Source organism: Plecotus auritus, assembly GCF_963455305.1.
Source record: "Plecotus auritus genome assembly, chromosome: 4".
In the NCBI taxonomy this organism is placed as follows: Eukaryota; Metazoa; Chordata; class Mammalia; order Chiroptera; family Vespertilionidae; genus Plecotus; species Plecotus auritus.
This window is the reverse complement of record NC_137775.1, coordinates 174,799,127-174,943,305: the sequence shown is the minus strand read 5'-3', so window position 1 is coordinate 174,943,305 and position 144,179 is coordinate 174,799,127. Positions and strand designations below refer to the sequence as shown.

General features: G+C 38.6%; 1 protein-coding gene across 5 annotated transcripts; it reads left to right on the top strand.

Moving 5' to 3' along the window:
- The first annotated feature begins 35,367 nt into the window (after positions 1 to 35,367).
- SNX13 (sorting nexin 13) lies at positions 35,368 to 139,722 on the top strand. Of its 5 annotated transcripts, none has more exons than XM_080664391.1 (26): positions 35,368 to 36,276; positions 53,694 to 53,806; positions 58,009 to 58,111; positions 60,775 to 60,864; positions 62,461 to 62,582; positions 81,402 to 81,523; positions 81,614 to 81,715; positions 83,107 to 83,195; positions 83,913 to 83,996; positions 86,727 to 86,865; positions 88,228 to 88,316; positions 92,457 to 92,556; positions 93,401 to 93,594; positions 97,070 to 97,174; positions 99,168 to 99,300; positions 105,336 to 105,373; positions 109,374 to 109,443; positions 114,519 to 114,658; positions 119,179 to 119,286; positions 120,276 to 120,386; positions 127,063 to 127,224; positions 128,345 to 128,416; positions 131,455 to 131,600; positions 131,841 to 131,909; positions 133,658 to 133,770; positions 136,208 to 139,722. In XM_080664391.1, the coding sequence occupies exons 1-26, from the start codon at positions 35,677 to 35,679 to the stop codon at positions 136,453 to 136,455; spliced, it is 3,462 nt and encodes a 1,153-aa protein (XP_080520517.1). In that variant the 5' UTR covers positions 35,368 to 35,676; the 3' UTR covers positions 136,456 to 139,722. The 5 variants fall into 5 exon arrangements, with proteins under 5 accessions (XP_080520517.1, XP_080520516.1, XP_080520519.1 ...); XM_080664390.1 differs by having other exon boundaries at positions 114,486 to 114,658; XM_080664393.1 differs by lacking the exon at positions 127,063 to 127,224.
- Positions 139,723 to 144,179: the final 4,457 nt, after the last annotated feature.

Genomic DNA, 144,179 nt, shown 5'->3' with positions numbered 1-144,179 from the left:
GTGAAACATGATAAAAAGGCCTAAATAATGACCAATAGAATGAGAAATAGAAAGTAAAATTCAACAGTCTTCTACCCAAATCACAATCTGATAATGGAACTACAAAAATCAAATTATAGTGCATGGACAAGATATGTCTTAATTCCTCCAAAGCCAACATCTTCCATTGGTGGTAGTAAAGAGTGGAAGGGTGTATCTGAGGAAGCTTCTTCTACCCCAAGTGCTATCACTGACAAATTGACACAACCTATCACTGGCCTCAGAGAGAAAGGAACAAGGAGAATCGTCTACATTTCTTCTTTTAATTTATAATTGACAGTCCCAATGCTTCCAATAATTAGGTAGGGTCAGGTTTGTAAACTTCAAATATATGCCCATGCAGGTAGTTGGAGTGGAGCAATGACAACAAGCTTGCCAATGATGACATTTATATTTGGTATTAACACAAGTCTAATATACATGATTTCCAGATTCTTGTCGCTCAGAATATTTAACCTCTTTTCATTTCACTTCCCTATATTTATATATCACTTTGGTTCTCAATGCCCTGTGGTAAAGTGTACATAAAATCAAGTCCAGATAAATTCAAGCTAAATATTGAATGTTACTTGCAGTGACTGGGTCAAGAAAAGAGCAGATGACTAATATCCTCAGACCTTTTCCTTATGCATGTATTCATTCATTTTATATTAGTGTATCTGTCTTCCTCATCCCTGGATTACAAAGTTAATTCAAATATTGATCTATCTTTCCAAAAGTTTATATTCTCATGGAGAGATTAATAGTTGTCCCCTATATTATCTTCTTTCTCCTCTAATAATATAACCCCTATATTTAAAAAAAAACAAAAAGATAGGCATGTGGCCATGTGGAATAAATGTTGCATTTTAGCTGACCTGGTTGGCAGAGGTGGACATGTAATTCAAATCTGGCTAATGGAATGTAGGGGCAAGCGGTGTAAACAACTTCTAGAAAGGTTCTTCAAAGTGCAACGGTAGTGCTTGTCTCTCCTCTTCTTCATTCAGCTGGTTAGATTGCCCCAGGTTGAGCAACCGTCTTGGACCATGAGGGTGGAGCCATGTGCCAAGGAAGGAAGAGCAACAACATAGAAGAACCGAGGTTATTGACACTATGATGCACTGACAGAGTAGCTCTTAAGTACCTCCTTCTGGACTTTATTTGTGTAAACTCATTATTTTGAATAATTTGGTAATTTTGAATTACATGGAGCTGAGCTTAATCCTCATTAATGCCGGAATATAAGATGCTTATAGAATATGGAAATGGCCATACAAAGAGAGAACTAAAATGTTGAAGTTACTTAGAAAAGGGAGGGATCAAAAAGGCTATATAGAGGCAGTTGCACTTGAAATGCATAGGATTTGGTATATGGAAATGAGGTGGGGAAAGGGCATCACCAGGTAAGGTGTGAAAGGCAACCTAGAGCCCAGTGTATTGAGCTTTGCTTAACAGGCAATGGGGAGTCATCAAAGTTTTTGTATATGATCAGTGCTTTTCTTTGGGAAGATTATTGACAGGTCATGTAAGTGTGGAACATATTCAGCCCTTGATAATGAGAATACCTGGTTATGCTAGAATAGTTCTTTCTAACCTTTTTCACATAAGAGTATACATAGAAGTAATAATGTTTGTATAGCGCCCCATGTTAAATGGGTGAGGCTGTTGACTGCTGAGGACCCCATGCACAGATGTTCTAGGCCCCACCTTGCAGCCCTGACACCTTTGAGGATCAATATGACACCTTTGAGGATCAATACCTATTGCCTATTTTCTCTATGGCATTCCAATTACAGAGCTCTGCCACAGGGATATTGTATTTAGACATATTTATATGAATAACTTAGAAATGGTACTTAGTAAAATAAAAGATTACATTCTGTTATTAGGATTGGTACCTTCGATTTCTACATAAACCCTGAAGATCATTCAATAAAATGAGAATGGAAATGGTGATGACATTACAATGCATATGTTTCTCTCCATCCACATATACTATAAATATATATATATAACATATAGTATATATTCACACATATACAGTATATATTAAGGAGAAATGCAGAAACCACTTCAGTTTTGCCAAATATATTTTATATAATCATTTTTATAAACAATTAGACACATTTTGGAAATTGTTCATTTTCCCACTTCAGTAAGTAATAGCCTCCTCACCCCCTACGCCCATGCCATATGGCTTTTTCCGATTTTCCTTTTATAGGTAGAGAGTATGGAGACAGGGCTAAGCCCAGGAACCAAAGGTATGCAACTCCATAAATAAAAGCTCTTCATAAGTTTGTCACATTGAGCAGTCTCTTTGCAATTGTAGTTGATACCCTTTATTAATTAAAAATAGGAATAGTAAGAATAAGAATACATACATAATTAATATGCATGTATGCCAGGTAGCAATTACTGTATACAAACATCATCTTATTTCATGCTCACAACAATACAGAGAAGTAGGTACTATTATCCCATTTTAAAGAAAATCTAATTTTAGGACAAAGTTTAAATCCTTATCCATTTTTCTCTTGCTATGACTAAAAAATGAGAACACTATGAAGTGTAGCAAATTATTTGAGTAGGGTGTGACTGGAGTTTTCTGCATAGAGTTTTGTTAGGGCCCTTACAAATATAAAACTAAACTCATACAGATGTCGTATTTGGGAATGTGGATTGGGGGAAGCACAGTTTTTAACTGGGCAGCCTGAATATTTTGATCCTTGACAACCCAATTGATCTGTAGCTTTGGCTGTTTCCATCAATGAGATGCAAAGAAGCACAGATATGAGTCATTTTCCTTTTTTGTAGGATACATTTTTTCTTCTGTAAATCAATACCATTAAACAATTTTAGAAAATCCAGAATCTTGAACATCTTTGATATTTCTGAAAATTATTCATGAAAAAATTATTCACACTAAATTCTATTCTTCATGATAGAAACACAACCTTGTCATAGATCTGTAGCATGATTTGAGGATTATATTTTTAAAAATTGGTTAAAACATTTATCTTATTCTTTTTACTTCAGCCTAATGAAACCAAGGATGACAAGATACATGGAAAACCTGCATCTCAAGCTATGATTTTATTCCTAAAATCATATCTATTTTTAACAGCTATTTAGAGCCATGGACTACTCTTTACACAAGTTATGTATTCATGGAAAAACTGTGAATGAATCTACTGCTTAATAAATGAACGTAAGTAAGTGATGGAGTAAACTGCCACCTAGAGTTGAGATTTTAATTCAGTTCAAAATATTTTATAGAAATGATTCTATCAATCTCAGATCTTTTAATGCCTCAATATTACATGTACACAGAAATCCTTGTGAAAGTTATTGTCCCTATGTATTTGGGAGTTGTGCCCAAGAAAAGGGATAATATTTTTATGAGGAAAATACAAGGCTACCAGAAGTAAAATATGTTGATATTCATTTGATATAGTTATTTTAAAAAAAAATGAGTCTTTGGGAAAACACATTTAACAGATTAACACAGGTTAGTGCTTCAAAAACAAAAAGTCAAATTATTTAGAATGTTATGTTATAAATTCCTGGAACAAAAATATATTCCTACTTCACTTACAGCCACACTGGGAGCCAAAGACTTCTACTGTTCACCAAGATCACTGTCAAAATCTGAGTGAACTATTCAGATTTAAATATGACAGTTATTTGTTCTGAGGTCTGAAAAGCTGATATTTTCACTTCCTTAACTAGGTTGCTCTAAAATCGTACCCTTGTCAGAACCCCTGAACTTAACATAGTAGCCATAATAGAACCTATGCAGTGTCATCAGTTGTGAACAGCACATTCTTATGCTAAATTTCTGCCTGCGCACAGTGTGAAAAAGATTTCTACATCCTAACCACTCATGTGTAGCATGGATTAAGCTGTAAATCTATGTATGTCTTACTGTGAGTATGGGATTTCTGGGTGAGGAAGAGAGTGTCTATGAGATAAGGGTTTAGAAATAAGGTATATAACTCTTTGCCAACACAACTTTGTGATTGTAGATCTATCACCTAACTACTCTCATTTTTCAACCCTAGCCATGTAACTGGTTTATCTTGAAGTCTCTTGGTGCATGGAAAAATAGATTGTTGACTCTTTTATGCCTCATATAATGTCCTACTTTTTTCTCCTACTCCAGTCCTTCCTCATTCTTATTTTCCCCACCCACTTTCCCAAGACATATTTTTTTTTAATATTTTTTTATTGATTTCAGAGAGGAAGGGAGAAGGAGAGAGAGAGAGAAACATCAGTGATGAGAGAGAATCATTGACCGGCTGCCTTCTGCATGCCCCACACTGGAGATCAAGCCCACAACCCGGGCATGTGTCCTGACAGGGAATTGAGCCATGATCTCCTGGTTCACAGGTTGATACTCAACCACTGAGCCATGCTGGCTGGGCCCAACACACATTTATTATCCTCATTTTTTATCCATTAAATTTTCTTTCAACATTCCTTTCCCCTTCATTTCCATTATTTTCTTTGTGACGTTCATGGCCCTTTCCCCTGAGGGCAAATTTGTGTTTGATCCTATCTATTTCTTAGAGCTTCCCTCTCTCCTCTAAGCTTTCTGCAGGGGTCTTTGCATCTCTGTTTCCTCTAGGCAGCTCTTGCCTTCCCTGCTTCTACAAGCTAAAGAGGAGGCTAGGTGGGTTTCCTCCCCACCCCCTAGCAACTTCTGTATTGTTAAACTGAAATTCTTTTCTCATGTCTTAACATTTCCACCTTAATCCTTGGGTTCAACTTGCCTACAAGTCCCTCGGCGCTTTCTCTTTCCTCCTTTTTTCTCTAAGCTGTTGTCATCTACTTTAGAGGATTTCAGTGCTTGATCTCCAGTCCAATCATAAAATTAGCATTTTGCCATTTATGTTGAAACTAGAGGCCCAGTGCATGAAAATCCATGCACTGGACGGGGGGGGGGGGGGGTCCCTCAGCCCAGCCTGCCCCCTCTCACAGTACAGGAGCCCTCAGGGGCAGGAGGCAACCTGGTGATCAGGGGAAAGTGACGCCCCCATCATACATCTGATGCTGCCACTGCTGGCAGCGCAAGCCTCGGCCAGCCCTGGTTACCTGAGCCTCAGGTGGCCCTCAGTGGCTGGGCAGCTGCCATCCAAGTCTTGCTTGTGCCTCGAGCTGGCTCTGGGTGGCTGGGGGGCTGAGGCGACTGGGGGACTCTGGAGGCAGGCATGCGCGGAGTGGCCGGACCCGCCTGGCCATGCCGCGCCTGCTGCCCCGGCGGGGCTGAGGAGACTGGACGCTGCCATTTTGAGGGTGTGTCAGTCACTTAGTATATTCCCTCCTTATTGGCTGTGGGTGCCACCATCTTTGTGAGGGCTTGAGGGTCAATAGCATATTCCCTCTTTATTAGATAGGATATCTTACAACATGAATTGAACACTCCCTGTGTGAAAGGCATTATTCTGTGTCTTTCTCAGTATTTATTACTTCATGTTTTTAAAAAGCTCCATAAACTAGGTATTGTTATTATTTCAATTTTGCAAATAAGGAAACTTACACATAGAAGTCTAAGTCACTTGCCCAAGGGAACACAGGCAACAAGTAGTAAAGCTGGAATTTGAACCCCAAAAGGTTAGTCTGCAAAGTTTACAGACTTAGTCAATAGGCTCTACTGCTTCCACACCTCAGCACTTAACCCTCTTCCTGTTTCCACTGCACACTAGCCATGAATCTCAAAAGGCATCAGAAAACCTAGATTTAGGTTGCTTTGAGAAGAGGCTGAGAAAGTCCGCTCACCTCAGATTGCTACAAGAATTGTAATCAGATTGGGATTTGATTTCAGGCTCTATCACCTGTGTGATTTTGTGTGGTTATTTGACCTTCCAAGTCCATCTTGTGTGAATTGGAAAGTTAGATAACTGTCTTTAGCCTGTGTTGTGATTCTAATACACAAAGTTAAGTCTCTTTCTTTTTTTCCCCCTTTCTAGTCCCAGTCATGTCTCTTCCTATCTACTATTGTCATTTGGCTGGCTGCTATCAGAACTGATAAAGATCTGGGGCCCCAGACCTTATCTTTGCCCTCTAATCTCTCCTAATTGTTCACTCTTGTAATTTTTGACTCATGTCAACATCTGCTAAATGCCAGACTTTTAAAAAAATGAAGTTTTCCCTAGCCAGTTTGACTCAGTGTATAGAGTATCGGCCTGCAAACTGAAGGGTCCGGGGTTCGTTCTCAGTCAAGGAAACATACCTCGGTTGCAGGCTCAATCCCCAGCCCTGATCCAGGGCCCTTTGTGGGAGCCACCTTGTTCCAGCACCTTGCTCCAGGAACAACAAGGAATCCTCTTGCCCTGGGGTCTTTGCACTGACTATTCTTTTTATCTGGAAAGATCTTTCCACTAGATACCGGCATGGCTAGCTCCCTTACTTCTGTCCCATCTTTTTTCAAATGTCACCCTACTCTGACCATCTCATTTAAAATGCTGCCCCTCCCCCAGCCCCTCCCTTCCTTGCTTCAGTTTTTTTCTTAATAGCACTTACACCTTCTAACATAAATACTTACTGTTTTTCTTATTGTCTGTCTTTCTTCCACTAGAATGTAAATTCCATGAGGTCAGGATTTTTCTGTTTCGTTCAAAGATATTTCCTCAGCACCTATTCTAGAATTCAGGAATCGTGCAGTGGCACATAGTAGACAATAAATATTTCTATTTTTTAATATAATTGTTATTGTTGATAGTGTTACAGATGTCTCCCGTTCCCCCCCCCCCCCCTTAACCTCTCTCCTGCCAGCCCTCCTTCCCCCGCCAATTCCTCACCACCCTATTGCCCGTGTCCATGGGCTATGCATATAAGTATGTAAGTTCTTTGGTTTATCTCTTCTTGTCCCCCTAAATATTTCTTAAATGAATGGATGAATCACTGCCTAAAAGATCCCAAAAGGAAAAGGCCTAATTAAAACTAATTTTTAAAAAATCCTTGATGTTGAAAGATTAATTTTTTTAATTGGTCATTGTATGTTCTTATCTTGCAATTATGGGAAAATTACTTTTATTGTCACTAAGAATGCTGGACAGAAGTCTCTGTCATTTGTTAGCTATACACCTTATACACTGCATATATTTTCAGTGGTGGTAATATGAGTGGTAGATAATAGAGATAAAATATATTAAAAGCAAGCCTATTTTAAGCATGAATCAAAGTGAATTTGCTAGCAAGGGAAGCAACAGTGAATAAGGCATGTCATTTCAGAGAGTTATGGAGATTTAGGAGTTACATAGTTGGGAAAGAATGCTCACAGAAACAGCTAGCTTTTTTAAAAAGCAAGCACCTAATGTGGCACAGATTGCAGTTTTATTCTATGTGGTCTTAAAAACATCTTATCAGTTATTATAGAGGAAACCTGAGACAGGCTGATCTGAGATGCTAGATTCTTTGGCTGTCAATCAGAATTTAAAACAAAACAAAACAATCCATCTTAAGAAACACACGATAAGGATGCAACTGTGTCTATCATTTCAAAAGGTTTGATTCTCCAACAGAGTGTCCAATCTGTCCACTTAACACAGGAAAGGATGACAAAAAGAGATCAGGGCAGTGGGTAGAGAATCGGCCTGTGGACTGAAAGGTCCCAGGTTTGATTCCTGTCAAGGGCATGTACCTCAGTTGCAGGCTCAATCCCCAGCCCTGGTTGGGGCGCATGTGGGAGGCAACCAATTGATGTGTCTCTCTCATATCGATGTTTCTCTCTCTCTGTCTCTCCCCCTCGCTTCCACTCTCTCTAAAAATCAATAGAAAAATATCCTTGGGTGAGGAGTAACTAAAAAATAAAATTAACTAGAAATAATAAGTAAAGCCCTAGAGAAGAGGGGATATTTTCTATAGGAAATAAGTGATAAATCGATGCAGGGTGACTAGAAGAATTTTCATAGCTCTCATAAAAATCATACTATTGAGACAAATATTTAGTGTACCCAATGATAATGTTAAGCAATATACACAAAAATTCTACCATTTATCAGTATACACAGATTTTAAAAAATATTAGATGAGATAATGCAAGTCAAATGATTAGCATAGGGCCAGGTACATAGTAAGTGCTCAATAAATATTAGGGGTTGTTTTCATTACTGTCCTACAAGTGAATCTATCACTGACTATTAAAAGCCTGACTAATATTCTCTGCAAATGAAAATAATAGGACATGCCCACTTGAGAAGTAGATACAATTCTGCTTTTATTATTGTATATTTTCAGATTGATGTGATACTACTCTCTTACCACTAATTGTAATTTATTTGAAGTTTGATCTATATTATCTTTTTTATGCGGTACTCTGAATGAGGCTCTCAGAATATATGCTGTCGGGGGAAACTTAATGCAATATCAATATTGCTTTAAAAATGTAAATCAGCACCAAAAAACTTCTAGTTTCCTATATTTTCTCCTGAAATTTGGTAGGGCAAGAAATTCTGTGACACAGACTTGATGATCTCAGGGGAAAATTTTAGCCAATGTGTGTGACCGTATCAAACCTTGATTAATGGGCATAGAAATTCAGGGTGTAAAGCCGGAAGCAGGGGGTTTATTAAAATGGGATACCTCAGATTGTATATTTTTTTCTCTGGGAAGAAAAGTTATTGAATATCAGATAAATACAGAGTGGTTTATTAAAAAAATAAATAAATAAGGTGATCAGAATATTTCCATACATTGATACATCTGAGAACACTGAAAATATATATGCTCTAAGGGGATACATGTTCAATGTGTTCAAAAAAACAAAAATATATTTTCCTAGGGGATTATTTTGGTGTGTATTATTGCTTAATGTCATATCCTAACATAGGCAAAGAAGAAACCTGGGAAGTGGTCTGGTCAGTAAAATGGGCCTATGGCAGTTTCTGGTTCTGTCTGAATTCTGGGAAGTGACATCAAACATGGGTGGGCAGACGTTTTAGGAGCAGTTGTACATCAAAAACTACATACCCACAATTGTTTCAGAGGAAAATAATAAAAAATCCCCCATGATCTTGATGCAAGCTAAATTGGAAAATAGGTGAAACAACTAAGTATTGTCAACAAAAGTGATGGGGGTGGTGGGGGAGAAGGCAGATTAAACTTTCCATATAGTTTGCCTTCTACAGTAACTTTTTATTAATCTAGTCACATATACAAAAGTTTTGGTGTCACCTTAATGGCATTGCTTTGCCCATGAGACCCACAGGGAAACTGTAAGTGTCATAAGAAGATACAGAGAAACAGCGTTCAGAGCCATGAGTACTCAGGAATACTGTATGGCTAAAGCCATGAGCCACCAAGGTTACTGAGTGACCCTGGCCACATTAGTAAACTATGTGACTGCATTTCCTTATCTGTAAGACAGGTATAGTAATACTATTGCATAAGACTGTCTAGAGGATTTAAAAAGGTAATAATTGGAAAAGCACTTTGAACCGTCGAACATAGACTTTGCCCATTGGGTTATTAGTAATCATCAACATCTTTGGCGTTTAAATTTTAAAATGGGCCATTTGAGTACATGTTCCCTGGGAGCCTCATCCAATGATGGTGACTTTGAAAATGTTCTTGCCCAGGCCTAGCTGGTTTGGCTCAGTGGAGAGAGCATCAGCCTGCGGACGGAAGAGTCCCAGGTTCGATTCTGGTCAAGGGCATGTACCTCGGTTGTAGGCTCCTTCTCAGCCTGGGCCCTGGTCGGGGCTCGTGTAGGAGGCAACCAATCAATGTGTTTCTCTCACATGGATATGTCTCTGTCTTTCCCTCTCTCTTCCACTCTCTCTAAAAATCAATGGAAAAATATCCTTGGGTGAGGGTTAAAAAAAGAAGGAAAGAAAATGTTCTTGCCCAGCTGGTGTGGCTCAGTGGTTGAGTGTTGACCTATGAACTAGGAGGTCAGGGTCCGATTCCCAGTCAGGGCACATGCTCGGGTTGTGGGCACGATCGCCAGTAGGGGACATACAGAAGGCAGCCAATTTATAAGATGATTCTTTTTTCATCATTGATGCATCTATATCTCTATTAATTTCTCTCTGAAATCAATAAAATATATATTTTTTTAAATAAGAAAAGAAAATATTCCCATCTTCTGTGAAATGTTTCAACCTTGTCATGGAGTGATCATAACTTTACCATTTTCTTTAGTGCAAGTCCATGAAACACATAGCAGTAGAGAGTCTTTTAGTACTAGTGAAAGGGAGCCGACAAGTATTTTCTTCTTTACATTTATTTCAGTCTAAAGATTTAAAAGTCATTCTGCTTTTGTCAACACAGCTCCCTAGGAAGTTCTACTAGTTCTTCATGTTTGAGAAGGGCTTGATATTTTTAAAGCAACTTCAAATATTAAACAACATCCTTATGAAGCAAGTCAGTACCTTAGTCTTCCAGAGGAAGTAAACAGGACACAGTGAGGTGAAATAATAATTTGCCTTTGGTCATGAACTAGCTTAACATTTGAACGGACTTCCTGTCAGTTAACTAGCCTGTGGTTCAATCTGATAGGCCAAGTTATAACAAACAAAATAGTAAAATACTAATTTGTATGTTGCTGTATTTAGTGAGTCATCCGTGCTTCCTGTGCCTCATGAATCTGAGTTTTGCATCTCATGTTCTCCCTGCCTGAGGTGACCCTCCGTCCCTCACCTTATTTTCCTAACTAATTGCTACTCATGTTTTATAACTTAGTTCATACATAACCTCCTCTAAGAAGCCATTTCTGCCTTGCCATCTGCTTTAGAGTCTCTTATTCATTGTTCATATCGCACTCTGGATCCCTATTACGGTACTAACCATACTCTATTGTGACAATGGGCTCTATGAGGAATATTTTTTTCCTCCTTTTGTTTTTATATTATCTAGCATAATACCTAACACGTGGTATTTGCTCAACAAACATTTATATATATATATATATATATATATATATATATATATATATATATATATATATATATATTATTGATTTCAGAGAGGAAGGGAGAGGGAGAGAGAGAAAGAAATATCAATGATGACAGAAAATCATTGATCTGCTGCCTCCTCCATGGCCCATACTGGGGGTCAAGCCGGCAACCTGGGCATGTGCCCCGACTGTTGAATTACCACCTCCTGTTTCATTGGTCAATGCCCAACCACTGAGCAATGCTGGCTGAGCTACACTAATTTTTTAAATATTCTGTACCTACCCCAAACCAACTCTCAGAACCATGTTTCCTCTTGGTACCCACTGACTTCATTATTTTTTAATTTCTCAGCTAATTTCAAATTTAGAGGATAGTAGAAAAGATGGTCCACATGCTTGTGGTCAGGGCTAGGAGTGGAACTCTTGGAAAAAGAAGAGATGAAGTTTTAAACCTAAAATGGACTGTAGAATTTTAAAAATTAGACATATAATGGGGTAAACTGGCTTCGTATGTACTTCAGCTTGAACTGGTGCAGCATTTGCATGTCTTTCTCCTCCTTGCAGGCTCTCTCTCTGTCTCTTTGGTCTGGGGTACTTTCAACTTTGAAGTTACTCCTTAATCAGAAAAGCAAGAGAGATCGATATGAGAAGAGAAAACACAAAGGTGGTAGCCTAGGACTAATTCTAGATGTATTTCAGGAGAGACTAGTAAAGAGGATTTTAAGAGGATTTTTCTAGCTTACTGACCTCTGTTGATAAAAATGAATACAAACAAGAGTCCCAAGGCAGAGGCTCTTTCCAGAAACTCAGGTTATTAATTTAGCTAGGCTGTTAACTTATAGGAACTAGCTTGCAAATAAGAAAGAGGTGGAAGAAGAAATCCATTGGAGGACAATTCAACAGGTGTCTAGCAGAAATGCTGTCAGCTGTGGAAGATGCCACATTGTCTTTCTTCTGGATATGACAATATTAGTGGCATCATTGATGAGTTTTTGCCATTTATTTTCAGCTTTTGATATGTAGGGGAAAACTTATGCAACTATCTAAGTAACTTGTATGAAATAGGAAATGGTATTTGATCATTACTCTTCTGAAATATAACATTAACTTCCTAAACGTTTGGAACTCTGTTCATAATTTATTTTTTGATAGTTTCTCTACACTTCACAGGGTATGTGTATTAAGCATGTCAATGGACTGTGAATATCATCTGCTCGTAATTTTCTCCCTGATAGCATAAAGGTGAAAATATCCTAACTCGCCCTGACTGGTTTGGCTCAGTGGATAGAGTGTCAGCCTGCGGACTGAAGGGTCCCGGGTTCAATTCCGCTTAAGGGCATGTACCTGGGTTGCAGGCACATCCCCAGTGAGAGGTGTGCAGGAGGCAGCTGATCGATGTTTCTCTCTCATCGATGTTTCTAACTATCTGTCCTCTCCCTTTCCTCTCTGTAAGAAATCAATATAATACATATTAAAAAAAAAAAAAAGGAAATATCCTAACTCTTTATCGGAGCTATGTATGGGTGTGTGGTGTTTCGTAAGCTCCTTAGTACCTATACGTCTTTGGTGAGGAATTGTTACATGGATCTATTGGTTATTTACTTTTCATTTTTCAACTCCATCTCCATGTCACTTAGACTAGGTGTCAAGCTCAGTTTTACAGCATTTTGTTTAGTTTGGGATAAAGTCAGGGTAAGACATCAAAATTAAAATGAAATGAAATGATATTGACAAGTACATAATAAAGAATAACAAGTCACATAGTTCTTGTCCCAAACTAGATTTCTTTGCATCTAACTTTTTCTTCTTGGTGCTGAACAGCTAGAGCCATGTTAATTTGCACTTCTATTATAATGAGCTATCATCATGAAAATCTGAGTTCTGTGGTCCTAAACATCCGGGGGCCAGTTTTTCATCTTATTGTACCCAAACCTTTCTTTAAGCTATATATGAAAGGATGGAAAAATATTTCTGTTTGGTGATCAGGGTCTTTATAGCTTTCTGTGTCATGCTTATCTATCAATCTATGTGTACACATGTTTGGATTAATATTGTAGCCAGTAGCATAAGAAGTATTTGTGAAGACGATATATAGACAAAAATATGGAATCCAAAAATGTGAGCTAGCCTTAAAGGTCACACTAGCCCGCCTACCCATTAAATAGGTATAATCTCCAGCAGCCTTAGGACTAAGAATAAAATTTCCTTCTGTGCATCATTCTCAACTGGAATTTGATGGTTTATATGACTTAGAGAAGCAACAATAAAGTCCAAGTGAAAGTAAAGTCTAACTGTTGTAAATTTGATCTCTTTCGCTCCTGAACTCTCATTACTAGACTTAGCAATTAACCTGATATCTTAGTCTAATTGTATTCAGTATAAGCCTTAAGTTGTTTATTCACTTCAACCTTGACAGGATATTTGTATTTTCTGTTGACTGTGAGTACAAGTGGGATTTTTTTTTTATAAACTTAAATATACCACATTTTATTTTTAAAACAAATTTATTTTCTAAAGACATAGTGATGGTATTACTTTATTGTGTCCATTATATTTTAAATGAGATTTAAATAATTTATTTATGGTGCAATAAGTACAATCAACCAACTTTCACAAAATATTGCTTCAGTTCGGTAAGCAGAACCTGCACAGCCTTCTGTTTCATGCTTATCCAAGCAATAAATTACTTTTTAGACAAAAATCATCCTCTGAAATTGCTTTAGCTTTTTCTGAAGTAAAAGGTATTGAATGCATAGTATTGGGAACACTTTATTTTGTTTTTTATCAAATACAATTATGTTTCACGTGACAGCTAACATCACAAGAGAATAAGATGGGTTGCCTATATTTCATGGTCCTCTCATTCCTATTGTATCCAGTTTTAATTTATCCCAATAAAGATTCCTCCTACCCTATAACTTAATGAACTGACCTTTTAACATTGAAACATTTTGCATTTTAATCTTAAAACATCTGAGATGTATTTATCAAATTTGAATTTAATGCCTGCATTATTTCCTTGAAAGTTATTCCTAAGGATAGATTCCTTTTAAAGTTTTAATAAAATATAAATACTTGCTTCTTATTAGATGTTCATCTTCCTTGAAGTTTTATAATTCAAGTGAGTAACAAATGCTTCCCATTTTAGCCTCTCTTGAGAAAATGCTAACAATATCACACATATACAAATAGGCTAGGATGTGAAGAAAGTAACAAGAATGGAATTAAATAAAAATTAAGTGACTTTGGAATTCAAAACTCTTAAGAAACCTTAAAATCTAGGTTAAAAACATCAGGCAAAGATAGACTCGAATTCCTACTTGTGACTGTAACAATCTCCAAGTTGGTATGGTATGTGCTCAGCAAATTCTGACACAGAGAGCTATCTGTTTAGTTTATTTTGATTCACATGAATTTAAGTCAGCGTTTGTGAGTTTATAGGTCTCTTTGCAACTCTGCGGGAACTTATGAACCTTATTTCTGCACTTAAACACAAACACATAAAATCTTGCATACAATTTCAGGCATTTTGCAGACTTGCTGAAGCCTGTCCATTAACTGTGTCATTAGGACTTTAATATTGCAAGTATGAGAAAACAGCTCATGTTATCTTAAGGCAAAGATAAATATAGCGGCCCACGTAGCTGGAAAGATGTCGAAATAACACACAAAAATGAATAAATGGCTATAGGAAGTAATACATATGGGAAGAAGTGGATCTGGGAACTTAACATACTCTATCTGCTGCTCTTTTCTGATGATCTATACTTTTCTTGGCACATAAATTTCATTTTCTCCTGTGGCAGAGATACCTTCTTCATGTGATATAGAACATGCCTGCCAGCAGATCCTGCTTAGCAAACCTAGGAAAAACAGTATTCCTGGATATCCAGGTACCACAGTCAGAGAAGGATTCTATCTCTGCTTAGGTCGCTGTCGATCCACTAATCAGTTGCTGAAATTAATCAAATCCAAATTCCATGGCCACCTCTGTGGCAAGGGAAACAGAGTCTGTAACTAAAAGGAGAGGATAGATCACCTTAAATACAATAACGAAATCCATGAGTCCCTGCATCAAAAACCTAAGACAATAGAGATAAGGGCCAAGGAATTAGCTTTTTCAGTCTTATCTGAGAATTGGTTAAGTCTTAACCAATCAAATGTGAAATGGAAGTGAGGGGAATAAGCTGACAACCAATGGGTAAATTGAGGCTGAGGGAGTGTCCGTGGTAGACAGTGGTGAGCTGGTAAACTGGCTCTCTGGAAAAATAGTGTATGCAACTATTTATAGATGCATATAAAATTATTATAGATTTTACTGCTATAACGAATGAGTGGCACACAATTTATTAAAATGATACAATATTAAATATTTGCATACAGCCAATTGATTTTCTTCTAATGCTTTTGAGTTTTTCTTAAATCCTCATCCGAGGATGTTTTTCCATTCATTTTGTTTTTAGAGAGAGTGGAAGAGAGAGGGAATGACAGAGAGAAATATTGATGTGAGAGAATCACATCTATTGGTTGCCTCCCGCAAGTGCCCAACCAGGGAGGAGCCTTTCTATAACCGAGGTACGTGCCCTTGACCCAAATTGAACCTGGGACCCTTTGGTCCACAGGCCAACACTCTATCCACTGAGCCAAACCGGCTAGGGTATGCTTTTGAGTTTTGCTGAACTCTTATATCCTAGCTAAATGATGGTTGCAATTAACACAAGTGTTTGATAAACATGAATGTTGGTTGATATTTACTTCTTCATTAACAATGAAGATGTTAGAACTTCATTCATTTGTTAATGGGGTGAGCAACTTCTTGCTGAATTGGGTATTTGTTTTTTAATCCTTGAAGGATAATTCTGAAATATTTTGCTGTTATTCACAATGTGACAATTAGCCATGATGCCTTTTCAGTTTAATATGAATTATTAATATATTTCTGATCACTTTCTTAACTCTAGGAAATCAACAAGACAAAAAATCAAGCATTGGTTTGTAATATTTTCCATTTTCCATGGTATAAATACTGCCACCAGAGCTCGTTTAAGCTACTAACACCATATCACTGAACAAAGAGTCTGGAAGAGATGTGAACTAGCACACTATTCTATGGTATCCTATATAATAAAAGGCTAATAGGCAAATAGACCAAACAGCGGAACAACCGGTTGCTATGATGTGCACTGACCACCAGGGGTGCGCGCGGAACACGGCAAGCATCAGCTGCAGCAGGATGCTGGAGCAGGTGAGGAGGGGCACAAGACGAAGGCAGGGCACCAGTCACTGTCATTGGGGCAAGCCTCTGGTGGTTACTGAAAATTCTTTGCTCCCACGCACCACGGTCCCGCCAGGCACTCAAACCCGCTGACTGCACTGGCCCCGCTCACCCCCGCTGCCAATGCCTGGTGCCAGTCCTGATCGCTTGGTGCCGTCAGGGGATGCGAGCTGTGGCTGCCAGCCCTGATTGCTTCTGAGGGCTTCTCCACCTCCCCCTGCTCCTGAGGGGTAATTGGGGCAGCAGCTGATGGAGCTCGCACCCACTGATGGCACCGCCCCACTTGCACCCACTGCTGGCGCTGGCCCCAATCACTTTGCACTGTCAGCGGGTGCGAGTGGGGCCGGTGCCTTCAGCATGTGGAAGCAGCAGCGGCGGGAGTGGGGCTGCCGACAGACAGGGGGCTAGGGACCACGGCAGGAGGGGCTGGGCGGGGGCGTGGAGGATGGGCCCAGATCTGCCCCCGTGCCTAACGCAGCCTCGCAGCCCACGGTTCCTTTCAAGGTGCACGAATTCATGCACTGGGCCCCTCGTTTTACTATAAACATAATCTCAAAAACAGATAATAGTAAAAAGCAGTAAAATAACTAGAAAGGGAAGATTCTGATTATTTAATCCTCTGTTTTATATATAACTTATTTAATTTAAGTTTATAGACTTTAACTTTTAATAACGACTATATCTGAAAATTGGCTAGTAAAATTCCAAGAATTTTAGTGATTGCCCTAGCTCATGAGCCAGTCTGAACCAGCTCCATTATCCCACTAGTGATCATTCACATGATTCCTGTGAAGAAAAGGTAGTTAAGAAATAATAACTTGAAGTTATTGTAATATAGAGAGCTGACATGTGAAATCAAAGTTCTGCCATGGCATCAGTATAATTTATCTAAAACAATATGCTCAATAAATAGAGCTAGCTGGATATTCAGCATTAGATACACTCAAATTTGAATGGCTTTACTTTATAGTTTGGCAAGTTTTAGATTATTCACCATTTTGGATTTTTCAAATCCACTCGTCTCTTTTATTAGTGCAAGTGATTGAGAGGTTATTTTATCACATTTACAAAAAGTGTAATTTCCATAAGCTTTATATTTTAGTTAGAAAAGGAAGCAAATGCTGAATCTCTGAAAGCCTTTTCTGCTCCTTCATTCATGTGTGTGATTAAAATCTAACTTCCATTTCTTCACATTATAAACTCTATCAGAATCTCTTTCACGCTTTAGTAATCTTCTAAAAAACTATACTAGACAAAGTGGGACAGTGAACACTAGAAATATGCTGTTTATCTCAGAAACACTGCTGTCTTTCAGTGAATATTGAATATAACTTGGCTAAGAAACAGGAATAAAGGAATAACAGTGAAAAATGCTTTTGATATTTTTACTTTATGTATTTGGCATTGAATGCAGAAGTGTCTGCTTGTTGGCTTTCTGGAGACCCAAATTCTTACGTGCTTTAAACAATAAAGCAATGGATAAATGAGAGTAATTATTGAATAAATTAAGTTGAAAACTGTGTAGCAATGGTGTCAGTTAGTGATTATTTTGTCTTTGATGCTATGTTGAGTACAGATGTGTTACTTTTAAACATTGCGCAGTTGTGAAAACCTATCAGTTTTCTCATATACATTTTCAGTTGCAGTGTCTTCATCTATTAAAATGAGCAAAGAAAAACATATGTGAGATGCAGTATACCAAACGTGTTTCTAAGGAATTGGTTCAAAGAAAAGAAATAACGAGTGAGTCTAATAAATAAGAAAAAGATAGTCTGGAGCTCAGGAGAAAAATCATCAGAATTGCCTGAAAATAAAGAAATAATGAAAATAAATCTACATTAGTTGTCTGCGATGTCAAAAATGGAAGCTTTTGCAATTAACTCTGGACTTAACTTCTCATAAATGTCCAGGTGCTGCAGCAATACAGGCCTGCTGTTCAAGGTAGTGTACCATCTGTAGGTGGTGGTTTGTTCTTTTTGGTGATTACAGATCACAGGGTCATTCCTTTTTGCTCTAATGGGGTTCAGAAGAAGCCTGTAACCATGGTCACAGAGGATACTTGAGGGACTAGGGATTAGCCTAAATGAGAAAGAGGAAGATTTGATTAATGCTAGACTTATCAGTGTCAAAAGCAGATGAGGAGCGGGAGATGCAATTGGTCTAGAAAAAAAGAAAAGCATAGCCCGCTGAGGGAGGAAAGTAAAGGAGAATAGAACTGCTACAGCTGGCAGCTCACATGGAAAGGGAAGCAGAATGAAAGAAATGGACCAGAGACATTGGGTTACAATTATAGGCATGGCCTGAGGCAGGGGCCAATAGGCATGAGGCAGGCATATGACGTCATATTGATGTCAATGATAAAGATGCCTTGAGTGGGCTCTATAAGACTAGTTGAATGTATAATACATGTCGATCAAGGAGAAAAATTAAATAAATATGTGAGATGAGCATTTTGCAATCAGGATAGGTAAAATGTATTTACATCAGAACAGAACTATGGTTAGATTTTGACAAATTAACAGAAGAAATCATGAAACTATTGGACTCAGACTCTTTTTTTTTTAATATATTTTTTTATTGATATTTTACAGAGAGGAAGGGAGAGGGATAGAGAGCTAGAAACATCGATGAGAGAGAAACATCGATCAGCTGCCTCCTGCACACCTCCCACTGGGGATGTGCCCGCAACCAAGGTACATGCCCTTGACCGGAATCGAACCCGGGACCCTTCAGTCCGCAGGCCGACGCTCTATCCACTGAGCCAAACCGGTTTTGGCCAGACTCTTTTCTTATATGAGATGTGGGGGTAGGGAGGTAAGAGGGTAAACAGGAAAAACAAGTCATCATGACAGTTTATTTCAAGAGACCCTCATGAGATCTGGACTGTAAAAAGCAGGAAATGCTTGGGGAAAAGCGATAAACTTTTATTGCCTATTCAAAAAGTAGATTAACCCCTAGGTCTGAGGCTGAACTTGTGGGAGGAATAGTAGTAAAAAAAGTGAGTTTCAAGTCAGGAAAGTCTAGACTCAAATTGATTTGCTATTTATTAGCAGGGAACTCTTAGGAAAATTAAATAATCTGAGAGCATTGATTTCCTCATTTTAAAAATGGGACTAAAAGTACTTACCATGAGGATTAAAGGTAAACAGATATGCAATGCACCTGGCACAGAGGAGGAGTTTAATCAACAGTTCGCTTGGTCCTGAGTGGACTGTTCAGTGTGGGAGACTCTCTCCATCAGAGGTGAGGAGCACTTTTAAGACATCCCCAGGGCAAAACCTGCCCCACAGTCCAGGTGATCAGAAATTCCTGAGCCAAACACCTGACCGTATGCCCCCCTTAGTTCCGAATTTGGGCCCTTCCTTTGGTAATGGCTATTAAATTCTAGAAAGGCTCAGGATTTTCAGAGCAACTGGTCCTTGATTCTGGTTCATGCCTGTCTTATTCACTCTTTTTCCTGTTCCATTAATTTCCCTAGTTTTCTTTTCTGAGTTCACTGGATGAAATGAGATCTTTAGCCTGTCTCCTACCCCAGAAATCTTTAGGTGCTCTGTGAGTGTGTGTGTGTGTGTGTGTGTGTGTGTGTGTGTGTGCGCGCGCCTGCGCACGCATGTGTATCTAACCCAGCCCTGGGCAAACTACGGCCCGCGGGCGGATCCGGCTGTTCTCTCCGGTTCTCTTGCTCTCCCCTCTGCTCCTTTACTTTGAATTTATATTAGTTCACACAAACACTCCATCCATGCTTTTGTTCCGGCCCTCTGGTCCAGTTTAAGAACCCATTGTGGCCCTTGAGTCAAAAAGTTTGCCCACCCCTGCCTGTAACACTCAGGCCATGACTTATTAAAGTAGTTCTCTTTTATTTTATTTTTTTAAAAATCTTTATTGGTGAGAGTATTACAGATGCCCCTCTTACCTACCCCCATCACCCCATTCCACCCTGTTCCCACCTGCCCTAGGCCTTCACCACCTTACGGTCTGTGTCCATAGGTAATGCATATATGCATGTAAGATTTTTAGTTAATCTTTTCCAGCCCCTCCCCCACGTTTTCCCTCTGAGATTTGTCAGTCTGTTCCATGTTTCGATGCCTTTGATTCTATTTTATTCATCAGTTTATTTTTCATTAGATTTCTTGTTCACTTATTTTGATTTTTAGATTCAACTAGAGGCCCAGTGCATAAATTTGTGCACAGGGCGGATCAGCCAGGCTGGCTGGGGGGAGGGGACATGGGAGGTTGGCCGGCCAGTTGAACTCCCAGTCGAGGCGACAATTTGCATATTAGCCTTTTATTATATAGGATTGTTGATAGATATGTTTTTGTTGCCATTTCATTGTTCATATTTTTTATCTCTCCTTCTTCTTCTTAGTCTCCATCTTCTTTTTCTTTCTCTTCTTAAAGAATACCTTTCACCCTAGCTAGTTTGACTCAGTGAATAGAGCTTCGGCCTCCAGACTGAAGGGTAACATCAGTAAAGGGCACATGCTGGATTGTGGGCTCAATCCCCAGTAGGGGGAGTGCAGAAGAAAGCTGATGAATGATTCTCATCATTGATATTTCTCTCTGTCTCTCCCTCTTCCTTCCTCTCTGAAATCAATAAAAAATAATTTTAAAAAAAGAATACCCTTCAACATTTCATATAATACTTTTTTGGTAGTGTTTAACTCCTTTAGCTTTTTCTTGTCTGTGAAGCTCTTTATCTGACCTTCAATTCTAAGTGATAGCTTTGCTTGATAATCTTGGTTGTAGGTCCTTGCTATTCATCACTTTGAATATTTCTTGCCACTCCCTTCTGGCCTGTAAAGTTTCTGTTGAGAAATCAACTGACAATCATGTTGGTAACTAATTGCTTTTCTCTTGCTGCTTTTAAGATTCTTTATTTGCCTTTAACCCTTGGCATTTTAATTATGATGTGTCTTGATGAGGGCCTCTTTGGGTTCCTCTTGATTGGGACTCAGGGCTTCCTGGACTTGTAAATCTATTTCTTTCACCAGATAGGGGAAGTTTTCTGTCATTATTTCTTCAAACAGGTTTTTAATATCTTGCTCTCTCTCTTCTCCTTCTGGCACCATAATGCAAATGTTGGTATGCTTGAATTTGTCCCAGAGGGCCTTAACATTATCTTCATATTTTTTTATTCTTTTTTCTTTTTGCTCTTCTGATTGGGTATTATTTGCTTTCTCATATTCCAAATTGTTGATTTGATTTTCAGAATCCTCTACTGTTGAATCCCTGTAAATTATTCTTTATTTCAATTAGTGTATGCTTAATTTCTGACTGGTCCTATTTCATGTCTTTGAAATTCTCACTGAGATCCTTGAAAGTCTTACTAAGTCCCTTGAAGCTCTCTTTGAGTTCCTTGGAGCTCTCATTAGATCCATGAGCAACCTTATAACCATTGTTTTGAACTCTATATCCAGTAGTTTGCTTGCTTCCATTTCATTTATTTCTCTTTCTGGAGATTTCTTCTATTCTTTCATTTCTCATTTATTTGTCTCCACATTTTGGCTGCTTCCCTATGTTTGTTTCTACATGTTAGGTAGAGCTGCTATGTCTCCTGGAATTGGTAGGATGGCCTTGTGTAGTAGGTGTCCTATAGGTCCCAGTGGCTCAGCCTCCCCAGTCACCTGAGCTGGGCACTCTACTAGTAGGTAGGCTGTGTGCACAATCTTGTTGTAGTTGAGCCTTGATTGCTGTTGGTACACTGGGAGGAATTGACCTCCAGGCCAATTGTGAGGACCAGCTGTGAATACAGTGGAAGAACTTCTGTGGAGGATACACCTATGGAGCAGGACTTGCTTCAGTGGGGCTTTGGTGCTCACTGAGTCTGCCCCTTGAGTGTGTCCCTTGTGGATGTGTAGAGTTGTAATCTGGTATGGTCTCAAGCTGTCCACTGGGTGCACTGGCTCTGGGACCTCTTGGGAGATGCAAAGGCAGCCACAAGCTATAGAGCACAAGTTATAGAGCAATCTGCCAATGGCTGATATTTGTATTGGGCTTGGAAGTGCCCAGGCAAGGCCAAGCTGTGAAGCAAGGCAGGCTGGTGCTAGTGCCAGGTCTTAGGCCTCTTATTGATAGGTATGGGGCATGCTGACACCAGCAGCTGCCTGTTTAAGAGATTTTAGGAAAGTCTGAAGCCTGAGCCAAGATGGGCCATTAATATAGAAAAGCTGCTGCAAACAGCTTGGGTGAGGCTGCAAGTTGGAAGGGGTGGGGTCTCAGGGAGTCATCAGGGTGGGGGGAATAGTGTGAGCCAAACTGATGAAAACTCAGATGTGGCTGCCAGTCACAGCATGGTGTTTCAGCTCTGTGATGGGGGAGGTCCCAGCACAGGAACAAGGACCTCTGAGAGCACCTCCATCTGGGAGAAAACTGCCCCTGAGTTCCTGCCCCAATGTCAGATAACCTAGTTCCTCCCCGTGTGTCTCTGGTTCCCCCAATGCCACCCAGTGCTGGAGCTCAGAGGTACTGGGACCCTATAAGTTCGTGTGCCAGCCCTTTAAGAGGGACTTCTTAAGTCTTCAGAAGTTTCTGTGTTACTCAGCCACAATCCCCACTGTTGTTTTTTTTTTGTTTGTCTGTTTGTTTTTAATTTTTACCAAGGATATTTTTCCATTGATTTTAGAGAGAGGGAAAGACAGGGAGAAATATTAATGTGAGAGAAACACATTAATTGGTTGCCTCCTGCACAAGCCCCAACCAGGGCCCAGGCCAAGGAGGAGCCTATAACTGAGGTACGTGCCCTTGACCGGAATCAAACCTGGGACCCTTTGGTTCACAGACCGATGCTCTATCCACTGAGCCAAACTGGCTAGGGCCCCGCTGGTTTTTATAGCCTGAAGTTGTGGGGACTTTTCTTCCCAGTTCTGGAACCCTGGGCTGGGAGTCTGGTGTGGGGCTGGGTCCCCTTGCTTCTTATGAGAGGTCTCCACAGCAGGAGATATCCCTCCCGACTAAAAAACAACACCACCACCACACGTGGTGGTTGGATCAGCCTGTTCCCAGCCCTTGTCCCTCCTACTAGTCTCAGTGTGCTTTCTTCTTTACTTCTCTAGTTGTAGGACTTCCATTCAGCAGCTTTCAGGCGGTTCTGAATAGTGGTTGTTCTGTATTTTACTTATAATTTTGATGTGGTTGTGGCAGGTGGCGGGTACAGGCATTTACCTACACTGCCATCTTGGTTCTTTACCTAAAGTGGTTATCTTTTTAAAAAACTGTGTAAATATTAAAGATTTACTTAAGTAATCTCACTTAAGGAGGGGCGGGGGCAGAGAGGGTGAGGATTTCTCAGGTTAGACACTTTCTGCTCTCAGTAAATACAGTTAGAGAGTGTTTTGTTCAGGATATGACTTGCTAATTGCCATAACAACAACCCACCATAATAAAAGAAGCCTGGCCAGCGTGGCTCAGTGGTTGAGCATTGGCATATGAACCAGGAGGTCATGGTCAGAGCACATCCCCAGGTTGCGAGCTTGATCCCCACTGTGGGGTATGCAGGAGGCAGCTGATCAATGAATCTCTCTCATCATTGATGTTCCTAACTCTCTCTCTCCCTTTTTCTCTGAAAAAAAAAATGTATATATGTATATATGTATATATATACATATATACATATATACATATATACATATATATGTATATATGTGTAAAGACCTTTTGGAATTTGCATGTGTGTGTGTGTATATATATATATATATACACACATGCAAATTCCAAAAGGTCTTTTTTTGATCTAGTGGACAGGTTCATGCAAATTCCAAAGGTCTTTTTTTGATCTAGTGGACAGGTTCTCCTGTGTGGTTCCTTCCATCTTGAGTCTCTATTATCTCAACCGGTAGCATCCACAGTCACCTTGGATGGTGGAGAGAGAGAATTGCTACATTCCATGGATCTGAGCTAGTTATACTACTCCACCTAGATAGGCAGGATATGTAATCTCCCTCAATGCCCAGGAGGAAAATGAAATGACTAGGAAAGTGAAATGAAAGGTCAACACAGCATCATCATGCCACAAAAATGATTCAGAGAAATATTCTGAAATATTCCCTCTTTCCCCAAAGCCAATGGCTTATAGAATAACAGCTTGCTTCTGAATACAAAATGAAATTTGGAAGACAGAAATTCAATTATATTTTCACAGCATAGTGTTCCAATGCACCCAAAATTTCTGGCATAACCATAAAATAAAAATTTAATAAATTACCCAGAGACACAGCTTCAAAAAAAAATAAAATCTCTTATTTAAGACATCAACACTATTTTGACACAATTAAGATGGTGAGAATATAGAACTTAATTTCAGGTTAATAAAATTACATTAGAAATAATTCTGTAATTCTTATTTTAAGTTTAGGATAGCCAGAATGGCCTTTTTTTTAAAATGTAGTTTTAAGCATAGAATGTACTACAATAATGATTTGTACAGATTTGCTTGCCTGTGTTATTTCCTTCATCAGTTTCCTGGCCTAGACAGTGCAAACAATAATACATAAAGATGAAAAGCAAGATGGCTTATATTGATCATAAGATTTGAAGGGAAAACCAGATCTCATCTATCTGCACCCCCTTTTGAGGCTAAATTGTATCAGACAAAAACATAAAGATGATCAGTATCTTCTTTGTACCTCCTAACCACTAGAGGTTGAGTGGTAATAGATGTTTCAACATGAATTCTATAACCCTCTGATCTTTAAAATTTGAATAGTTAGCCCACTTAAGGTTTACTGAATAAAATAATGTGTAAACAAATGAACAAATTTCATGATTATATTAAAGGATTCTTTGGTAAATAGTCAATCATGCATTTATCCAGAAGGAAACATCTGACTTATAGAAACACAGTTAAAAAAAAAAATGGCTCCCTTCATTCATCCTTCTACCACACCTATCTATAAAAACAAACACGTCCCATTCAAGGAAGAACATTTAGCTCTCTGTTAGCAACAGAAAGAACACTTCCCCAGCAACAGGAAAACCCGAAAAGGACATCTATTTTTAAAAATAAAATGTGAAGCCCTCAGCATTTTGCCGATTTAGTGAACAAGATAAATGTTATCCATTTAAATTAGGTGAATGTCCTATAGCTTTCAAGAATAAATAGCCTGATCTTGCATGCCTTGTATCTGATTATTTACTTTGGTTTTTATACACTAGACCTTTTCCTGACATTTCTGCTGATTTCTCTGTTCATGTGTATTTACACACATGACCATGATTAGGTAGGAGGTGTTTCATTTTAAGTGGAAATGTGGTAAGCAAGTTCATTACCGTATGCAAAAACAGTTCACAGCAGTGTGTATCTCTGCTCGGGAGCAAGGTTTTTTAAAAAGGTGATGATGAATATACTCCTTGAAGGAAAGAGACAGGAAAATGATCTGTAGCTTACTTACTATTATAAGCAACACAGTTTTAAAATTGAAAGAAACCTTAAAGATCATTTGATCTTGAGCCACAAGGCATTGCCCAATGCTTCAAATAACAACCGACCTCTTAATGTATGTAGCATATTAGTGTTAACCTAATTAAAAGTTTAAAGTTCTCAACTTTGCAGAAAAAGACACTGCAGCTTAACCAATGATGAATTTTCACTCTAAGGTTTAATCCTATTTAATTGCAACGACAGAACCAAAATGCAAATCTTGTCCAGCTTTTATTCTTTTCATTCAACAGCCAATATTACTGGGCATATATCTATTAGTTCTTCAACTTAATTGTGTGTACAAATGTTACAAATACAGTAGTTGTAAATTTAAAATTTTTATTGAAAACAGAAAGATCACCATATATGTAAGGATGAAGGCGGGTCAAAGTAACTTTGTTTTTTTTTTTATTACCATTTAAAAACAATAGTGATTCTTAGAACAATCTTATTTTTTTGCTTTAGTCATTAAGTTTAGTAAAATAGGAAGCAATATAACAACAGTCTTTGATTTCACCCTTAGTCTGTAAAGATGGAACTAGCTGAGGTAAGCCTTAAATATGGGGATGTATTAGGTTTTGTCTTTGAGCGCTGATTCCTTTTCTCATTTCCTCCTTTGGCTGAAGGCAAAAACAGAAGGTCAAAAGCTCATTACAATTCTTATGATTCACATTTGAAATTGGGGACAAGATCATTGAAAAAATTTAGTTTTTTAAAGTTAACTGATTCATTATATGTAAAGACACTACACAGCATATATATATAAACATATATATGTATGTATATATTTCTATTTTTTCATTCAATATCGACTCTACTACTAGTTGTGTTAACTTGGGCAAAAAAAATTAACTTTCTGAACCTCGGTTTTCTCTTTTGTAAAATGGGAATACCAACAGTTCCTATCTTATAGGACTGTTATGAAGCACTTAGCACAGAGCCTGGCACATGGTAAAAACTCAATATTAGTTATTATAGAGAATTATATATGTATTATATATGCATATATATAATATCCTTTTGGTATTTTTATATACAAGTGAAGTTTTTCTATAAAATCATCACTTGTTTGGGTGTGTAGATAAAAATGTAAAAGTAATTTTATTATGCATTTCCCTTTATGTTTTAGGACTATGAAACTAGTCTGTATGATATAACATACATTTATCAAAAGTCAGCACAAAGAGTGACACAATTTTAAAAATCAAATCATTTAGGAGGTTGGGGAATCTGAAAGAAAGCGGACTGCAACAAGAGAATCTAACAGTATTACAAATTTATGAAACAACCTCACTGAAGAGGGTGGGGGAGAAGGTGCTAAACTAAGCAATTTTTGGAAATGATTTAAGTTTGTAAGACAAAAACAAAAGGAACTGTGTGTAGACATTGTACTCTAGTTGACAGAGTTGCTTTGCAAGGGGATATTGGTTAACAGTTCTAGTACTGCTATATACATGTATACTGAAATTAAACAATTAAGTAAATGGATGGCAGATGGTAGGAAACAGGTTTCTCACCGCTGGAGTGGGATTTTACAGATTAGCAAAGGGGAGATGATCCATCCTAAAATGATTCTTCTTGTAATGGGTTCAAGTTGGATACATTAGTAGAATTCATGATTAGCCTAATATAGATCCAGATAGTTCCAGACAGGATTATTCACAGATAGGTGTGTATATATAGATTAGTGTACATCCATATATTTCCTTATCAACTTCAAGGTCTGAAAAGAAAGGACACTCCAATTAGTAAAGAACACATCTAGTGCCTACTATATCTTGATTTCTAATACCATCTATATATATAAAAAGCTAAGTGACTGACAGTCCATCCGTCTGTCTGTCCGACTGACTGACCATTACATATGATGCATGCTGGATGGCTATATATATAAAAGCCTAAGCAATCGTCCAACCATTCAACCATTCAACCATCTGACCAGTAGCTATGACATGCAATGACCACCAGGGAGCAGATGCTCAACACAGAAGCTGCTGAGCTACAGTGACTTGACAGCTGCAGTTCTCGGGTGATGCACCCAGAACCAGAGAGCAGGGAGCCTGATTCCAGGGTATGTCACCTGAGAACTGCCCTCTCACAATCTGGGACCCCTCGGGGGTGTCGGAGAGCTGGTTTTGGCCTGATCCCCACAGGCCAGGTCAAGGGGCCCCATGGTGCACGAATCCATGCACTGAGCCTCTAGTTTAAAAATAAATGTTGACTCGCTCATTCATGATACATATAAAGCTCTCACTGGTGCCAATCGCACGTGTGTTTCGATTTGTCATTGTTGATCGTGAATTTGGTTGTTTTTGTTGACATTCTGAAGCTGAAAGAAAGCATTGTCGTCGACAGAGTATGTCTAAAGACCAACTATTGGCACAAAAGATTGCGACCTAACATAATCGATGCTGAGGATCTGCGGAAGGAGAGGTTGTTCTGATTCCAAGAATTGATTTGTCTCTCTCTGACACTGGCCTCCCATTTAAATTAATTCCAAGACAGTTTCCCATGATGCCAGCATTTGCGATGACTATTAATAAATCACAAGAACAAACTCTAGACAGAGTAGGAATATTTCTACCTGAACCTGTTTTCGGACATGGTCAGTTATATGTTGCTTTCTCTCGAGTTCAAAGGGCGTCTGATGTTAAAATTAAAGTTGTAAATACTTCATCACAAGGGAAATTAGTCAAGCACTCTGAAAGTGTTTTTACTCTTAATGTCGTATACAGGGAGATATTAGAATAAATTTAATCAATTTATCAGTCATTGTTTTTATCACTGTTGTTTTTATTTAATGTTTTTGTTGTTTTTATGTCATGTCTTTGTTGTTGTTATATCATGTTGTTATTGTTTATTTCTTAATAAATTTATATATTATTTTCATATTCATTTTACTAATTTTCTTTCATCTCTGACACTTCTATTATAGAGCAGTGGCAAATAGCGATATTAAAATATTTCTTCTAATTAATTTCCTTTCAATGTGCACGGAACTGTGCACCAGGCCACTAGTTCTCCAATAAAACAACCAAAGTTCCCTAGAGAAATGGCTGATTCTAGGATTGGGGTGTGATGTAGTACCAGAAAGTAAGGAAGTGCTCAAAAACAAAAACAAACAAAAAACCACCTCACATTGATGGATATTTTAAAAATATAGGACAACTGAAAGAGCTCCCAATGGCCACAGCTGGGACAATTTGAGTAATAAAATAAAATAGTACTGGATTTAACCTAAAATCCTATATAATAAAAGGCTAATATGCAAATCCACCAAACAGCGGAACGACCGGTCACTGTGATGCACACTGACCACCAGGGGGCAGTCGCTCAATGCAGGAGTTGCCCCTGGTGGTCAGTGTGTTGCCATAGGGGGCGGGCTGCTCAGCCAGAAGCCCTGAGCCGGGCTCACGGCTGATGAGTGCAGCAGCGGTGGCAGGAGCCTCTCCCACCTCTGCGGCAGGTGGACATCCCCCGAGGGCTCCCGGACTGTGAGAGGGCACAGTCTGGGCTGAGGGACCCCCCTGAGTGCATGAATTTCATGCACTGGGCCTCTAGTATAAAATAAATATCTATAGGTGGAGAAACCAAGATGGCGGCATAGGTAAACACCTAAACTGCTGCCTCGCACAACAATTTCAAAACTACAACTAAAAGACAGAACGGACACCATCCAGAACCACAGAAAAGCTGGCTGAGTGGAAATTCTACAACTAGAAGGAAAGAGAAAAGCTCACAGAGAATTGGAGGTACGGCAAAGGGTCTTTGTGCGCGCAGAGAGGAAGGGCGGCCGAGAGCCTGGCTGACTTTCTCTGGCGGAAGGGGGAAGGAAGCCCCCGACCGCACTGAACCCCAGTCCTGACTGCACTGAACCCCAGTTCCGGGCGAGCCCCTGGGGACCCACGCTCTTACAGGGGGAGTCTGGACTCTCGGGCTGAGACTCTGGAGCTGGGGAAGGCGGAGGACTGAAAGCGCGCGCACGCGCTAGTGCGCACAAAGGCTGCGGAGGTTGCCACAGGCTTTCCCTAGTGGAAGGGAGTCAGAGGCTCCTGTTTGCACTAAGCCCCAGTTCTGACTGCAGTGAACCCCAGTTCCAGGCGAGCCCCTGGGGACCCACGCTCTTGTGGGGGGAGTCTGGACTCTCGGGCGGAGACTAGGGAGCCAGGGAAGGCGGAGGACTAAAAGCGTGTGCGCGCCAGTGTGCACAAAGGCTGCGGAGGTTGCCACAGGCTTTCCCTAGTGGAAGGGAGTCAGAGGCTCCTGAATGCACTGAGCCCCAGTTCTGTCTGCAGTGAACCCCAGTTCCAGGCGAGCCCCTGGGGACCCACGCTCCTGTGGGGGGAGTCTGGACTCTCGGGCAGAGACTTGGGAGCCGGGAAGGCAGAGGTCTGAAGGCACGCACGTGTGCGCAAGGGCAAGGCTGACGGGAAGCCAAGACTGAGACTCCACCCCATCCAAGCTGAGCACAGAGGCTATTGCAATTTGGCAAGTCTAATCCTACAAGGCTGTCTCCAGCACCGAACTTCTCCCAGCATAGACACAGCTGATCCTTACAGCCAACTGGCCTGGAGGTCAATTCTTCCCAGTGATACCAACAACAATAAAGACTTAATTACAACAAGGCTGTACACACAGTCCACAAAGGGGTGCACCAAGAGTGTCCACCTCAGGTTAACTGGGGAGGCAGACCCACTGGGCCATATTGGAAACCTATTACACAGTTGGTAATCTACCTTACCAACTCAGGGAAGCAATGAAAATGCGGCGTCAAAGAATCAGGTCACAAACGAAAGAAATGGAGGAAAACAAACGACTGGATATAGAATTCAAAACCACGGTTATAAGGCTTTTTAAGAATATCCTAGAAAAGGCCGATAAATATAACAAGACCCTCGAAGATATGAAAAAGGACCAACTAGAAATTAAACATACACTGACTGAAATAAAAAATATTATACAGAGACCCAAAAACAGACAAGAGGAACACAAAAATCAAGTCAAAGAATTGAATTACAAAGAAGCAAAAAACACTCAACCGAAAAAGCAAAAAGCAAAAAAAAAAAAAAATCCAAAAAGTTGAAGATAATGTAAGAAGACTCTGGGACAACTTCAAGCATACCAACATCAGAATTATGGGGGTGCCAGAAGAAGAGAGAGAGCAAGATACTGAAAACCTATTTGAAGAAATAATGACCGAAAACTTCCCCCACCTGGTGAAAGAAATAGACTTACAAGTCCAGGAAGCGCACAGAACCCCAAACAAAAGGAATCCAAAGAGGACCACACCAAGACACATCATAATTAAAATGCCAAGAGCAAAAGACAAAGAGAGAATATTAAAAGCAGCAAGAGAAAAACAGTTAGTTACCTACAAGGGAGCACCCATACGACTGTCAGCTGACTTTTCAACAGAAACTATGCAGGCCAGATGGGAGTGGCAAGAAATTTTCAATGTGATGAATAGCAAGAACCTACAACCAAGATTACTCTACCTAGCAAAGCTATCATTCAGAATTGAAGGGCAGATAAAGAGCTTCACAGATAAGAAAAAGCTGAAGGAGTTCATCACCACCAAACCAGTATTATATGAAATGCTGAAAGGTATTCTTAAAGAAGAGGAAGAAGAAAAAAGTAAAGATAAAAATTATGAGCAACAAATACATATCTATCAACAAGTGAACCCAAAAATCAAGTGAATTAAAAACCTGAGGGACAGAATAATCTGGTGAATATAATAGAATCAGGGGCATAGAAAGGGAGTGGACTGATAATTCTCAGGGGGAAAGGGGTATGGGGGGTGCAGGAAGAGACTGGACAAAAATCATACACCTATGGATGAGGACAGTGGGGGGGAGGTAAGGGCAGAAGGAGGGGTGGGAAATGGGTGGAGGGGAGCTATGGGGGGAAAAAGGAGAAATAATTGTAATAATCTGAATAAAGATTTATTTAAAAAAAATTAAAAAAAATAAATGATCAAAAAAAAATATCTATAAGTCCACACACATATAAACAAATTATTGAATCCATAAAATGGAAAAGAGAAAAATTTCCTATGCAAAATAATTCCAAATAATTAATTTAGATTACCCTCAAGGAGGAGGAGCATAAATCCCTGATCATTAAGTGTTGGCTGCACAAAGTGAATTCCTTCCAAGGAGTATAGTATGGAAAGGAAGAAAAAAGAGTAAGTTTGCAGTGGAGAAACCTGACAAACACTACCTCCGCCAGGTGGTCTAAGGCAACATCAAGAGTGATAAATCATGTTGACAGTATGTACCCTTGATGGGTAACCTGGGGCAAGTTACTAAACCTCTCATGGCCTCTGAGTGTAACATCTATCGTGATGGTCTTTTTCAATTGTTAAATATATGTAAAATGCCTCCCACAGCACCTGGAGCATAATAGATACTGAAAAATAATATTCATAATTGAGAATTAAATGTTTGAAAAGTGCTCTGAGTCTAATTTTTGTGATGTAATAATCTTTTATAAACTATTGACTGAAGTTGCCAGTGACTTAGTAACACTTTTGAAATATACTACAGACCTATGTATATGTATATGTATATGTATAAATAATATGGTCCTTTTGCTTTAGATCTTGGTATCGTTGTGGGGCTTTTATTGAAGATACTTATAAACATTATTATTATGGCTGCATCTGCTGTTAGCAAAGCTTCATATTATTTATCTGTGTCTTTTAGGCTTAACTTGCCTCAGTATTTCCTCAAAAAATACCATACAAGAAAAAAGTGCATGCTGGGCTATTTGAAGCTAGATATCAGATCACACATAAATGCCCTCAGATTTCTGCTTACTGCTGCCTTACTAAAGCAATAACAAAGAATCGGGATATCCTGCTGTTGTCTGTTCTTAGACAGTGTCTCCTCTGTTGGCAATGCATTACTTCAATACTGATTCACGGGCTTTGACAGTGGACCTTGTTATTGAATGCATCCTGCTATTTTAATGTTCAGCGTTCAGTAGAGGTGGTAAATGACTCTGCATTATGGGAAACTGGATTAATAATATGGCTTAATAAATCAGAATACTAAATGTGACAATTGTTTGATAGATGCAATTTGCTTGGAAGGTTGATTCTACACTTTTCCAGTTTCTCAAAATGAGTTATAGCAAATTTGTGACACTATTTAGAATTCTTTTGTTTTAAAACTAAAAAAATAAGCAAACTGGACATTGTAAATTGTTCTTTGGAGGTTTAGAAATCACTGGCAGTGACCTATTTGAAAGCATCAGACACTTGATCTTTGCCCCTGACCTCTTTTTATTAATCCTCACCCGAGGATATTTTTCCTTTGATTTCCAGAGAGTGAAAGGGAGGGGGAGCGAGAGAGAGAGAGAGAGAGAGAGAGAGAGAGAGAGAGAGAGAGAGAGAGAGAGAGAGAGAGATATCAAAGTGAGAGAGACAAATCAATTGGTTGCCTCTTGCAAGACCCTGACCAGGACTGGGGATTGAACCTGCAACTGAGGTATGTGCCCTTGACCAGAATTGAACCTGGGACCCTTCAGTCCACAGGCCCATGCTCTGTCCACTGCCCCTGACCTCTTTTGTCATCCTTTCCTGTGTTAATTGGACAGATTGGACACTCTGTTGGAGAATCAAACCTTTTGCAATGATAGACACAGATGTATCCTTATCATGTATTTCTTTAAGATGGATTGTTTTGTTTTGTTTTAAATTTCTAATTGACAGCCAAAGAATCCAGCATCTCAGATCAGCCTGTCTCAGGTTTCCTCTATAATAACTGACATGATGTTTTTAAGACCATATAGAATAAAACTGCAATCTGTAAAAAAAAAAGCTAGCTGTTTCTGTGAGCATTCTTTCCCAACTATGTAACTCCTAAATCTCCATAACTCTCTGAAATGACATTCCTTATTCACTTTGTTGCTTCCCTTGCTAGCAAATAACTGTGATGCATGCTTAAAATAGGTTTGCTTTTAACATATTTTATCTTTATTATCTCCCTATTACCACCACTGAAAATATATGCAGTGTGTAAGGTGAAGGGAAAGGTCTAAGTAACACATGGAATGAACTTTTCTCCAGCAGTCTTAGTGACAATAAAAGTAATTCCCCAATAATTGCAAGATAAGGACATGCAATGACAATTAAAAAAAAAATAACCTTTCAACATTAGGAATTTTTAAAAAATCAATGTTAATTAGGCCTTTTCCTTTTGGGATCTTTTAGGAAGTGATTTACCCATTCATTTAAGAAATATTTATAGTCTACTATGTGCTATTGCACTATTCTTGAATTCTAGAATAGGTGCTGAGGAAATATCTCTGAACAAAACAGAAAAATCCTGACCTCATGGAACTTACATTCCAATGGAAGGAAAACAGACAATAAGAAAAACAGTATTTATGTTAGAAGGTGTAAGTGCTAAGAAAAAAAAAACAAAAAACTGAAGGGAGTAGCTGGGGGAGGGACAGCATTTTAAATGAGATGGTCCGAGTAGGCTTCCTTGAAAAGGGTGATATTTGAGCAAAGATGGGACAGAAGTGAGGGAGCTAGCCATGAGGGTATCTAGTGGAAAGATCTTTCCAGATAAAGAGAATATAGTCAGTGCAAAGACCCCAGGGCAAGAGCATTCCCTGTTGTTCTCGGAGCATGGTGCTGGAACAAAGTGCTTAGTAGAAATGAGGTCAGAGAGGTGACTGCACGAACTTGGTAGGAATGTTTTTCAGGTCACAGAAAGGATGCTGGCTGTAAAAGCTGGAAGCTAATGATTTTGGCTTGATCTAAGGTCCACATACACACTTCTAAATGTTAAAAGCATATCCATGTTATGTTACAGGTTGATATCTCAACTTGTGTCTATATCACCCTTAAAATAAGTGAAAATGCCTTGCTTGTGGAATTGGAAAAACATGCAGAAAATTAAATATTAGGTCAGACACCTAAATTACAGTTTTAATTCACTAGCTAGGATCTTAAATATTAATGAGCCTTCTTCTCTGTTTTATTTACAGGTTGGAAGAGTATCTTTTTCCAGGTTCCTGTTGTCTCTAGTTATCTCTTGGTTTCCCTTAATATCTCAGTCCAGGCAGTATTTTCCAATCTTATTTCCTATTCATGGTTTACTCTGTCACATTTTACCGGTAACACATTTTATCGTGTTGCAGAGGCCAGAATTTTGCTGGCCCAGAAGTATGGAAATTATGTATGAGATGTAGAATAAAACAACAAAACCTAGTTGTCCTCAATTAGTAGAATAAAGTAAAATCAGGATTTTCCTTTAATTTCTGGCTCACTACGGAAAGGAACCATTTTGTTTCTTTGGTGAGGACACGACAGCATAGAGGTGACAGTCACGTATTAAGTAAATTTCACTTCCCAGCAGCACTAGTATCAAGGAAGGGGGATCGAGGTGGGGAGACGCTGGCAAAGGGAAAGGAACAACCGGCCTTAGTTTTGCAAAAATGCCTTGTGTATGTATCCCGTGCAAATAAGGCATGGAAAGGTTCTATATGTCAACTCGGGAAATTTACTTCTCAGTTCCTTGGAAAATGGTTTCTACAACAGGGCGACCCACAATGTCCAGGTCAACTACACACTGGAGCCAGAGGCAGGCTCAGATGGAGGGGCTTCTAGGCTCACAGCGTTCCGGAGTTCAGTCCCGTGGAAGTTGGGAATGTTTACAATGACACCTGCTGACGTCTGCTCACCCTGAAAACTCAAAAACATCCGGGCAGGAAGCCAGTGAAGCTGTGGAGATGGCTGTTAGGAAACCAAAGTGGCTTTTATTTTTTTTTCAGAGGTCTCCAAGCCCCCACTGTTATGCAGGTGCTGGCCAATCAACGGATCGGCGACAGTCCTGACTGTGGGGATCTGGGTGAAGATGATACGCCCGTATCACTTCCACGACCTGTCGCGCACCCCAGTAGCGAACGCGCCGAGGATTGGTAAGGACGAAGCAAAGTTTCTGTCCAAGTTTAGGAGAGAGTGGCAGAGCCGGGAGAAGTTGCGGGTCATATCTAAGCCTCAGACCGTGGAGGGAGCCGAACCTCCCGCGTGCTCTTCGGCCGCCGCCCAGGGCAATGCGAAAGGGAAGCTTTCCTACAGGACACCTGCCGCCTTGTCCCCGAGACCCGCGAGCTCCTCAGCGCCGGCCGACGAGGGCTCGGCCTCTGCCGGTCTCGCTCCACCCCAGGGCCGGCCGACCCCGGCGAGCGGCGGAGGACGAGCGGTTCCCGCAGGTGTGCGCGCCGGCTCCCCGGCTGGCCTGGCGCGGGGCCCTCTCTCCACTCCCCGCGGCCCCTAATCGGCCTGGGCGCCTAGCTCCAGGGCCCCCGTCGCCGCCGCCGCCGCCGCCTCCGAACGCCCGTCTTCGCTCCCCCACGCGCCGGCGCTATGGAGACCATCACGAGACGCCGGCGGCTCCTGCGCCCGCCAATGGGAGAGCACGTCGCGGGGAGACGCGGACGTCGCTCTTCCAAGATGGCGGCGCGTCCGTCGCGAGCAGCCGGGCCGGGGGGAAGCCAGCGAAGCCGAGTAAAGCCGCCGCCCGGGAAAGGACTGAAGGGGCTGTTGCCGCCGTTGGCGGCGGCTCGGGCAGTTTCCGCTGCTGCTACGGCTGCTGCCATGCGGCGAGGCTAGGGAGGAGCTCACTCCCCCGGGGTGTAATAATGTTAACAGAGGTAAGCGGCGGCGGCGGCGGCCGGTGTTTACCTGTGAAATGGGGAAGGGGCCGGTGCCGGCCCGGCAGAGGACAGCATTGCTCGCGCCGGCTGGCCGACCCTCGGAGGCGGGCCGCGGGGCCGGAGGAGCAGCGGGGATCCTACAAGTGCCCCCTGATGGGAGACGTGCTGACTCAACAGAGTCCCACCGCCTCCTGCTGCCCGCGCTCTTCTTTCGCAGTTGCCACTTGCCCGTCACCCGGCTCTGGTCTCCCTCCTGCGGTCGCTACCTCCCAACTTCCCGCTCCCTTCGTGGTTTCCCTTCCACGCTGCTCGGTGGCATCGTGGGTCTCTGCGTTGCCGCCGGTCCCCGCTGCCCACGGTTTGCTCGAGGTCTCCCTTCCCTTCCCCAGGCTCGGCCTCCGCGGCCCTCCGCCTCCATGCGCGGTCAGCATCCTGGGTTTGTCACTCGGCCAGCCCGGTTTGTGTCCACCCCACCCTTGACTGCTCCGTGGAGTGGACCTGCTCTTTCCTCCAGCGAAAGGGAGTCGGGCAGCCCCCGCTCCCACACCCGCTCACCTCGCGCTTACACCGTGGGAATAAGAAAGTTGTGTGGAACATCCACCCTCTTGATGGCTTAAGGCTCCCTTGGTACTGCCCCTCGGGAACATTTTCCTGGGACCTGAACTGGAAATAGGGCAGCTGTAACTAGCCAGTCAGTTCCCCTTCCTAGTGCCCAGGGCCCATGACAAAAAGCAGACTTTTTTGGAGAAGTAGAGTTTGCCTTTACCAGCAGTGCCCGAAGGACGCAGTCGACGTACCCAGGCCTTGACACAGTGAACACAGTTGTATGCGGTGGAATATGCCGGTGTAGGCATCACTGAAGATAAACCCCGAAGCTTGTGGGTTTAAGGAAATACCCTAAAAGCTTCTGGGTTGAAGTCCTGTGAGGATTGCGGTGTCAGCTCTCAGGGACTAGTTTGGGCATCTCTGGGGCTGAACTCAGGGTAGGAAACCAGTTAAAGGGGCAATGGGAAGTATTTTTATTTGGGCCAAAAAGGGAAATAAAAATATTTGTAGAGGAGTGTGAACATTTGGTAATAAAGGACTTACTGGCCTTTCCAACTTGGCTAACTCTGAGGAACTTCCTACTTTGGTGATTATTTGTACTTAATAATCTATGCACAGAGCCTGGCATATGATTTGTTTATTAAGTACTTACTGATTGATTTTAATTCATGAACTACTTACTTCTAGTAGTTTGTAGTTCACTCTGTATTTCTAAATTCCACCGATTTTTCATTCCTGGAGTCTATTTATTTCATTCCCGAAGATTGTGGTGTATCATAAGCTTCTGTTGTCATTAGCAGTATCAGGTTAAAAAAAACCTTAGAAGTAGCAGAAGTTCTATTTTTACCTACAGTGTGATGTTTTGGTGGGAATAATTAGCCTTATAAGTTTCCACTGTTGTCTCTAATGTGCAATCTTTTATGAGATAATCTTTTGATTAAATTAGGCTTGGGTTAGCACATGAACTCATTGTGTTTGCTAGTAAAATAAATAGTGTCTTGATTTGGAAAGATTGAACTTTCTTAGCTTTTGTATTTTAAAATAATTTTGTCTCGGCGACATATCTTAAGCAGTAAGTCAGTGATAGTAGTAAGATGCGCTATAGTGCTTTGTGGGGGCATCGCTTATAAGAGGCAGTGCCAGGGTTCCAGCGTTGGCAGTCTGCGAGGTCCGCTAACCACTACACTGGACTGCCTCTCTAAAGTAAGGTCTGAATTAAATGGTGCTTGGATCTTATCTATGGTTTTAGTAGTCATCGTATGGATTATAAAACCGAAGTCCAGAGACTTGTCCAAGGTCAAGCAATTACTAGTGGCAAAGGTGAAACTAGAATCCCATTTCCGACTCAGTACAGAACTCTGATTTCTCAGTGAGTAGTTTTCAGCTTTTTTGATAGATTTTTAAATAGGCTACTTCCTTGTCTGAATATGGTCGGTCAGTAGATAAACTGGGAAAGTTACCATTACTTGAGAAAATTTTTTTGCTTTACTTCTAGCTTTTTTGTTTGTTTGAACAAGGCTCAGAAATAGTCCTATTTTGAAATATTTTAGATATACAAATTTTACTCATTGTTGATTACTAAAAAATTAGTAGTGTGGGACTCCTTTTTACTGCTATCTTTTAGTGCTAACTTTAGATAAGAAAATTTTAGGAGATGTGATTTAATTTGTGTTAGATATTAAAATGTATAATGAAAAACTCTATTTTGAAAGATTGTTAGGAACAAGCATATACTGTGCTCAGATTGTACCATCTGCTTGGTTCTTTTATATTTTGACATTGAAGTAGGTGATATTATCTCCATTAGCCCGATGAGAAGACCAAGATTGAGAATTTAAAGTGGCTTGCTTGTAATAAGTGGTGGAGCCAGCAGTCACACCTAAGTCCTCTTATTCCAAATTGTGTGCTGTTTTTGCGCTCAGTATGGAATGCATCATAAAATTTTTGTGGCTGATAATCAGCAATATACTATTTTTAGTTGTTTTTCTTTTTAACCAAGGTGGGGATTCCAAGTATGTAGACAAATAATAACATAATGATAAACATTTATATGAAACTCCAGTTTTGCTTTTTGTCAGAATAGATCTTTGAAACCTTTTCTTAACCGAGGTGGGGATTCCAAGTGTGTAGACAAATAACAACATAGTGATAAACTTTTATATGAAACTTCAGTTATGCTTTTTGTCAAAGTAGATCTTTGAAACCTTTTCAGAAATGAGAAACCATGCAAGTGATCAACTAAGGGCTGTATTAAGTTAAAAGAGAAAATTAGTCAATTGAGCAAATATGTACAATGAACTTTGGAACTTGAAAATATGATAGTGTGAATTGAAAATACAGCTCCAAAAGGTCGTATTGCCTTTTTTTTTTTTTTTTTAATGTCTGTTAAAATTTCCTCTCCTACTGTCTGCCCCTGTTAGGAATTCTTACTCTTAATGTTACTCCTATGATATTTGACAAAAAATTTGTCACAGTAGACTTGAAAGTTATTTGTTTAATCCCCCCTCACCTTCTAACTCCTCAACCCCATTTTAAAAATAAGAGTTAACGTCCATATATCAGAATTAGTTAGATATGGGATATTTACCTGATAATTTGTTTCATCCGAATTTTCACAACATTGAATATAATAAAATATTTATCAGTGAGTTTTTGTTAAACACACTTTTAAACTATTTTTTAATGTTTCAAAAGCTAATAGGGTTATTCTGAGCATTTATTATTACAGAGAATGAAGGTCTAGATACAGGGGTCCTCAAACTTTTTAAACAGGGGGCCAGTTCACTGTCCCTCAGACCGTTGGAGGGCCGGACTATAGTTTAAAAAAAAAACTATGAACTAATTCCTATGCGCACTGCGGGCCCGGGGCCGAGTCAGCTGCTAAGCAGGACAGGCAGCGGCACCCGGGCGGGCCGGATAAATGTCCTCGGCGGGCCGTAGTTTGAGGACCCCTGGATAGAAGATGTAGGAAAACATGCTAAATTTGTACTAATGCTCTGGAGGTTGTTTTTGCATAAAAACCAATTACCAGCCTATTGACACTTGTCTTGTGCTTTTAAAAACAGTGAAAATTGTAGTTATTTAAACTTATTAGTTTGGGTTGTGTGCAAACGTGGGGCATTAGTTAATGCTAAATAAAAATGGTTTATATTTGTGTTACTTCCACCAGATTTATTGATTTTTATATATTAGCACTAATTCTTGATTTTGTGATTAACAAATATGATACAGATGGGAAAAGATATGAACTGCAGCACTTTTACTTATTTTATTTTTCTTATGTGTCCAAAGACAGGGAACCATAGGCAAGCCCTTGTAGGAGGGTTAAACTGCAGCACTTTTAGAAGTCCCAGGTTAAAGTTAAGGGAGTAAAATTTTGTGGTTCAAGTAAATTTGGAATATATTTGCCTAAAGGAAGTTAAATAGATTTCTTTTCTGGAGAAGCTCATAGCTTTTGATAGGTGATTTACTTTCAAAGGTGATAGAATTTGCATTATATTGCAACGTTGTTTTCCTTATTGGTTTTGGCAAACTCTGACTAATATGGAGAGTTACAGAAGTTCTTGTATGGAGAGGGAACTTTGAATAAAGCAAGTCGACAGCTCTTAACATACCATTTTTTAAAAAGTGGTTGAAATTGAGTGATTAAGCTGGACTCATGGTAATGCATACTTATATCTATCAACATATGATACCTATCACAGTAGTGAGGTAACACACAAATGATCTATATGTTAAACATTATAAGGATGAGTCCCAACTTCACTTATTTATGATGTGACATTGGGGAAGATGTTTGAACTTTGAGCCTTAGTTTCCTTCTGTGTAAAATTGGTATAATAATAGCACCTTTCTAAGCTGCTCATTGTTGTGAAGATCAAATAAAATGAAATAAGGTATATAATTCTTTGTAAACTGTCAATCATTATACACATATCAGTGGTTAGTACATCAGGTTTTTCTCTATATGCCTTGTACTAATGTGAATTCAAGTCCTAGGTTCTATCTAGCTTTATGGCTTGCTAGTTTCTCAGTTGTGGGTGGATCCCAGGAAAAAGGTGTGCCCTGACCATTGGTGTAATTACAGGGGAGGTGTTGTAGGCCTCAGGAATGGCAATAGGTGTGTCTGAGTGGTGGGGTCAGACCCGACCTGGGTTTAGCAACCTAGCTACTTGTGTTCTGGCTAGGAAAGAATTCAGAGTTGAGACCCAAACTGTAAGAGAACATTTATTTGGTAAATCACAGAAGTAGAAGAAGTAATTCCTAAAAGAAATGAGCTTAGGAAACAAGTTATAGAGGTAAAGTATGGGCCCTTGGAGCTTGGGAGTGAGGAACCTAATGGTAACCTATCTGGGGCAGGAAGCGGGTGGGGGAATGATAAGGGAAAAGGGAGAGGGAAAGAAAGAGGCACTGGTGTATTCCAGGGAAGGAGAGCACACTGGGTCCTTGTCCTAACGGTTTTAAGGGTGGAGATTTTAGGGTTGGTCCCAGGGGAAGAACCTAATAGAATATTCAGCAGTTTTCCAGGTGTGTCCTTTCAGGGTGGTGGTCTCCACTCATGATTGGCCTGCACCAGGGTCCTGAGGTCAGCCTTGGCTGGTTTTGTTGCTTATCTTGGCCTGGACCTGAAATACAACGGAGGCATAGATATTAGCTCTAGGGAGGGAAGGTCAGAGGATCCAAATCACAAGTCCAGTGATATGGTAGGGGAGGAAAAGTCACCTGGAGGTGAGGTCCCACCCTACAATTGATAGTCCTTGCTAGGCACCTGGGGCTTTCCACTCTAGCGACTTTCTGTACCTAGCCCATTGGTCTTTGCTCTGCTCATGTCTGTCTAACTGCCTACCTCAGGAATGAAAAAAAAGTAGACTGAGAGCATGTCCTGCAAACTAATAATGAGGGTGGTTTATTGTGTGGCTGGTAAACTGATGCCAAAGAATTTCTGAAAGGGACATTCCAAAAAATATTTTGTAGAAGGTTACTTTTACTTGAATGTTAGCAATGATTTGTGTGTATATATTAAGAAATATTTGTAGGAAATAATTTATTTTTAACCAGTCCTGGTAATCCTGGTACCATTCTTAAAAGGAGAAGCTGTTGTTCAGGATGGTTTTTATAAGGCTTTAGTTATGACTTGTACTGGACATTAATTTGTGTGGATTAATTTGTTCACCAAACACAAACACACCTACTAGTGTGGTAGGCACATGCTAAGTTCTGCTGCTGAAGTGGTGGGTCAGACCTAAAACTTGTCCTCAGGTAAATTAACTATCAATTAAATTGTGCCAGTTTGACCATCATTCTACTGAAGAGTTGAGGTCTTTTGTTAGAATAAAACAAATAACATAATTAAAAGGTGAAAATGAAGAGGAAGAAACGGTTGGAAAATGTAATTAAAAGGTAATTACTTGGCCCTGACTGGTTTGGCTCAGTGGATAGAGCGTCGGCCTGAGGACTGAGGGGTCCTAGGTTCGATTCCGGTCAAGGGCATGTACCTTGGTTGCAGGCACATCCCCAGTGGGGGGTGTTCAGGAGGCAGCTGATCGATGTTTCTCTCTCATCGATGTTTCTGACTCTCTATCCCTCTCCCTTCCTCTCTGTAAAAAATCAATAAAATATATTAAAAAAAAAAAAAGGTAATTACTTGTATTAATTATATAACTCCAGGTAAAGCTACCAGTTTGGATGAGATGGCAGCTTTGAGATGAGCTTCTTAAAACGAGTCAGCCCATCTCTGTTGTCTGTATTTGCCCCAAGCTAATTCACAGTGTGGCATGAAAGAAAAAGAACAGAGCAGAAAATCTGTGAATTTATTATTTTTTTCCTAAAAAGATTTTTAAATCTTAAGAGGTCTACCAAATTTTACTGAAAAACCCCAGCTGAATTCCATTTTCCTGGTGAAAGTAATACTTGGTCCCCACTCACCTTTCATTTATTTGCTTTTTTTCACTTCTTCCCAACTTGAATGTTAACTCCTGAAGATGGAGCTTACAAGTTGTATTTCCAGTGCCTGGAACAGAGTTGGATGCTTAGTAGTCCTCACTCAGTATCTGTTGGATAAAGGTTGAGTACTTTCTGTAGTAAAATTAAGGTAAAAGTGAAAAATTACCAAGACAGACATTGTCTATGGTAAATTTAAACTATCACATTAATTACCCTTCAGGGATTATTTATTATCAATGTCCATTAGACATTTTTTAATAGTGCACTGTGGTTTAATAACGTGTTTGGGATCAGAAAACACACAAAAAAATTGACAGAAAAGTTGAATATCAAACTTTTAGTTAGAATGGAAGTCTCTTAAATTTTTCTATAGGAAAAAAATCTGATAAGATTGATGTTATTATATAACCAATTATAAATGCAAGAACAACTTGGATTTTATCTTGTATCTTGTGCTGTTTAAATTTTATTATGATTTTATGTGTACCACTTAATAATGTATTCCTAAACTAGATAAACTGAAGGAAAGCTTTGTTTATATTAATATTGCTGATTTTTGTGGCACTTTATTGAATGTTTCACAATTTGTAGCCTTTAATGCTATTTTGAAAGTTGCAAGTATGAGTAAAAATTTGGTCATGGATTTCAACAAGTTGGAAAATTTGGAGGCACATTTTCAAGGAGTGCAGCTGCTACCACAATCTCTCCACTCAAGTGCCTCTCAGTGTTGCATTATTAGGTCATTTCACCCACCTACAATTCCATTGCATGTTTTGAAATAATGTGAGCCGGAAAAGTTCAATAGTAATTTCTGTGTTCAACTGTGAAAAATTAAATTGTTCTAATGATCTTTAAATTAGTCCCAGAGACTCATATATATCAAGTGGAGTAATTCACAGTTGTGGGCTTATTGCACTGTTTTCTCCAGTTTCCTGAGGGACCTTTTTATTCTGATGCCTCTGTGAAATCCCTAAGGTGAATGCTGCTTTGCTTTTGACCTTAGTCCTGCATTGTTGAAAGACTCGTTGGATGTTACTCTATTTAAACCTGAATTCCTTTTGCTCCTGGAACCCTGGGGCTATTTTTAGCCTGGCTGTGCTTTGGCACACGAGTATGTGATTCTTTGTATTGTGACTTTTATTTTCAGGCTAGAGTTGTGTGATGTGACAACATGCATGTGGAGAATGGCTTTTAGATTCACCATCATTTCAGGCTTGAAAATTATAAAACCGATTGAAGTTGTACAATTTTAATGAAAGAGTTTAAGTATGAAGTAAAATTTCATCTCATTTTAGTTATCACATAAAATTTTGGAAATAATGGTCTGATTTTAAGGTCTTATTTGCTCTCCAGTATTTCTTTAAATCATAATATTGTAGTTTAGAATTCGTTCTTGATTTCTCTTCCTGAGTTTGAGATGACATTTTGTTCTCAGAATTTTTCTCAGGGTGTTTAATCAGTTTGCATCTGTTAATAAAATCAGCTATTTTTATATCCAGTGTTATTTTACTTACTAACATTTGATGTTTTTTCTTGAATAATAGTACCTAAGTGCTCAACACTTAAACCGTTGCAATATTCTAGTCCTGGTAAAAGTTAGCAGAGTAAGAGTGTTGTAGGTGGTGGGAATGGTACCAGTTGTGCCATTCCCACCTAGGTATTTGGGTTCTGGCTAGGAAAGAATTCAAAGTCCAGACCCAAACTGTAAGAGAACATTTATTTGGTGAATTACAGAGGTAGAAAAAGTAATTCCTAGAATGGGCTAGAGGTAAAGGAAGGGCCCTTGGAGCTTGGGAGTGAGGAAGCTAATGGTAACGTGCCTAGGGGGAAGGGGTGGGGAAAGCAAGGGAAAAGCAAGGGCATGCTCCTGGGAGAGAGAAAGAATGCACTGGGTCCTCCATCCTAAGGGTTTTAAGAGCAGAGATTTTAGGGGAGGTCCCAGGGGAAGTTCTCAATAGAATATTCAGCAGTTTTCCAGGTGTGTCCATTCAGGATTGTGGTCTGATTGATTGGCAGGCACCAGGGCAGAAGGGACATTATTCAGTGGAGCTGGTCCTGATGTTAGCCATGGCTGGTATTGTTGCTTATTTGGGAGTGGAGATGAAATACAACTGAGGCATAGATGTTATCTCTAGGGAGGAAAGATCAGGAGGTCCAAACTTTAGGACCAGGGATATACTAGGGGAGTAAAAGTCACCCAGGAGGCAAGGTCCCACTCTATAATTGATTGTTCATTGCTAGGCACCTGGGGCTTTCCACTCTGATGACCTTCTGTACCTAGGAGAGAGAGAAACATCAATGATGAAAGAGAATCATTATTGGCTGCCTCCTGCAATTCCCCTACTGGGGATTGAGCTAGCAACCCGGGGTTTGTAACTGGTCAGGGTACATGCCAGGGTTGTAGGCTAGGTCCCCAGTAGAGGGGGTGGGCATGCAGGAGGCAACCCATGGATGTTTTTCTCTGATCCATGTTTCTATCTATCTCTCCCTCTCCCTTTCTCTCCCTCTGAAATCAATAAAAATATATCTTAAAAAATAAAAGTCCAGCTGGTGTGGCTCAGTGGTTGAGCATCACATGCCTGGATTGTGGGCTTGACCCCAGTGCAGGAGGCAGATGATCTATATTCTCTTTCATCTTTGATGTTTCTATCTATTTCTCCCTCTTCCTTCCTCTCTGAAATCAATAAAAATATATTTAAAAATAAATACATAAAAATAATAAAGTATTTGTAATACAGTTTTTGTTAAAAATATTACAAGCTTCTTGAAAAGTAAATCAGTGCAGAAGTGTATTTAGTAAAAAGTAAAAGTATGATTGGCTTTCTCCATTTTAAAAAGAGTCTGGGTACTTCCATACTGTTCTTTTTTAAATACATATGAGAGAATTTTCATTCAATTTTAAAAATTACTCTTAAAGATAGTGATATGAATTATCTTTTCCTACTTTGATAAGTTTCTCAATTGTTTACTTAACTTTTCCAGTAGTTTTTATTTATTCTTATATTTTATACTCTTCTCCCTGTCCCTCTGTCCTGTGAATAGTAGTTGCTCAATGTGTTGATTTGACACAGACCAAGGGCATGTGGAACTTAAGTGTTAAGATGCCAATTAATTAATGATCAGAAAGGAAGATTAAACTGGTGAAGATTATCACTGGGAAAGAAATCTCGATTTATATAACATTGATTTTGATGATGAATCCGAAGATCTGTGTATTCAATAATACTTACTGACTGTATGTGTCATATGTTATACTTGGTACTAAGAATACACCATTGAACAAAACATATACAATTTATGTCCTCATGTGACTTATGGCATATAGTATATGCAAGAAAATAAACAGGCAGTTACAGTATAATGTGATAAATGAGGATATTGGCAATGACGAACCATGGAATCCAGTCTCAATAGGGAAGTGAACATACTAGTAGAAGTGGATAAAGTAAGGAGAAAGTAGAAGAATCTAGTGTCTACAACTGTGAGTGTAAATGAAAAATAGAGGCAGTTGGTATAACTAATGTAGAACTGGAAGATTTTAATTTTCCAGTTTCTCATTCAGAGAAGATAAGATACGATGAAGTTAGAGTGTGGTCTATAGTGCCTAAAGTGGAATTGCGTGAAAGATGGTGGAGGTGAAATGCTTATGATATTAAAAATGGACTGTTGGATGTATTACCCTTACATATGTTGAAATAATTCAAGGTATGTAGTACTTGGGACAGAGAAGAATGTTGTGTGCCACATGTCAAGAGTTTTGAGTCCTTTGGAGATCAGTGGTTTTCACTATGACTGCATATTGTAATTACCCGGAGAACTTTACACACTACTAATGCTCCTTTCTAACTTTGCTGCACAGTGGAAATTCTAATGGTTAGCTCCCATCCCTAGCTATTCTGATTTACTTTGTATGGAGTGTAACCTGGGCAGTGGGATTTTAAAATGCCCCCAGATAGTTCTAATGTGTAGGAATTGCACAGGGAGGGCTTTTTACAGGAAACTGGATGGGAGCTATGGTTGGGACTGTGATCCTACATCATGAAGTTGAAAGGATTGCAGGAGAAGCAGCTTTTACTTAAACTGAAAAATTTGAGGATACTAATGCGTTTGTTTTTCATGGAACAGAGTAAACCTAGAGGGAAGCTTTAGTAGGGAGGGAAACAGTGGGAAGTTAGAGGAGGAAAAAGCAAGAACAGTACAGTGATTAGAATACAGGAGAAGACTAATAAATTTAGCTCTTGGGGTGACCAAAGATAACATGGCATATTGGCCTGGAAAACAGTTTCAGCAATCCCATAGTGGTTGATAGACCTTAATGGGTTGAACTTCATTGAAAGTCCTAGCCTGTGATTGCCTGTTTATTTTCTTGCATATACTATGTGCCATAAGCCTTGTACCCTTCTCTTTGTTAAGGGATTTGGATTGATTGTGATGGTGGTTGGATCTTTAAGACCCATGGAGAGGCCCATAGTTCCAGGCTGAAGTGGTTAGAGGCCCATCTGTTTTGACACCAGCAGGCTGAGACTGGAGTGTCAAGGCTTGGTCAGTTTTGCATAGCATAGCTCTGCTCACTCTGACATGCTGCTTGTGAGAGTTTGACACTGCTGTACCTAACAAAGCCTTTACTGTTTCTTTACTTTTTACACTAGATGCTTTTTAGGAACAATTTTAATTGTCCAGTTTCAGATTTCTAAACAACGACTGATAGGTGGCATTTTTTTTAATGTATAAGAATTGTATTAAATTTAGAAAAGTGAAAAGGGACCTTATATACTAACTTCTCTTACTTATTTATACATTAAAATTCATGCATAGAGAATCAAAATGAGTTTCATAATGAAATCACTCAGCCTAGATTAGAGTATAAACTGTATCTGAGCCTAGAAATTTATAATTGTTAAACTGATTCAGATTTGTTTTAAGAATAAATTGATTAACTCATTAATTTGATATGTAACTCAATTTTTTTGAACTTGTAAACTTGGAAAATGAGAAGAACATCAGTCATCATGCAACAAAGTACAACAAATTTAATTTTCTTGTAAATTAAAGCAAGCTTTTTAAAGTATAATACTTTAGTCTTCAAGCGCTACCTTAGTTATGCAGATAAGCTTTGAAATTACCTTTGAATGAAGAATTATTAGTAAAAAATTTTCAGTATAATTTTGGTCAGGGTAAGATAAATAGTAAAGTAGTAAATTTGGTAACAGCTTGATGTAGAAATAAGAAAATTATATGCTAAGTGGAAAATAAGACTTTTACATGATTATAGTATATCTTGTTAACTAGTAATTAAAACCCACTGCTTTTACTAAGCAAATATATGCCATGATTAAAGCTCTTATACTTTTTTTTTTCAAATATTTTTTTATTGATTTCAGAGAGGAAGGGAAAGGGAGAGAGATAGAGACATCAGTGATAAGAGAGAATCATTGGTCGTCTGCCTCCTGCATGCCCCCCAACTAGTGATCAAGCCCGCAACCCAGGCACGTGCCCTTGACCAGAATCGAACCTGGGACCCTTTAGTCTGCAGGCCCATGCTCTATCCATTAGTTGTTCCACCCCTTTATTCATTCATTGGTTGATTCTTGTATGTACCCTGACTGGAGATCAAACCGAAATCTTGGCGCATCCAGATGACACTCTTATCAACTGGCCAGGGCCAAGGTACTTTTTAACAGCTGGGTTAAGACCTGCATTTTTGTATGTATCTTAATTTCTCATTAAGCTAGGCGTAATAACAGTAATTAGCCTAACATTGATCATTGCATCATGGACTCATTTACTCCCCACAACAACCACATGACAGAGGTGAGCAAATAAAGGCATATAGTAGTTACACAGCTAATAAATAAATATGAAAGGTGAGATTTGCACTCTGATTACTGACCCCAGAGTCCATACTTTTTGAGCACTATGCTATACTACCATCTTTATTTCTTAAGTTTTGAGAAGTAAATGAGAATAGGATATGTAGAATGCTTGGTACAATTTTAGCTTTTACAGCTTTTTGGGGTACAGTATTGTGAATACAGTTTTGTGGACCTAGAGGTTAATTTGGGGAGAGTTTTAAGCATGTCGTTTTCCTTAGTTCTAAACAGTGCTGGTAGCTTGTTAGAATGGAAGAATCACAGGCCTTACCCTAGACATGCTGGAGCAAGATCGGCATTTAAAAACCTAAAAGTTTGAGAACTTCTGCCTTAAATGATGTTGAAGGTTTCTTCCAACTCACAGTTGGTTAGTCAGTGATTCTAGAACACCAGCCAGTGTGGATATTTTAGTGTTAAGTATTATATTTAGAGAGGAAAATGGTAATCTATCAAGAATTACTTTAATGTAAATCATTGTAATGTAGATTTATTCCTGGTTTTGTTTTGGCTTTCATTTTAAGTCAGCTCCTGAAGTAATACCTGTTTGGATTTGTAAAAGATTTCTGACATAGTACCAAATTGTCCTAGATTTTATCCTGTATTATCTGAGGAAATAATTATAACTTAAGCTTTTTAAATGGTATTAAGACAAATGTTTTTTTTTTTACTAATATATTTTTATTGATTTCAGAGAGGAAGGGAGAGGGAGAGATAGATAGAAACATCAATGATGAGAGAGAATCATTGATCTGCTGCCTCCTGCACACCCTCTACTGGGGATTGAGCCCACACCTGGGCATATGCCCTTGACTGGAATTGAACCCAGGACCCTTTAGTCTGCAGGCCAACACGCTTATCTACTGAGCCAAACCAGGCAAGCATTTAAATAAATGAGGCATGCAGCCCGTTGGCCTCGAGTTTGACATGCTTGGGGGCAAGGCAAATGTTTTTCTTAATCTCACCAGGTAAGATTATAATTTCAGGCAATTATATATATATATGTGTGTGTATACACACACACACACACACACACACACACACACACACACACAGTGGAGACCTGGTGCATGAATTCATGCACGGGTGGGGCCCCTCGGCCTGGCCAGTGATTGGGACTGATCGGGGCCAATAGAGACCGGCCGGCCAGGGGAAGGGACTGAGGGAGGTTGGCCGGGTGGGGGGAGGGACCATGGGAGGGTGGCTGTGGGAGCGCACTGACCACCAGGGTGCAGCTCCTGCATTGAGCATCTGTCCTCTGGTGGTCAGTGCGTTGTCATAGCAACCAGTTGACAGGTCGTAATGGTTGCTTAGGCTTTTATATATATAGATGGGAACACTAAGAATAACACAAAGCTTTCTTATTTTTGAACAGTTCCCTATTCTGATGTTTCAATGAGCAGATTACCTGAGCAAATGAGCACCAAACTTGCTTGCTGGGAATTGTTTAATTTTATTAGTCTCTAGAATATGAAAATTTCTCTCAAACTTAATTAAGGAAAGAGTTGTCTCAATATTTAAAAAAAATGTGACAGTAATGTCTGTTTGTTCACTGTTAAATCACTACCATGGTAGGTGTTTATAAATATTTGTTCAATTAATGAATAAAAGTTTGTTTTCGGTGAATTTGCCACTGTTTTCAAGTGCATAACATAAAATTCTGAAAAGGAATTTTTAGACAGTTGAGCGTCTCCCCCATATTAACTAATTGTTGCATTAAATAATCTTCCCTATATTAACTTAATTGTGGTTCTTTTTTGATAAGTGTTTTAATTGTGGAAGATATGATTCATACAAAAGAACAAATAAAACTTTTGTGTAGTTTAACCAGTTAACTGCCATAAGCGTCTTTAGACGAAGCTGCAGATATTTTTAATATAATTAAATTCAAAATATCATGGCAGTTAACTGGTTAAAAAGCAAACATCTGGTTAAGAAGCAGAATACTACTGAGTATTTGAGAAGCCCCCAGGTATTGTCCTCCCATTGCAAGCTCTTTTCCTTTATCCCCAGAGACAGCCACTTTGCTTGGTTTTATTTTCAAGACCTTTGAATATATCAGAATTAGTTGTTTATTAGTTGTTTAACTTTGGAAAATGGGCTAGCAACCATAAATCTTAACTAAAGAAAGAGTAATATTGCTACTATTAGATCAAGTCTCACTGAAGGAGGTAGGTTGAATAGTCTCATTTCTGCTTTCTTGAGAGTTGACAAGAACTCTTTTCAGGGAAATCCATGGATAAGACTTTGAGTGAATTCTGGAAAATAGCATCTGTTTCCCATAGTTGAACATTTGGTGGTACTGTGGTACCAGTCCTATATAGAAGAAGTAAAAAAAACCCCCAGAAAACCCAAAACACTGAGTGACATAAAAGAAGATAAAAATAAATGGAAAAATAGAAGAATCAATATTATAAATTCTTTTTAAATCTTGTCCAAGATTTCTGTTCATGTATTATCTAATCTTTTTTTAAAAATATATATTTTATTGATATTTTACAGAGAGGAAGGGAGAGGGATAGAGAGCTAGAAACATCGATGAGAGAGAAACATCGATCAGCTGCCTCCTGCACACCCCCTACTGGGGATGTGCCCGCAACCAAGGTACATGCCCTTAACCGGAATCGAACCCGGGACCCTTCAGTCCGCAGGCCGACGCTCTATCCACTGAGCCAAACCGGTTTCGGCTGTATTATCTAATCTTTGAGAGCTTCTTAGATCAACCAGATGAAGTTGCTTTATTTTTTACCATGATGCTTATCCCCATCTTACAAGAACTGTATAGTTACTTACTTATTTGTCTTTTTTCCCTTTCTGGAATGTAAACTTAAAAAGGTATGTGTATATCCTACACCCAGAGTGGAGGATGGCAGAGCCCTAACTGTCCCAACCCACTTCTGCTTCCATTCCCTTTCCAGAAGATTGGGGGGAAAAACAGGTCAAAATGATATGCCTGTGAAGAAAGTGCAGCATGTTTAAAATGAAACACTGGTAAGAAAAGCTTTGCCAGTTTGTACTACAAGTGAGAGAAAAACACCATCAAGGGGATCTCCTGTAGCACAAAGGAGGTCACTTTCTGTTTCCCTTTCTAACAGACCAGACTTCTGGATTAGGCATTTTGGCTGCATATGGACTAATAATTGCAAGACCACAATACAGGGCCCAATTCCAGCTACAAAATTACTCAGTGCCAATGAATGATGTGATGGTACCTTATAATCCTCTGATTGGGAAATTTTACATTTTTCCCATCTAACCCCAGAGGTGGGAGAAGCAGGTCTATGACGTATCCAGGCTCAGACCAAATGGCAGTGCTTGGACTGCAAAGTAGTTCCAAGGGGCAAGAAATGACATCCAGATTCTCATGGAGACTACTGTAGGATATAGAGTAGGAGCATGAAAGCAGTCAAACCTTGGGGTTTTTAAAAAAATTAATGAGGGTATGCTCATCTTTCTCCCCTTATTGAATGGTTTCCCCAGCACCTAGAACTTACAGCACATAGGAAGCATTCAATGACTGTGAATGAATGAATGAATGAATAAATAAATACAACTGTCCTTTCTCTCCTAATTCACAGCACTTACTGTCTATTGCAAAGTTTTTTGGTCATTAATTTTGTTCAGTTTAGCATCTTATAATGCTTTGTATTATTTTCTTTTGGTTCAGTGTCTAATTGTTTCATTCCTTTAAGACAGTCCTCTCTGTGCTCCTTGATGGAGAGAGACAAATGCTTCCCTGTATATCTCACAGTGCAAGGCAGATGGATATAACTTATTGAATTGAATACATTTATATATTCATAACTAGAGGCCCTGTGCACGAAATTCGTGCACGGGGGTGTGTGTCCTTCAGCCCAGCCTGCACCCTCTCCAATCTGGGACATCCCTCTCACAATCCAGGACTGCTGGCTCCCAACTGCTCGCCTGCCTGTTTGCCCCTAACCGCTTCTGCCTGCCAGCCTGATCACCCCCTAACCGCTTCCCTGCCAGCCTGATTGATGCCTAACTGCTCCCCTGCCAGCCTGTTTGCCCCTAACTGCTCTCCCCTGCAGGCCTGGTCACCCATAACTGCCCTCCCCTGCAAGCCTGCCCCCCCCCCAACTGCTCTCCCCTGCAGGCCTGGGTTCCCCCCAACTGCCCTCCCCTGCAGGCCTGGTCACCCCCAACTTCCCTCCTTTGCCGGCCTGGTCACCCCTAACTGCCCTTCCCTGCAGGCTTGATTGCCCCCAGCTGCTCTCCCTTACAAGCCTGGTCCCTCCCAACTGCCCTCCCCTGCTGGCCATCTTGTGGTGGCCATCTTGTGTCCACATGGGGGCAGCCATCTTGTGTATTGGAGTGATGGTCAATTTGCATATTACTCTTTTATTAGATAGGATGACTTAAATTGCTAAAATCCAGTTTGCCTTCAACAAAGGTATTTTTATTAGATTCTAATGAAATAGGGTTTTTTTTAATTATGGATAATTTTTGGAGATGTTTTGTTGCGCTCATGATAAATTTTGCTAAGTGAAAGTTGAAAGTTTAGTGATTATAATTTTACAAATTTCTATACACAGTTTTCAGTGAGATATGGATTTCTTACCTGGAAATTTTAATTAATAAAAAAGTTATACTATAGTTATATTTCAACTTAGTTTTGAAATGAAGCATTCAAAATAAGCACAAATTTAGTCTACATTTTACATATGCTTTTGCATATATAAATACACAAATGTTTTTATAAATTATCTTTTCTCATTCCAGCATATTATTTAACAATGTGTATAACTATTTATTCTTGTACCTTTACATTGTTACTAGATTTTAAAAAATCATTACTGATGTTCTATGAATAAATCTCTTCCTATGTTCAGGTTTTGTATATCATTTCTTGGAGGTAAATTTTTAAAAGTGTACTTAACACTTTCAAAAGTAAATATTTTAACAGTAATTAAAACAGTACTGTAAATGTACAAAAGGAGAAATTTAAAACTAAGTAAAAGTTTTGTTGGTTCTTTTATAACTCATATTTATTTTTAAAAACTTTTTTTTTTTTTTTTTTTTTTTGCTTTATTTCAGACCAGTCTGTCCATATGGGGATGGGGAAGCCTTGGCGTTGTCCTTTCTCTAATAACCTTTGGACCCTTTGTAATATTTTATTTGGCATTTTATATCCTCTGCTTTGTGGGTGGGTAAGTATAATCAGTGATAATTTTGCAATTCATGTCATGTTCTGTTTTTCAAAATTGAAAAAAATAACCAAGAGAAATGGAAGTATGGTTTATTATGAATGCTGTTTTTACAAATTGTTTTTACCAAAGTTTAAAAGTAAAATTGAGACACTTATAGAAATAAAATTATGGTCAATATTTGTGCCAGAAATATGGTTAGTCATCTTCAAAAGTAAAATAAAATTGTTAATGATACAAACTTTTTTGTGATAAAGGAAAATTTTATGATTTTTTAAAATTCCTTTTGGTATTACTCCTTTAAGGTTGAAATTACTTTATCTATTATAACAGTAACAAGATAAGTAAGTTATATTGAGATAACACATCAACTTTTACTTGGAGATACTGTGTTATTGATTAGATTTCAAACAGTAATGTTAATTGCTTTTTTTTTGTTTAAGAAAATTCAAACACCTGAATTTGCATTTTTTTTCTTTATGGTTATTTGGTTTGCTGTTTATACTTTTTACCTTGCCTTGATAAACCTTTACAAGAGAGGTTTCAGTCATGATTTTGTATAGCTTCCCCTGAAGAATATTTGATATCAGACATGTAAGAGAATATATAGACGAGAGATTCTTGTTTAGGTATTCTAACCAGTTTAGCTGAAATGTGCATTTTGTTAACACATATGTGTGCTTATATGTGTGTGTGTGTATATATGTGTATTATATATACACACACACACATATATAGATGATACATTTCTGTAATTATTTGTGAAATAAATACCTATGAATTCTTTTAAAAATATATTTTGAGAATCCCCAAATTTGGAGGAGTTATTTGATCTAAAGGTTTAAAGGACTTCGCTGAATTGAATAGCATATATAAACTGTGGCCTGAAAGAATGTATAAGACACTAAAGGGGTGGCTTCTGAATATATCAACTACCTATTACCTCTTTCAGGATATGGGTTTGAAAGTAATGCATAGCCATTTTATTAGGGAGTGCATCACTGACTGTTGAACAAGTGAGAATTAATTAAAGGACTATTCATAAAATTACTTTCTATTTTAGTTTTAGTATTTTTATTAGAATTGCTTAGATATGATAACTGTGTATTTAACAATTAAGAAATAAGTGATAAGAATCAGATGAATGGAGTCCTGAATATCTTTATTGATTATAAGGATGATTGAAGACTATAGATCTGTAGCCATTTGGCTTCTGAATTACATTCCTTAGTCCTAAGCTAAGGCCAGAGCTGCATGGTTGCATAGCTGCATGGTTGCACCTTTCCCATGTGGGGTCATAACTGCTTTTACTTATTGGAAAGGAGATTGTCTTGAGATGTTTCTTTGAAAGAAGAGATTTCTTCTATTTCACGAATTGAATAAGCGCTTGGCAAAAGTGAAGGAGAAGGATTTCCCAATACTTCAGAGAAGAAGGAAATTTTAGGTTTATAGAGGAAGGTAGGATCCCTAGGATTCCTTGGAAGATGGAGAGGTGGAGAATTACTTCTTTTTGACTAACCTATCCTATCTAATAAAAGGGTAATATGCAAATTAACCATCACTCTGTCACAAAGATGGCAGTGCCCATAGCCACAAGATGGTGGCGCCCAGTCCTCTCAGCCCTGCCGGAGTCCCCCAGTCCTGGGGGGGCAGCCGCTGAGAGCAGGCAGCCTGAGCAACCTGGTGGAATGCTTGCTTCATCACCGTGGCGACGAGGCAAGCATTCCACCCTGGCCTTGGAGGGCCTCTGGGCAGTGGGCACGGAGTGGCCAAGGGGTGGGGGGGAACACTTGCGTCGTCGCCCTGGTGACGAGACAAGCATTCCGCGCCCGGCCGCGGATGGGCCTCTGGGCCACGGAGAGCCTCTGGGCAGCGGGCGCAGAGCGGCCAGGCCCCACAGAGTGCTACTGGCGCACGGATTCGTGTGCAAGGCTTCCAGTTTTATATAAAATTTAGGAAAGAGAGAAGGGTGATGACTGCATTCATTTAAAGTCATGGGAGCCTCTGCTGTTTCTTCTTTGCATCTGCTAATTTTTTAAGGAATAATTTTCAAAAACATTTTTGGATACTTCTAAAGTGTGTAAGCATTTATAGATAAGATGGGGCATTGGAAAGTGTGGGAAAGCCACTAAAAACTCTTTAGATAATATTAAGTCACATTGTAGGGTGTGAAATTCCAAGTTCATGCTGTTACATAAATTGATGTTCTGTTCCAGACTGTTGATCCCATTGAAACTCACTGCCACAATAGGAGACTTCTACTTACATATTAACAATCCTCTCAGAAGGAGATTAGTTAATTAGGCACTCATGGGTTATTCAGTTATGGGCAGTGGGTACCATAATTCCCGAAGGAAGTCTTTCTTATTTTGGCGGTAGTTATGAAGAATATTGTCCCTTCTTTAACTTAGTATAGTTTAATGGCTATGAATTTTAAATGCAAAAATAGCCTTTTAAATATCTATCTCAAGTAAAAATATTTTTTTTCTTATTTAAAATTCAAACTTGAGAGGAATAAATACATTTTTCTGTGAAAACCACTTTTTTATTTTTTGCTAATAACAGTTATGTTTTTAAGTTCCGCAGTTTATAATGTTGAAAATGTATATATTTTGTGTATAGTTAAAATCTAATCCCTTATTTTCTAGTTATAAGAATACTTTTGGAAAGCAAAGCACTAATGAAATTTTTTTGTTTTTGATTGTTGCTTTGGCATACCATTTATACTGTATTATAGGTTATTTAATGGCATTCTATTATGCTTATTTGGTTATGCAATCATTTGTTCTATCTGTTTTTACTTAATCTCAATGCTAAAGCTCTTAGGTTCCTTGTAAGATCAGACTGTTCCTTAGCCTACTTCCCTAATTTCATACTCTGGGTAAAGATTAATATTTTATCAGTCTGTCCCAAGATGATGTTTTTAGAAGTACATTGTTTACTTTATATACTTATTTTATTGTGTCTGTAAATGTGCTTATAACCAGGTAAAACTGAAATACAGAGCCATTGTGAGTCTTAGTATTAACATCAGATACAACACAGGTGAAATTTACTGGTAATTCTGAGACCAGCCTTTTAAAATGAAACAAAAACAGAATTGATGACATAAGCTGATTTTATTTTATTTGGGTTTTCCACTTTCTTTTTTTTTTTTTTTTAAATATATTTTATTGATTTTTTACAGAGAGGAAGAGAGAGGGATAGAGAGTTAGAAACATCAATGAGAGAGAAACATCGATCAGCTGCCTCCTGCACACCTCCTACTGGGAATGTGCCCACAGCCAAGGTACATGCCCTTGACCGGAATCGAACTTGGGACCTTTCAGTCCGCAGGCCGACGCTCTATCCACTGAGCCAAACCGGTTAGGGCTGTGTTTTCCACTTTCCTCCCTGCTTTTGTGATGCCTGTACTGAAGAGCACTGAAGTGGCAGGTAGCCACAAAAAGCAGAGATCCTTGAGAATCTTCAGTTAGTTGAAGCTGCCTATATATGATTTTTTCACTGTTCCCTTCTTGTCCCTACAATCTTTGAATCACTGTAAGATTATTGTATGATTATTACAAAATTAAAATTTAGTTTTCTTCCTGATGGAATTTCTATCTACTTAGTAGTGCTTAGAGTTAATTGGTAAATTTTAAATATAGAAAATATTGATAGCATTTAGTCAATACTTACAGTAAAGTAGTTCTACACCAGTGTTAATCTTACCTTGAGTTTAATTTTCCTTTATAAATTCGAGGCTTATTTAAATAAATAATAAATTGGGTCACTTTTTTACATGTAGCCTTTGTTTTTTAGTCATAGTGGCAAGTTATAATATGTCATGTTAATTAATTAGCAATATAACGTGTGTTTTAACTATAAATTTAGATCTCATTTGTTCTTGTCTTTGGTTATTAGCTAGCCTACTTATTTAATGAGGGCTGATTTTCCTAAAGTTTGAATATGTTGCCTGAGATTTTTTTATGAAATATTCTGGATGAAAACTTTGAAAGGCATTATTGTGTAAATTTACAAATGTTGATAGTTAATTTAAATTTTAGAGCATAGCAAACTCTGTCAATTCCTTGCCTTGTCAAAGTCACAAACAGATATTTTAGTGAATGATAAGCCACCTATTAAATCTGAAAAAATATTTGGTAATAGATGTGTTAGATTATAGTAAAATTTTGTTTTCATATCTATAATTAAATTTTTTTCAGGGGTTTTGTGGTTACTCTTTTGTTTGGAAAAACAAACTCAGAGAAGTACCTAGAGCAGTGTGAACACTCATTTCTTCCTCCAACTTCAACTGGAATTCCTAAGGTAAATAGTGTAAAGGAATGTTAAACCTCATTTCTCTTCTACACAATGATAACTACAAAGTGACCATCCATTTATGGCTTGGCAGATTTTTCTATAATTCATTCATGTTCATTATAAACTTATGGGAGACTTTCTGATCATGCCTAGAAAAATGCATTTTAACAAGTTACCTTTTAAACTTTCTCAGATGTTAAAAGTGCAAATACAAATTTGAGGAAAAGACAGAAAATTGGAGTGTTTCCTTCTATCTTTAAACTAGACTTTGAAAGTATCACAAGTATGATTTGTGTCAATGAATATAATGTTTTGAATGAAATAAATAACAAAGGAACCAGAGGGAGAAAAGGAATAATTTTTATTTAACTCACTTGAAAACTATAGCTTGCAGTTAGGCTATGCATTATTTATAATTTTAATAACTTAGGGCCAATTTTATATCATCTTGAATGTTGCTTTTTAAATTTTTTTTTTCAATCCTATATAATATAAGCTTAATATACTAAGTGTCTAGTCGTCTGGTCATCCGTTCAACCAATCAAAGCGTAATATGCTAATGCTATGCTAGGGCTGCTCAACCACTCGCTATGATGTACACTGACCACCAGGGGGCAGACAGTTGACCAATTGACCAGTCGACCAGTTGCTATGACATGCACTGACCACCAGGGGGCAGACAGTTGACCAGTCGCTATGACGTGCACTGACCACCAGGGGGCAGACGCTCTGACCAGTAGGTTAGCTTGCTGCTGGGGTCCAGCAGATTGGAACTGAGCAAGACAGGCTGGACACACTCTAGAGCCCTCCTGCAGTCCCTCCCTGGCTGGCCAACCTCCCACGTCCCTCCCTGGCCCCAGTTGTGTACCAGTGGGGTCCTCGGCCTGGCCTGCACCCTCTCGCAATCCAGGACGCCTCAGGGGATGTCGGAGAGCTGGTTTCGGCCCAATCCTGCAGGCCAGGCCAAGGGACCCCACTGTTGCACAAATTCGTGCACTGGACCTCTAGTGTCACATAAATAAAATTGAAATTGAGTAAGATAGATAGGCTTCGGTTTTGCATTGCCTCAATTCTTTTTGTAGGATTGGGATGGTTTCATCTTTTATAAAGAGAGACAAATGGTCTGGAGCTGCTGCTAGGAATTTAACTTTGCAATTATTATTTTGTTCAATTTGTGCTAAGATGTAGGAGATGCAGAGAAAGTAATATATAAAGTATTATTTTACATTACTGAAATAACCCTACCCCACTGATTTTCCTATTAATAATTTTTTTCTAGTACTGTAACTTTTAAAATAATCTGAAACTTTTTTGTCCTTTATGACTCCTATTAATGTATTCTTTGAGTTTGCTAACTCAAAGTCTTTCTGAGGAAATGAACCTTTTCTTTTTTTAAATCAATTCTTAGCCATTCATAGTTTTCTGAGGAAATGAACCTTTTCTTTTTTTAAATCAATTCTTAGCCATTCATAGTTTCCATTCTTTGAGTGATAAATATAGAAGATGGAAATATTTTATAATTAAGATCCCAGCGTTGGCCCCTGTGGTTGGGCATCATTCCAAGCACTGAAAGGTTGATTCAATCCCCTGTCAGGTCACATGCCCAGGTTGCAGGCTCCTGGGGGGGGGGGTGTGGAGGCAGCCAGTTGATGTTTCCTTCTCACATGGATGTTTCTCTCCCTCCCTTTCCCTTTATCTCTCTAAAAATCAGTTTTAAAAAAAGTAAGGTCCCAAACAGTAATCTATCATAGTCAAGATTGGTATTTATTATATATTTTAGTAGATGGTATAAAAAATAGTGATTTAGTTTTGCTTTTTCTAAAATGCTTTGTAAACATGCTTTATGAAAAATTCTTAGAGGTTTTGTAAACATGAATCATGTTTTATATGTATAAATATATATACATCTATATATAAAAGCCTAAGCAAACGAATGACCAGTCAACCAGTTGCTATGACGTGCATTGACCACCAGGGGGCAGACGCTCAATGCAGGATCTGCCCCCTGGTTGTCAGTGAGCTCCCACAGCCAACCTCCTGCGCCTGGCCATCGTCCCTCAAGCCCTCCCCCTGGTCGACCGGCCCCGATCTCCGTGCACGAATTTGTGCACCACGCCCCTAGTAAATATAAAATATAAGTAGGCTTTGGTTTGTATTTTTAATTGAAGAGTGAACCACTACTTTTCATCTTGTTTCCAGACCACTGATCTTTCTGAAGACTACAGAGAAATAGACAAATTAATTTTCATTAGTTGTTAAAAATCATCCCTAAGTAAAATCAATTTGAAGGATATTCTTTTGCCAACTGTTTTGGGCTTGGGGGCGGGGGGAAGGGAAGAGGAAAATTAATAATTTAACTCACTTAAACTAACTTATAGTTTAAAGTTTCATTGAAATATGTCAACATTGTCTCTGTATATTTTCAGTTTTTCTAAATGCTTGCAGATTTTATTAAATCTTTGAAGTTAAGAATAGATTTTTATTTTTGGATGTGTAGTTTTGCTAACTTGAGAAGTAGTGTTTGGTTTTTACTAGAGTATCAAGAAATAAGGTTATTTATGTACTTAAAGATAATGACAGGAAAGTTACAATGAATATTCAGTTAGAAGTAAACTACAGAGATTTTAAATCAAGAAACTATGCAGTAAGATGTGATGTTTTCCTTTAAGTGTTTAGAAGAAATGAAACGTGAAGCTGGGACTATAAAGATCGATAGAAGATTAACTGGTGCCAATATAATTGATGAACCTCTCCAGCAAGTGAGTTTCAGTATGTGGTATTTGAATTCCATATATTGTGTGCTAGGTGTATTTCTTTTGAAAATAATTTTGCTATTTATGTAACATGCTAGAAATATAATTCTACTCTTGGTTCTAAATTTAAAGACGCTGCCTTCTTTATGAACTAATTTATAATGAGGTACTTTACTTAATGGTAAGCCTTTTGATTGAATTTGCATTTAGAAAAAAAGTTTTTACTGACATATTTGATAATGTTTTTAGTTATTTTATAGTTAAAGTGTTATCTTTAGCTATAATGAACAAACTTAGTGCTTTGGTAAATCAGACATAATTCCCTACTAGTTTTATTACTTTGTAAAGTGCATATACTTACTTCGATTCAACAACATTCAAAAGTTAGAATTAAGCACTGACCCGTTTGGCTCAGTGGATAGAGCATTGGCCTTTGGACTGAAGGGTCCCAGGTTCGATTCCGGTCAAGGGCATGTGCCTCGGTTGCAGGCTCAGTCCCCAGCCCTGGTTGGGGCCTGTGCGGGAGGCAACCAATCCATGTGTCTCTCTCACATTGAAGTTTCTCTCTCTCCCTTCCACTCTCTCTAAAAATCAATGGGAAAATGTCCTCAGGTGAGGATTAACAAAAAAAAGACTAAGTTTGCCCCCAGCCAGTTTGGCTCAGGGGATAGAGCATCAGCCTGCAGACCAAAGGGTCCCAGGTTCGATTCTGGTCAAGGGCATGTACCTTGGTTGCAGGCTCCTCCCCAGCCCTGGTCAGGGCTCCTGCAGGAGGCAACCAATCGATGTGTTTCTCTCACATCGATGTTCCTCTCTGTCTTTCCCTCTCTCTTCCATTCTCTCTAAAAATCAATGGGAAAATATCCTCAGGTGAGGATTAACAAAAACAAATAAATAAAGGTGATTAAATGTTTTTAAAATATTAGAATTAAAAATATTCTTCCCCCAAATATTTTTTACTGATTTTTTAAATTATATGATTATTATAAGTAATGTGTACTTTAAAATTCTAAAGGTCATTTTATAGATAAACCCATGTTTAGTTTATCTGAATTATAAAAACATTATACATTAAGTTGTATTATGTGCTATTTATCGGCTAACGTTAATACTGCTGGCAGTGTAGAAGGTATTAGAATTAAGTGAACTATGTCATTTTTATAATTTGACTGAAAGGAATCTGAAGATATAATCTTGGAAAAATTGTGGAGTTTTTTTTGGAGAATTAGGGTCCATTGGCATTACTTTGCATCTTATTAAATCAAACTGATTAAAACTCTTCATTATATTATAACATTGAAAGTTTACTTTTTTTGCAGGCACCGTCTTTGTGAATTTGGAATGGTCTTGGCCATAGATAGCTAATTAAAAAAAAAAAAACTAGGGCAGCTTATGAATTGGGATACCAAAATAATTTTTAAATTTTTGAAATGGTTTTTGGCATATTGATGCTTTTAAAATAAAAGCAGTTATTTACCACCACAATTTAGTGTATAGAGAATAATTATCAATTGGCAAATAACTCTTTAGGTTTTTAGTTTGCCACTGTTACTTTTAAAATCCTAAGTAGTTGTATTTTTTTCCCCTGTATTTTTGTTTTAGGTTATCCAGTTTTCCTTGAGGGATTATGTCCAGTATTGGTATTATACACTAAGTGATGATGAATCTTTTCTTCTTGAAATTAGACAGACTCTTCAAAATGCACTCATTCAGTTTGCTACTAGGTAAGGTCCCTGCATTGTTTTTTTGCTGAAAAATTTATATTGTTCGTACCAATAGTGAAATAACTTAAGTGGGAGGGGAAAATTAATTGTAGTTGACCTTTGAATAACTTGGGGGTTAGGCATGCTGACCCCTGCACAGTTGAAAATTCACATGTAACTTGACTCCCCCAACCTGTAAGCCTTACCAGTAACAAGCAGTCAATTGACACATATTTTGTTTGTTATATATATTATATACTGTATTTTTACAATAAAACTATAGAAAAGAAATGTTATTAAGAAAATCATAATACAGAGAAAATACATTATTAGTACTGTACAAGTTTTTAAAAAAATCTGCATGTAAGTAGGCTTGTGCAAGTCAAACCCATGTTGTTTAAGGGTCCACTGCATTTAAAGGTAAGTAGAACAGTAGATTATAGATAACTTGGATTATAGAATTAGAACCCTAAAAACCTTTAAATTTAATATTTACATTTACAGAATGTTTATTTTGATTAAACCCTGTTCTCTTAGTCTCTAGGTTTGTTTCTTCCTCGGGGTCCAATCATGTTTCAAACCCCTTTAATTGATAATTTATTCCTCCTTACCCAGATACTCTGTTTTATTTGAGTGCTGAGGAAGTTAGTTTCTCTTACTTTTGGCATATACCTAATGGAACTCCTCTTAATGAAAGAAGAAACCAAAAGAGCATAAGTTATTGGAGACTATTCAGTTTATTATTTGTTTACAGGAGAGAAGTGTATTTTGGTGATTTTGCTTTAAGAAACAGCCACTTGTATCTCCATATAACAAAATATTTTGGTTTATATCCTTGTACTTGATTTTTCTTAGGGGGCCATTTCATACCCAGAAATTATTTATTTTTGAAAGAAAGGATTTGTTTTTCTATGAGTTTACAGTCTCTCTCTTTTTTTTTTTTATCAAAGATTTTGCTTCCCAGTACACATAAAGATTTTCTTACTAACCTATATCATCAAAGCCTTAGGCTGCATGTCATGGCCATGAGTACACTAGTACACTCAAATCTGAAAGTGTTATTTTCTAGCCAATCCCTCTTTTTTCTCACTTAGATTCTTGAAATACATTCTTGTACTTTTGAGAATCTTGGATATTTTTTTCCCCTAGGACTCTTACTGTGTTTTTATCTCTGTTACTAGAGGCCCGTTACACGATATTCGTGCAAGAATAGGCCTTCCTTCCCCTGGCTTCACTCCCAGCTGCCCAGGAGCCGGCAAGTCCCTGCTCCCTGGCTGTCCGGAGCCGGCAAGTCTCCGCTCCTGGGCCGCCCGGGAGCCGGCAAGTCCCCACTCCATGGCCGCCTGGAGCCAGCAAGTCCCCGCTCCCTGGCTGCCCGGGAGCCGGCACCTCCTTGCTCCCGGGCCGCCTGGAGCCGCAAGTCCTCGCTTCTGTCTGAAGCACCATTACAGTAGCTCCCTCCGCCGCCCCCCTTCCCCTCATAGCAGGCTTCACTCAGCTCCGCTCCATGCCAGCATATGCAAATTAACCTCCATCTTTGTTGGGTTAATTTGCATACTCACTCTGAATGGCTGTGGGCGTAGCGGAGTGATGGTTAATTTGCATGTTTCTCTTTTATTAGGTAAGCTATGTATGTTAGTTGCCTTACCTTTGAGTGGGCTCTGACTTTTGGGAACACTGTGAATGAGTGAAATCCACAATGTCCTGTCCTCAACTGCCCGGCTCAGCTCCTGTAGACTCTTGCCTTCTTTTTTGCAGTCAGTCCACCTCCTATTTGGTCTTCCTTTTTCCTACTGCCTTCTCTTTTTCCTAGCATTATTATCTTTTCCAAAGAACTCTGTCTTCTCATGAGGTGCCCAAAGTAGGACAGCTTCAGTATTGTAATTTTTGCCTCCAGCAAAGTTTCAGGCCTCATTTGCTCTAAAACCCACTCTGCATAGAGAGATATTTCCAGCTCATCTGCTCTGTCAAGATTTTTCCTCTGTAACTCAGTTTATTCTGAGCTTGAGAATGGGAGGTTAATTCCTCAATCTTAGGTCATTGGGGGAGGCCTGGTATAAGGTTTATGGCTTGAACAATAACCTTACTTGTTGAGATACGTTTGAACGTCTCCCTTATATTTAACACCAAACATTTGAAAAGTAGCCAGCTGTAGGTATGAGTGTAGACTCATTGTGGAACACAGAAAAGAAAAGAAAATCAAAGAAGGTCAGAAATTGGGTTTAATCTCCTTTATTTTATACTAGAGGCCCGATGCATGAAATTTGTGCAAGAGTAGGCCTTCCTTCTCCCAGCTGCCGGCATCGGCTTCCTCTGGCACCCGGACCCGGGCTTCCCTCGCAGCCCTGGCTTCGTCCAGTAGGTCATCCGGAAGGACGTCTAGTCTAATTAGCATATTACGCTTTTTTTATTATAGATATGTAACACTAGGGAGTGTTAGGTTTTCTTTCAGTCATTTACTGCTTTCTGTAGTAACAGCATCCTAATGATTTTTCTTCGAAAGGGTGGAAACAAGAAGAGTTCATTATTCTTGTGTCTGATTGCCTAAGAGTATATTAAAATATAGCAAATTATTGACATGGAAAGAACTTTGAACTTTTCCCCCCTTCTGTAGCAGTCTATGCTATCAAGCTAAATATTTGGGCGATTACAGTCTAAGAGCCAGATTTCTTCCATCCTAGATTGATCTGATTTATCTCTTTGCTTTTTCATTGGCCTTAAGCTTTGAGCAAATTAATCAGCTTCTTTTAATCCTTGGTTTTGTCTTCTAAAAGACTGGTAATAACTACTTTAGAGGTTATTTTCAGGCTAAAAATAATATGAAGTAAAGCTCCTAGCATACAGTAAGGCTCAGCAGTTGTTTGTTTGTGCCTTCTCTCTGAATGATTTTATTTTTTGTAATATATTTTTATTTATTTCAGAGAGGAAGGGAGAAGGAGAGAGAAACATCAGTCATGAGTGAGAATCATTGATCAGCTGCCTCCTGCACGCCCCCTACTAGGAATTGGGACTGAAACACAGGCATGTGCCCTTACCAGGAATTGAACTGTGACCTCCTGGTTCGTAGGTCAACACTCAACCACTGAGCCACACCGTTTGGGCTGAATTACTTTATTTTTGTCTATCATTTGTCTTCTTCTTTTCATCATTTTTTTTATTATTACTGCTAAAATGTTCATCTTAATAGAAACTCTTGACTGTTTCGAATGTCAATATCAAGAAAATGGACTTTTTACAATCATTCTAATATTTCTTAATCTTTTTCTGTGCTTTCTGCTATGCACTGTGAAACATATGACAAGAGCATAAGTTATCACCCCTATCCTTCACATAATAATCTTGTATAGGGTTATTAACCAGGGATTCATGAAGGCCTGAAAATGTATGCAAAACTTTTCCCCCCCATATTAAGTGCTTCCATAGATTTCATTTTTAAAAAGGGCTTATACTTAGAAAAAATTTAGAACCTAGTGTTTATATTTATTCATCACCTTGGAGAAACAATTATAGAATATCAGCATAAATTGAAATGCTGATTTTGAGACATAAGGGAAAGAAGAGGACATACTTAAAGTTTAAAGTCTTGATTGTGAGCTTTAGCTCTATTATTTATTAAGCTCAATAGCCTTGAATAGGCAAAACAAATAAATTATTTGAATCTGATGATCACCCATAAGTATTTATCAGGTTGTTAGGATTAAATGACATCACATTTGAGATAGTACTTTGGAATGGTGATATCTTAAGCTAACATTAGTACAGCACCTGTTATTCTAGTAGCAGTTTGAGGAAGAAGACCTTTCTAGAGCACTTTTTAAAAATATATATTTTTTATTGATTTTTTACTGAGAGGAAGGGAGAAGGATAGAGAGTTAGAAACATCGATGAGAGAGAAACATCTACCAGCTGCCTCCTGCACGTCCCCCACTGGGGATGTGCCCACAACCAAGGTACATGCCCTTGACTAGAATCAAACCTGGGACTCTTCAGTCCGCAGGCTGACGCTCTATCCACTGAGCCAAACTGGCCAGGGCTAGACCACTTTTTTTTTGCTGCTAATCCTTAACCAAGGATATTTTACCTTTGCCTTTTAGAGAGAGTGGAAGGAAGCGGGAGAGAGAAATAGAGAAACATCAATTGGTTGCCTCCCATATGTGCCCCGATGAGAGATTCAAACTGCAACCTAGGTATGTGCCCTGACCTGACTGGGAATTGAACCTGCAATTTTTTTTGGTGAATGGTACGATGCTCCAACCAATTTAACCACTCAGCCAGGGCTATCTTGGTTACTATTTTTGTTATTTTTTATGTTCCAAGGATATATATATATAAAGATTCTTTGACCTTATCTTAGCTTTCATTCTTTTTTGTTTGTTTGTTTGTTTTTGTGGGGTCCTGGGGAGACAAAATTAAGGTATATGAAATGGAGAGAAATAAAGTCATCATTTGTATGGTACTGAGAGCAAATTTTCATCTAGAGATAGCATGGACCAGAGTAACTGATGAAGACCTCATGTGGACTGAAGTCAAAACTGGTCTTCAAGAATGGATGTATTGAGATAGAGAGGGATAAAGGAAATGTTAGAAAAGAGACATAGTATGAGCAAAGTTCTGTGAAGGGACGTAAGATTAGGTGGTAGAAACAGTAAGGAGCTACAAATGAATAAGGAACCTTATTGCTCTTAACACGTTAAGGACCCTGTCAGTCACCGGTGACTGACACTATACTTTCCTTCCTGAAGATAAAACAGGCTGGGCGCTTAATGTGTTAAAAGTGGTTACTAACGCCCTCCATTTTTATTCCCCTTAACCCCAAGAAGATATATTCTAGTGCCACTGTGTTCTATCATGAAGGATTTTTCCCTGGGGGAAGAAGTATGGATGTGATGTAGGTCCCAAGATTCATGGTTATGGTAGTAATTGTAACATTGTTTCTGGAATGACAGGGTATGTTCTGAAAGTTTTGCCATTTTTCTCACTACCTTTTGCCTGGAACAGTGCATATATTTGGCCCTCGGAATCATCGATGAGAAACCCAGGGATATGGAGGGTAAACTGTGTATTTATTGAAAAAAATCTGTGTATTCACAGAGTTTGGCAACCTTCATCACAATTTAAGAACATTTTAATGACCTTTATCCACTATCAGTCCCTTCAGCATTCCTCCAAAACTGGCTCTAGGCAACCACTGATCTACATTGTATGTCTGTGTATTTGCCTATTTTGGACTTTTTATATGAATGAAATACAATATGTGGTCTTTTGGTATTGTCTTCTTTCACTTAACATAGTGCTTTCAAGATTTATCCATGTTGTAGCACATATTAGTAGACATTCATAACAATAACAGCTTATTGCATGGATATACCACACTTTGTTTATCTGTTCATCACTTGGTGGGCTTTTCAGTTGTTTCCACCTTTTGGGAACATTATGAGGAATGCTACTACTATGAGCATTTGTGCACAAGTTTTTGTGTGGACATACGTTTTCATTTTTCTTGGTAGTATACCTATGAGTGGAGTTTCTGGGTCATATGGTAACTCTGTTTAACCTTTTTTTTTAAATTAATTAATTTTTTAAAATAAATCTTTATTCAGATTATTACAATTGTTTCTCCATTTTCCCCCCATAGCTCCCCTCCACCCGGTTCCCACCCCACCTTCTGCCCTTACCTCCCCCCCACTGTCCTCATCCATAGGTGTATGATTTTTGTCCAGTCTCTTCCTGAACCCCCCATACCCCTTTCCAACTGAGAATTATCAGTCCACTCCCTTTCTGTGCCCCTGATTCTATTATATTCACCAGTTTATTCTGTTCCTCAGGTTTTTAATTCACTTGATTTTTAGGTTCGCTTGTTGATAGATATGTATTTGTTGTTCATAATTTTTATCTTTACTTTTTTCTTCTTCCTCTTCTTTAAGAATACCTTTCAGCATTTCATATAATACTGGTTTGGTGGTGATGAACTCCTTCAGCTTTTTCTTATCTGTGAAGCTCTTTATCTGCCCTTCCATTCTGAATGATAGCTTTGCTGGGTAGAGTAATCTTGGTTGTAGGTTCTTGCTATTCATCACATTGAAAATTTCTTGCCACTCCCGTCTGGCCTGCATAGTTTCTGTTGAGAAATCAGCTGACAGTCGTATGGGTGCTCCCTTGTAGGTAATTAACTGTTTTTCTCTTGCTGCTTTTAATATTCCCTCTTTGTCTTTTGCTCTTGGCATTTTAATTATGATGTGTCTTGGTGTGGTCCTCTTTGGATTCCTTTTGTTTGGGGTTCTGTGGGCTTCCTGGACTTGTAAGTCTATTTCTTTCACCAGGTGGGGGAAGTTTTCGGTCATTATTTCTTCAAATAGGTTTTCAGTATCTTGCTCTCTCTCTTCTTCTGGCACCCCCATAATTCTGATGTTGGTACGCTTGAAGTTGTCCCAGAGGCTTCTTACAGTATCTTCAACTTTTTGGATTTTTTTTTTCTTTTTGCTTTTTCGGTTGAGTGTTTTTTGCTTCTTTGTATTTCAATTCTTTGACTTGATTCTTTTGTTCCTCTAGTCTGTTTTTGGGTCTCTGTATAATATTTTTTATTTCAGTCAGTGTATGCTTAATTTCTAGTTGGTCCTTTTTCATATCTTCGAGGGTCTCGTTATATTTATCGGCCTTTTCTAGGATATTCTTGAAAAGCCTTATGACCGTGGTTTTGAATTCTATATCCAGTCGTTTGTTTTCCTCCATTTCTTTCGTTTGTGATCTGTTTCTTTGACGCCGCATTTTCACTGCTTCCCTGAGTTGGTAGGGTAAATTTGTGTGCTAGGTTTCCTATATGGCCCAGTGGGTCGGCCTCCCCAGTTAACCTGAGGTGGACACTCTTGATGCACCCCTTTGTGGACTGTGTGTACAGCCTTGTTGTAATTAAGTCTTGATTGTTGTTGGTATCACTGGGAGGAATTGACTGCCAGGCCAGTTGGCTGTGAGGATCAGCTGTGTCTATGCTGGGAGAAGTTCGGTGCTGGAGACAGCATTATAGGATTAAACTTGCCAAATTGCAATAGCCTCTGTGCTCAGCTTGGATGGGGTGGAGTCTCAGGGCGGAGCAGACAGTCTTGGCTTCCCGTCAGCCTTGCCCTTGCGCGCACGCGCAGACCTCTGCCTTCCCCGGCTCCCGAGTCTCCGCCCGAGAGTCCAGACTCCCCCCACAAGAGTGTGGGTCCTCAGGGGTTCGCCTGGAACCGGGGTTCAGTGCAGTCAGAACTGGGGCCCAGTGCAGTCAGGAGCCTCCGACTCCCTTCCACTAGGGAAAGCCTGTGGCAACCTCCGCAGCCTTTGTGCGCACTGGCACGCGCGCGCCTTCAGACTTCTGCCTTCCCCGGCTCCCGAGTCTCCATCCGAGAGTCCAGACTTTCCCCGTTAGAGCGTGGGTCCCCAGGGGGCTCACCCGGGACTGGGGTTCAGTGCGGTCGGGGGCTTCCTTCCCCCTTCCGCCAGAGAAAGTCAGCCAGACTCTCAGCCGCCCTTCTTCTCTGCGCGCACAAAGACCCTTTGCCGTACCTCCAATTCTCTGTGAGCTTTTCTCTTTCCTTCTAGTTGTAGAATTTTCACTCAGCCAGCTTTCCTGTGGTTCTGGATGGTGTCCGTTCTGTCTTTTAGTTGTAGTTTTGAAATTGTTGTGCGAGGCAGCAGTTTAGGTGCTTACCTATGCCGCCATCTTGGTTTCTCCTCTCAACTCTGTTTAACCTTTTGAGAAACTGCAAACTGTTTTTCAAAGTGTGCTACATTCCCACCAGTAATGTATGAGAGTTTCAGTTTCTCCATATCCTCATCTACACTTGTTATTTTCTGTCTCTTTTATTTTAGCCCTCCTACTGCGTGTAAAGTGGTATTTCATTATAGTTTTTATTTGTATTTCCATGACAGTGAATGGTATTGAGCATTTTATCTTGTGCTTATTAGTCACCTGTATATCTTCTTTAGAGAATGCCTATTCATATGACCTGTATCCACTATCAGTCACTTTTCCCCATTTTCAAATTATTTTTTATTTTATTATTGAGTATACTGCTGCCTGTTTCTGTAAATAGTTTTATTGAACACTCATACTATATGTTTGCACTCTGTCCATAGCTGTTTTATACAGCTAGAGGCCAGACACACGAAATTTGTGCAAGAGTAGGCCTTCCTTCCCCCTGCTGCCTGCACCGGCTTCCCTCTGGCACCCGGGACCCGGGCTTCCCTCATAGCCCAGGCTTCATCTGGAAGTTCATCCAGAAGGACGACTGGTCTAATTAGCATAGCACGCTTTTATTATTATAGATGACAGAGTTGACTGTTGTTGCTGAGATGATGTGGCCTGCAAAACCTAAAATAGTTGCTCTTTGGCTCTTTAGAGAAGAAGTTTGCTGACCTTTGGACTAGATAATTTTGCAGCCATTAAAACACTTAAGAAGCATTATTAAACAAATAGGAAGTATATTAGAATGAAAATAATACAAAATAGTGTATACTATATGATTTCAGCTCTAAAAAGTTATAACTGTATGCATGGCAAAGAGACTAAAAGTAAATACACTAAAATATTAACAGGAATCTCTGGATTATGGATTTATGATTGATTATAACTGATGCAGAAAATCTAAAGAAGAAAATTACATTTTACAAAATGGGCTTTTATTAGAAACATTTGGTAATCAGCAATAAATATATCTAAGATGACTTTTTTAAAATCATGTTCCTGTTTCTTTGCTTTTTATGTTCTATGAAGACATAAACATGAGAATTATTATTTTTCAGCTCTAGATGACATGTTTGGACTAGGCAGCCTCTATCTCTATTTCTTTAGGAAGTGATCTTGAAACTAATTCTTAATATAGTGTTTTGTTTGTGATGGAATAGTGAATACATAATAAATTTTTGTTAATTAAATTCCCATTTATGACTTCCATGTTAATTTTTTACACAAAATTTTAATATATTTCACTGTTGGGACTAGGAATGTTGCATTTATCAAGAAAAATTTACTAAAAATCTTACTTATTTAACTTCTTAGAATTAATTTAATATTTTAAAAATATATTTTATTGATTTTTTACAGAGAGGAAGGGAGAGGGATAGAGAGTAAGAAACATTGATGAGAGAGAAACATCGATCAGCTGCCTCCAGCACACCCCCTACTGGGGATGTGCCTGCAACCAAGGTACATGCCCTTGACCAGAATCGAACCTGGGACCCTTCAGACTGCGGGACGATGCTCTATCCCCTGAGCAAAACCAGTTAGGGCTAATTTAATTTTTTAGTACTTTATTTAATGTTATACTGAAGAGGATGCACCCTTAGCCCCAGGTTATTTTTTCCTTTTCTTGTAGCTCACGTATGGCTTTCAGCTGTGTGTTCTTTATATTCAGCCCCTAAAGTAGGGAGTGTGCTTCATGTGTGTCCTCTACCAAAGTTGTTCATTATAGCCTGAGATCCACGTCCTTTAGAACGTCTAGATATTTGACTTCTTTGAAGCATTGGGACACAGAACTAGACCTTTTATGTGGTGTTACAGATCACTAAATACCATTTTTTTTAATATGGTTAGATAAAGCTACATGCTTACATTTTTCTGCATTTCCACCATTAAAAAACAATTTATGAGTCAGGAGGTTTCATGTTGTTGAGGTGTTAGTAGAGAAAACACTAAATTGAAAATTAAGAACCCTGTTGGTTTTTTTAAAATTTTTCTTTATTGATTAAGGTATTACATATGTGTCCTTATCCCCCCATTGTTCTCCCCTCCCACTACTCCCCCCCCCCCCCACACACACACACTAATGCCCTCATCCCCCTGGTGTCTGAGTCCATTGGTTATGCTTATATGCATGCATACAAGTCCTTTGGTTGATCTCTCCCCTTTATCCCCACCCTCCCCTGTCTTCCCTCTGAGGTTTGAAAGTCTGATCAATGCTTCTCTGTCTCTGGATCTGTTTTCGGTCATCCGTTTATGTTGTTCATTATATTCCATAAATGAGTGAGATCATGTGATATTTATCTTTCTCCAACTGACTTATTTCGCTTAGCGTAATGCTATCCAGGTCCATCCATGCTGTTGCAAATGGTAGGAGTTCCTTTTTACAGCAGTATAACATTCCATTGTGTAGATGTACCACAGTGTTTTAATCCACTCATCTGCTGTTGGGCACTTAGGCTGTTTCCAAATCTTAGTTATTGTAAATTGTGCTGCTATGAACATAGGGGTGCATATATTCTTTCTGACTGGTGTTTCGGGTTTCTTGGGATATAGTCCTAGAAGTGGGATTACTGGGTCAATGGGAGTTCCATTTTTAACTTTTTGAGGAAACTGGGGAGTTATTTTTTATAGTGTATAGGGTTGATAATTAGATTTAATTGACTTTGGGATTAAGCACTCCTCTGGTCTATTTATTAGTAGGAGTCTTAGAGTAGGATGATAAAGTTTATTTAAACATTTTATTATATTTCTACATGGTCAGATAGGATGCTTGACCTCAAACATAGAAGACATACATAGTACACTAATCTTTTTTCTTTGAGAAATAAAAGCATTTTATTAAAAGTATTGAATTGGCAAAAGTGTCTTAAAATTAATGTTTCTGTTTTCAAGTCCTTTCTGAGTATATCATATTCAACAAGGTCCCTAAAAGTAAAGAATAATGGGTATAATTAATGACTCCATAACAAATCCAGTTGGAAATCAGATGGTTTTCATTCCTTAATTTCAACAAAAATTAGAGGAGGACCTAATCAGATTATCAGCTTATGTATTACTAAAACTAAATTTTGATGACATATAACTATGTGATTTGGATGGGTAAGTTGAAAAAAGTTCAAAAACTCATTGTCAGTGATACAACAAAACTTCTACTCCTGTATACTTATTTTGTGGGAACATGGCTTTGGTGGTTTTATCTAGAAAACAAAAATATAGCCCAACCAATATGGCTCAGTGGTTGAGCATTGACCTATGGACCAGGAGGTCATGGTTCGATTCCAGGTAAGGGCACATGCCAGGGTTATTGGCTCAATTCCCAGTAGGGGGCATGCAGGAGGCAGCCAATCAGTGATTCTTATCATTGATGTTTCTATCTCTCCCTCTCCCTTTCTCTCTGAAATCAATAAAAATATATTAAAAAAAAAGAAAAAAATTAAATAAAAATGATCTTCAGCTCTATTTCTTTTTTATTCACTGTTGTATTAGTTTCAGGTGTACAGCATAATGGTTAGACTATCATATACTTTACAGTGTTGTGAAAAAATCAGTTTATTTTATAGCTAAATCCTTACAGATTTTAAAAGGGAAACAAAGGTACTCTATAGAGATGTAACATGTAGTATTTATGAGTGAATTGAGGTTGGAAGAAGGGGTATTCTTTTAATTTAGCAGCAAGCTTATAATTCTGTGCCTTTAAAATTTGACTCATTCAATTTCAGGTTGACGCTTTTGACACTGTAATAAAGTAGTTTCTCAAGTATTTTAGAAGGATGGAAACAAATAAAGGTTTATGTATTTTATTTATTTATTTTTTAGGTTTATGTATATACTTTCTTATAGTGAATTATTATGAGGGGGAAGTTTCTGCCTGATTCAGTGGCTCAAAGAGGAAGAAATTTCTTCTTTCATAGATAGGCCACTGCTTTCCACGAAACATGCCTGTAGGTCAGTTGATTCAAAAATCCTTTAGTGGAATTAAACTTTTATCAACATCTCAAAAATACTTGTCAAAATCTACCCAGAAAAACTATGAATTTTACTATACTAATGATATTTTTAAAAAGTATCTGATTTTTCTACATAAAAAAAAACTTTATATGGGAAATAAGTATGTATTATTTTAATTTTATGTGATTGGTTATTATATTGTCCTTTATTGATTGATGTAACTTTAAGTAAATCTTTATATGTGTGTGTGTATATATGTATGTAGTCTTTGTTTCACACACACACACACACACACACACACACACTGTTCAGTAAATAGTGTACTGTGACATTCTTAACTGTTTTAAATAAGGTCTTAATAGTCATTTCTGTGAAAAAATATGTGGCATTAGGAACATGGTTTATAATAGGATTGTTTCTATGGGAAAATCAGTATTTACTTTTATCATTTTGACAAAAGGACCTTTTCCAGGAAAGTATTCTGCCAAGAATGTGAAGATTGCCTTTACTGCCAAACGGTCACCCACTTCTCTAGTCAGGCAAGTCTACACAATGACGCTTCCATATACCATGTTCATTCCATCTCTTTTGCTCATTCCTGTACTGTTTCTTTCTCCAATTAAATACTGCTTATTATTTAATTCTATTTAAATTACAACATATTACTTGATTAACCTCTTATTTCTGTGTGTGGTTATCGTCAATGAACTTTTAAGCTATTTTTGGAATGGTACCAATTCTATACTACTATCATTCTTTTAACTTACATTTAGTTAGCCAATATTCTTCATTCTCTTTGTAGGATATACTGACTTATAGCCCTGGCAATAAAGCTAGGCTAATAGACCACTTTCTGGTACTTCTGTCCATTTCTGTTCCCATCTTTTGAGTTTTAAGCTTATCAAAAGTCAGTTGTGTGATGCCTGGTTTGTGTATTTTAGGGAGAGGGTCAACAAAGGCTGACGTGCGGTATTAATGTTTTAGATTAAGTATAAGTGAGAATTGTCAAGTGAATGTGGGAGAAAGAAGGAAAATTTGATATAGTTGGTCTGTGGTGCAAGCTGCACATTCGTGACTTAGAGGAGAAATATAATTAAGCGTATTAAAAAAGAAAGTTGTATTTGCTTCTGAACCTGTATTATAATTATAGAAATTGGTTGATTTTGGAGGTGTGTTTTTTTTGTGTGTTTGTGGGATGATAAGCTGTACACTGCTTAGAATAGATAGAACCAGTGAAGTAATTTATATCAGCTCAAACACAGCCCACATATTTGGGACATTCATTGCCCTTTTTAGGCATTAGCATGAAGTAGCTTAGGGATTTAGAGAGGCAAAAAAAGCTCAGTTGATGTTCTATTTCAGAACTGTAAGGAGTAAAGAAGCAACTGTTGTATGTGTCTTGTGCTGTTTCTCAAGCACTGACCCTGAAAAGAGGGATCTGACCCTGAAAGAGGGATCAATAAATCAATATGTATTGAGTGCCTCCCAATGTTCAACACATTACTTAGCCATCAGGGGTACCATTGTGAATAAAATGAACACAGAATAAAACAAAGTTCCTGACTTGCCTAGATTTTTCTCAGTAATTGAATTTATTTCTAGCAATTGAGTTATTTAACTGCAGTTTGTAAGTCAAGCATGCCAAACTCAATGGCTAACACGGGCCAGATAAACAAGGTTTAAGTCTATGTCAGCCGCAAAAAAACAAAAGCTTCAATTTTCATAGAAACATAGGTTTATTTTGATAGAGACATGCTGAATACAAAGGGCTGAAATAAATGAATAATCATTAACATAAAATAATAGAACATTTTAATAAAAATTAATATTTTTTTCGTGAACATTAACTTACCAGACACTGAATAACTGCACAAGTTAATAAGTGTGTAACAAACCTATTTTTCTTGTTCTCCGAAAGCGAAATATTTCCTGTTGCGCACACCAAACAAGTCAGTTCAAGACTAATGACATGGCAATCGGCTGCTAAAATATTCGCTGCTAGTATTAGTGGAGAGAAATGGTGAACCTGTGCATAGGCACGTAAGGGAAATGAATGCAACACGATTATAGTAATCAAGTCATTAGCGAACTTTATAGCTTGTTATTAATAACTAGAGGCCCGGTGCACAAAATTCGTGCACCGGGGTGGTGGGGGGGGATGTCCCTCAGCCCAGCCTGCACACTCTCCAATCTGGGACCCCTAGAGAGATGTCCGACTACCCATTTAGGCCCGATCTTGGTGGGATTGGGCCTAAATGGGTAGTTGGACATCCCTCTCACAATCCAGGACTGCTGGCTCCCAACTGCTTGCCTGCCTGCCTTCCTGATTGCCCCTAACTGCTTCTGCCTACCAGCCTGATCACCCCCTAACCACTCCCCTGCCAGGCTGATTGATGCCTAACTGCTCCCCTGCCAGCCTGATTGCCCCTAACTGCCCTCCCCTGCAGGCCTGGTCACCCCTAACTGCCCTCCCCTGCAGGCCTGATCACCCCTGCCCTCCCCTGCAGGCCTGGTCCCCCCAACTGCTCTCCCCTGCAGGTCTGGGTCCCCCTCAACTGCCCTTCCCTGCAGGCCCGGTCACCCCCAACTTCCCTCCTTTGCCGGCCTGGTCACCCCTAACTGCCCTTGCAGGCCTGGTCTCTCCCAACTGCCCTCCCCTGCTGGCCATCTTGTGTCCACATGGGGGCAGGATCTTTGACCACATGGGGGCAGCCATCTTGTGTGTTGGAGTGATGATCAATCTGCATATTACTCTTTTATTAGATAGGATAGAGGCCTGGTGCATGGGTGGGGGCCAGCTGGTTTGCCCTGAAGTGTGTCCCAGATCAGGGTGGGGGTTCCCTTGGGGCGTAGGGTGGCCTGGGCAAGGGGCCTGTAGTGGTTTGCAGGCCAGCCACGCCCCCCAGCGACCCAAGTGGAGGCCCTGGAATCTGGGATTTATTTATCTTCTATAATTGAAACTTTGTATCCTTGAGAAAAGCCAAGCCTTCTGCTCGCTCTGTGGTGGCAGCCATTTCTGTTGGGATTTATTTATCTTCTATAATTGAAACTTTGTAGCCTGGACTGGAGGCCTGGGCCGGCCAGGGTGTGCGGAAAGCTTGGCTTCCTCCATTGCCGGGGAAACCCAAGCCTCCCTCCTGCTCTCTTTGTGGCCGCAGCCATCTTGGTTGGGTTAATTTGCATACTCGCTCCTGATTGGCTTGTGGGCGTGGCTTGTGGGTGTAGCGGAGTGGTGGTTAATTTGCATATTACTCTTTTATTAAATAGGATTATGTATAACGGTATTTTAAAAATTAAGTTACGAAATTTTCTTACATACTGTTATATTGGCTGGGTTACAAAAATATTCATTGTGGGCCACATGCAGCTCATGGGCCGTGACTTTGACATGCTTGTTGTAAGTGCTATAAAAAGTGAAAACTTTGGTGCTATAAGAATGTATCACCAGAGATCCAGACCTAGTCTGAAGGAATAAAGCAAAGGAGAGGGTCAACAAAGGCTGATGTATGGAATTGATGTTTTAGTTGAATTAAGTATAAGTGAGAATTGTCAATTGAATATGTGAGAAAGAAGGGAAATTTGTGGAGAGTGGGCAGGGGTGAGCAAACCTGTCGGGATAGTTTGTCCAGAGGCACTGATATAAGAAAAGGCATATTCAAGTTTGAGAAATGGAAAGAAAGCCTGAGAGTGTGCAGAACAGAAGGGAAGGAAGAGGGTGGAACAGATGATGATAAGGAGGTAAGCAGTGTTCCAGGTATGTAAGATTTTAGAGAAGGTATTTGTGCTCAGGCCTAAGATCAATGGAGAGTTATTGAAAGGCTTTCAAAGCTTTTATTTCATACTATCACATTTGTATTTTAAAAAGATCACTCTGGTTGCTCTATGGAAAATAGAATGGAGGGGAGACAAGAGTAGACGTGGGAGACCAATTAATAGCAAGGAGATAATCCTGGTGTTAGAGGTGGAGATACAGGCATGCAAAATATATGGTCAGAGAGGTACACATTATAGTTTGACTTTTGCTTGTATGCTTAAATTATAACTTTATTGCTTCTTTGCATTCCTCAGTAATCTATGAGTAATTTTTGCACCCATACTATCAGGTATATAAGCTTCAGGATCCTACTATAAATTTTATATTTTCAGGGTAGGGTTGAATACTTCACTTATCCTTTTGAACATATGGGAAATATGCTCTTATTTTTAAATTAGAGGCCCGATGCACAAAATTCGTGCAAGAGTAGGCCTTCTTTCCCCTGGCTGCTGGCACTGGCTTCCCTCCCAGCCCAGGCTTTGTCCGGTCTAATTAGCATATTATGCTTTCATTATTATAGATTCACATGTAAGTAATAATAAATGGAAGTGTAGGTAATAGGATTCATTGTGTAATAATTCTTTTGTTTTTATTAGAATAGGAAGCGTGTGGGGAAATATTTTAAACAAAGTGAAAAGAGCTTTGAACTTAGGCATAACTTAAAAGTAATGGATATTAAGAACTTTAATAGAGAGTTACATGTGGATCAATACAAAGAAGTATGATGGTTACATAAATTGATTATTTTTAAAATTTATTACATATTTATCATATACCATAAATTTAGAAAGTACTGTCATCAAAATAGTTTCAGATTTTGTTATTACAAATACTACTAGAAATTGATAGTAGATCTTTTCCTAATTTATAAATGGGAAGCAATGTATTATTGTTGTGTTTATCTTTCTAACCCAGAAAAGTCCCTTTTAGTTGAGATTTACATTAGGGTTTCATGTATTCAGTGGAAACAAGTCAAGAAGAGGGAAACAAATGACCTTGGATAGAGATGCAGAATACTGTGTTCCCTGTTCTCCCCACCTTACTCATATTTGTATATTGAAAGTAAAAATCTATATTTAAAATTATTTTTATATAGTTGCATTGCTCTTTGATTTTCACTAATATTTTATTTTCACTAATTTTAAATGTCATTACCTCCTCTATAGTGATGGATTATAGAATTGAATTAGGTTTAAAATACCTTTGTAAATTTTACTTTGTTTGAAAATGTCACTGTTTTATGTATATTGTACCATGAAATGGAACAGCTCTAACTTGAAAGATTACTTTCTTCTAAATTTGCTAGAAGGATCCTTTTATGGATTAAATGAACTAATGTAATGGCTTATACCAAGTAAATTCTGTTTTCAAAAAATTTTCAGTGTGTATAATTTTGTACAAATATTCATGTTAAAGTTTTTTTGAAAGATGCTATATAGATTGTGATTTTTTTTTTTTTTTTTTGGAAAGAGACTCTAGAGATTCCTAGATTTAAGTTTTTATGTTGAAGCTGAATGTTGTTACCAAGGTTAATACATGGTTCTTATATTCTAAATAACGGTAACCCTCCTCAGATTCCTGAGTTTAGGTTACCCTTAAATGTTACTCTTTTAAATAACAAATAAAAAAAAATGTTACTCTTTCTTTCCATATATATAACAAAATCATAGTTGTATAAATTTTTTAAAAAGTGTATGAGTGTTAATAACTTAAGTTTTTTATTTTAAAACAGCCATCTGTTATATTCCTCAATGCCATTATCTTTTGAATGCTTTCTATCAAAAAATGACAGTGTAATCAAGTCAATTTCTTCACTAGCTTCTTTATTATACATGTGTGGGTAATTAACGTAATGGGTTAGGGTGTACTTTTTATGGCCCCTCCATTGCCTAGCAGCTTCATGAATAAACACCTAAAAGAGTAAATTAATTTTAGTACTAATTTAAGGAAAACAGCATTAAAAACGTTTGTTTAAAACTAACGCTTAATTTGCCCTGGCCAGTTTTGCACAGTGGTTAGAGTCTCAGCCTGTGGACTGAAGGGTCTCAGGTTTGATCCCTGGTTAAGGGCAAGTACCTCAGTTGCAGGTTCTCCAGCCCCGGTAGGGGCACATGCAGGAGGCAACCAACCAGTGTGTCTCTCTCACATCAATGTTTTTCTCTTTCTTTCTCTCTCCCCCTTCTCCCTCCCTTCTACTATTTCTAGAAATCAATGGAAAAAATATCCTTGAGGAAACTGTTACTTAATTCAAGGAAAGGTGTAAACTGTCTTTGGTTTATCTGTTGTCTTTATTATTTGCTTCACTTTTATACTAAATTAGCAGTGTCTCTTGAGGTCTTTTGCTTTTGAGATAGAGTACTACATAATATAATTAGTAATCACCTTTTTCATGGTTAAGTGCAGCCACATTCTTTGAACCATTTTTTTGTTATTTTGAATACTCTAGTTTTTAAGTGCTAGTATATGCAAGCAGAAACGAATCAGGCTCATACCAAAGGTATTTAGTTTAGAACTTGGCCTATATAACTAAAAGAAGAATGTGAAGATTTCAGAAATGGTTGAAAAAGAACCAAGAAATATTTCAAATGTTCTTTTATTTTGTTTTTTTTTTTAATTGAATTTATTGGGGTAGCGTCTATATATATAAATGCCTAATATGCAAAGTGTACCCTCGGGAATTTGACCAACTGGGAGTTTGATCACTTGCTATGACGTGCACTGACCACCAGGGGGTGGCGCGGAATGAAGGGAGGCCCCAGCTGGTGGCCCTCAGCTGGGAAAGGGAGGACCCAGCCTGCAGCTGGCAGCCACTAGGGACCCTACCCATGCACGAATTTCGTGCACTGGGCCTCTAGTTGGTTAATAAAACCATACAAGTTTCAGATATACAACTCAATAAAATATCTGCATTGTATACTCACCACCCTAAGTCAAGTCTCTTTCTATCCCTATTTATCCCCCCCTTTGCCTTCTTCCACCTCCCCCAAACCTCCTTCCCTCTGAGAGCTGTTAGTCTGCTCTTTAAAACGTTCTGAATTTCTAGTGTATTAAGTCTGGGGTAAGAATTTGCGTGATATATCTGTTAGATTCATTTCAGATTTAACTGGAAAAAATATTTTTTTCTATTATAATCTTTAAGCTTTGGCACATAAAATACTTATGTCTTAGTCAAATAAATTTGGTACACATTTTATGAATGAAAGATAGTGTAAAGATATAATAGTAATTAAATGAACAAAACCTCAGTATAAATTCAGTCTCTGATAATGATGTCTTTTAGTAGTCATTAAAATGAATTTATATTTCTTGATTAAAAAGCATTTACATAATGCTTCTGTGTAATATGTGTTTTTATAAGGTCAAAAGAAATAGACTGGCAACCTTATTTTACAACACGCATTGTAGATGATTTTGGCACACACCTACGAGTATTTAGAAAGGCTCAACAGAAGATAACAGAGAAAGATGATCAAGTAACAGGTAATATCTTTATTCCTGAAAATTATGATTTTAAAATCTGTTTTGTTTTTATCATTCAGTATAGCTTAAATTGTTCTTTTCTTTCTGCAGGTACAGCAGAAGATCTTGTAGATACCTTCTTTGAAGTTGAAGTTGAAATGGAGAAGGACGTTTGCCGTGATCTCGTGTGCACTTCTCCCAAAGATGAAGAAGGTTTTGTTTTCAGTTTCACACTTTTGAGAACAGTAACTGTTCAAGTTGGTCAGAGATGAATTAGTAAGACCCGTGAACAAATATAGAGGTGAAATTATTCTTTTAGGACAGGTAGCATAGTGAAGATACTGTTATGTATCTTAAGTTACATTATATTCACTTTATTTTATTTTTTAATTCTTAAAAGTAATTTCCAATTTTTTTTTCTTATTATATTATAATTTTTTTCTTATTATATTATAATTTTCTTATTATATTATAATTTTTTTTTCTTATTATATTATAATTTTTAAATTCTTATTATATTCACTTTATTTTATTTTTTAATTCTTAAAAGTAATTTCCAATTTTTTTTTTCTGTTTTGAAGGTTACTTTTAAAAGGTAAAGATGGTAATTCAAGATTACCTCTCTTGTCTTCTTGGAAAATATAACAAGCATTAACATTTTGTAATTGAAATTTACTTTTTTGATCTATAGTAATTTTGTCTTCACCTTGAATTTATTATTTCTAATTCGAGAATATATCTGGTACCCTAAAATATTTTCTAAGGTAATGCTTATAATAATTTTAAATACAATTTTTAGAGTTGAACGAACTTGTCTTATTTTGGGGAGGTTAGATCAGATACGCTTTAGTTGAGGATGTTTTTTCCCCTAGATTTGCAATGACTAAGAGTCTTTCCTACGTGGCACTTTTTTTTATTAATAGTATTAGGCGTATAATAAATTCCTATGAGGTGTCAGTATGTAACAACTACGGAAAAGCATTTCTAGTTGTGGAAATTGTTTTCTTTGATTTTTATAATGCTTAACATTTTTATTTCTTTGCTTTCCTTTCCTCTTTTTTCTTTTCTTTTTGTATATATTGTGCAATTCAGTTTTTAATCGCCATTATATTAGCACTGATAATGAAATAGTTAAATGTAAGAAATAGATATAATGATGTGCAGAACTTTTATGTAAACCGAGCCCTCAAATCTGTAAATTAGAAGAGCATACTCTTTTTTCTGCCAAAATAGGGGAAGTTCTTTTTGGAAAAAATAATTACAGGTAATTTTTAAATGTGCAAATAATTTTTAAGTATGCAAACATAATTAGTGTGGTAGAGTACAAGATACATGGTACAACAAAAGTTGTTTGGGGAGCACTTTTGTAGTTGAAGTTTTTCAGTGATTCAGAGAGCGGGATGTAACTGAGCAGACTTAAAAATACCATTTTGATTATTGGGTATTTACTATTTGGAGAAGAATGAAGAAGTTTTTAATGAATACTGATATGTACTAATTACTAAAATAATAAGCCAGCATAATCAGAAAACTGCTTATTTCTACCTTTATGTGTTTTATATCAAGTATTTTCTAATGTTATTATAGCTACCTTTTTTTTCTAGGATTCCTAAGGGATCTGTGTGAGGTCTTATTATACTTATTGCTACCTCCTGGAGATTTCCAGAACAAGACCATGCGATACTTTGTCAGGGTAAGCTTAAACTCATACCAAATAAATGTCTGTAAAGAAACTTGGAGTAATCGTTTCCAAAAGTTTTGGTCTCAGGTCCCTCTGACACTCATCAAAATTATTGAAGACCTCAAAGAGCTTTGTTTTTATGTGGGTTTTATGTATCAATATTTACTGTATTATAAATTAAAACTAAGAAATTTAGAAACAGAAGAATATACAAACCCACATTCCATTAGTATAGTGAATAATAGAATAGACATTTATGTACCAACTACTCAGAGTCAACCAGTGTTAATATTTTACTATAGTTAATCTGTTCCTCCCTTGAAGATAATCACTATTCTGAAATTGGTGTGTATCTTTTCCTTTTCTTCTTTGTTATTATTCTTTAGATATAGATATAGGAATCCATAAATACTTATACTGCAATGTTTTGCCATTTAAAAATTAACAGAAATAATACTAGAGCTATCTTTTTGCTTTTCTCCATTGAACTGTAGGTGTCATTGTGGACATGTATCCATGTAGATCTAGGTAGATGCATGTCAATTTATTTATTTATTTTAACTGTGGTAAATTAGCTCATCTGTTTATAAGCTTATGTTGGTTATCAAGTTTTAGTTTTACGTGTATTGTACTTTTCTTAAGTAACAGGTTGTGTTAGGGGATTTATATTATGCTATTGATTTGAACAGTGTATTAGATTAAATTTGTGTTTTTTATAATTTTGTTCAGGAAATCCTTGCACAAGGAATTCTTCTTCCATTAATAAATCAACTCAGTGATCCTGATTATATTAATCAATATATCATATGGATGGTATGTACTTTCTAAATTACAACTCTTTAGAACAGTTTTTTTAAATGTAGAAATAGTACTTGGAGATTAGGATGATTAAGCAACAATTTATTAAATAAAGATGTATCTAGAGATAATCTTTATATTTTCAACTAGTGGCCTGGTGCATGAAATTGTGCAGGGGGGGGGTGTCCTTCTCCAATCTGGGACCCCTTGGGGGATGTCTGACTGCTGGTTTAGTTACAGGATCGGACCTAAACTGACAGTCGGACATCCCTTTCTCAAGCCGGGACCACTGGCTCCCAACCGCTAACCTGCCTGCCTGCCTGCCTGATTACCCCTAACCACTTCTGCCTGCCAGCCTGATTGCCGCCTAACCGCTTCCCTGCCAGCCTGATTGTCACTTAACTGCTCCCTGCCAGCCCAATCGCCCCCAACTGCCCTCCCCTGCCAGCCTGATCACCCACAACTGCCCTCTCCTGCCGGCCTGATCGCCCACACTATCCTCCCCTGCTGGCCTGATCGCCCACAACTGCCCTCCCCTGCCGTGACCCGTCTCTTCCTCCGGGACCAGCCTCCATGCTGCGTGAACCGTGGGACCCCCAGGCCTCACCACGCAGAGTGGCTGCCGGGCCCCGCCTCCACTGTGCACGCAGCCATCTTTTGGCGACATCATGCGCAAGGGCCAACTAGACTTTTTATTAGTATAGATATTTCTGTTTGCTATGTGTCAGTCAAATTCTCTTTAAGAGACAAGTTTGGTGTTATTATTACTTATTTAAATTTAAAAAGGGATATTTTACTGCCCATGTGTATAGATCAGGGGTGGGCAAACTTTTTGACTCGAGGGCCACAATGGGTTCTTAAACTGGACCGGAGGGCCGGAACAAAAGCATGGATGGAGTGTTTGTGTGAACTAATATAAATTCAAAGTAAAGGAGTGGAGGGGAGAGCAAGAGAACCGGATAGAACAGCCGGATCCGGCCCGCGGGCCGTAGTTTGCCCACGGCTGGTATAGATAGATGACCAGTATTTTTAAAAATTAGACCCTTTCATGGAAGTCACAGAACCTGATTATTCTTTTCTTTTGTTAACTTTTATAGATCCCTACTAGGCTCTCTACCAAGAGGTTTAAAAATATGCATATTCACATCATTAAAAATTTTTTAAATGTATATCTCTTGGTTCAGAATTCTTCTGAAATTTATTCTAAAACTAGAGGCCCGGTGCACGAAATTCATGCATGGGAGGGGGTCTCTCAACCTGGCCTGCACCCTCCCCAATCTTGGACCCCTTGGGGGATGTCCAACTGCCTCTCACAATCTGGGACCGCTGACTCCTAATCACTCGCCTGCCTGCCTGCCTGATCGCACCTAACCACCTTTGTCTGCCTGCCTGCTCACCCCTAACAGCTCCCCTGCTGGCCTGATCACTCCTAACTGCTCCCCTGCTGGCCTGATTGCCCCTAACTGCCTCTGCCTCGCCCCGCACCCGGGACCCAGGATTCCCTCCTCCAGCCAGTCACAGGCACCTGGGACCCAGGCTTCCCTCCCTCTGGCCAGCTGCAGGCACCCAGGACCCGGGCCAGCTTCGCCTGGGCCGGCCGCAGCTGCAGGGGACTATGGGCAGGCAGCTTTGCCCAGGCCGCAGCCGCAGGCACCTGGGACCGCGGGGTGGGCGGCTTGTCTCTCTCCCGGGCCACAGGTACAGGTGCAGCTGCTGGCACCCAGGACCCCGTGGTGGGCGGCTTGTCCCTCTCCCAGGCCGCAGCCTGGCTGGTCCCCATTCCTATCTCGCGAGCTCATTTATCTCTGGCTGGTCCCCATTCCTCTCTCCCCAGTGTTGAGTGTCTGAGCCATTACAGTGTGATGGTGTGATGACCATTTGCATATTAGCTTTTTATTATATAGGATGATGATAAGCAGATTTGCAACAACATTTAAGGCCACTAATGGAAACATTGCATATAATAATAAAAAACTGAAAGCAATTTAAGTGTCTCACATAGAGGATTAGTTTAATTATGCATATTAATACAATAGAATACTATGCAGCCATTAAAAATGATGATGGTATATCCTAAGTCTGTTACCTTTTCATAGCTCCCTTTATTGCTTTACTTGGTTTAAATTTAATTGGCAGTCATAATGATTAGTTCCTTCACAACATCTTCACTTACCATTTCTCTCTCTTTCACTGTACTTGCTTGGTGAAATAACACTCTTGTTAAATTCAACTTAACCATCCATCTACTCTATTTCTATTCTTAAACAGCAAGTGACTGGAGAAAAAGACAAAATAATAGTATTCATATAATCATAGTGATTCTGTTAAATTTAGGTCAGAGAATCCCATTCTTCTGTTTAAAATCCTCTAGTAACTTTCATTCCACATAGAATGAAAGTCAAAACATTTACTGTAATCTACTGGTTTGCTCTCCATCACCACTGATCTTATTGTGTACTCTTCTACCTTTCTTTGATATAGCTCAACCGTCATGGCTTCCTTGTTATCTTCAAACATTCTGAGCACGCTTTTCTACTTTCTAGCCTACTGTATTTTTTATTTACGTTGTGTAGTTTGTGAACAATGAGAATTTAAGTACTCTGAGTATAGAGATTTTCATTTTGTTTTGTTATAAGCATTAGGAATATGGCAAGTTGTGCCTGTCACATGGTAGTCACTCAAGATTCTGTTTTCCCTTAATAAGTGAGTCCCCCTCCCATCTGTTTTTTAAACTTTATTTTTTAGATCCGTGAGTCTAATTGCAACTATGAGGCCTTTATGAACATTATTAAATTGAGTGACAATATTGGAGAGCTAGAAGCAGTCAGAGATAAGGCAATAGAAGAATTACAGTATCTTCGATCTCTAGATACAGCTGGTGATGGTAGGTAATTTAAGTGAAAGAATATTTTACTTCTTTATTGATTACTATATCTTCAAACAAAACTGGAATTTACCTAAATGTCATTTTATGCTATTGGTTGTTTTTGCCTTAACTAAATTGAAATCTAGCTTATTGTGTTATAACATGTATTAAGAATATAGTATTATAGCTGTGGCCATTTGCTCAGTGGTTAGAGCAGGGGTGGGCAAACTTTTTGACTCGAGGGCCACAATGGGTTCTTAAACTGGACTGGAGGGCTGGAACAAAAGCATGGATGGAGTGTTTGTGTGAACTAATATAAATTCAAAGTAAAGGAGTGGAGGGGAGAGCAAGAGAACCGGATAGAACAGCCGGATCCGGCCCGCGGGCCGTAGTTTGCCCAAGGCTGGGTTAGAGTGTCAACCCGCTGGCCCAAGAGTCACAGGAAAGGGCACATATCTCAGTTGCAGGTTCCCCAGCGCTGGTAGGAGCGTTGTGGGCGGCAACCAATCGATGTGTCTCTCTCACTTTTCTCCTCCCTCCCATCTTTCTAGAAATCAATGGAAAAATCCTCTGGTAGGATTAAAAAACACACAAAAACAAACAAAAACCAAAGAATAAGGTATTATAATTTTGAATGTGAGACTATTATTGCAGTTATCTGTAAAGTAAAGAGAATTGGTACGGTTTAATATTAACTAAATAATTTCAGTACATAATTTTAGGTTATTTCATTATTAAATATAATAATTGCTCTATGCATTGGCTTTTATATTAAACTAGGGGCCCAGTGCACGAATTTGTGCACCTTGAAAGGAACTGTGGGCCACAAAGCTGGGGTGGGCACAGGGGCAGGTCTCGGCCCATCCTCCGCACCCCTGCCCGGCCCCTCCCGCCATGGCCGCCAGCCCCCTATCTGCCAGCAGTCCCCCGCTCCTGCCACCACTGCTTCACGCGCTGACGGCGCTGGCCCTGCTCGCACCTGCTGACAGCGTAGAGCGATTTGGGCCAGCGCCAGCAGCGGGTGCAAGCGGGTCCAGCGCCTGCAGCAGGTGTGAGTGCTGGGCGGGACAGCGCTGCGTTGAAGCAAAGAATTTTCAATAACCACCAAAGGCTTGCCCCGATGATAGCGACTGGCACCCCACCTTGGTCTGGTGCCCCTGCTCACCTGCTCCACCATCCCGCTGTGGCCAATGCCCTCCATGGTCCACGCACGCCCCCTGGTGGTCAGTGCACATCATAGCAACTGGTTGTTTGGTTGTTCCACCGTTCTGTCTATTTGTATATTAGCCTTTTATTATATAGGATGACAATAAGTGCATGTTAAAGTATTTCACATATAACTACCACTTTCTAGTTCATAATCAATTTGTTTGTTTTTAGATATCAACACTATCAAAAATCAAATAAATAGCTTATTATTTGTAAAGAAAGTATGTGACTCAAGAATACAACGGTTGCAGTCAGGCAAAGTAAGTAAAGTACTTTTGAGTTAACATTTAGTTATAAATACTCTTTATTTATTAAAATGTTTAGCAGGGTGGGGGCATAGGTGAAAGAGGTGAAGGGGATTAAGAAGTACAAACTGTGGTCCGGACAGCCTGGCTCAGTGGTTTAGCGTTGACCTATGAATCAGGAGGTCACGGTTCGATTCCCAGTCAGGCCGTATGCCTGAGTTTCAGGCTTGAGCCCCAGTGTGGGGGGTGCAGAAGACAGCTGATCAATGATTCTTTCTCATTGTTGATGTTTCTATTTCTCTCTCTTCCCTTCCTCTCTAAAGTCAATAAAAATCAATAAAAAGTACATACTGCCAATTATAAAATATGTCGTGGAGAAGTAATGTACAGTATAAGAAATATGGTTAATAATATTGTAATAACTATTTTTGGGGGAAGATAATTACTAGACTTATTGTGGTGATCACATCATAAGGTATATAAATGTCTAGTCACTATAATTATACATTTGAAACTAATAATGTATGTCTAATATAAAAGTAAATTTTTAAAATGTCTAGCAAATAACAAAAAGTACATTAACCAGTGCACTATGATACAAAAGAACTTTTAGAAAAAAAAAAAAACTTATCTGATACAGTGTAGTGTAAATATTTGTGAAACCAAGCTAAAGAGATTAAAATACTGCCTAAAAAATGCTAAAGTATTTAAAGATGTTTTTATTCCTTAAAACTTATTCATCTATCCACTTTTACTTATTAAAAAAATATTTATTGAATTTTATTCATGGGACACCATGGTAGATTGACTTAATAGACAAAATATCTACTTTCATGGAGCTTTACATTTTAGTTGCAATCAGAAAATAAGCCAAAAAATGAATTGATATATAATGTAAAAAAAAAAAAAAAAAAAAGGGTAGAAAATAAGTGAAGTGTGAAAAAAAAAGTAAAGCAAAATAGAGGGATAGAGAATGTCCAACAGTATTTTCTATAGGTGCTGAGAGATCTGGTGACATTTAAGCATAGGAAGGCGTAACATGAAAGAGTTCTATGCCTTTTTTTTAGATTATTTTTTAAAGAGTCTTACAGGCAAGGTGAAAGCAAAGGCAAAGGTACTGAGATAGTGGAGGTCAGTGTGGCTGCTCTGGAATGAATGAGAGGAATTGTTAATAGGAATGAAATTGGAGAGGAGCCTTGGGGCTAGATTATATATGGTTTTACCTGCCATAGTAGGATTTTTTTTTAAAGATTCTAATTGAATTGTGAATCCATTGGATATTTTTCTTGGTGAGTGATGTGATCTGATTTGTGAATTAAAATATTTACTTTGATTCTTTGTGATGAATAAATTGTAAAGTGGTGGGGGCAAGAATGGAAACTAAGAGATCATTTACAAGACTATTGCAGTCCAGTAATAGATGTCTTAGAGGTTGTCAGAAGTAGAGATTGGATATAGTGCTAATAGGATTTACTAATGGGTTAAATATGGGATGATAAACTAAAAAGGGACTTGGATGATTTGTAGTTTTTTTTGTCTTGAGCAACTGAATGAATAGGGTCACTTTTTATTAAAATGGATAAAACTGAGGAAGGAGATTTGGAGGAGTGAATCTAACTTTGGATGTTTTAGTTTGAGTTCCTTGTTCAGTATTGAAGTAGACATGCTAATTAGTAAACTCAAGTTCAAGGGAAAGTTTAGTGGTGGAAATAACTTTGAGAAATTCTAAGGGTTATCAGATGTTTACTTAAAGTTAAGAGACTGGATGAGCTTACCTAAAAGAGTGAGTGTAAGAAGATACCAAGAACTCAGTCCTGAGGCACTTCAGTTACTAGAGTTTAAGACAAAGTAGAAAATCAAAGATACAGAGTAAGTGGCTGGTGAGATTGAAGGAAAACCTGAGTGTGATATCCTAGAAGCCATGTGTAGAAAGTGTTTAAAGAAGTGAGAGATCAGGTATGTCAAAGGCTGCTAATAAGTTGAGTAAGATGAGACTTAGAATTGCCCATTGGATATGCCACCAAGGGGATTATTGGTGATCTGATAATAAACAACTTTGGGGGAATAGTGGAGAGAAACCTTAATGAGGTGAGTCAGTCCAGGAGGAAATGGGAAGACATGAATTAGAAATAGTAATTATCGTTAGCTGTTTGGAAGAGTTTTACTATAAAACAGAGCAGAGATTTGGGGCTGTTAGGAAATCACATTTTTAATTAAGTTTAGTTTTTAGTGTAGTCACTTTTTTGGGCTGGTTTTCTATTTTGGAAATTTATTTGTGACTCTGATCATGTAATTTTGCAATTTTTCTTAAGAAATACAAGACATTTTTAAATAAGTTTAGTTTGCTAGATTAATTTTAGCTCACAGTACTTGAGGCCCACATTTCATTTACCCGTGTGCATTTGTGTGTATGCCTGTCTTTGTTTTAGCTGTGTTAAAATTAGTTTAATATACCCACCCATGCAAATTCAGAATAGAAAATTGATATGGTTTCACTAGTGCTTATTGTTTCTTTTAAGTAGTTGCACTGTCTAGATCTTAGAGTTAGTGGTCCTTCATTATCATTATTTAAAGTCTTCTTGCCCAGATGCTTTTTGATATTGAATCTTTTTAAAATTTCAATGCCTTGTTTGGAAACCTGTCAGTTCTGTTTTGAATATTAAACTTTATCTCTTTAATAGCTCTGGCCATGCATTTTCCTTTGGAAGTAACCTCAGAATCCCCCAGAGATTTTTTTTTTAACCATGCTACTCATCTTGAAATCTTAGAAGATCTTTTATCATACCTTTTTATTACAAATAAAGTATAGTGAACACTCCTCCCCATCCCATTTTTGTGGAGCTGCTGCTGGGCAGGAGAAATATAGGAGAGAAATCATGTGCTGGCACTGGGTTGTTTTATGTCAGATATTTTAAGTCAGTTACCTCTTACTTTCAGTACTTATATGAAGGGTTACCAATTACACAAGAAGTTATTTCCTCCTTCAAATTATCTTCCTTGTTTTTTATGCATCGCCTATGTGTAATTTAGTACCTGCCCCTGAATAATAGAGCCTATTTAACTTCCAGAGACATACCTATTTTTTAAAATCGAGTGTTGTGAGATACGGATTTGGGAATATGTACAGAGAAGCTGATTAAAATAGTTCACAGAAATATCGTGGGTTTTAGAAGAAAGGACAGCAGGCTTTAAAAACAAACTCACTCTTACCAGCTTTGTGGTCATAGGTAAACTTTTTGGTCTTCAGCTTTCTTATATCTTAAACTAGAGGCCTGGTGTACAAATTTGTGCATGGGTGGGGCCCAATCAGGCCGGCTAGGGGAAGGGGATGGATGCAGCCAGCCAGGGGGAGGGGCCACAGGCAGTTGGCTGGCTGGCCTCGACCCCTGGTCGAACTCCCAATTGAACTCCCAGTCGAACTCCCGGTCGAGGGGTCAATTTGCATATTAGACTTTTATTATATAGGATGGCTTTGGTGGTACTTAATCCAATAGAATTGTTGTGGAAATTACATGAAGTAATGTGTGTAATGTACCTAGCATAGTGCTTGATATGTAGATTTTGAACCCCTTTTTTTCTTTTGTTTTACATGTAGGTAGTTATCAGGCTTTTATGACTCCGAAAAGCATACATAATTTATTGTTTACATAGTCTGAGGAGAAATACATTTTCTACATTTATATTTCTATACAATACTTTATAGAGATTTTACTCTCTTGGGAGCAAAATTATTCTTTTGGGAATATTTTCTGTTTTCCCAGTAGATAGACTTCAATCTATACTTTAAAATGTTGGGATTTGTTTATTCTTGGACATATTAAGCATTCTAAACATCCCCTTGAGCCTCTAAAATATCCATTTTCATTTGGAGTATGTAGAGAGAGAGAAAGAATTTGAAAACACAGTAATTTAGAATTATTTTGTGTTGGAAGAAATGAATGCTTATCATATTTAATATATATTTGCTAAGCAACTCTGAAAACAACATTCACTGAGCCAAGACTATTTTATTGGGAACTCACATATATGAGAAGGGAAAAACTTTATTTTTTATTCCATTTTAATTTGTAATTTGATTTTTTACTCCTATATAAAGATCTTTAACCTAATGAGTGAATAAATGAAATATTACCCCACATTTGCTTTTATCTGTAGGAAATAAATACTGTGAAACTGGCAGCAAACTTTGGGAAACTTTGCACAGTCCCTCTGGCCAGCATCCTTGTAGACAATGTTGCACTACAATTTTTTATGGGTAGGTAAATCTATTTTGTGAAAATAATATAACCCTTGAAATTTCTAATAATTGTAACTATTATTAAATTTTAAGTACTCAGTATTAAGCATGCCAAATCTGTCTCACCTCTTCCTCTTATTCTCTGAAATGTTCATTTTTTTCACTGGAAAACAGAGAGGCAGAGATTTATTTTGTTTTGAAGAAACAAATGCTTATTATAACTCTAATGTGCATTTGCTAAACTGCTTTTAAAATAAACCTTGGAAGAGTCTACTATGAATTTAAATTATTTGAAGAAGAGTATTTTATGAGGAGTATGTACGTGGCATGTATAACTTGTTTGTATCATTTTTGTGTGTGAATGGGGTGGAAATTTTATTACAATTACATCATAATTCCTTTTATTTGGAGAACATTTTTTAGCACAACTTCCTGATTCTTAATTTTCATGATAAAAAATATAGATACATGATTTGTTGAAAAGTTTAATTTTTACTTTTAATATTTACATAAACATTAATACATATTATCATTATTAATAATGTTTATTGAGAACAAAAGCTGAATGCTAGCAAAATGGTTTATTTCTGATGAAACTTTGTGTAGCAATTTTATCCACTAGAGATTTTATTATGAAAAATAGGTTTTTTAAAAAATGTGCTTTTATTTATGTTTCCTACATAACTGGTCTTTTTTAGCTTAACTAATTCATAACTATATTTTCACCTCAAACACTTTTTATACCTTTTAAAATGCCAAATTTTAAGTATTTGAAACTTTAATTCTTCTTATCTTATGATACAGCTCCATGCACCCAGAAATGTGTGAAACTAATATCTATGGTATGGATTTTATTTGGTAGATTACATGCAGCAAACTGGAGGTCAAGCACATCTCTTCTTCTGGATGACAGTGGAAGGGTACCGGGTTACAGCCCAACAACAACTAGAAGTTTTATTAAGCCGTCAGAAAGATGGAAAACATCAAACCAACCAAACCAAAGGTCTTTTAAGAGCAGCTGCTGTTGGAATTTATGAACAATATTTATCAGAAAAGGTGAGGATATATTTTGGTTAATGTGTTCTTATCTTCTTTGGTAGTATCATTAATAATAATAATTTTTATAGCCCTAGCTGGTTTTGCTCAGTGGATAGAGCGTTGGCCTGCAGACTGAAGGGTCCCAGGTTCAATTCCAATCAAGGGCACATGCCCGGGTTCGGGCTTGATCCCTGGTGGGGGATGTGCAAGAGGCAGCCAATCAATGATTCCCTGTCATCATTGATGTTTTATCTCTCTCTCCCTCTCCCTTCCTCTCTGAAATCAATAAAAATATATTTAACAATAATAATAATTTTATAGTACTTATAAATATCCATTACTTACGCTAGGCACAACTTTTTCACTAATATTGTCTCATTTAATCCTGATCATAGTCTTATTGTATATATTATCCTCATTTTGAAGGAAAGAAACTAATGCTTAGGAAATTGAATTAACTTGGCCAACGTCATGAAAATACTAAATGATAAAGTCACACACACTTTAGATTCAAAGACGCAATAGTTGAAAGTAAAGAATGTAAAAGTAAATTATGCATATAGTAACTGAAACAGAGCAGCAATGGATATGCTAATAGATTTTAGTATAGACAATAGATTTTTAAGACAAAAATTGTTAATGAGAAAAGAGGAACATTCTATATAATAAAAGCCTAATATGTTAAGTGTCCAACTATTCATTCGACCAGTCATTATGATGCGCACTGACCACCAGGGGGCAGACACTTGACTGGTAGGTTAGCTTGCTGCTGGGGTCTGGCTGATTGGGACTGGGTGAGACAGGCCGGACATGCCCTGGCGCCCTCCTGCAGTTCCTCCCTGGCCCCTATGGTGCATCACTGGGGACCCCTCGGGGGATGTCGGAGAGCCAGTTTCAGTCCAATCCCACAGGCCAGGCCGAGGGACCCCAGGGCCTCTCTATATATAAAAGGCTAATATGCTAAGTGTCTGTCCGACCGGTAGCTGTGATGTGCACTGACCACCAGAGGGCAGACGCTCAACGCAGGAGCTGCCGAGCTGCAGTGACTTGGCAGCGGCGGTTCTTGGGTGAGAGGAGGGAGCCCGATTCCTTGCGGGGTTGCGCAATTCTACCTTTGGTCGTGGGTTATGTTGTTGCTGGGGCACTGTCGTCCCCAAATCTGGTTTACTGCACACTTGCATTTGCAAACATCAACTTTGTAGAGTGCCCTCTTGCACTTCGGGACCCCTTAGGGGGGATGTTGGAGAGCCGGTTTCGGCCCAGTCCTCACAGGCCAGGCTGAGGGACTCCATCTGCGGGGGGGAACCAGCTCACTCCGCAGACGCCCTTTGAGCTACAGCACCACCCCAGGTGTGGCCGGCTGGGGAGGGACCGAGGGAGGTTGGTTCCAGGGTGTGTCTGGCCCATCTCGCCCAGTCCCGCCCCGCTGGCCATCTTTTAATTAATTTCCTTTCAATGTGCCCTGGGTCACTAGTTTTATAATAAAAGGGTTAATTGACCATGGTGATAAAACAATCAGAAACATAAAAATCCCCACATTCATGAAAAAAAAACACCACAAAACAAACCTGACAGAATTGAAGAGAGAAATAGATAATTTAGCAATAATAGTTTAAGACTTCAGTACCCACTCTCATTAATTGATAGAACAATAGGATAGAACTGTTAAATTGGTAAGAGAAATAAGTGTGATGTAGGCTTAAGATTAGAGCTGAAAGTCAAAGTGAATTTTACATGTGATTGTGCTGTTTTACCACTATGTAAAAGAAAAGGATTTTTTAAAGGCTGCAGGCAAATCAGAGAAGTCTTACTAAAAAGAGAAACATACAAAGTAAAAATATCCTATGGGTTCATGGAATAAAAAGAAAAGTAACTTTTTAAATTAAATATAGATAATACCCTATTATATATATAATCTTTTTAAATCATATTTATGTATATTAAGAATATACAATAATATAGCCTATAATATTTAAATATCTAATGCTTAAAAAGTTAAAATTAATTGCTGTATCAGAGGACAGAAACATAAATACATTATTATATATTTTTAATAATACCTGTATTATTAGTCCTATTAGTTACTAATTGCCATTGTTTACTAGTCCTGTTATTTTGTTTAAATAACCACATTTGTGTAATAGAAAAGTAAAGAATACAGATTAATAGATAATTTTGGAAAACAATCACTTTTGTATTATTAAAGCAATAATAAATGTGTAAACTTATTTCTTCTGTATTACTTTTCTGCGTGGGGCAGTCTCTGGTAAGTTGTGACCTATGATTGCTCTCCAGAAGTGTTGGTCACCCTTTACCAGGGAGCCTTAATCCAATTCTGTGTACCAGAGTTTATAGGAAAGAATAAATAAATATAAAATGTTAATTTTAAATTTGCCTCTTATTATTTTCTAGAAACTGAGTTTAGTGAGCTTACAGGGTAAATGAAAGGACAGAACCAACTAACATCATGTTCCTCTCTAATCTTTGTCACATACTCGGAGTTGTTTAGCTCTCCTATTCCTGTTTCAGGGGAAAACATATACCCACACACTACACCACACCCTCCTATACACAAACAACAGATAAGCACCCTTCTGCCCTCCAAACATGAAAACCACCATACAACCTGCTTGGATTTACTAACAGTAATGTTGAATTAACAAGGGAGTGTTATAAGTTCTATAGCCCTTTTTCTACACATTTATACCCTGCTATATACTTTTTCTTCTTTTATCCCTTTTCTTTATTTATTCATTCTGTTCCTTAGATACTTTATTGGGTAGCATGGAGCAATTATTTAAACAATGCTTTCTTTTGCTAGTTTTCTAAGAGTTAACATCCTGATCACTTAATCTCTGGAGCCTTCAGAACTAAAACTTCAAAGTTGACATCATAAAGATGACCATATTCCTAGATTTCAGAATTTTTTTCTTTCAGTAAAGTAATTTTTCACATTGAATATCAGATTTTGGAAGTTGTTGGAACAGATTAACTTTTCAGATAAATTTTCTCTCATATCACAGTGGAACTTTGCTGCAGTGTTATAAAACCAACTTTAGGATAAAGGTAGTCTCTTTTAAAGGGCATTCAAAAGGATTGTTTCTATTGTTAAGTCGTAAGTGACAAATTATTATTTTGGCAGTTGTAGTAAATACACACCCAGGACTACTGAATGTTCAAAACCACCTCCTAATGAAAGTATTTCCTATGTGCCAGTCATTGTGTTTGTATAGTTTACATAAATCTCTTTTAATTCTTATAACAACTTTATGTAGTAGTATTTCCATTTTGCAGATTGAGTAAATGTTTGTCTACTGGGCTACTATATTATATGATGACAAGGAATTTGTAGCTCTTATATCAGCCGCCTTAAACATCAAGTTATCATTTATAAACCAAGCATTTTCTGGCAGTTTCTTTCAATAATATTAAGGATTAAATTGTATTTAGGAATTCCAAAGATAATTATTACTGTAATTTTTCTGTTTGTTAGGCATCTCCACGGGTTACTGTTGATGATTATTTGGTAGCAAAATTAGCAGATACTTTGAATCATGAAGATCCAACTCCTGAAATCTTTGATGACATTCAAAGAAAGGTATTATATACAACATTTATTATTAGATCTTTCTTGAAAAATATGTATATTTCCACATGCATATAATTTGTTTTTAAAAAACTTATTGAAAATTGTAAAAAATTGCTTAGCTGGAGTGGCTCAGTTGATTGGAGCATCATCCCATGTACCTAAGTTGCCTGTTTGATCCCAGTCAGGGCATGTACCTGAAGGCAATCAATCTGTGTTTTCTTTCTCACATCAATGTTTCTCTTTCTGTCTCTCCCTTCCTCTCTCTAAGTGTGTCCTCAGGTGAGGATTTAAAAAAAAAAGAGAGGAAACTAATGAGTTATGGTAATAATACTTCTCAATTATAAAAAAGGTGGGCCACTTTGCTAGTTTATGTATTTAACAAGTGAGGGAAATGCTTATTTTAGGCTGTTTTATCTTGGTCTGACTGCAGAACCAGATATACAATCTTAGAATTTCATGAATTGATGATGTAAATAAATAACATCACTCAAATTGATTTGAATGTGTTTGAGTCTTAGGGTGGACTTGTTTCTTAGAGAATACCACTTCCTAGAACATAGTATCTAATAAAGAGGGACTATGCTAATTGACCATCACGTCCTCACAAAGATGGCAGAGCCCATAGCCAGTAAGGAGGGAATATGCTAATTGACCGTCATGCCCTCAAATATGGCGGCACCCACAGCCACAAGATGGCGGCACCCAGTCCCCTCAGCCCTGCCGAGGTGGCAGGCGTGCTACGCGCCTGCCTCCAGAGTCCCCTAGTCCCCTCAGCCCCCAACCTCGCAGGGCCGGCCCGAGATACAGGCAAGCCTTGGATGGCGGCTGCCCAGCCTCGCAGGGCGGGCCTGAGGTGCAGACAAGCCTTGGATGACGGCTGCCCGGCCACCCGAGGCTCAGGTAACCAGGGCCGGCTGAGGCTTGCGCTGCTGGCAATGAGCAGCAGAGCTGTGATGGGGGCGTCGCCTTGCCCTGATCGCTGGGTTACTTCCCGCTCCTGAGGGCTCCCGGACTGTGAGAAGGGGGCATGCCAGGCTGAGGGACCCCCCATCCAGTGCATGAATTTTCATGCACCGGACCTCTAGTCCTAATATATAAAAACCCTGGGTTGTAACAACTGGAGGCTGACCAACCGGAAGTCAGTGCTGGCCCCGCCCCCAAGCAAGTGGTAAGGGGCAATCAGGCAGGCAGGCAGAGGGATTAGGGGTGATTAGGCAGGCAGACCAGAGGTTAGGGGTGATCAGATAGGCAGGCAGAGTGGTTAGGGGTGATCAGGTAGGCAGACCAGCGGTTAGGGGTGATGAGGCAGGCAGCCAAGCAGTTAGGGGAGATCAGGTAGGCAGGCCAGCAGTTAGGGGTGATCAGGTAGGAGATGGCCCCTCCCAGGGCTGGCCCCGCCCCCCAGCAAAGAAAAAGGGAGGTTCAGGCCAGCCAAGCCATTGCACCCTAGCCTGTCGCCTGCAGAGGGAGGCCACTGGTGGCAGGGGATGGGGGCAGTGCTGCACAGATGGCAAGCAGTGGCAGTGGCGGGCGTGGGGCCAGCTGCCTGCAGCCCAGGGAAGGAAAGCCCCGATAGGCCCTGATCTCAGGCCAGGCCTTAGGGACCCTACCCGAGGGGTCCCGGATTGTGAGAGGGTGCAGGCCGGGCTGAGGGATGCCCCCTGAGTGCACAAATTTTCGTGCACCGGGCCTCTAGTCTTCTATAATAATAAAAGCGTAATATGCTAATTAGACCGACGTCCTTCCGGACAACCTTCCGGATGAAGCCGGGGCTGCGAGGATAGAGCCCCTTGCACGAATTTCGTGCATCGGACCTCTAGTTATGTATAATCTGCTATCATATGACATATGTTGTAGTGAGACCCTTTTCAATGCAATTTCAGTACCGATAGACTAGAGGAATCATTAGTTGTGACAACATCTTGTAAATATGGAGCCTGTGATTCATTACAGCAAGACCATTTTCTTTGTTAATGATTGGATATCTTCATTTATTCAATAGGTGTATGAATTGATGCTAAGAGATGAAAGATTTTATCCTTCCTTCAGACAGAATGCACTTTATGTGCGCATGTTAGCTGAACTGGACATGTTAAAAGATCCTAGTTTCAGAGGATCAGATGATGGTGATGGAGGTATGTGGCACACATTGTACATTTATATGTGTATGTATTTCTATATATTCTTTGTTGTTGTTCATCTTTACCTGAGTATACGTTTCCATTGACTTTTAGAGAGAGTGGAAGGGATGGGGAGCGATATAGAGAGGGAAACATTGATGTGAGAGAGAGACATCGATTGCCTCCTGCATACTCCCTGACCAGGACCAGTGATCGAGCATGCAACTGGGGTACATGCTCTTGACTGGAATCAAACCCTGGACCCTTCAGTCCATGGGCTGATGCTCTATCCACTGAGCCAAACTGGTTAGGGTTGTATTCCTATATATTCTGCTTACCAAATAAATGACCTTTCAGACAATATAAATTTTCTTGAAGTCCAAATATAAATTGTGATATATTTAAGAAACTATAAATGAGTGACAATGTTTAGTTACCATACTAAATTAAAATGTTGAAAATATAACAATAGATTAAAATGTTCTAGAAGCCTTGAATTCATTTTTTTATTTTTTATTGATTTTTTACAGAGAGGAAGGGAAAGGGATAGGGAGTTAGAAACATCGATGAGAGAAAAATATCTGTCAGCTGCCTCCTGCACACTCCCTACTGGGTGTGTGCCCGCAACCAAGGTACATGCCCTTGACCGGAATCAAACCTGAGCCAAACTGTTTAGGGCTAGCCTTGAATTCTTAAATAATTTTTTTTTTTTTTTTTTTAGTTTTTTCATGCAAATACTTTTATGGTAAATAATATTTATGACTAAGATGTAACAGTAGGATTAGTGAGAAGATTAAATGGGAAATACAAGTAATGATTCTAGGGTATATCGTAAACCAGTGGTCGGCAAATCGCGGCTCGCGAGCCGCCGTGGTTTGCCGCTCTGTTGACTAATGAGTTTGCTGACCACTGGACTAGACTAAATGTTACCGTGTAATTGGAAGCTGTGAGGATTAGGCAATTGTGGCATATTGTGTGCAAAGAGGTAAAGAGTAGTATATGACAGTGGTTGGCAAATTCATTAGTCAACAGAGCGGCAAACCGCGGCTCGCAGACCACTGCCATAAACTATAAAAGTTTATTTTTAAAAATACAGGGTTTTTTTCTCTTTAATTATACCGTTTTTCCAAATCCTGTACAGTACAAGCTAAGAAAAGCTATAGCAGTCATTTATTGTATTCTTATAGTTTTTTCAAATTAGGTTACTATTAGCTTGGTACAGTTAGAAAAGCAGATTGTTAGAGTCAGAATATTTATATTTTACTCCTGTTCTGCTACTTATTACCTATGTGATGTTGGGTAAACAATTTAAGCCTCATTTTTCTAAATTGTGAGTCTGAATTAATAGTCTTCTCATAATAAATATCTTACCTCTGACTTATCGTTAGATTTAAATGGAATTATGTGTATTAAAATTATTTATAAACTAAAACACATGTCAATTTTTATTGGTAGTAAACAATCAGTTATTTACTAATAGTGGGAGAGGCAGCCCTTAGAGCACAAGGTTCCAGATTCTTAGGCCCAGTGTCCATTTCACTTGTGATCCAGTTCAGAAGTTCTTGCTAAACTCTGGTTAAATATCTAGGGTTTGATAAACTTTCTGGTATGTTCTAAGCAAATAAATAATGTAAATAAAAAGTAAATGGGAAAAATTTGACTAAGTAATAGTTTAAGAGAGTAATTATAATCCTTTACTTAAGAATAGGTTTATGAATAGGACCATATGGTGTCCTATATTAGTGAGATTTTACTTTTCAAGTAATCTAAGAAATCTGTTTACAGATGTTTGCATTTGAGTTTTAATATCTTTTGTCTTAATTATTGATCTGATATCTTGGGTTTTTAATTTGCTATTCTTTCTTGTCTTATTTGTAAAATTAGAATAATATTTAACTGAATTTGCATAATTAAGGAAGTTTTTTTTCTTTTTTTTAATCCTCACCCAAGGAATGAGGATATTTTCTTTTCTTTTTTTTTTTTTTTGCAAAAACAAATTATTTTATTAAGTGCAAAACAAGCCGTAGGCAATAAATAGATGAGCTCTGGTACAGGTCCAAGGACTGCGGCGAGCATCCCCCCCAGAACATTAAGGCAGTGAAATCATTCTGAACATACAGGTTTCGAAAAGGGAAAGGAAAAGAAAGGAACCCCTAGGTCGCGTCCCCCTTCCACATGCTCGGGGCGTCCGGGAGCGTTACAGGAATTTCAGTTTGGGCTCAAAGAGAATGTCTGCGCCGTTTGAGAACTTACAACAGAGGGAGTCCCTGACTTCCAGCTCTAGCACCCTGAACTCGAGCAGCTCGTTCTGGTCCCCCGCGTCCTGCATGTCGCTCTTCAGCTGGCGCTCTTCCATCTCCAGCCGGTAAACCTTCTCCTGCAGCTCCTGGTTGGTTCTCATGAGCAGCTGCTTGTCCTCCACCCACTTGGAACCCTAAGGAAAAGAACTGGGCATGTTCACACTTGCTGAAGCAGCGCACGGCTAAGCCACGGTGGCCACGGCTAAGCCACGGTGGCCACGACAGAGCCACTGGGGGAGGGGCTTCCAGAGGAGGACAGCAGCTAGAATGACCTTGCCGGCCCCCAACCTTGAACCCCAGAAGAGAGAATTGGCTGGTTTGCGGAATGACCCTGCTCCCCTGCTCATGTCCCTAAAAGCGCAGGGCCTGGGGTCTGTATCAGCGACAGAGAAACAGCCGCACTGTGACGGGACCAGGTCGGCCCGCAGACCCCTCTCCTGCTGCTTCGCTGCGGCCCGCGGGCCAGCGCCCTGCGGGCCGGCGTCCCGACAGCGACACCCTGGCGCTCACTCTCATTCCCCTGCCCTGCCGCCCTGACCACGTCCCACCCAGGTCAGCCCCTGAGCACACGGCACTAGCCCATCCTGTCACTGCGTCCCCAGCGCCCGGCACGGTGACGGCCAGGGCTCAGTGAAGACAGGCAGGTGAATGACTGAAGGAGGACACTCCTTCCCCCTCTGAATGAGGATATTTTCATTGATTTTTTTTATTTTTATTTTTTAACCAGACAGAGTGAAGGGGTTTGGGGGGAAGAGAGAAACATCAATGTGAGAGAGACCCATCGATTGGTTGCCTCCTACACATTCTCTGACCGGGGACGGGTATCAAACCTACAACCCAGGTATGCAGCCTTGACCAGGAGTCAAACCCACGACCCTCCGGGAAGCAGCTACCACTCTGACCACGGAGCCATGCTGGCTACAGCCAGAAAGTTTTTTTTAAGGACTACTTCCGTGGGAGCTGAAGAGTAAAATTCAGTTTACCTCAGGTTTACTAGGTGATATATCTGTATTTAGTGTATGTTGGAAAAATCTTTTAAAGAGCTGCTGTAAAATGTGCAGTAGCAACTCTGCTTCCAGAGAGGATTGCTATAAGTATTTTAATTTTATGTGCTTTAGAAATTTCTTACCATTGTGACATGCATTTGTTATATTACTCAGAATGAAGGGAGATCACTTGTATCATAATTCTATCATTTAAATTGATGATAGTAACAATATATCCTATGGGAGTAGTTTTTGATGCTGTAGTGTAAGAACTCTTCCAAAGTTATCTTGACTTTTAGCTTTCATATAGTTCTTTTTTTTTTTAGCCATTCTATCTTTTATTCAACTAACAAAAACAAAATTTTTATAAGCCATTTCAAACGTCTTCAAACCTCATATTTATTTAAAACAAAGTATATTTTTAAAAAGTTTTTCTGCAACTGGTTTTGATTTGAAATAAGTGTACTTCTCATATACATCAGTTATGAGTAATCCCTTGCATACATATGTATCTTTTGTCTTTCTAGACATTGCTTTTTAACATTCCGTGCCCTAATTAATGAGTTTTTATATATTTTATCACAAAGAAATTGCCCCTCCCTTTTCTTTTGAAATCTTTTGAAAAAAGCATGTGTAATAGTGTGTATAATACAAAATATTATTAAAAATAGCTGTCAGACCCTGGCTGGTGTAGCTCAGTTGGTTGCAGGTTCAATTCCCGGTCAGGACACATACCCAGGTTTTGGGTTCCATCCCTGGTCTAGACTTGTACACAGTGGGATAACTGATTGATGTTTCTCACGTTAATGTTTCTTTTCTCTCTCCTTCCACCCTCTCTAAAATAAACATATCCTGGGGTGGGGATTTGAATGAATGAATGAAAAAATAAAATAATAGTAAGCTGTTAGGTGTATTGTCCTTGTCAGTGTTTAGGTTTTAGGCAATTACAACTTTTTCAAATAATAATGCTTATATTTTCTTGTCTTTATAAGATTATTTAATAAAAAATAGGCCTTCCCCAAATTTTTTGTTTCAAATTTATTTCCTGACTTCTAAATTTAAGTGTACTCACACTTGGTGTATATTATACATTCTGAAATTTTGGCTACGGTTCTCAAATTAATAGAAATTTGCTTTTAAGGTCTCTTTAGAGATCCAAATTCATAATCTCTTAAGTGCTAGAAACCATACATAATAACTTTAAACTACAAATGAATATTGCTTTACCATATATTTATTTGGTGACTTAATTTGCTGAGATGTAGATAAAGCCTGAGGCAAAAAAAGTTAGCTAGTTAACTGCCACGCATCCAAAACAGAAACAAACGATCCTCACACACCCCAGGATATTTTGAATTTAATTAAAAAAATCATCTGACTCTGGAGTTGAACAAAGGATGGCATTTTCTTCTTGCGAGGTGCTTGGTTCGATTATTTCTTCATCTGATGCCATTTATGGGGATTGAATTTTACTTGCACAATATGATATATTACAGCGATAAATTCAATAACAAAATAATAATTTTCAATTCTACGGAAATATCAACAAAAGCGAGCTCAAAATAAAAATAAAACATCGACACGAAAAGCCTCGAAAACACTAAATTTTGTTGATGCTCCAAAGTCGAAATCTGTAAAAAAAAAAAAAAAAAATGAAGAATACACACCCTGTTTACCATTTTAGGCATGAAATTCATGATAACACAAATTTCAAGTGTCACAATGAACAAAAGAAATCTTAAGTGTCGCAGTGTTTATCTCTCACGTGTCTGAGTGGCAGCCCTATATATCGATATTGGAATTTCTTCCATATATGCTGGAATATTTACGAATTTAAGTTACCGTACTTTTCTTAACAAACCCAGATATGTCACTAACAAGTCTGATTTTAAAATTGGGTCACCAGAGTTGATATGCGAGGTTTGCGGCTAGATGTGCGTGGTATGTGGGGGGAAGGTTCGCCGTTTGCATCTATAGACGCTTATGGTGTACAAAGGGTTAATTTTCATAAAGTATAATTGACTTATTTTCTAACATTTAAAAAAATAATTTTAGTTGCTTTTTAATTAAGTGGCACTGCATATGGAGTTTTACATATATTTTGTCCTATTATTTACAATGATTTAAAAATCTAGACTTACAATGTTTTTGAACCAAATCTACCAAGAATAAGTATACTTAAAGATATGTTAAAAATCAATCTGTTCTTCACACTAAAGAATAATTTTATTTGTAATATTTCTTAATCCAGTGAAACAGAAATAACAAAATACTTCTCACATATTGAACACTCAGTCTGCTGTATTTTCCTCATGTTTATATTGTATTAGACAACTTAATACTGAACTGTGAGGATAAAATAATTTAATAGTTGCTCTGTCTATACATGAATGCCTCTGTGTGTGTGTGTGTGTGTGTAGGCAACTTAGGTACATACAGAGTGGGACAGAAGTAGGTTTACAGTTGTGAATATACAAAACACAAGTTTATTTTTACATTTTATTTAATTAATTATTGTATTATCTTCAATATGAACAATTGTAAACCTATTTTTGCCCCACCAATATATATATTCACTGAAATTCCTGGCTGGGAAAATCATGGGGCTTAAGGGAACAGGTGTTTGGGCGTAGTGTATGACAGTTTTCTTTCTTCTGTTATGTCTTGGCTTGGCTGACTTTCATTCTTGGTGTTTGAACCTTAGATAAAGCAACCGTTTCAAAACTCCTTTACTGTATACTAAGTTGAATTTTCTTTCCCACAGAATCTTTTAATGGGTCTCCTACAGGAAGCATAAATTTGGTATGTACTGTTATGGGTACTTAATTATTAAAGTGGCTTGAAAATAATATGAGCTTTAACATATGAAAATGAATAATATATTTAAAAGCACCCAAATCATCTGTTAGTGTTATAAGAAGTTGTGCTTTTAAAGAAATGTTAAACTTGGCTATAAAACATCTGTGAATTAGAATTTTAAAATGAAACTTATTTTCATTTAGTATTTTTAAATTACTGTGCTTAGTACAATTTGTGACATATAAATAATTTACATTGGAATTAGTTTTTCTTCTTTTGTATTTAGAAAAGAAATAAAAACTAGTTGGGATACCTGAAAACTTCTAGATATTTCTTAAAGTCTACACTATAACAAATTCAGGTGGTTGTAAATTTTTTTAATTGTATAGAGTTTTATAGTGAATTAGGCAACTACTCTATGATTATATGTTTAAGAATGACAGGTTTTTAGCATATAAGCCGTCATTGATGTTTCATGTTATACAAGGTGAGCTGTGGAGTAATGAACATTTCAGTTCCTTTATAGTATTTCCATTGAATAACTTATTTCATAAAATGCTAGTATGAAATATTAGTGCTCTCTAAAGTTTCAGTCCAGAGTTTGCAGGGTGTCCCAGGAGATTGTTTGCTTGGTTTTTCCTTCCACCTACATAACTTTCTCGCAGACTTTTTGCAATAGCTAAGTGGTTTACAGGTCCATTATCTTATGTTGTCTATACTATACACTTATTTCTAAAATAACCTCACTGAGTAACTGCTCTGTTACCATACAAAGTATAACCTTCAACAAAATATTACAGCAAATCAGCCAGAGTGTTATGTCAGATATTTTGTAACATTTAAAATGTTTTCCTAAATCATTTAGTATCATTATCATTTCCTTGTTATATTCTATAGCCTTATAACAAAAAGGAATAGCTCCTAGAGCAGGAAGAAAATGTTAGCAATAATTTTCATTATCCTATCTAATAAAAGAATAATATGCAAATTGACCATCACTCCAACACACAAGATGGCTGCTCCCATGTGGTCAAAGATGGCTGTCCCCATGTGGATACAAGATGGCCGGCATGAGAGGGCAGTTGTGGGCGATCAGGCCAGGAGGGGAGGGCAGTTGGGAGTGACCAGGCCTGCATAGGAGGACAGTTGAGGGGGACCAGGCCAGCAGAGGAGGGCAGTTGGGGGGGACCAGGCCTGCAGGGGAGGGCAGTTAGGGGCAACCAGGCTAGCAAGGGAGGGCATTTAGGGGTTACCGGCCAGCAGGGGAGGGCAGTTGGGGGTGACCAGGCCTGCAGGGGAGGGCAGTTGGGGGGGACCAGACCTGCAAGGGAGGGCAGTTGGGGGGAATCAGGCCTGCAGGGAGGGAAGTTGGGGGTGACTAGGCTGGTGGGGTGGGCGGTTAGGGGTGACCAGGCTGGCAAGAGAGGGCAATTAGGGGCAATCAGGCCAGCAGGGGAGCAGTTAGGCATCAATCAGGCTGGCAAGGGAGTGGTTAGGGGGTGATCAGGCTGGCAGGTAGAAGTGGTTGGGGCAATCAGGCAGGCAGGCAGGTGACTGGTTGGGAGCCAGCAGTCCTGGATTGTGAGAGGAATGTCCGACTGATCGTTTAGGCCCGATCCCACCAGTGGGATCGGGCCTAAACCGTCAGTTGGACATCCCTTGAAGGGTCCCAGATTGGAGAGGGTGCAGGCTGGGCTGAGGGACACCCCCTGCCCCCCCCCCCCCCGCACGAATTTCGTGCACCGGGCCTCTAGTATAGAATAAGTTTCCAATGTAACAAAACCTTTGGTTGGTTTTAAAGAGAGTGGAAGGGAGGGAGGGAGGGGGGAGAGAGAGAGAAAGAGAAACACAGAGAGAGAAGCATCGATGTGAGAGAGACACATGGATTGGTTGCCTTCTGTACATGCGCGGACCAGGGTAGGGATGGAACCTGCAACCCAGGTATGTGCCTTTGACTAGGAATCGAACTGGGACCCTTAGGTGTGCAGGCCAACACTCTATTCCCTGAGCCACACCAGCCAGGATGAAAACTTGGTTGTTTTATGTTCCCTGTGCTGGTTTGTAATTTGAAAATCAGCATAGATAATATAAATTTTGTAGAATACTCCATTTCCTCTGCGTCTTCTCTCTTTCACGTAAGGGTAATATTAAAGCAAAGATTGTGCTATTTCTACTGCAGTGTTTTATTATAGGTCATATGAGCACTTAAAAACAAATTATATTTCTTTTAAAAATATTTTCATTCATATTCTATCCTGACAGAGTTTAGAGCTGGCATTGTATTATTGGGAAAACTAGATTCAGGAGAGACTAGGTGATATGGCTAAAGTCTCTTATGGTATCAGTGGTGAAGCTGGACTAGACCTAATTTAATTTGATGATCCTCCCACTTGACTTGACCAGGGGAGTGCAGTGATATCTGTATGGATTTATCACATTTGCTTCTTCTCTTAATGATCAGTCTTTAGTAGATACACTTTTGGTTGTCTTAGAGTGCAATTGCCTTAATTTAAATGGTTTTATGTCATCAGTATGGCTGCATTCTAATCATTTAGATGACTCTTTTAGTAATAATTGGTAATATCACATTAGGACTTCAAAGTTCATTCAGTTCATATGGTTATTGAAGTGTAAAATATGTCAGAATCATATAATGTTTGTGTATCAGAGCTCTCCAGCACCACTTCTATGATCAGTGATTTACTAAGAGGTGTTACAGACCACGACATAGTCATACTTATGGCTAGGATTTATTATAGCGAAAGGAAACAAAGCAAAATCAGCTAAGGGAAAAGTTGCATGGAGTAAAGCCCAGAGTAAACCCAGCACAAATTTCCAAGAATCCTCCCGTGGAAATCCCATGGGACAAACTTAATTCCCCCGTGATGAATGATGAATGTGACAGCACAGGTGAAATGCTGCCAGTAGGAAAGCTACCAAACTAAGTGCCTAGGGTTTTTATTGGAGGCAGGTCATATATGCACACTCTGCCTAGCATATGCCAAAATTCCATATTTCTAGAAGGAAAGCAGGTGTTCAGGATAAACCACATCCTTGTATAAACAACTCAGGTAGTGTGAGCCACTCTTAGCAGTTAGGGAATGGCGGGAACCTTCCCGAAATCAAATTCCCAGATGCCATCCAAGGGCCAAGATTACAAGCAGTCTCACACAGTTTCAAGCTTGCTCTATTAACTCTTTTCTGTACAGTCTGTCTTTATTATATGATTATTTTCTTTTCTCTGTATGTGTGGAGACTCTCTCTCTCTCTCTCTCTCTCTCTCTCTATATATATATATATATATATAGCAAAAATTTTAAATTTAGACCCAAAAGCCATAGTTTCAAAAGATCTCGATCAATTAGTAATAATTTTTGTTTGTGAAATTAATTTTGAAAATTAATTATTTAAAATCCATCTTGGACTATGGATTCAGTCCACTTAATATGTAATCATAATAATAGTTAACATTTTTTGGGTTAGGAAGTCTTCTAAATGTTTTACACGTCTTCTCATTTAATCCTCACATAATCCTGTAATGTAGGTGCCTTTATTTTTATTTTATAAAGAATCTAAATTAACTAAAATTATTTTTAAATTAACAAAAGTGCATTTAAATAATACAGAGTTGGCTATAGTATATCTCAACATTTTAAAAAATTGAAACATTAAATTAAAATATGTCCACTTATTTTTATCCACATTTTTTCTTGCCATGTATTGAATATTGAATATAACTGAGAGGTAGAAAATTTTAGCATATGGATAAGCAATGAAGGAAGAAATAATCTGATTGATTAAGAGTATTTCTAAATTAGTTTCTTAATCTTGGCTTTTCTTTTTCCTGTTGGTGTAAAAGTGAGGATTATTGTTGAGCGTGGGGGAGTATACAAATAATATAAAGATTATATGGGGCAAAGGTGAGTAATGCATATGTGATGTGGAATTCTTTAACAATTTTTTCCTAAAAAATTTTTTTTCTTCATTCCTCCTTTCCCCCAAGTCTTTAGATGACCTTTCAAATGTATCTTCTGATGATTTAATACAACTTCATGCTTACATTTCAGACACAGGTAAGAGTCTTAAAAATTTGATTATTATTACCCTTACATTATTTTCCACATTTATTTTTATAAACCATTCTTCTGTAGTCATATTTATAAATTAATTTTTTCCCCTTCAGCTTTGTTCCTCATTAAATTCTTTGATATTTATTTACTTGTGTATATAGGTATTTTCTTTCTGTAAGGTTGTCACTGTTAACATTTAAAAAGCTCAAATTCTAAGTATTTTGTCATTGCTAATAAACTCGAACCAATCTTTCTCTCTTCTTGTTTGCATCTAGCTGATATTTGTCTGCATAATTCTCATTAAATCATTTGGGAGACAGATTTTAGTTCAGAATTTGTTTTCATGAATGCAAAGCCAATTAGATAACTGAATAAATGAAGCTTTTGGGTATAGGAGTTTACAGAAGTTCAAGACATGCTTGGATTAGGTGAGAAACCTCTAAGATTTTGTGTCTCAATCAGCAATATGGTTAGTGAACTAAGAAAAAAATCAATATTCATCATTGCCATTAGGTTATTAGATAAAGTCAGTAAGTAGTAGATAATGACATTTTCTTATGTGGCCTCTCCCTGGTCCTAGAATATAGGAGTATTGTGTTGATTACATATTAAAGTATAGATATACTGAGATATAGATCTCAGTTCAATTTAATGCTTACATTTTAGATCAGGGGTGGGCAAACTTTTTGACTCGAGGGCCACAATGGGTTCTTAAACTGGACTGGAGGGCCGGAACAAAAGCATGGATGGAGTGTTTGTGTGAACTAATATAAATTCAAAGTAAAGGAGCGGAGGGGAGAGCAAGAGAACCGGATAGAACAGCCGATCCGGCCCGCGGGCCGTAGTTTGCCCACGGCTGTTTTAGATACTGAAATGAAATTTATAGTATAAGTGCAGTTTAAGATAATTGGCATTTTTTTAAAAATCTGTTTTCTTTTGCTTCTTACTGGAGCTGGAATCTCATTTTGCATTCTGTTCTCTGCTAAATTTCTGTAATAACTTATCTATAATTTCTGTCTCAGTTCCTTTTTCTTTTACAAGTAGTTGGTGTACACATTACTCTGCTCTTAAAGGTCTTAGATAAAAACCTTGTCAATAAAACCAGGTTGCTTTTCTTCCTAGCTTTTGCTAGAGTTATCGCACCTTTTCCTTCATTACAATTTTAAATTCTTTTATAAACCTCTGTTTTCTTTGTTGGCTTGTCTTCCAAATATGAAAGGCTTTGTTAAAGTGCAGACAGACATTTAGTATTTGTGCTTTTACTTCTTTCTTGAAGACCTTAAGCTTTCATGTCTAGAGGAAGATGCTCATGTCCGTATTTCTTTTGTGGATCTTTCTCTTCTCTGAGAGTTCTGATTTTCCAGCTGTATTAGCCATTTGTTCAGTAAGTATTTATTAGCTTCTTGTAGGAAGCACAATGTTAAGCATTTTTAATAAATTGTTATTCTTGTCAAACATTTAAATACTAAAGAAGCAGCATACATAGTGGTTAGGAGCACAACTTTTTGTCCAGATTACTTGGGTTGAAACCCGAGCTTTGCCACTTAATACTTGGGTGAAATTGGGTAAGTTCTTTAACTTCTATACTTCAATTTCCTTATATGTAAAATGGGATAATAATACTAATAATTAGTAATACTTACCTCATAGGGTTATTATAGGACTGGTTAACTCATTACAATAGTAATAACATGATGGGGATTTTATATTAGTGCTTGTTCTATAAATGTTTATTCTATCAACTAGAGGCCTGGTGCACAGATTTGTGTATAGGTGCAGTCCAGCCGGCCCGCACCAATGGGGGCCCATTGGGCCAGGCCGGCGGGGGGGTGGGGGGGGGAGTGAGGGGCCGTGGGCATCTGGTGGGAGGGGCTGGGGGCAGTTGGTTGCTGGCCCCGCCTCTGATCGGGATGTTGCGGGCAGATCGGGGGCAGGGTTGGCTGTGGGGGGGGGTGGGCAGTGGCCAATAGGGGCTCGGATCAGGCTGGTTAGCTGCCACAGTGCGTATCATAGCCTTTGGTCTTTCTGGTTGTTCTGCCGTTCAGGTCACTGGGCTTTTATATATATAGATTGGCCTCCCGATTCTCTCTGAGTCTAGAGCAGCCGTGGACAAACTACGGCCCGCGGCCTGGATCCGGCCCGTTCGGCTGTTCTATCCGGCCCACGGAGCTGAAAGAGCGAAGGGTTCTCTTGCTCTCCCCTCCGCTCCTTTACTTTGAATTTATATTAGTTCACACAAACACTCCATCCATGCTTTTGTTCTGGCCCTCCAGTCTAGTTTAAGAACCCATTGTGGCCCTCGAGTCAAAAAGTTTGCCCACCCCTGGTCTAGAGCTCCACACTCTTAGCATCTTTATTATAGGAAGAACTGATAGTCTAGTGTAGTGCTACTCAAAGAGTGGTCCATTGACAAGTGCTTACTGCTTCCTTCATTGAGAAGTCTTGCTTTAAAAAATATTGGCTAAATTAAGCAATATGCTTAGTGATGAGATTGATTTATATTCTGGTCCTATTTTTTTTATCTGGCTATAGATTAATAACAGATAGTTTGCACATCACCTGCTATGAGTAACATAGTCCTAAAGAAAACAAAACCTATTGCCACTGTAATATCTCACCATCATCTCAAAATCAATATATGTAACCTCATTTATCTTCTTTAAAACCAAATTACCTTTTGTCTTCTGTGCTGCTTTTATAATAACCTCATTATTTTTCCTATGGTGCATACATCCTGTTTATGATCTCCGTGCCTATTAATTTGTGACAAATCTGATTATTCCTTTTTAGAATTCTTTCTTACATTTCTCTTTCTTTTTCTATTCCTTGCTTTTATTAACTCCTAACTGGTTATGGTTTGCTGCCTAATTGACTTCTGTTTTCTATTTTCCTTTCCCAAACCTATCTTAAACACAACAGATAAAGCCATACCCTTGTTTACATGCTAACTCTCTTCAATGATGGTGGTTCTCTAACATGATGAAAAAGTGTATTGCAGTTTGTTATGATTAGGTCTTTGAGAGAAGGATGATAGGAAGAGGAGAGCAGTGAAATATAGTGTTACCTACAGTTTAAGCTCCTGAGAGCAACATAACCAGCCTTTCTCCAGTTTTATATTTTATGAAATTATATCTTACTAGAGGCCCAGTGCACAAAATTTGTGCACTGGGGTGGGGGGGTGGCCCTCAGCCCAGCCTGCACCCTCTCCAATCTGGGACCCTTCGGGGGATGTCCGACTGCTGGTTTAGGCCTGACAGTCCAGGAGTGCTGGCTCCCAACAGCTCACCTGCCTGCCTGCCTGCCTGATTGCTCCTAACCGCTTCTGCCTGCCAGCCTGATCACCCCCTAACCAATCCTCTGCCAGCCTGATTGATGCCTAACTGCTCCCCTGCCGGCCCAATTGCCCCCAACTGCCCTCCCCTATTGGCCTGATCACCCCCAATTGCCCTCTCCTGCTGGCCTGGTCGCCCCCAACTGCCCTCCCCTGCCAGCCTGGTCGCCCCCAACTCCCTCCCTGCAGGCCCGGTCGCCCCAACTGCCCTCCCCTGCCGACCTGGTCACCCCCAACTACCCTCCTCTGCTGACCTTGTCGCCCCTACCTGCCCTCCTCTGCTGGCCTGATCACCCACAACTGCCCTCCCCTGCCGGCCATCTTGTGACCACATGGGGGCGGCCATCTTGTGCGAGGGTGTGATGGTCAATTGGCATATTACCTCTTTATTATATAGGATATCCCAACATAGGTATGTCTAAATTCATCTATCCTCAAGTGATTGTGTGCCACAGCATCTCCTAGTCTGAGAGTATGTATAAAATATTCGTAGAGATAAGAATACAACATGAAATAAGAACCAAGTAAAATTATAGAAATTAAAATGTAGTGATTGGAATTAAGGTCAGTGGATGGAATAAGACTAAATACAGATGAGTAGAGACTCAGTAAACTTTTTGGAGACCTGAAGAAATGATCTAGAAGAGAATACAATGCAGAGAAATAAGAAAATGGAAACTAGGAAATACAAAGAAGGATTCAAAGGGCATCTGTTTCCATCAGACTAGCACAAAATGTGAATAGGTTTTGGTTTTAAAGACTACTGGACTTGGATAGTTTGTGGAAAATTAGTAGGAAAATGCCTATAAAAAGTCTCCAAAATAACTATACTTGTGAATTGTTGATTGGAAATGAGTTGCCAAAATAGCAGATAAACCTTATTCCATTGCTTTTGCTTTCTTTTTAGCTGTGGAGATTTTAATTGAAATGTAACTAAATAGTGAAGGCTAGTACAAAAGGTTATTATTTTGTTTCTGTTACTTTTCCTCTATTAAATTTCAGGCTCTAATGCTGTGCTGTGAAATTGTATTGTGGTATCATAACTAATAATAGAGGTAAAAGTCCTTGGGGAGATTGTTCAAAGTAGGCATTACTGTGTGGTTGGTTGTGTGGTTGGTCATGTCATCATAAACTTGTGGCTTGTTTTGCAATGTAGCCATCTATATATATAAAAGCCTAAGCAACCATCACAACCAGAACGACCAGTTGACCAGTTGCATTGACACGCACTGACCACCAGGGGGCAGACACTCAATGCAGGAGCTGCCCCCTGGTGGTCAGTGCGCTCCCACAGTCAACTCCCCTGGTCCCTCCCCCCGTCTGGCAGGTCCCGTCTGGCATGCCCTGTCCAGCAGGCCCCCAGGCCCCATCTGGCAGCTGGCAGGCCCCCAGGCCCTGTCCAGCAGCCAGCAGGCCCTGGCTGGCCCGGCCTCGATCTGGACTGGGAGAGACGGCCCTGATAGGCCCTGATCACCAGCCAGGCCTAGGGACCCCCCCTGTGCATGAATGTTGTGCACCGGGCCTCTAGTCATATATAATACCTTTGGGGTGCGAGTACAGAGGATGGGATTCTATTTTATCCCCTGGTGACATCCTTTTGTCTCAGTCTGTCATTTCGAATTCTTCATTTCATGTTGTCCTTTTTGTTTTTGTTCTTCATCTTCCTCCTCTTTTTGTGTCTTTTGTTCCTCTTCATTCTGTTTTAAATAACTAGTATATGCTGACTATGACCCATATGCTGTGGCAGGAGTTTGTAATGATCATGGCAAGACATATGCATTGTATGCCATCACTGTGCACCGACGCAATCTAAACAGTGAGGAGATGTGGAAAACCTATCGTCGTTACAGTGACTTCCATGACTTCCACATGAGAATCACTGAACAGGTAATGAGGTTTTAAAGTGTGTGCTTTAAATTGTTTCCTGATTCAATGTTTAATTCTAAATAGTTCTAAGGATGTTAAGGTATTGACCAAAGCCAATGAAAGAAAACAAAGTAAGAATTTGTGTATAATCAGTATAAACGTTAGAATGATTTTGAACATTTAACCAATAAATCAGACTAACTAATCATAACCACTGTGGACTAGACAAAATATCAATGGTATACCTTGGGAAATTAACATGAGTGTCTATTTTTCATTTTGAGTTGTGTGTGTGTGTGTGTGCGCACGCTTATCAGAGGTATTTGGGTTTGGTTTAAAGTAAGGAAGGGGATCACTGTAGAATATTTTTTGGTTTTCAGCAGTGTAATTCAGAGCTATAATCATTTTAGATGACATCCTTATTTAATAGTGTAACAGTTAAATCTTTGATCCATTACCTTATTTTAAGAACCATAACCTGAATTAAATTTAACATTAACCAAATAATGTTTTTAATTTGTATTTAATACAGCCCTCTTGTTTTATAGAAGTATAAGGACTCTTAAAAATAACAAATATAAGTTATTTCTGTTCTACTTTTTATTAAATATGTTTTCTTATCCTTAATTTAGAAGAAAATAAACTATCACCAGATGAATGGAGTAGATGATCTGTGAAATTTATTTTAACTCAAGGGTCTGATTTCATTCAAGGCTTATAAATATACAACTGGTATTAAGCCAATACAAATTATACTAATTAATGGTGACATTTGATTGGGTGGACTAAAGATTTGAAATGACATTGTACTAGTTTAGTAATCAGAAAATGCGTTTTTCATTTCAGAGAATAGAGGGAAAATGGTTGGCATTGGTAATCTCATTAAAATGTTTGTTTAATGAGAATGAGATAAACTACTAATAAGTTAAAAATGATTAAAAACAGGTTAGTGTTGACTCCAGAAGCCCATATTAAAAAGACTATTTTTGAATTATATTTAGAAGGTAATTAATAATTTTGGACATGTTTGCTTTTTCTGTTCATTTTGAGTCTGTCCTTATGAATAAAGATGTATAAAAATAAAAGGAAATAATTAAAATGTTAAATGTCACATTATTTTAGAAATGGGCTGAACTCCCCATTCATTTATTTAACAAATATTTATTGAGCTTTTCCTATCTGCCTGGCACAGTTCTCAATGATCCTATATACTAAAAGGCTAATATGCAAATCAACCAAACAGCAAAATGACCCGTCGCTATGACGCACACTGACCGCCAGGGGGCAGACGCTCAACGCAGGAACTGCCCCCTGGTGGTCAGTGCGCTCCCACAGGGGGAGTGCTGCTCAGCCAGAAGCCAGGCTCATAGCTGGCGAGCGCAGTGGCAGCGGTGGGAGTCTCTCCTGCCTCTGCGGCAGCACTAAGGATGTCCAACTGCCATCAGTCAGACATCCCCCGAGGGCTCCCAGACTGCAAGAGGGTGCAGGCTGGGCTGAGGGCCCCCCCACCCCGAGTGCATGAATCTCATGCACCGGGCCTCTAGTGCAAATATAATCATGAACAATACAGGTCCTTGCCTCTAGGAGTTTATATTTCAGTAGATACTGTGCATGTCTTTTTCATTGAGTGAATTGTAAGTATAGATAAAAGTAGTGATTTAAAAGATACTAAGTATGCATTAAAGTGACTGAGTAAATGTATTTTTGCGCCTGGATATAAACACATTTTGAATCCTTCTGATATAAAATTTCAAAAATGTTTTTTAGATTTTCTAGTAATGTGTCTGGAATCTAAACCTGACATATTCCATGTAGAAAAATAAAACCTTCGATTTTGGAATGTCTATGATTTACATATAGTATTTGAGTTTTTTGTGAGCATTTTAATATTTTTTTTTATTCTTGTGAGTTCTTTAGGTAAATTTCCAATTTTTTTTTTTAAACATATTTTATTGATTTTTTACAGAGAGGAAGGGAGAGGGATAGAGAGTTAGAAACATCGATGAGAGAGAAACATCGATCAGCTGCCTCCTGCACACCCCCTACTGGGGACATGCCCGCAACCCAGGTACATGCCCTTGACCGGAATCGAACCCGGGACCCTTCAGTCCGCAGGCTGACGCTCTATCCACTGAGCCAAACCGGTTTCGGCAATTTCCAATTTCTTTAACATACCTTTAAAAAATATTTTTATGAATTTTTGGCATAGAATTATATTATTTTTCAGGAATGGCCTACCTTGTACTTATAAACAATCTTTCAAATACCAAGTTTATAATATGTCAATATGAAGTATAAAATTTTCCCATTTTTTTCTTTTATAATAACAATACTTTAGAAACTATTAATCATCAGTACCTCTGTTCCAGACAGATAATTTTAAAAGGAGTTTGATAATTTAGACTTTAAGAAATTAACTGTTATTGTAACATTTATTTATTTTTATTAATAATGTTCAATATTTTAAAGTTTCTGAAATAAATTGTTTTGTTGGATACTGTTATATTCCCATAGTGTATTTCATCCTAACAAAATACCACAGAATGGGTGGCTTAAACAACAAACATTTATTTTCTCATATTTACTTTCTGGAGGCTAGAAGGCCAGGTCTCAGTTTTGGTCTTATCTATCCCTGAGCGCCTCTTTTTGGCCTTTAGTGACTGCCCTTCTCATTGTGTCCTCACATGGCCTCTTTGTGGGCTCTCATTCCTGGTGGTGTTTTGTATGTCCAAATTTCATCCTCTTATAAGCACAACAGCCTGATTAGATTAGGACCCACCCTAAGAACTTGTTTTAATTTTATCACCTCTCTAAAGGCTCTTTCTTCACACATAGTCACATTCTGACACACTGGAGGTTAGGTCTTCATATTGGGGAACTACAGTTCAGTCCATAACATATTGGTAATGCCAGAGTAAACTGTGCGTTCTGTAAAATTGAGTCCATAGTTTAAGATAATGTAGATAATATTCCAGGAAATTAAATATTTTAGGACTCCTTGAAAACTTTAATTTACGTCTATTAGGTGTGATTAAAAAATTTAATCCATTGGCCATTTGATATCCAAGAAGGACATATTCTAATAGTGTTGTGAATCGCCAAATTTGTGAATATTACTACAGCATAACTTCTCCCCTGTAAATTGCCTCTCCACTTTCCCCCCTACCTTGCCTGAAGCAAAAGAACTGCTTTTACCTTTCGTGTGTAACATACAATGAACTTGTTCACATTATTGCTCCAAGCAACCATCTGATTTGCCATTCCATTTAATTTATCAGAATATTCCAGTTTGGGGATGAAAATTATCCTACACCTTTTCATTCCTCTTCTCTTTAATCTCTGCTCCAGGAATGAATGAGTTTTTGAACAGAGAATGGTTTTAGAAAGTTGTTTCACTTCAGAATATGTATCACATGGGAAAAGCAATGAGGCTGCTTGAAGTTTCAGATGCTAGGCTGTGGGCCAGGCACAATCACTAGCTAAATGACTTCCATCTTACAGTGTTTGTTAGTAGCTAGTGTGGTTAAAACTGTGTGTCAGTGAGGCACAGCAGATTACTGCATAGCTGGAGCTTTGTAGGTGCACCCAAGTGTTAAGTAATCTAGCACTTTATTTTTCATGTGGTTGGAGGGAAAGTATCAGTGTAGTACTCCAGCTGTGTATATACAGAATTGTAATATAGTTGTAAGCTATATTTAAAAATTTCCTTTTCTACTTTTAATAATTAGCCATTACAAGAATTAATTTATTTGAAGTCATCAATATGAAAATATTTCTTTATAAGATTTTTTTAACAAGCCAGAAACACATAACTTTGATCATTAAAAACTTATTTGCTAATACTTTATTTACAAGTCAAAAGATTGTTATAGACAATATTTTTAAAACTTTTTATTATAAAAAATTTGAACAATATCAAAATTATAGAAAGTATTAAAATGACACCCCATGTGAATATCACCCATCTTCATCAGCTGTCCATGTTTGTCATTCTTTATTGAAATTACTTTATAACATATAACATTAGAACTGTGGTTTGCCTTTGCAACAGCATGGATGGACCTGGAGAACATTATGCTAAGTGAAATAAGCCAGTCAGGGAAAGACAAGTACCATATGATTTCACTCATATGTGGAATTTAAGAAATTTCCAAGCAAAATGGAGACAGACTTGTAGTAGAGACCAGGAAGACAGCTCTGGGAGAGGGGGGGTGGGATGGGAGAGGGGAGGGATTGAGCAAAAAAGAGAGAACTCATGGACAACAGTGTGATGATTGCGGAGGTGGAAGGGGATAGGTGGAGGTGGAAGAAGGCATAGAGGGGATAAATGGTGATGAGAAAACTAAAATAAAAAATTTTTAAAAGAACTGATTTGGACATATTTGGAAAATAGTTTTCTATTTTCTGATTTTTGCTTAGTAAAATATATTGCAAAATGATCTGTTTCAAGATGCTTTTAATATATAGATAAATTGTAACTAGGGAAATACTTTTCTCTTTTATTAAAAAATTAAGATTATTGAATGTATTTTATCTTCTAGTTTGAAAATCTATCAAGTATATTGAAGCTTCCTGGGAAAAAGACTTTTAATAATATGGATAGGGATTTTTTAGAAAAGAGAAAAAAGGATCTTAATGCATATTTGCAGGTAAGTTTATGTTTATTTTTACCCATAGATTTTCATTTTAATATAGCTAATGAACTCAGTATGTCAAAACGTGTTTCATTGAAGGAATTAAGCTAGATGTTAGGTTATATCATGAAATATTGTTGGTGAAAACAGTATTTTTTTTTTTTTTGGTAACATTTAGAAGTGTTTGCCTGGATTTTTTAATGTACTTTCTATTAATGTTAAATTTAAAATTATTATGTGAATAACATAATAATTTACTAATGTGGATTTTAGGATTAGCTGTAAAACCTGAAAATGGGATAGTAAATATATCTGGACAACTTTTATATTAGACTAGAGGCCCCAGTGAATTTTCATGCACTAGAAGGGGGGTCCCTCAGCCCGGCCTGCCCCCTCTCACAGTCCAGGAGCCCTCGGGGGCAGGAGGTGACCTGGCGATCGGGAAGGTGACGCCCCCATCACACCTCTGCCGCTGCCACTGCCGGCAGTGCAAGCCTCGGCTGGCCCTGGTTACCTGAGCCCAGGGCCGGCTCGAGGCGCAGGCAAGCCTCTGATAGCGGCTGGGCAGCCACCATCGGTGGCTTGCCTGCGCCTCGGGCCCACCCTGGGGGGCTAGGGAGCTGAGGGGACTACGGGACTCTGGAGGCAGGCGTGCAGAGTGGCCAGACCCTCCTGGGATGGGCCCAGCTGTGCCACGCGCCTGCTGCCCCAGCGGGGCTGAGGGTACTGGGCGCCACCATCTTGTGGCTGTGGGTGCCGCCATCTTTGAGGGCGTGGCAGTCAATTAGCATATTCTATCTTTATTGGCTGTGGGCACTGCCATCTTTGTGAGGGCATGATGGTCAATTAGCATATTCCCTCTTTATTAGATAGGATGCACTGAAAGTCAAAATAGCAGATGGGGAGAATAGTATATATCCTAATGTTAATAGTCATTGATGACTTTAACTGCATAATTATTTTTTAAATGTAAAATTAAAATTTTTACCCTTTTTTCCTGTTAGTTACTATTAACTCCTGAAATGATGAAAGCATCCCCAGTTTTGGCTCACTATGTGTATGATTTCCTTGAGAACAAAGCCTACAGTAAAGGGAAGGGGGATTTTGCTCGCAAGGTAAGCAGACGATTGCATTGATTTTTTTACAGATCTGTTTTCATACTTTGTTTTCAATATAAGGAAATAAATTTATACTCAAGTATGTTTTAAAACTAGACAATTGTATTAAATGTATCATGGCATATTTATCTTCTGTGCTTTACTAAGCTTTCAATAGGTGGACCTAATAAGCATAAAGTGCTATCTTTACATGTGGATTAAATCCAGCAGTACTAGTAGCTTCAAAGAAAGGGAAAAAAAAAACTTAGAAATGATGCATTGATGAAGGTTTGCCTAAAACAGGTCACAAGCTTTTCATTAGCTTCAGAAGGAACTGTTTCTTACTAAGAGGAAATGTCTTAACTTGGAGTAAGAATAAGAAAAGTGTTAAATAGGGTATGTTTTTTATGCTTAAGTAAAATCCTTATTATTTAAAATTTCTTTTTTGGATGCAAGACCTATACTTGGAATAAGATAGTAGGTTAAAACAATAAATAGACATATAAGAATCAGCCAGGAGAAACTAAGATGGCGGCATAGGTAAACACCTAAACTGCTGCCTTGCACAACAATTTCAAAACTACAACTAAAAGACAGAACGGACACCATCCAGAACCACAGGAAAGCTTGCTGAGTGAAAATTCTACAACTAGAAGGAAAGAGGAAAGCTCACATAGAATTGGAGGTACGGCAAAGGGTCTTTGTGCGCGTAGAGAGGAAGGGCGGCTGAGAGCCTGGCTGACTTTCTCTGGCGGAAGGGGGAAGGAAGCCTCCGACCGCACTGAACCCCAGTTCTGACTGCACTGAACCCCAGTTCCAGGCGAACCCCTGGGGACCGACGCTCTTATGGGGGGAGTCTGGACTCTCGGGCGGAGACTCGAGCTGGGAAAGGCAGAAGTCTGAAGGCGCACGCGGGCCAGTGCGCACAAAGGCTGCGGAGGTTGCCACAGGCTTTCCCTAGTGGAAGGGAGTCAGAGGATCCTGACTGCACTGAGCCCCAGTTCTGACTGAAGTGAACCCCAGTTCCAGGCGAGCCCCTGGGGACCCACGCTCTTGTGGGGGGAGTCTGGACTCTCGGGCGGAGACTCGGGAGCCGGGGAAGGCGGAGGACTGAAAGTGCGCACACGCGCGCGCGCCAGTGTGCACAAAGGCTACGGAAGTTGCCACAGGCTTTCCCTAGTGGAAGGGAGTCAGAGGCTCCTGACGGCACTGAGCCCCAGTTCTGACTGCAGTGAACCCCAGTTCTAGGCGAGCCCCTGGGGACCCACGCTCTTGTGGGGGGAGTCTGGACTCTCAGGCAGAGACTCGAGCTGGGGAAGGCGGAGGACTGAAAGCGCACATGCGCGCAAGGGCAAGGCTGACAGGAAGCCAAGACTGAGACTCCACCCCATCCAAGCTGAGCACAGAGGCTATTGCAATTTGGCAAGTCTAATCCTATAAGGCTGTCTCCAGCACCGAACTTCTCCCAGCATAGACACAGCTGATCCTTACAGCCAACTGGTCCGGAGGTCAATTCTTCCCAGTGATACCAACAACAATCAAGACTTAATTACAACAAGGCTGTACACACAGTCCACAAAGGGGTGCACCAAGAGTGTCCACCTCAGGTTAACTGGGGAAGCAGACCCACTGGGCCATATTGGAAACCTAGCACAAATATCTACCTTACCAACTCAGGGAATCAGTGAAAATGCGGGGTCAAAGAATCAGATCACAAACGAAAGAAATGGAGGAAAACAAACGACTGGATATAGAATTCAAAACCACGGTTATAAGACTTTTTAAGACTATCCTAGAAAAGGCCGATAAATATAACGAGACCCTCGAAGATATGAAAAAGGACCAACTAGAAATTAAACATACACTGACTGAAATAAAATATTATACAGAGACCCAGAAGCAGAATAGAGGAACACAAGAATCAAGTCAAAGAATTGAAATACAAAGAAGCAAAAAACACTCAACCGAAAAAGCAAAAAGCAAAAAAAAAAAATCCAAAAAGTTGAAGATAATGTAAGAAGACTCTGGGACAACTTCAAGCGTACCAACATCAGAATTATGGGGGTGCCAGAAGAAGAGAGAGAGCAAGATACTGAAAACCTATTTGAAGAAATAATGACCGAAAACTTCCCCCACCTGGTGAAAGAAATAGACTTACAAGTCCAGGAAGCCCACAGAACCCCAAACAAAAGGAATCCAAAGAGGACCACACCAAGACACATCATAATTAAAATGCCAAGAGCAAAAGACAAAGAGAGAATATTAAAAGCAGCAAGAGAAAAACAGTTAATTACCTACAAGGGAGCACCCATACGACTGTCAGCTGACTTCTCAACAGAAACTATGCAGGCCAGACGGGAGTGGCAAGAAATTTTCAATGTGATGAATAGCAAGAACCTACAACCAAGATTACTCTACCCAGCAAAGCTATCATTCAGAATTGAAGGGCAGATAAAGAGCTTCACAGATAAGAAAAAGCTGAAGGAGTTCATCACCACCAAACCAGTATTATATGAAATGCTGAAAGGTATTCTTAAAGAAGAGGAAGAAGAAAAAAGTAAAGAGAAAAATTATGAACAACAAATACATATCTATCAACAAGCGAACCTAAAAATCAAGTGAATTAAAAACCTGAGGAACAGAATAATCTGGTGAATATAATAGAATCAGGGGCATAGAAAGGGAGTGGACTGATAATTCTCAGGGGGAAAGGGGTATGGGAGGTTCATGAAGAGAATGGACAAAAATCATACACCTATGGATGAGGACAGTGGGGGGGAGGTAAGGGCAGAAGGTGGGGTGGGAAATGGGTGGAGGGGAGCTATGGGGGGAAAAAGGAGAAATAATTGTAATAATATGAATAAAGATTTATTAAAAAAAAAACAATAAATAATTAAGTGCTAAAATTGGGCAAGATAAGCTTTGTGGGTGAGAATACAAACTTTGGGATCAGATAGCCTTTGGTTTAAATCCCTGTTCTTCCATTTGCTAGCTGCCTGCCTGCCTGCCTGATCACCCCTAACCACCTCTGCCTGCCTGCCTGATCTCCCCTAACCGCTGGCCTCCCTGCCTGATCACCCCTAACCACCACTGCCTCAGCCCCTACCACAGCAGCTTTGTCCGGAAGGACATCCGGAAGGTCGTTCAAGTGTCTGGTCTAATTAGCATATTATGCTTTTATTATTATAGATTATTGACTATATTTCCTGTGCTGTACTTTACATCCCCATGACTATTTTGTAACTGCTTATTTGTACTTTTTTGTTGTTGTTGTTAATCCTCACCTGAGGATATTTTTTTCCATTAATTTTTAGAGAGAGGGGAAGGGAGTAGAGTGGGTTAGAGAAAGAGAGAAAGATCAATGTGAGAGAGACTCATTGATTGGTTGCCTCTTGCATGCTTCCTGGGCCCTGTCCTGAAACTGAGGTACTTGCCCTTGATCAGAATTGAACCTGCAACCCTTTAGTGCAAATCCATGAGCCAACGATCTAACCACAGAGCAAAACCAGCTGTGGCTAATTTGTACTTCTTAATCCCTTCACCTTTTCCAACCAGCCTCCCAAGCCCCGCTCTGGCAACCATCAGTTTGTTCCTTGTCAATATTTTTTTTTTAATCTTTATTGTTGAAAGTATTACAGGTGTCCCCTTTTTCCCCTCCATTACCCCTTCTTTTCACTCCTCCCCTTCCCAGGCCTTCACTGCCTCACGTGTGGAATCTGATGAACAAAATACACTGACAAAAAAAATGGATCTAGAGACATGGAAGTGTGCAACAGACTGATGATTCTGGGGGTGGGAAGATAGATTTATCAGATAGTTTTTAATGTAGGTTGTGGATTAAAGTGAAATTCATGCCTTCTATGCTTTTGAAATTCTAACTCTTCTATAACTTAGTAGACAGGTGACAATTTTCCCTCAAGCTGTGCATTTTAAATGTCGTAGTTTCATGTTTATCTCTCTTAATTCTGCTTGTGCTCTTATATTAGTTCATTTATAATGTCATTCCTGTTAAACAAAAACTCCTGGCAATAATGTCAGTGTTGGAAAAAATGATCTGATTGATCTGAGTACTCTCATGGTTAACCAAAATTTACTGTGTATAGAATTAGAATTACAGACAGACAGACACACACTTCATCTTTTTATCCTTTTTATTTCCATTTTTCTTTTCACCAGTGGTAGTGTTGTTCAAACCCTTTCTTCATGCTCATTTCTGTTCTTTGTTTCTACTCTAAATTGTTGTACTTTGACAAGGTCTCCCTATAGGTTGTATATTCTATCAAGCGTTTTTATAGCTCTACTAGAGGCCCGGTGCACGAAATTCGTGCACGGAGCGGGGGTGTTCCTAAGCCCAGCCTGCACCCTCCAATCTGGGACCCCTTGAGGGATGTCCGACTGCCCTCCCCTGCAGGCCTGGTCCCCCCCAACTGCTCTCCACTGCAGGCCTGGGGTCCCCCCCCCCAACTGCCCTTCCCTGCAGGCCCGGTCACCCCCAACTTCCCTTTTCTGCCGGCCTGGTCACCCCTAACTGCTCTCCCCTGCAGGCTTAATTGCCCCCAACTGCCCTCCCTTGCAGGCCTGGTCCCTCCCAATTGCCCTCCCCTGCTGGCCATCTTGTGGCAGCCATCTTGTGTCCACTTGGGGGCAGGATCTTTGACCAAATGGGGGCAGCCATCTTGTGTGTTGGAGTGATGGTCAATTTGCATATTACTCTTTTATTAGGTAGGATAGAGGCCTGGTGCATGGGTGGGGGCCAGCTGGTTTGCCCTGAAGGGTGTCCCGGATCAGGGTGGGGGTTCCCTTGGGGTATGGGGCAGCCTGGGCGAGGGGCCTGTGGTGGTTTGCAGGCCAGCCATACACCCCCAGCAACCCAAGCGGAGGCCCTGGTATCTGGGATTTATTTATCTTCTACAATTGAAACCTTGTAGCCTGGAGCAGAGCCAAGCCTTCTGCTCGCTCTGTGGCGGCAGCCATTTCTGTTGGGATTTATGTATCTTCTATAATTGAAACTTTGTAGCCTGGAGTGGATGCCTAGGCATGCCAGGGCTGCAGAAGATTGGCTTCTTCCATCACTGGGGCAGCCCTAGCCTCCTGCTCTCTCCAGCTCCATGGCTGCCGCCATTTTTGTTGGGATTTATTTATCTTCTATCATTGAAACTTTGTAGCATTGAGTGGAGGCCTAGGCCGGCAAGGGCAGGCAGAAAGCTTGGCTTCCTCCATTGCTGGGGAAACCCAAGCCTCCCTCCTGCTCTCCGTGGCTGCAGCCATCTTGGTTGGGTTTATTTGCATATTCGCTCCTGATTGGCTGGTGGGCGTGGCTTGTTCGTGTAGTGGAAGTACAGTCAATTTGCATATTACTATTTTATTAGATAGGATTGGCTCAACTTAAGCTGGGGAGTAACCAAAACTCTGTCCCTTTTACAGTTATTTTTGAAATTCAGTTGTTTTTTTTTGTTGTTATTGCTGTCTTATTCTACCTTTCCAGAGTGCTTTTCTTGATGGAAACTACAAAAGCATATTAAGAGTAATTTTTTCTTCTTTATATCATGTATTAACATTATGCCATGTTCCTTAAAGAGTGGGGTTCAGTTTTTCTACCATTTGCTTTTTTATTTTTGCATGGCATATAATTTGTTTTTGTGGTAGTTTTTATGAGACTCAGCATTTTCTGGAAAATACTCTTTTAGTTTGGTATGACTGGTTTTGTATCCACCCCCACCCGCCTTTTTTTTATAACCTTGGATAGTTCAGTATTCACCTGCTTTGGTTCTTTAGATGTTGCTCCCTTTCTTCATTGAAATTATCGAACATTTGTACTGCCACATTTCTATTTTACTGTCCAAATCCTCTGGAGATTATTCCATTTTATATCTCTGATCATATTTTCTTTTATAGTTTTTGTGTTTTCCTTATACAGATATCATTTACATATCTGGTTTACAACTTCTTATTTTCTTCTTCATAATGAATTTCAAATTCCCTACATAGAATGTATGTATCCTAAAAATTATTTTTAAAAACTAATTTTAAATAGTCACTTGTTAGTTATTTCAGCTTTCGGTTTTTTATCAGCTTGTTTACTTTTCAGTATCTCCTCAAAATATCTGTCATTGTTGCCTTGAATTGTGGCAGAAGGATGTTATAGCTAATTCCACTTGCATCATTTTTTTAAATATATTTTATTGATTTTTTACAGAGAGGAAGGGAAAGAGATAGACAGGTAGAAACATCAATGAGAGAGAAACATCGATCAGCTGCCTCCCGCAAACCCCCTACTGGGGATGTGCCCTGCAACCAAGGTACATGGCCTTGACCGGAATTGAACCTGGGACCCTTGAGTCCGCAGGCCGACGCTCTATCCACCGAGCCAAACCTGCTAGGGCCACTTGCATCAGTTTTTGTTTTGAAAAATTTTATTTTCAGAATTTATTAAATAAGGCAGCCACAGTTTATATTTATTTTCTATCAATAACATTATCACTCACATTTTTAGTTATACATTTGTGTGTGAAAATACATTTTTAAGACACATCAAAGACACAGTTAGGGACATACTTTTTAAATGAAATGAGCTATTATAGACTGGAAAATTATTGCATCTTTCATATGTTACACTCTGTGTTTTCACAGACTTCTCAGTTGAATAACAGATCTGATACAATAAAGTCTTGGTATAATATCTTTCCCTCTTTAGATGGACACTTTTGTGAATCCACTTCGAAATTCTATGAGGAATGTTTCCAATGCAGTTAAATCCCTTCCTGATAGCTTGGCAGAGGGAATGACAAAAATGTCAGACAACATGGGCAGAATGTCAGAAAGACTAGGTCAAGACATAAAGCAATCATTTTTCAAGGTAAGGTAATTTGCATTAATGTCTAAAGCAAATTATTTTTAAGTCACCTAAAATTTATTGAGTCCCTGCTTAGATTTACCTATTTCTTTCAGAAGTTCAAAGCCCTCTAACATACAGTCTCATAAAGAATTAAAAAACAAACAAAAAAACTAAAGAGAATACATTCTTACCAAAAATGTATACTATAAAATCCAGTCACTTCTCATTCTCCGCTATGGTAGAATTTTAAAATCTGTGTGAAACAGATATTTTAAATTGGTAAAGTACAGGTAGTGGACCAAGTAGTTTGTTGTTTCATGATTTGTACCTTCAAATTTTGATCTAGTTGTTTGTTATAATTAAGATTATGGAAGAAAACATATAGCTATTATAGTTTTCATTAGATCAGTTTGAATGAAGAGGAAATATACAGAAACAGAATTTTGAATTTTTTTACTGTAAGAGACAACTTCTAAAATAGTGTGTGTCAATCATACTTCTCTATTAATTCTCATACTTTCTCTGATGCTTCACCTTCATTTCTAATCATGAGAAGTACACTCACTGAAATGAGGATTTCCAGTGCCACTTCTGTGACTTCATACAAAGTCACTGAACTTTTCCAGGCTTCTTTTTCCACATCAATAACATGAAAGGGTTATAATAGGTGATCTTGATGGTTCTTCCTGTGTTGATAAATGATTATCAGCTAGCACTGTTCTTCCTGTCCTTTTTTACCACAATTTGTCCAAAAGGGTTAGTTTTTTTATCCTGTTAACATACTATCAAGCTCTCTGTGGTAAAATAAAGAAGATTGGAGTTTTATTCCCTGTCTGTGTTACTAACTTTTGGTCTTTAAATCATTTAACCTTTCTTAGCTTTAAATTCTTCAAAAAGGTATGGGATTTTGACTAAGTAATCTCCCCTTCCAACTAAAAAGTTAAGCATTGAAAAAAAAAAATCTTTTAGTAATGAAATAATCACACTTCGTTTCTAATTATAGATTGTGAATACTTTTTAAATACTATATATCAAATCAAATGCCATTTATTATGTTTGATAATTGTTTTGTTTTATTATTATATTTTGTTCTTTCACTGTCTGTGAGTTAACTTTGTTCTTTTTTCTTTTTTTATGTTAGATGCCTCCTTTAATTCCAAAGACTGATTCAGATCCTGAACATTGTCGAGTCTCAGCTCAACTTGATGATACTGTGAGTTAATTTTATTTTGGGTAGTATTCAGTTGTGATTCAAATCACACTTGACAGATCTTTTTAATGAAGTATAATAACATATAGCTACCATTAATGTACATTTATTGTAAGTGTTGAGTTTGATGAATTCTTACAAGCTGAACATGTCCATGTAATTAGCACTCTAAACAAGAAACAGATTGTTGTCAGTACCCCAGAAAGCCCCTAATGCTCTCTTCCTGTCACTATGCTCTCCCCCACCAAGGGTAATCACTATCCTGACTTCCACCCTGCTTTTATACTTTATGTAAATGAAACTATAAGGTACGTACTCCTTTAAGTCTGGCTTTTTTTTTTTTTGCTCAACATTGTGATATTTGTTCATGTTGTTTTGTGTGATTGTAATTTCTTCATTCTTGTGGCCTTACAGTACCCCATTTTGTAAATATAGTACAATTTATTTGTTGTATTATGAATAGTATTCCAATGAATGTTCTGGTATATGTCTTTTGATTAAAAAAATAAACATGTTTCTGTTGGGGCTGTACCTAGGAGTAGAATTGCTTGGTTAGAGAGTATGCAAAAGTTCAGTTTTAATGGATACTGTCCCATAGTTTCCCAAAGTGTTTTTTCCACTTTCACTGCCCTCCGCAGTGCATGAGAATTCCAGTAGTCCAAGCCTGCCAGTGTGTGTCTTTTTATCTTTAGCCGTTCTGGTTTTTGTATCTCATGTGGATTTTTATTTCTCTTATGACTGAAATGTTGAACCCCATTTCATATGTTTATTGGCCTTTTGGTGTCTTGTCTTTTGTGTTAGTGCTTTTCCTTATTTTTCTGTTGGCTTGGCTGTTTTTGTCTTTTGATTAGTAAGAGTGCTTTATATGATCTAAATATTAATTCTTTGTCAGATTGTGTATTGCTTTGTGTGCTTTTGTTAACTGTATATACAATCGTACCTGTTGCAAGGTCACAAATGTATGTGGTTTCCTTTAATATTTTTGTTTGTTTTACCATGCTGAAACTTAACATTTGGCATTCATCTAAGGTTGATTTTTGTGTATGGATGAGGTAGGGGTCCAGTTGACCCAAGCACCAGTTACTGAGAAGGCCTTCTTTTCCCCAGTTTCTGTGCTTCTCCTTTGTCACAAATCAGATTATTGTATATGTTTGGGTCTGGGCCCTATTCTATTGTATTAGGCAGATTTATTTTACAGTTATAATTATTTCCCTTCATCTTCTCATTAAACTTCTTTATGATAAACTGTCTTTTAAAATACAATATTTTACTCTGTTTTTAAGACTATATCAGAATATATTATGGTATAATATCCATAACATCATATCTTTTGTTAAGGGTTTTTACAGTTTAACCTTTTATTAGAATTGTCATGTGGCACCAAACTCGATTGTACTTGATCAGAGAACAGTTTTTATTTTGCCTCTGTAATGAAATGTATCTCTCCTCATCTCCCCCACTACCATGTTCCCCGCCCCTTGGTTAAACTCTGAGCTTTCAGTATGTTGTGAAAGGGAAGGTACACTAAGAAAATGTTTACAGCACGACAGTGAAAAATGTATAATTCATACTGTTTTCTCATTGTTTAAGTTACAGCACTGATGAAGAAATCATTAGGGAGAGTATCTTAGTGATGAAAGAGTTATAAGCTTAACTGGCAATTATATGCAATTCTGTCACATTTCTAAATCTGCTCCTGTTTTGGCTTTGTATATATTTTTTTGCATCAAAGCATTCTAGTTGTCTTCCTTTACTTTTTACATTGTTAATCAAATATTCCCATTATAAAAGTGTTCACATTTTTACTGGTTAAATGTTAAAATTCTCATAGTTTAGAGAAATACGTCTTAGTACTGCTAGCTGTTTACTAGATTTTATTCAACTCTTTTCCCTGAAAATACCTAAATATATAAAACTCACTAACCAAGCACAACACATTTTGTGTAGATTGTGTTTTGTTATATTAAACTAGAGGCCCGGTGCATGAATTTCATGCATAGTGGGGTTCCTTGGCCTGGCCAGGATTGGGCCGAAACCAGCTCTCTGACATCCCTCAAGGGGTCCCAGATTGCTAGAGGGTGCAGGCCAGGCCGAGGGACCCTACTGGTGCACAATCAGTGCCGGGGAGAGACCCAGGAGGTTGGCCAGCTGGGGAAGGGCTGCAGGAGGGCTCCTGGGCATGTCCAGCCTGTCTTGCTCAGGCCCAATCAGCCAGACCCCAGCAGCAAGCTAACCTACTTGTCAGAGCATCTGCCCCCTGGTGGTCAGTGCACATCATAGCAACTGGTCAACTGTCTGCCCCCTGGTGGTCAGTCCATATCATAGCAAGTGGTTGAGCAGCCTTAGCATATCATTAGCATACTAGGCTTTTTTTATCCTATATAATAAAAGGATAATATGCAAATTAACCATCACAAGGATGGCGGCGTCCAGTCCTCTCAGCCCCTCTGTAGTCCCCCAGTCCCAGGGGGCGGGGGGCTGCTAAGAGCGGGCTGCGTGAGTGGCCTGGCAGAATGCTTGCTTCGTCGCCATGGCGACGAGGCAAGTGTTCCACCCCAGCTGTGGAGGGCCTCTGGGCCACAGAGAGCCTCTGGGCAGCGGGTGCGGAGCAGCCAGACCCCACAGAGAGCTACTGGCACATGGATTCGTGCGCAGGGCTACTAGTATAGGATAAGGAGGAATGTTGAGATTACTTTGTTCTTTTGAAAAAGATGTCCCAGGAAATAGGCAAAGGGGTTAGTATTTGCCTTATCCAACTAATACAGACTCTACTAAAAGTAAAAGAGCCAGTAATCTTTCCCCAAGACCATTATTATAGTCATGGAATTTACTCATCATTATAGGGCTGTAAAATTCTGTATTCTGTCAAAATGACTTTTAAAAATGTCTTTTCTAAGTTAGAATGAAATGTCAGGTTATGCAAGCTATAATATAACTTGTTCTCTGACCTGTGAAATGGTAGCAATAATTTTGTGAAGTGACAATTTATGGTAGGTAGGTAACTCAATTAAACATGCTTATTTCTTCTCATACATTGTCAGGTGGATGACAATATTCCGCTTAGGGTAATGCTGCTTCTCATGGATGAAGTGTTCGACTTAAAAGAGAGAAATCAGTGGTTGCGAAGAAATATCAAAAACCTACTTCAACAGCTTATTAGAGCCACATATGGTGATACTATTAATAGGTACCACATTTTTTTTATTCTTCATTTATTAACTTAGCTTTTAAACTTTTACTTCTGAAAGTAAATTGTTCAACCTTCTTAGGAGACTATCCTTCTCTGGGCCCTTTAAGAACATTATTAAAGCAGTCTGTTTCTCTCAGAGATTATTTATATGCAAATTAAGTTGCTTATTACTCCATAAAGTAGTGTTTATTTTATTCACCTAAAATTTTGACTGTATATAAATTTCTTTACTTTCAGAAAAATAGTCGACCATGTTGATTGGATGACCTCACCTGAGCAAGTAGCGGACTTAGTGAAACGTTTCAGGTATAACTAAGACACAGTCACTTCTTTCAGGTAGTACAGAGTTTAGCATTGTTACCACTAATTAACTGATTGCTTTTCTTTTCTTCCTGGCCATAAAGTTGTTTTTAGTTATCACTGATGAGCCAAAAGACTTGTAAGAATTGTAATAAACATCTTTTACATGGGCATGTTGATCTTTGTTTTCTTTAAAACCAGAATAGAAAAAAGCATAAAAGAAAATTCTTACGATGTTAGGCTGCATTTTAAAGTGGCTTTAAAATAATTGAAATACCAGTGTGGACAAGGCATGGCCATATAATCCAATACCTAGTGTTGGGGATTTCTTTTTCTCGCTTGTTTGCTAACCTTGATTTTAAATGAAAACTTTAAAAAGTATGTATGTCTCTGGCCATAGTCTAATTTTTTAACTATTAGAACTTCTGAAAAGAATACACATTAAGAGCAGTTATAGTCCAGTTTATATGTTCATTCTGTAAAAATATTTCGAGCCCCTCCTTTATGCCTAGCACTTTGCCAATCACCAGGGACTCTGAAGCAGTTCTTCAAGAAAAGCCTGGTGTAGCAGAGAAATGGACCTCTTTTCTAGGAGTGAAAGATAACCAAAGACATCAATATTCATGGCATGGTGTATTTTAAAATGATAGAAGCAAGAAGGGAGCTATCAGTATTAAGCACTATTCGCTTGGTACTGTGCCAACTTTATGTACACTTTCTGGTTTTATCATGTTTCACGAGATAGGGATTTTTGTCTCCATTTTGTTAGGAGGAAATTGAGGATTAGACAAGTTAGGCAGTTTGGCCAAAAGCTTGTGTGCTGGAAACAGGGAACCGGGTTTCTCTAATCTGAAGCTACATTTTCCTCTATACGAGCCGCAGTTTGCCGACCACTGCTCTATACCATACTGTTATCAAAAGTTGGACCACTGTCCTGGCACATTGATTCTGTTTCAGGGCAGGTAAATGGTGTTCCTCAGGAGCAGTGATTCTCAGCCTTGGCTGCACAGTGAAATCGCTTGGAAAGCTTTACAAAGTGCTGGTGCTTGGGCCTCTCTCCAGAGCCTGACTTAATTAATCTGTTGGAAGGCCTGCACATTAAGAGTTTTAAAGCTCCCAGGTGTTTCTAATGTGTAAAGTTAAGAACGACCACTCTGGGTATTCTCTCTCCCTTAGGCCAGATTCCCTGACGGAAGCTTAGTTATTGTGCTTGAATTCCTGCTTTTGGCCTCATAAATAAGGAACAAGAATTAAGCATGCTGTGAAAGTGAAGGAGAACGGATTATATGTGTGAAAGGAACATTGTACTCAATCCAGCTGTAAGGTGTGGGTGCAGAGTTTGTTTTATGTTGGCTTAGTGATAAAGGACCTGAGGGAGATTAACTCTACCCAAATTCAGGATGTTGTGGGTTGTATTTAGATGAGATGTTCAATCTCAGTGAGAGGAGAGGCCTACTTTGAAGTTAAATGCTGTGATATAGTTTATGTATTCCGTTTTGCTATCTTAATCATTTTTCAGTGTTTATAAGTTATATCAGGGCAGAATTCATCTGTATCTTTCTTGTGTGTATCCTTTTATACCTAAAATTGAACCTTGTACTTAGTTTCTATTTGTTGAATATCATACTTTTATAAAATTTCAGAAATATTTCCTCTTTCTGTTTACATTTGTGTCTGTAGAAAATTGGAATAATTGTACCAACTTGTATTATTAGAAAATAAAAATAGTTATAAAATTTAATCTTTTTAAATAGAGATGCCTTTTGGCCAAATGGCATTTTAGCAGAAGCTGTTCCATGCAGAGATAAAGCTATCCGAATGAGAACAAGAATTGCAGGAAAAACTAAACTACTTTCAATTATGCCAGGTGAGTGAACATGTTGGGTAAAAAACTCACTAATTTGTAGTTCTGAATTTTTGTCATTGAGCATTCTAGCTTGATTATAACAACTACCATTTGATTACTTACCATATATGAGGCACTATTCTGGCCATCCTTGTTTTTTCTTAACCAGTCCTCAAGACAATGCTATGAAGCTAGGCACTGTTAATGCTGCAACTTTATATGTGAGGAAACAGAAGCTTAAAGAGATTAAGTAAGGTACCCAAAGTTTATAGCTGATAAGCAAGTGTTGAGATTCTGACTCAGCTCTGAATGATATGAAAGCCAGTTCTTTCAACCACTTGAAAAAAAGTGGTGCTTTCAACCACTTCACTTTGCTGCCTTAAAATATTATGAGGACAATTTGATGATAAATAAAATATGTAACAGACTTAAGGGCTAATAAAGGAATCTGAAGGTTGAGGTTTTAGGAAGAATATTTGTTCTTTTTTCAAAGAATCCCTTTACATAGGAACAACTGACTGATCCAATATTAATCTTTATTAAAACATGATCTCAAAGAAAGTACACATAATGGCATCCTGTGGTATAATTTGAGTTACTTCTTTAGAACACTGCTATTCACTAGGTTAAATTCACTTTGTCCCTTTTGTCTTCTCTCAGTAAGAGAAGGTATGTAATATGACAAGCAGTTTGTGTGGCTGCGTGGTTATTTGGTCCCTTCTTTGGTTATGAATATCTTTGACATAGCTAGGTATCTTCTCTCCACATTTAAATTATGGATGTAGAGAATCTAAAAGATATATTTGTTAAGTTCTTTAATATCATAGAATACCTATTCTTCTATAATTTAAAACTAAATTTCCACCATAGATTTTAATAATCAACTTTCTCTTCTGTCAGTTAAGTTGGAAACTTGCCACATGGCTGTTAATTCTGCCCTGTAGACTGTATTGTTGCATTTGGATATAAAAAGCAAATTATAGAAATAACATTTCAGAAAAAAAAAGACACAATAACTTAAAATATTATGTAATAAACCACTAGAATACATTAGGTCTTGCTATAGACTGACTCAGTTATGCAGCTGAAAGAATTCTTAATGTATTTATCCAGTAAGTGTTTTTTGAGAGCGTATCATGTGCCATACACTATTTTTTGCTCTAATCTTTGCCTACTTGGAGCTAACACTCTAGTGAAGGGACACAGAAAACAGACAAAACAATAAATATAGCACAGTATGTTCCATAGTGGAAAGTGCTGAGACAACAGAGAGTGCAGGAAAAGGGAGGTGTCAGGTAAGTTGCAGACATAGCTGGGGTGACCGGGAAGGCCCTGAGAAGATGACACTTATGTGAAGACTTGCAGGAAGTGAAGGTAGATATAAAAATATATGTGCATAATCCCTCACTTGTTTTAAATTGTATTGTACCCCTAGTTAGGAACATACCTTTTGAAGTTGCGTGTTTCTTTCACAAGCACCAGAGTAATATTTCCTAGTACTACTATTGGGGTCCTGATTATGAATAACTAAGAATAATCATACGTGTTGTTCCCATACTCCAATATCTCTAGTGGCCTCATGTTGCCTGTGAGTAAACTCCAAACTCGCTCATCCTGACAGTCACAGCACTGTCAGTCCCATTCTTTTCTCCACTTTCTCAAGGGAAACCCTCGATTCAGCCGATGGCACCACCCCTACTCCTGGCATCTGCCTGGTTTTGTGCCCTTAGTGCTCACTCACTGATGTTTCTCCACCAAAGCGAATCCTTCATCTGGTTGAATCTGTCAAATTCCTGCCCAGGTAGCAACGTCCACTTCATTTGTTACTTCCTGGAACGGACCTTACCTTATATTCTCATGTAGAATTCTACCCTCCATATACATTTTTATATATTATGTATTTTAATGGCACTGTTACTGTGTCACAGGTTTTTTTGAGATCATATGTCAGCTTACACACATAATTTCCTTATAGCGTATTTCTCATTGTGCATTACACATAGTAAGAATATGTTTTTGAGTTTATAGGTCACTTTTCACATTATTTAATTAAAGCCTTATAAATCCTTAGAGTTATAAGGATATTGGTTGTTATAAATCCCCATTTTACAGGTAAAGCAACAAACTCAGGGTAGGTGAGTATCATATAGTATATGTGTTAAGGGACTGGATTGTAATTCTCATTGGGGTTCCCGAGCTGGGTCCCATTTCTTTCTCATGTGCTGTCATGTCTCCCAGTATCTATTGCATCAGTGATTGGAGGCATGCATGCACATGTATAAATTTTAAATCTCAGTTACAATACATGGCTGAAACGCATTAACTGAACACCTAGTACTTTTTAGTTACTCTGCTGTGTTCTTTGCATACTTGGTTTAACGTAGAGCATAGTTTACTAGTAGGCCTTGTGCTTCCTTTATTTGAGTAATGAACTGTGTTTCTTTTCCCCCCTATGTAGATGAACTGAAGCACATTATTGGGGCTGAGACAACACGGAAAGGTATTCTTCGTGTTTTTGAAATGTTTCAGCACAACCAGTTAAATAGGAGAATGGTTTATGTCTTCCTGGAAGGCTTTTTGGAAACCTTATTTCCACAGTATAAATTCCGTGAACTTTTCAACAAACTGCATTCACGATCAATGCAGATGCAGAAATATAAACAGAAACTTCAGACATCTCAAGCGCCTTCTTTGCAGAAAAGGTGACACTCCAATCTGTGAAGCTGGTGTTCCTTTTTTCCAGAACTAAAGTATGGACAGATCTTCTGGGGCTTAACTCATATACTGTTGTGCCTGCACCAGTCTCTTAATGTTTCAAATAGATTATTAATACATCCACAAAACTGTGGTTTTTTCATCCTTGTCTGTAATCCATCACTACCAAGAGAGTTGCCGTGTCTTAAATGTTTTGGTGCATATTTTTGCAACACTGAGAGGATACTGCCCCCATCTCGAGCAAGAACGACGTCTGTCTCTTTCGTTTTAAGCTAATCAGCATTCTGCAGCAATGACACAGTGCCAGAGTGTATGTATGAGAGCCAAGGAAAGCACAAAGCAACGGTTCACAGATACATTAGCTAATTTGTCTAAAGTGGGAGACTGTGCAATGTATGATTTGGAGGGATTTGTTTTGCATAATGATTTTATAGGTCTCTTGGAATTTTGATATATTGTAGGTTAGCCAGATGAATGATCTTTGGAACATCTATTTTGGGTCTGGGGAAAGTGACAGAATGCCCTTAAGGTATGAATTAACCTTATACCCAAATTTATAGCTCTGTGACATAAAATAAAACCTAGTATAAAATAAAACCAATCAGAAACAGAATGATTGGATTTGTTCACTGGTATAAAACTAGCTTTAATTGATTCTAATGTGCTTTAAGGGCTCTCTTTTGCTCTTACGGTACTCAATCCACATTTTCTTTTGGTATTCTGTACGCAAAAAAAAGAAGCATATGGTGGCTCTCACTTAAGTTTCAAAATTATTGCAGTTTTCTTTACCTTTAAGAGATTACCATTATAAAGTAGGGGTATAATTTGTTGAAAGACAGCCAAAAATTTCTGTCCTTCTAAAAATAATGAAAATATGAAAGGAAACAGCACTCTATTGAAAGTTACCATTTGATAATTTTAAATTGTGTGATCTAGACATACCTTAGGTGATTTTAAAAATAGCAAATAAAAGGATTAAATGAGTTTATTAGTCATATGTAAACATACAAATCCCTAATTCTATTATAGTGTACATATATGAAAATGAAAAACAGAACTATAATATTTTTTAAAATATGCTTTTATTTATATTTTGCATAATGTAAAATCCTACTAAGTAAAGCAAGTTGGCAAAACCCCTCAGTGTATACATTTAAGTCCCTCAAATAATTTTATACCAACAACAAAATACCTTTTCCAGTTTTGGAGCCTCTGCATTTCCCTTAGTTTTCTCCTTCTCCTTGTGTCCATCTTGGAAGTCTTTCTATCCTTTGTATGCAGGATTTCTGCATAGTTTTAAACACTTCCACTACTAAGGGTTTGAGTGTGTCAGCATTTTTTGTTTTAAAAATATTTAACACTAAAACCTTAAAATAGTGAAGCTACTTATCGGGCCATTGAGCCAAGATCCTGGTATTAAAAGAACGCCTGGGTGCTTAATATAGAGGGACAAAGTATTGGTATCCCAGTTATTTGGGAGCTTTGAGAATGGAACAAGATATTATCGTCTTGTTTTCACTGAGGTCCTACTTAAAGAGTGAAGCCTAATAGCAGAGTAAAGCCTTCCTTTAAAGCTTTATAATAATAATCGTATTTATATTAATGATGCTGGTGTGCATACTTGTATGCATCTATTCATCGTGTGTTGCATGTCCTCAGAATTACATAAATGAAATCCCTTTCATTGCAACTTAACAAAAGAGAAAAGATCCTTATTAACTCTGGTGGAAGAAATAATATTTCTTCTCAGTGTATCTCCCTGCCCTGGTCCCTCCTCATGCCCCAGGCTTTAAAAATGAGGCTGTTTGAAACATGTCTGTCAAAAGTATCAGCATGGCCACAAGTGCAATGATTTTCAAATATACCCCTGCCCAGTTCAAGGATATTTTTGACATAAATAAATCTAAGGGTAAACAGAAGAATTCATGTAAGAGTCTAGTATGTACATGTGAAAAAACATTTCTAGATAATGGGAAGAGCGCTGGCCATCAACCAGGGAAAGAGATGTCGTGTAAGACTGCAAATTTTTCGTAACAGAGCCCTGCAAGATAACTGCATTATACCAAAAAATATTTGAGTAAATGGGTTTTTAAAATAATTTTTGTTAAGAGAGTTTATATTTCAAAAGCAGGAATGTCAAATGGTAGTCTATGTAAACAGTTGTGCATCTTCTCCATGCACATCTATGTTTTACATCAGAGAGAGCCATGGTCATGCTAAAATTAGAGATATTCTTTGAATGACTTGGTCAAGCTGTGTGTAAAATATTTAACCCATAAGTACAGTGTACTATGTTAAATGAAGTTATTACATTTAATGCATTTATTGCATATATAAATATACATGAAGAGGCTTTATGTCTTCTGATATTTGATTTTTGAATGTTTATTAAGTCAGTGGTGCCTGTAGGCAAAAACCATAAAAATTAATCATTCTTTGGGTTTTCTGATTTTTCAGGTAACAGACTATTTAGAAACCATCATTATTAACTTTCAATAGTTTATTCACCTAAAAAATTTGATTGTATGATTTAAATATAGCAGTTAGATGGGCATTTCCTATAATTTGGGTGTACTGAATAGTGCCATTGACCAATGGATGCACTTGGTTAGCCTTAATTTTTTTTAAACATTAAAAACTTTTTTTCTATTTCAGTTTGCTCATTTTAAGTTGTGTTACTGGTGTTTGGGGGGGAAATCAAACAGTTAAGTGCTACCAGAAAGTGTACCAATTTTTAAAAAACTAAGAACAATATAAATTTCACAATCTAAAATTTTAATTTTGTGCAATATTTTCATTTAATGCATGTGTATTTGAGTAATTGTAAAATAAATGAATTTTTAATGTTTTGAGATCTAGTTTAAACTAATGTCTTCTTAACCCAACAACTTACATTCCGTTGTTGCTGCATCCTTTTATTTAAGGACTTGTTTTAAAAGTCTCTTTGTCACTCCTTATAAAATTCTTTTGTTAATAGTAAATTTTGCTTATAGGAGCATGGCTCCTGTATTACAAGGGAAAAATATAAAGAGCACATCTTAGGATTATAATTGTTAAAAGATAACTTGTGCATATCATTGTACAGTAAGTGTCAACTGTGTGCCTAACTATTCTATCAATACTTTCCTTCTTTAACAAAGAAGAAACAACAGTCAGAATGTCAGTTATTTTTATTGAACTAAAAAAGAAGAGTAAAAATTTTATTTGGTTTGTGTTATGTTCTGTCCATTAGAAAATACTAATAAAGTATTAACAAACCTTTTTGTTGAATTTATTTGGTAGTAATGCATTTTTATTACTTAAAAAAATGCTTGCTCGGTGGCCTTATTTTTAGTATCTCTGTGTATTTTTTTTTTTTCCTTTTCATTTTGGAAATCAAACAATACAAGATCCAGGTTGCTAGATGAGCTATTGAGTGATTGACTTATAACTAACTGAATTTAATTTTCCTTTTATGGGGCAAGTAACTTACTACCACTTTGTTAAAGAAACTTCATACTTCCCTGTCATTCTGAATTATAAAGTTATTTTCCCATAGATCTATAATCTATTAACAATTTTTACTTTTTCTCGTTTTTAATTTATAGTTTGCCTAATGTTTTAGACATTTCAGTTCTAAAAGTAGTTGTTTTATTATTCAGCAATGTAGCTGTATCTGGTTGGTCATAATATTTGCAGTCTCCCTGGATCTGTATCCACAGACTTCCCAGACCTCAAATGTGATTACTGCCACCTTACCCAGGGACAGGCACAATATTTCTCAAAATACATACTGTAAAATATTCATCCCTCTATGATGTTCTTGGGAGAATAATTTTGTACTTTTATATAACTTATGCAGATTTACATGCTAGCCAAAATCCTAAAATTTTCACAATTCACATGATTATATCAAAGGTTCTGAAAAGTGTTATAATAAGTAAATCTGTTTAACTTTGTTTACCTAACTTCCCAAACTTAGTTATCCATAGAATCTTTTGTCATAATCAACTATTAATAGCTTGAGGATAACATTCCTAATATTCAAACCTAAAGAACATGGTTTGAAAAACAGTCATAGGAGGAAACTACTATAATTAGGGAATATTAACTCTAAACGGAAAAAGCAGTGGATTGGGGACACAAGATTTTATTTATATTTTTGCCTATCATTCCAATGGAAAGTTCAGTTTTGGGAATAAAAAGAATATGAAAAATTAGTGGCTGATTAGTAGATGTTAGAATTGAATTTTGCCCTGAGTATCAGAATAATGAACTCCGTGAGGGGAAATAAAGTAGAAAAGATACTTGCTAAGGACCTTGCGGGTGAGATCAAAAGAGAAGTAACTAGGAAATGCAGGAGGGAGAGAGAAATATAATATTGTACAGTCAGTTTTTAAAATGCGTGCCAGACGTTGCCCCATATGTAATGGTGGGTACTGTGTTTGATCTAGGAAAAATTGCAGCAGCTGCGAACCTAGTGTTTCACAAGGAAAAAATTAACAGATTGAAAATTAGAATCAACTCATGTCCTCAACCAGTGCACAGTGTATTGAAATGTATGTGAAGTGTGATATTTTAAATTGGTAAACCTTTTATGTATCATCGGGAAGCATAAATCAGTGGAGGACTATGTGTTGCAAGTCCCTAAGACCATCCCCTGGGGCTTTACTAAGAGGGCTCACAGGACTCAACCTAGAGTCATACAGCTAATATCTGTTACAGCAAAAGGATGTAGAACAAGATCAGAGGGAAAGGGTTGGTGGGGCAAAGTCAGAAAAACCAAGCCTGACCTTCCAAGATTCTTCTGGAGTCTTGAAGGATACACTTAATTGCCCCTCCAGCAATGAGTTGTGACATGTGAAATATTGCCAACCAGGAAGCTCATTCAAGACTGCCTATGAACAGGTAAATGCAAAAAAAAAATTAAACTAGACCACCAACTTACACCATACACAAAAAATAGAAAAGTGGATAAAGGACTTAAATGTAAGATGGGAAACCATAAAAATATTAGAGGAATCCACAGGCAGCATAATGTCAGACATATGCTGAAGCAATATCTTCACCAATACAGCTCTTAGTGCAATGAAAACTAAAGAGAAAAACAAATGGGACTACATCAAAATAAAAAGCTTCTGTACAGCAAAAGAAACCATCAACAAAACAAGAAAGCCCACTGCATGGGAGAACATAATTGCCAATGTTATCACCGATAAGGGTTTAATCTCCAACATTTACAGGGAACTCATACAACTTAACAAAAGGAAGATAAACAACCCAATCAAAAAATGGGCAATGGACCTAAATGGATACTTTTTGAAAGAGGACATAAGGAAGGCCAAGAGACATGTGAAAACATGCTCAAAGTCACTAATCATCCGAGAGATGCAAATCAAAACGACAATGCAGTACCATTTCACACCTGTCAGAATGGCTATCATCAACAAACGACAAGTGCTGGAGAGGATGTGGAGTAAAAGGAACCCTCGTAAACTGCTGGTGGGAATGCAGACTGGTGCAGCCACTGTGGAGAACAGTATGAAATATCCTCAAAAAACTAAAAATGGAACTACCATTTGACCCAGTGATTCCACTTCTAGGAATATATTCCAAGAAACTAGAAACACCAATCAGAAAGGATATATGCACCCCTATGTACATAGCAGCACAATTTACCATAGCTAAGATTTGGAAACAGCCTAAGTGCCTATCAGCAGATGAGTGGATTAAAAAACTGTGGTACATCTACACAATGGAATACCACACTGCAGTAAAAAAGAAGGAATTCTTACCAGTTGCAACAGCATGGATGGAACTGGAAAGCATTATGCTAAGCCCGTGGTCGGCAAACTGCGGCTCACAAGCCACATGCGGCTCTTTGGCCCATTGCATGTGGCTCTTCCACAAAATTCCACGGCCTGGGCAAGTCTATTTTGAAGAAGTGGCATTAGAAGAAGTTTAAAAAATTTGGCTCTCAAAAGAAATTTCAATCGTTGTACTGTTGATATTTGGCTCTGTTGACTAATGAGTTTGCTGACCACTGTGCTAAGCGAAATAAGCCAGTCAGAGAAAGAGAAATATCAAAGGATCTCACTCATTTTTGGAATATAATGAACAACATAAACGGATGAACAAAAACAGATCCAGAGACAGAGAAGCATCATCAGAGGGAAGGCAGGGGAGGGTCGGGTTAAGGGGGAGAGATCAACCAAAGGACTTGTATGCATGCATATAGGCCTTGGACACAGACACCAAGAGGGTGAGGGCATGAGTGGGGAGTGGGGGGGGGGGCAATGGGGGGATAAGGACAGATATGTAATACCTTAATCAATAAAGGGAAAAAAAAAAGACTGCCTATGACTTTAAAATTTTATTTTAATCTTCACCTGAGGGTTTTTTGTTTTTATTTGTTTTTTAGAGAGGAAGGGGGGGAGAGAGAGAAAAACATTGATGTGAGAAACATCAATCAGTTGCCTCCTGTATGTGCCCTGACCAGGAATCAAACCCGCTGCTTTTGGGTGTACAGGACAATACTCCAACCAACTGAACCACCTGGTTGGGACAAGACTGCCTATGATTTTTATAGGAGGCAGTTCATGTAGGCACCCTCTGCCTGGCATATACCAACATTCCGGACTCTCAGAAGGTAAGCATGCGTTCTGCATAAACTACCATATACATCAGCCTTGGGCAAACTACGGCCCGAGGGCTGGATCCGGCTGTTCTATCCGGTTCTCTTGCTCTCCCCTCCGCTCCTTTACTTTGAGTTTATATTAGTTCACACAAACACTCCATCCATGCTTTTGTTCCGGCCCTCCGGTCCAGTTTAAGAACCCATTGTGGCCCTCCAGTCAAAAAGTTTGCCCACCCCTGATATACGTATATATTTTGTACAAACCAGTTTAGGCATAGTGATGCACTTTTATCAAATACTCCTGAAATCTGAAATCTAAGTGATGCACTTTTATCAAATACTCCTGAAATCTGAAATCTAAGTGATGCACTTTTATCAAATACTCCTGAAATCTGAAATCTAAGTGATGCACTTTTATCAAATACTCCTGAAATCTAAGTTCTAAGATTTCTGAGAACAGGGACCAACCTTGTAAGCAAACCTTTCAAAGAACAGCAGTCACCTGCTATGTTCACTCTTCTGTACCACTATGTACCTTGATGCAAAGAAATGGCTGGTAGAAAGTTTTGAGTTGCCCTGAAGCTCAAAAAGGTCTGTCCCTGTGTAGAAGCCCCCATGCCTAGAAGGAGAAACATGGCAGAAAAAAATTTAGATGTAGACTTTAAAAGGAAAAAAGATAAAGTGATATTCATATGCATATGTAAAAAACTGGAGGAACAGATTCTTAAGTTTCCAAGCAACAGTTAAATAGCACTTACTAATCTCAACTTTTTGAGTGTAGGTACATTTCTCTAGTTTATGGATGGGAAAGCATCCCAGGCTCTATTTACTAGATTAGTGAATGGCAAACTCTTTAGTCAACAGAGCGGCAAACCATGGCTCACGAGCCGCATGTCGCTCGCGAGCCGCAGTTTGCCGAACACTGTACTAGATAATGCCAGTCGCACCCCTCACCCCCACCCCCAGTTGTGATAAAGATGTCTTCAGACATGGCCAAATGATGTCTGGGGCAAGATTGGCACTAGTTCAGAACCACTAATCTCTGTTCTCAGTCACAAAAGCAAGATCAAGCCCTAGCTGGTTTGGCTCAGTGGATAGA

Excerpts from the sequence above, each read along its gene's own strand:
- SNX13 (XM_080664390.1), top strand. The coding sequence starts at position 35,677 with ATGCGAAAGGGAAGCTTTCCTACAGGACACCTGCCGCCTTGTCCCCGA. Across the intron at positions 81,524-81,613 it reads GAAAGATGATCAAGTAACAG|GTACAGCAGAAGATCTTGTA; the intron begins GTAATATCTTTA and ends TTCTTTCTGCAG. Across the intron at positions 92,557-93,400 it reads TGCACTACAATTTTTTATGG|ATTACATGCAGCAAACTGGA; the intron begins GTAGGTAAATCT and ends TTTATTTGGTAG.